This window comes from Salmo salar, chromosome 03, assembly GCF_965601325.2.
Source record: "Salmo salar chromosome 03, fSalSal1, whole genome shotgun sequence".
In the NCBI taxonomy this organism is placed as follows: Eukaryota; Metazoa; Chordata; class Actinopteri; order Salmoniformes; family Salmonidae; genus Salmo; species Salmo salar.
In genome coordinates this window covers 99,981,542-100,107,500 of record NC_138293.1, presented here as the reverse complement: position 1 = coordinate 100,107,500, position 125,959 = coordinate 99,981,542, and the positions used below count along the sequence as shown (strand labels likewise).

Below are 125,959 nucleotides of genomic sequence, written 5' to 3'. Positions count from 1 at the left end.
TCATGTGTTCAGTTTGAAGCCATGACTTCCCCAGTCCCGTGTGGTCCAGTGATCATGTGTTCGGTTTGAAGCCATGACTTCCCCTGTCCCGTGTGGTCCAGTGATCATGTGTTCGGTTTGAAGCCATGACTTCCCCTGTCCCGTGTGGTCCAGTGATCATGTGTTCGGTTTGAAGCCATGACTTCCCCTGTCCCGTGTGGTCCAGTGATCATGTGTTCGGTTTGAAGCCATGACTTCCCCTGTCCCGTGTGGTCCAGTGATCATGTGTTCGGTTTGAAGCCATGACTTCCCCTGTCCCGTGTGGTCCAGTGATCATGTGTTCGGTTTGAAGCCATGACTTCCCCTGTCCCGTGTGGTCCAGTGATCATGTGTTAAGTGATAAAACCAGTTAAAACAGTGTAGAGTAAGTGTGTATTTAGCATTCGTGAAATTATTTTGATGTAATATGAAAGTAGAGGACTTTATGTTTCTGGAACCGTGCCACAATTGAGAATGGATGATGCTTTATATGGAGTATTTGGTTGTTTTGGCTGCCAGAGCCAGTCTGCCTCTGGTCGTAACATGGAAGGTCCTTGGACATTAAGGGTATAGGCTGGCTTACACTCCTTAACAGTACATTCTCGGGCTAACCAGTACGTAGCACAGACAGAAACACAGGGCCAGGCCTCCCAAGTGGTGCAGTGGTCTAAGACACTGCATTGCTGTGCTACTAGAGATCCTGGTTCGAGTCCAGGAGACCCATGGGGCAGTGAACAATTGGCCCAGCGTCGTCCGGGTTAGGGAAGGATTTGGCCGGCAGGGATGTTCTTGTCCCATCGCGCACTAGCAACTCCTGTGGCGGGCCGGGCGCAGTGCACACTGACACGGTCGCCAGATGTAGTGTTTCCTCCGACACATTGGTGTGGCTGACTTTCGGGTTAAGTGGGCATTGTGTCAAGAAGCAGTGCGGCTTGGTTGTGTTGTGTTTCGGAGGACGCACGGCTCTCGACCTTCTCCTCTCCCGAGTCCGTAGAGGAGTTGCAGCGACGATAAAAGACTAACTACCAATTGGAAACCACAAAATTGGGGAGAAAAAATTCAAAAGAAAAAAGAGAGAATAAATGTAACAGAGCTGACTCCAGGCATAAGTGACAGGGGTCATCCCAATAGCGGTCACTTAGGGGCCTCTGGCTGCTAGGGGCCTCCTGACCCCCAAAAAAAACATTAAAAAATATATTTATTTGGGGGGGGACTAAGTTGGGGTCTCAACTTACTGTTATGAGTTAGAATAGAATACACAAGGTGCAAGTTAGACATGGTTGGTTGCGCATCATTTGTTTTTGTCTTGTTTTGTCATTCATTGGCTATGTTTCCATTAACTTGTCCAGTGATTATTTGTCAACAGTAGAAATGAGATGCGACAATTCCAAATCAAATCAAACTTTATTTGTCACATGCACCGAGTACAAGTGTAGACCTTACCGTGAAATGCTTACTTACAAGCCCTTAACCAACAGTGCAGTTCAAGAAGAAGAAAATATTTACCAAGTAGGCTAAAATAAGACATTTGAAAAAAGTAACACAATGTAAAATAGTCCGGGGGCCATTTGATGAATTGTTCAGCAGTCTTATGGCTTGGTGGTAGAAGCTGTTAAGCCTTTTGGACCTAGACTTGGTGCTCAGGTACCGCTTGCCGTGCGGTAGCAGAGGGAACAGTCTATGACTTGGGTGACTGGAGTCTTTGACAATTTTTGGGGGGGGCCTTCCTCTGACACTGCCTAGTATAGAGGTCCTGGATGGCAGGAAGCTTGACCCCAGTGACGTACAACTGCCTGCTAGGGCGCATTTCCATTTAACTATCTTGTGTTGATGAAAACAGCTGGACATAATGACATCACATCACCTAAAACACGAACTACAGTGTTGAATAGAAATGTAGTAGAGGAACCGTTTCCATTCTACACACATTTCACTACACCCACAATAACCTCTGCTAAACACGTGTATGTGACCAATAACATTAGATTTGATTTGATTTAGGCAAATTACATATTAATAAATTGTTCAACAGCCTGTATGGCTTTCCACCTATCTATCTGTTTCATGTTGTCACAGCTGGCATAAGGAGAGGACCAAAGTGCAGCGTGTGTGGAGTTCCATATTTTTATTTACTCTGTGAAACTTTGCAATACATAAATAAACTGAATAAACAAAACAACAAACCGTGACGCAGAGGAGAAAACAAACGCTACTCAAAATGAATCACCCACAAAACCCAGGAAGAAAAACCCCTACTTAAGTATGATCTCCAATTAGAGACAACGAGGACCAGCTGCCTCTAATTGGAGATCATCCCAAACAAACCAACAATGAAATACAAAAACTAGAACCTAAGAACACAGAAATAGAAACCATAGAAAAACACAAAACACCCCCTGTCACGCCCTGACCTACTCTACCATAGAAAATAACAACTTACTATGGTCAGGACGTGACACATGTCTCAGGTAGCCTGCAAAAGACAGCATGGATACAATGTAATAATTGACTAATATTTGTCATATTCTAATAATTCTCATGTGCCAACGTATCGCCACCGTCCATGGTCGCCATGGTAAAACTTTGCACACCTGTAGATCTGAAATAATTGGATGGTGAAACTTTCCAGCCAACCACAGCAAGGTGAAGCAATTCAGGCATTCATTTAAAAAAATATAAATAATTCTACCCAATTGGTAGTTACAGTCTTGTCCCATCGCTGCAACTCCTGTACCAACAATTGTGCACCACCCCATGTGTCTCCCGGTCATGGCCGGCCGCAACAGAGCCTGGACTCGAACCAGGATCTCTAGTGGCACTGCTAGCACCGCTATTGGGATAACACCTATCACTGCGATGCAGTGCCTTAGACCACTGCACCACTCAGGAGACCCAATTCAGGCATTCTGGAAAGTCAGGATCATCCTTGACCTGCAAAGAGACATTACTTTCATAGTTAAAATAACAGATTTAGCTAGCAGTAGCCATTTAGAATTAATTGTGGAATGAAGCATTATAGCCACACGGTGACCATCAAAATGACTCGTCAAAATACCATTTCCATCATCATAAAGACAGCATGCAGAAAGAGACATCCATAATGTCTCCTATATCTGCTATATTTTACAACATTACTTTTGTCTAATCAACCTTATTCAATGGAAACCTGTCTACTGACAGTCACTCAATTAGCCATGTCAGCTAACACATTTTTTTATTATTGACAAGTTAATCTAACCAGTTATCTAAACTTGTAGTAATCATGGCCGGATACCTACCGAGCAAGTAGGGCACGTGGCCAGGGGCCCTGACCTCCAGGGGGCCCACATTGATTTTGTTAGTTACTCTCACTCAGATATCATTAACATGGCAAAATGGGTAGAATTGCATGAAATTTGTTATGCAATTTAAACAACAAAACAATCCACCTCATGGCAAAATATGTAAAATGTCAAACATACTTTTTTCTCTCCTCAGTCAAAAGGGGGGCCACAAATTAATGTTGTCCTCTTGTTGGGGAGGACCCGCAACCAAATCTCTTTTAGGGGTCATGCCAACCTGTTGATAGTCTCTGGGGCTTGGGTGGATTGGCTTTATGGCAATTCTGACAAATGCCAGAAGGCCCGGACCATCATTGATTGGGGTAGGCTTTTCAAAAAATATAAATAACATTAGTAATATATATTTACAAAAATAACTTTTGCGCAATTTCTCCGGCCCCCCTACCAAGATGGTCAGGCAGGTTTTCTGATTGGCTGAGCTGACCTTCAAAGGGTGCGTTCGTAAATTCGCTCTGGCTATCTATTCCAATGTCAGAGTGTGCCAGAGAGCAGAATAACTGATGAATTTACTATAAACACTTAACATACGCTGAATATGACCGGTGTCAGTAAACGTCCGGCAAAAATAAAGTAATTAATTTGTTGCCAGCAGCACAGTTACAGTCACCAACGCTCTGGATAACATGAAAACAGCTTAACCAGCTCTGCTAGGGTGAGTAAAATGGTCAGAGTGAGGTGCTCTCTCATTTGTGTCTGGAAGTAGCTAGCAAGTTAGCCGACTTTGGGTGCGCTTGTAAATTGTGTCAGAGTGCGCTCTGGATCATTCGTAAATTCAGAGCATTGTCAGATTGCCCGTTTGTAAATTCCAACCGCTTCGTAGTGTTCTGACCTCTCGGAGCGTGAATTAACGAACACACCATAAATCAAACGCGCATCATGAACGAGAGTGAGACCTGCTGCTCTGACACTCTCAGATTTCTGTTTCCATTTAACCATTTAAGTTCCATTTAAGTTCTCTTGACGTGCCGAAGGCCTATGTGAAGTCCCAGTCTTGTGACTGTTGAATTTGTATAGCGCCTCACAATCATCACACCTAACATCATCCTATTTTACCACTTCAACAAATCTTTACCAAACATTCATTTTTTGCCCCTCCCTTCTCTTTATTTTCGACTCTCCATGTCGCAGCTTTTCTCTTATTGAATTAGACTTCGACAATGTCCTTTCTTCCTCCGTGGATCGACGTTAACGTTTTCTGCCCATTCCCAAAAGCATTTGGCGATTGGCACGTATAGGCTGTTTGGCGCGTACAGTTAAGCCCTAAAGTTTAGGTTTATGCAGTAATGCCAGATATTCTAAACTAATGAAAGAAAACCTCAATGTAACCTATATATATATATGAATTCCATTAATAATTATACATTTCTGTATTTTTCAAGGTATTGTTTTCTCTTTATTCAACCCAACCCGGCACCCACCCGCCCATCATATAACCGTGGGGACTGCGGGTTATGAACCAAACTGTGCATCACTAGAACACAGTCGCCCGTCGGGGAAAGTGAAGGAAGGCAGCCAGAGACATTTTACTGACTCCCCATTCCAGGTGTTGCCTACAATGTCTAGGGGCTAGGTGAAGGGCGGAGGTCCGCCCCTCTTCTTCCTCTCTCCCTCTATCCATCCCTCCATCCAGGGTAGGGCAGGCTGCAGGGGGCAGGGCTCCACTCGCAGGGGAGACCAGAGGGGAGGCGCATCTCCGGAGACCCGCTCAAACCCTCTCCTGACACAGACAGACCGACGGACGGACGGAGGCATATGCTGAAGCAAAAAGTTGTGCGCTCGCTCTCCGATGTGAGCCGAATTCAGAAAAAAACTAAACTTTTTGGTTGCAAGACCCGCGGAGTTCTATTCCAATAGCGTGGATCAGTTGGTTTTCTTCTGTTATGCGAGTGGATTTTCTTTGCAAGGAATAACGTTTTTATTTGAATATAAACTATTATTATTAGATTTTTTTACCCCGTTATATCGAGCTGCAGTGAACTCCGGAAGAGTTGATAAGGACGCACAGTCAGGATGTCCCATATCTCCGTCAACGACCACCTGGAGGGGATTTTATCAGACTTCGAAGGTAAGCGCCTCTCTGTCTGTCCCACTTAGACTAATACACGTTCGAAACATAAAACAGTTGAATCAACATAAAACGTCGTCTGAAGTCAATGGGATACATTGATGTTAACCTTCAGGCTACTCTGATTTTTACACTGCGTTTTGGGGGGCAACGTGCTTTGGCTTTGGGATAGAGGCATAAAGAGGAAATGCAGTTTTGTCATATGTTTTCCTCCCTCCACCAGAGCCAGAGTCGGTGTAGCGTGTAATTAGTGTGTAATACTCAGACGGTACAGGGAGTCTCAGCAGGTATAGAGCCAGGTTATGTAAACTCAGCGGTGTCGGGGAAGCTACTCTGAAAACACTTTACCTAGTTAACACAAATACTATTTTTCTAGTGAGAATTAGGCAGATCTGACGCAGAAAAATAAAGGAATGTATTGCCTTCTTCACCCATATATATATATATATATATATATATATATATATATATATATATATATATATATATATATATATATATATATATATATATTTTTTTTTTTTTAAGTTGTTTTTAGTTCTAATAGTTAGTTAAACCACTACGTGGCAAAACAGTAATTGACTACTGAAAACAGGAGCTAGATTAGAATTGAGTTCAACTACCACCAAGCTACTTCAACATGTAGTTTAATGAGGAGTTGAACTACATGAACCTCACTACTTGGGGCAGCAGGTTGCCTAGTGATTAGAGCGTTGGGTCAATAACCAAAATGGTTGCTGGATCAAATCCCCGAGCTGACAAGATAAAAAGCTGTCGTTCTTCCTGAGCAAGGCAGTTAACCCACTGTTCCAAGGCTGTCATTGAAAATAAGAATTTCTTCTGAACTGATTTGTCTAGTTAAATAAACTCCCCAACTCACTTAGTTTAGAGGAGTAGTGGTGCTCCTGACACAGTAGGAGCACAGAACCACTACACTTTACCTCCTGATCAACAAGACCTGCTGTAGTAGGTCTGCACTCTTGACTCCTCTCTGGCACAGGAGATAGATATATAGATCATGATGCACTGCATCCCTGCATGGTCGCTTATGTGTCTGCTCTGTAGTTGTGTTATGGATAATACACATCACTCTGTAGTTGTGTTATGGGATAATACACATCACTCTGTAGTTGTATTATGGATAATACACATCACTCTGTAGTTGTGTTATGGATAATACACATCACTCTGTAGTTGTGTTATGGGATAATACACATTACTCTGTAGTTGTGTTATGGATAATACACATCACTCTGTAGTTGTGTTATGGATAATACACATCACTCTGTAGTTGTGTTATGGGATAATACACATCACTCTGTAGTTGTGTTATGGGATAATACACATCACTCTGTAGTTGTGTTATGGATAATACACATCACTCTGTAGTTGTGTTATGGATAATACACATCACTCTGTAGTTGTGTTATGGATAATACACATCACTCTGTAGTTGTGTTATGGATAATACACATCACTCTGTAGTTGTGTTATGGATAATACACATCACTCTGTAGTTGTGTTATGGATAATACACATCACTCTGTAGTTGTGTTATGGATAATACACATCACTCTGTAGTTGTGTTATGGATAATACACATCACTCTGTAGTTGTGTTATGGGATAATACACATCACTCTGTAGTTGTATTATGGCCTAATACACATCACTCTGTAGTTGTGTTATGGATAATACACATCACTCTGTAGTTGTGTTATGGATAATACACATCACTCTGTAGTTGTGTTATGGGATAATACACATCACTCTGTAGTTGTGTTATGGATAATACACATCACTCTGTAGTTGTATTATGGATAATACACATCACTCTGTAGTTGTGTTATGGGATAATACACATCACTCTGTAGTTGTGTTATGGGATAATACACATCACTCTGTAGTTGTGTTATGGATAATACACATCACTCTGTAGTTGTGTTATGGAACTTTCTCTGTCTCTCCTCTCTCTCTAACTCCTACCTCTCTTCTGTCTCTTCTGTCTCTTCTCTCTCTTTCTCTCTCTTTCTCTCTCTCTCTCTCTCTCCTCTCTCTCCTGTCTCTCCTCTCCCTCTCTGTTTCTCCTCTCTCTCTCTGTCTCTCCTCTCTCTCTCTCTGTCTCTCTCCTCTCTCTCTCTGTCTCTCCTCTCTCTCTCTGTCTCTCTATCTCTCTCTGTCTCTCCTCTATCTCTCTCTGTCTCTCCTCTATCTCTCTCTATCTCTCTCTCTCTCTCTTCATTCCTGGGCTCAGTTTAGACAGGTGTTGATTTGAGGCGATAAACAAATTAGCTTAGCCTCTGGCTGGCCTGTGATATAGTCAGTGATTACATGTGTGTTGTATTGTGTGTTTCTGTGTGTGTTGTAGTGTGTGTTGTATTGTGTGTTGTAGTGTGTGTTTCTGTGTGTGTTGTAGTGTGTGTTGTAGTGTGTGTTGTAGTGTGTGTTGTAGTGTGTGTTTCTGTGTGTGTTGTAGTGTGTGTTGTAGTGTGTGTTGTAGTGTGTGTTACTGTGTGTAACAACAGGAAAACAGTGTCACAGTGGAACAGCACTCCCCTGTTTCCTCTGGGTTAGGTGTCACAGTGGAACAGCACTCCCCTGTTTCCTCTGGGTTAGGTGTCACAGAGGAACAGCACTCCCCTGTTTCCTCTGGGTTAGGTGTCACAGTGGAACAGCACTCCCCTGTTTCCTCTGGGTTAGGTGTCACAGAGGAACAGCACTCCCCTGTTTCCTCTGGGTTAGGTGTCACAGTGGAACAGCACTCCCCTGTTTCCTCTGGGTTAGGTGTCACAGAGGAACAGCACTCCCCTGTTTCCTCTGGGTTAGGTGTCACAGTGGAACAGCACTCCCCTGTTTCCTCTGGGTTAGGTGTCACAGAGGAACAGCACTCCCCTGTTTCCTCTGGGTTAGGTGTCACAGAGGAACAGCACTCCCCTGTTTCCTCTGGGTTAGGTGTCACAGAGGAACAGCACTCCCCTGTTTCCTCTGGGTTAGGTGTCACAGTGGAACAGCACTCCCCTGTTTCCTCTGGGTTAGGTGTCACAGAGGGACAGCACTCCCCTGTTTCCTCTGGGTTAGGTGTCACAGTGGAACAGCACTCCCCTGTTTCCTCTGGGTTAGGTGTCACAGAGGAACAGCACTCCCCTGTTTCCTCTGGGTTAGGTGTCACAGAGGAACAGCACTCCCCTGTTTCCTCTGGGTTAGGTGTCACAGTGGAACAGCACTCCCCTGTTTCCTCTGGGTTAGGTGTCACAGTGGAACAGCACTCCCCTGTTTCCTCTGGGTTAGGTGTCACAGAGGAACAGCACTCCCCTGTTTCCTCTGGGTTAGGTGTCACAGAGGAACAGCACTCCCCTGTTTCCTCTGGGTTAGGTGTCACAGTGGAACAGCACTCCCCTGTTTCCTCTAGGTTAGGTGTCACAGTGGAACAGCACTCCCCTGTTTGCTCTAGGTTAGGCTGAGCTGGCAGAACAGTTTGACACTGTGTGTGTCTGTATGTACGCTATGTGTGTTGTAGTGTGTGTCTGTGCGTGTTGTAGTCTGTGTGTGTGTGTTTTAGTAGTGTGTGTGTGTTGTAGTAGTGTGTGTGTGTGTGAGCTTTTTTATGTCCAGTATGAAGGCAGTTAGAGGTAGTTTTGCTTCCAGCCATTGCGCTAAACCTACAGTGGGGGAAAAAATTATTTGATCCCCTGCTGATTTTGTACGTTTGCCCACTGACAAAGAAATGATCAGTCTATAATTTTAATGGTAGGTATATTTGAACAGTGAGAGACAGAATAATAACAAAAAAATCCACAAAAACGCATGTCAAAAATGTTATAAATTGATTTGCATTTAACCTGTCTGGGAACGTGGGACGCTTGCGTCCCACCCTAGTCAACAGCCAGTGGAATCGCATCGCGCGAAATACAAATACCTCTATGTGCTATAACTTCAATTTCTCAAACATATGACTATTTTACACCATTTTATAGATACACCTCTCCTGAATCGAACCACGTTGTCCGATTTCAAAAAGGCTTTACAGCAAAAGCAAAACATTAGATTATGTTAGGAGACTACCCTGCCCAAAAAAATCACACTGCCATTTTCAAAGCAACTAGCATGCATCACAAATACCCAAAACACAGCTAAATGCAGCACTAACCTTTGACAATCTTCATCAGATGACACTCCCAGGACATCATGTTACACAATACATGCATTTTTTGTTCGATAAAGTTCATATTTATATATAAAAACAGCATTTTACATTGGCGCGTGACGTTCAGAAAATATTTTCCCTCAAATGCTTCCGGTGAATCAACGCTACAATTTACAAAATTACTATTCAAAAACATTGTTAAAATGTAATATTGTCATTCAAAGAATTATAGATTAACATCTCGTGAATGCAACCGCATTGCCAGATTTAAAAATAACTTGGGAAATCACACTTTGCAATAAACGACGTGGTATGCTCAGAAAAATAGGCTAGGTGATACATGTTAGCGCCATCTTGGAACCATCTAAAATCAAATATACTATTGTAAATATTCCCTTACCTTTGATTATCTTCATCAGAAGGCACTTCCAGGAATCCCAGGTCCACAACAAATGTAGTTTTGTTCGAAAAAGTCAATAATTTATGTCCCAATAGTTCCTTCTTGTTAGCTCGTTCCGAAGGCTACTCATAATGTACTGAAGCGCGCGGGACTTGTCGTCACGAATGTGCAAAAAATATAAATTTACGTTAGTTCAAACATGTCAAACGTTGTATAACATAAATCTTTAGGGCCTTTTTCAACCAGAGCTTCAATAATATTCAAGGCGGACGATTGCATTGTCTTACTAAACGTTTCGGAACAAAAGGGTTCCCATGGGCGCCCGCGTCATAGTAGTAATGGCCCTCCCCCTGTGACCAACTTCCCAAGCCTCTCTTTGGGTCAGTTTCTACCATAGAAGACTCAACCCACTTTGTAAAGACTGTTGACATCTAGTGGAAGCCTTAGGAAGTGCTAAATTATTAATAAGTCCCTGTGTGTTTCAATGGCAAAGGCTTGAAAGTGATTCCACACATCAGATTTCCACTTCCTGTTAGGATTTGTCTCAGGGTTTTTACTGCCATATGAGTTCTGTTATACTCACAGACACCATTCAAACAGTTTTAGAAACATTAGAGTGTTTTCTATCCAAATCTACTAATTATATGCATATTCTAGTTACTGGGCAGGAGTAGTAACCAAATTAAATCGGGTACGTTTTTTATCCGGCCGTGCAAATACTGCCCCCTATCCCCAACAGGTTTTAATGAGGGAAATAAGTATTTGACCCCCTCTCAATCAGAAAGATTTCTGGCTCCCAGGTGTCTTTTATACAGGTAACGAGCTGAGATTAGGAGCACACTCTTAAAAGGAGTGCTCCTAATCTCAGTTTGTTACCTGTATAAAAGACACCTGTCCACAGAAGCAATCAATCAATCAATCAGATTCCAAACTCTCCACCATGGCCAAGACCAAAGAGCTCTCCAAGGATGTCAGGGACAAGATTGTAGACCTACACAAGGCTGGAATGGGCTACAAGACCATCGCCAAGCTGCTTGGTGAGAAGGTGACAACATTTGGTGCGATTATTTGCAAATGGAAGAAACACAAAAGAACTGTCAATCTCCCTCGGCCTGGGGCTCCATGCAAGATCTCACCTCGTGGAGTTGCAATGATCATGAGAGGAATCAGCCCAGAACTACACGGGAGGATCTTGTCAATGATTTCAAGGCAGCTGGGACCATTGTCACCAAGAAAACAATTGGTAACACACTACGCCGTGAAGGACTGAAATCCTGCAGCGCCCACAAGGTCCCCCTGCTCAAGAAAGCACATATACATGCCCATCTGAAGTTTGCCAATGAACATCTGAATGATTCAGAGGACAACTGGGTGAAAGTGTTGTGGTCAGATGCGACCAAAATGGAGCTCTTTGGCATCAACTCAACTCGCTGTGTTTGGAGGAGGAGGAATGCTGCCTATGATCCCAAGAACACCATCCCCACTGTCAAACATGGAGGTGGAAACATTATGCTTTGGGGGTGTTTTTCTGCTAAGGGGACAGGACAACTTCACCACATCAAAGGGACGATGGACGGGGCCATGTACTGTCAAATCTTGGGTGAGAACCTCCTTCCCTCAGCCAGGGCATTGAAAATGGGTCGTGGATGGGTATTCCAGCATGAGAATGACCCAAAACACACGGCCAAGGCAACAAAGGAGTGGCTCAAGAAGAAGCACATTAAGGTCCTGGACTGGCCTAGCCAGTCTCCAGACCTTAATCCCATAGAAAATATGTGGAGGGAGCTGAAGGTTCGAGTTGCCAAACGTCAGCCTTGAAACCTTAATGACTTGGAGAAGATCTGCAAAGAGGAGTGGGACAAAATCCCTCCTGAGGTGTGGGCAAACCTGGTGGCCAACTACAACAAACGTCTGACCTCTGTGATTGCCAACAAGGGTTTTGCCACCAAGTACTAAGTCATGTTTTGCAGAGGGGTCAAATACTTATTTCCCTCATTAAAATGCAAATCAATTTCTAACATTTTTGACATGCGTTTTTCTGGATTTTTCTCACTGTTCAAATAAACCTACCATTAAAATTATAGACTGATCATTTCTTTGTCAGTGGGCAAACGTACAAAATCAGCAGGGGATCAAATACTTTTTTCCCTCACTCTATATACTGTATTTTATATCATCTATTGCACCTTGCCTATGCCGCTCGGCCATCGCTCATCCATATACTTATATGTACATATTCTCATTCACCCCTTTAGATTTGTGTGTATTAGGTAGTTGTTGGGGAATTGTTAGATTACTTGTTAGATTTGTGCATATTAGGTAGTTGTTGGGAATTGTTAGATTGCTTGTTAGATACTGCTGTACTGTTGGAACTAGAAGCATAAGCATTTTGCCACACTCGCATTAACCTGTTGGGGCTAGGGGGCAGTATTTTCACGGCTGGATAAAAAAACGTACCCGATTTAATCTGGTTACTAATCCTACCCAGTAACTAGAATATGCATATACTTATTATATATGGATAGAAAACACCCTAAAGTTTCTAAAACTGTTTGAATGGTGTCTGTGAGTATAACAGAACTCATTTGACAGGCAAAACCCTGAGACATTTTCTGACAGGAAGTGGATACCTGATGTGTTGAATTACCTTTAAGCCTATGCCATTGAAACACACAGGGGTTGATTAATGTTTTGGCACTTCCTATTGCTTCCACTAGATGTCACCAGCCTTTACAAAGTGTTTTGAGTCTTTTACTGTGAGATCTGACCGAACAAGAGCCATGGAACGGTGATGGCCGATTAGACTCTGGCGCGCGAGTTCATGTTGGGTACCCTCGTTCCAATACGTTATAAAAGAGAATGCATTCGTCCACCTTGAATATTATTCATGTTCTGGTTAAAAAAGGCACTAATGATTTATGCTATACAACGTTTGACATGTTTGAACGAACGTAAATATATTTTTCCCCCTCGTTCATGACGAGAAGTCCGGCTGGCTTAGATCATGTGCTAACAACACGGAGCTTTTTGGATATAAATGATGAGCTTTTTTGAACAAAACTACATTCGTTATGGACCTGGGATTCCTGGAAGTGACATCTGATGAAGAGAATCAAAGGTAATGGATTATTTACATAGTATTTTCGATTTTAGATCTCTCCAACATGGCCGTTTGTCTGTATAGCAAAGCATATTTTTCTGGGCGCAGTGCTCAGATTATTGCAAAGTGTGATTTCCCAGTAAGGTTATTTTTAAATCTGGCAAGTTGATTGCGTTCAAGAGATGTAAATCTATAATTCTTTAAATGACAATATAATATTTTACCAATGTTTTCTAATTTTAATTATTTAATTTGTGGTGCTGACTTGACTGCCGGTTATTGGAGGGAAACGATTTCCTCAACATCAATGCCATAGTAAAACGCTGTTTTTGGATATAAATATGAACTTGATAGAACTAAAAATGCATGCATTGTCTAACATAATGTCCTAGGAGTGTCATCTGATGGAGATTGTAAAAGGTTAGTGCATCATTTTAGCTGGTTTTATGGTTTTGGTGACGCCTGTCTTTGAATTGACAAAACATTACACACAGCTATTGTCAATGTACTCTCCTAACATAATCTAACTTTATGCTTTCGCCGTAAAACCTTTTTGAAATCGGACAACGTGGTTAGATTAAGGAGATGTTTATCTTTCAAAGGGTGTAAGATAGTTGTATGTTTGAAAAATTTGAATTTTGACATTTATTTGGTTTCAAATTTGCCGCTCTTGAAATGCACCTGCTGTTGATAGGGTGCACCACGGGTGGCACGCTAGCGTCCCACATAGCCCCAAGAAGTTAACATCTGCTAACCATGTGTATGTGACCAATAAAATTTGATTTGATTTAATCAATAGGAGGTGAGATGTAAAACTGGCCTTAGATCAGTTTATCGGGTCAACCAAGACTGTTGACCCTGCTATTCCTTAATTGATAGATGACAGTCCTTTTTCCTAAACCTAATAAGCATAGCCAGGCTAAACCTAATGAGGTTTGCTGATTTAAAATCGCTAGCAAATGTTAGTCTCTGCTAGCGTGATGCTAATAGCTAAAGAGTAAAAAGATCAGGGGTTGGGTAGCAGGCCAGGCTAAGCTAGGCTAGGCTAGGCTACCCCCTTAGTTACAACAACACACAAGGCTACATCTCTCTCTACTGCTGTGGACTCATCTCTTTGATGAGCTCACAGACTCAGAACACAGGCACGCATGTACACACACACTCTCTCTCTCTCTCTCTCTCTCTCTCTCGCTCGCTTTCTCTCTCTCTCCCTGTCTTTCTCTATCTCCCTCTGTCTCTCCGGAGGCCAAATCGTCTAGTCTTATCCTATCCACCAGATGTTTCAGATCATTTCACTTTGCCTCTTTGTTTGGTGGCCATGTTAATTTGAATGGAGAGATACAACAAACTCTGTCTTCAACTCAACTATCTCTTTTAGAACCAGCTCAAACACTCCTTCTTTCTCCTCAACTATCTCTTTTAGAACCAGCTCAAACACTCCTTCTTTCTTCTCAAACGGTCTATTTTAGAACCAGTTTAAACACTCGTTCTTTCTCCTCAACTATCTCTTTTAGAACCATTGCCAACATACATTCTTTCACCTCTGTGTGGTGTGGATTCCCAGCCAACTAGGTATACAGTGTCAGATGAGATGCGACAGCCTCAAATTCAATTTGTTGACAGGGAGCCATTGTGGTGCTGACTGCTGTGGCTGTAGCTGAGCATCTAGGGCTGTTCTGTCTTGTGCCCAGTCCAATTAGTAACCTGTTCAATCACATTTATGTCCCCCAGGCAGGGGGAAACATGTGACTCAGGGTAGATGTAGCAAATGTTCATCAAGATTGTTCAAAGGTTTAAAAAACAATTAGAATAAATGAAACAGTTGGACAATACTGTAAACTTTTAGAATGTTTTAAAATCCATCAGATATTAACTGAATTATAGCACATAAAAAACATTGTACTGGCACGGACAAATAAGGAAAGGCGTTCTGGCATTTTGGTTGTCACGTCCTGACCAGTATAAGGTTAATTGGTATTGTAGTTTGGTCAGGACGTGGCAGAGGGTATTTGTTTTATGTGGTTCGGGGTGGTGTTTTAGAAAATAGGGTGTTTGATTTAGTGTTTCCGGGGTTTTGGTTTATGGTCTGTGTGTATGTATTTCTATGTGTTATCTAGTTAGTTGTATGTCTATGTTTGGTTAATTGGGGTGGACTTCCAATTGAAGGCAGCTGTGTGGTGTTGCCTTTGATTGGAAGTCCTATATTAGTTGGGTGTGTTTGTTTGTCTAATTGTGGGAGATTGTCTTTGGATTTGCTGTGTTGCCTTCAAGGCTGTCATTTTGTCGTTCGTTCTCTGTTGTTATTTTTGTGTTCATTTTGGATGGGATAAATGTTCAAAATGAACAACCGCATGCCTGCTGCGTTTTGGTCCTCCTTCACCGACGTCAAGCGTGACATTGGTGGAAAATCCGGTTGACATTTTTTGGTAAAATTTCAAAGAAATGTCTTATTCTAATGCTCTAATTTTTTCATGTTATATCAGGTATTGTTTTTATACTTTGTGATAAGATAAATAATATTATGTGTCTTATTTGCATATTCTGTATACAGTGCCTTCAGAAAGTATTCACACCCCTTAACTTTTTCAACATTGTGTTGTGTTACAGGCTGAATTTAAAATGGATTAAAAGGTGATTTTTTTGGGGGGGTCAATGACCAAATATCCCACCATGTCAAAGTGGAATTATTTTTTACGGAATTTTTACAGATTAATCAAAGATGTAGTGCTGAAATGTCTTGAGTATTCAACCTCGTTGTTATGGAAACGCCTAAATAAATTCAGGAGTAAAAATGTGCTTAACAAGTCACATAATAAGTTGAATTGACTCACTCTGTGTGCAATAATAGTGTTTAACATGAGTTTTGAATGACTTCCTCATCTCTGTACCCCCACACCTATAATTATCTGTAAGGTCTCTCAGTTGAGCAGTGAACTTCAAACACAGATTCAACCACAAAGACGAGGGAGGTTTTCCAATGCCTCGCAAAGAAGGGCACCTAATGGTAGATGGGTAAACATTTTAAAAAAGTAGACATTGAATATCCCTTTGAACATGGTGAAGTTAGTCACACTTTGGATGGTGTATCAATACACCCAGACACTACAAAGACACAGGCGTCCTTCCTAACTCAGTTGACGGAGAGGAAGGAAACCGCTCAGACATTTCACTATGAGGCCAATGGTGACTTTAAAACAGTTAGAGTTTAATGGCTGTGATAGGAGAAAACAGATGATGGATCAACAATACTGTAGTTACTCCACAATACTAACCTAAGTGACAGAGTAAAAAGAAGGAAGTTTGTACAGAATAAAAATATTCCAAAACATGCATCCTGTTTGCAATAAAGCACTAAAGTAATACTGCAAATAATGTGGATAAAGCAATTCACTTTTTGTCCTAAATACAAAGTGCTATGTTTGGGGCAAATCCAATACATTAAGGAGTACCACTGGCCATATTTTCAAGCATAGTGGGGGCTGCATCATGTTATGGGTATGCTTGTAATCGTTAAGGATTGGGGAGTTTTTCAAGACAAAAGATCAACTGAATGGAGATAAGAAATGGCAAAATCCTAGAGGAAATCCCCTGGTTCAGTCTGCTTTCTACCAGACACTGGGAGATTACCTAAAACACAATAACCTAAAACACAAGACCAAATCTACACTGGAGTTGCTTACCAAGAAGACATTGAATGTTACTGAGTGGCCTAGTTACAGTTTGACTTAAATATTCTTGAAAATCTATGACAAGACCTGAAAATGATTGTCTAGCAATGATCAACAACCAATTTGACAGGAAATAATAATGGGTAAATGTTGCACAATCCAGGTGTGGATAGCTGGAAAGCTCTTAGAGATTTACCCGGAACGACTCTAATCGCTGCCATAGGTGCTTCTACAAAGTATTGACTCTGGGGTGTGAATACTTACATATGTAAATTAGATATTTCTGTATTTCATTTTCAATACATTTGCATTATGGATGGATGAGAAATATATTTAATCCATTTTGAATTCAGGATTTAACACAACAAAAGGTGGAAAAAGTCAAGGGGTATGAATAATTTATGAAGGGTATATTTGCAGACATGAATACATTAACATAAAGTGGTGGAACAGGACCAAAAACTTGCTACCTGCACTTACCTGTCTAGACTGGCTAATTAATTTTGTTTTGCCACTTTCTCTTGCATAATTCAACAAGTGTGTCAATAGCAGGATAACCATGCAATTTAAAATCAAAACGCTTGGCTCTAGATTACACTATACATACAGTACCAGTAACATTTTGGACACAACTACTCATTCATTTACATTTACATTTTAGTCATTTAGCAGATGCTCTTATCCAGAGCGCCTTACAGTAGTGAATGCATACATTTCATACATTTTTTTACATTAAAAAAAAATAATTGTACTGGCCCCCCTGTGGGAATTGAACCCACAACCCTGGTGTTGCACACACCATGCTGGCGTTGCAAACACCATGCTCTACCAACTGAGAATGACAATTTTCTACATTGTAGATTAATAGTGAAGACATCAAAACTATTAAATAACACATATGGAATCATGTAGTAACCAAAAAAGTGTTTGTCACGTTCGTCGTAGGAAGGAGACCAAAGCGCAGCGTGGGTATCGTTCCACATCTTTTATTTAAATGTGAAACTTTGCAAATCAAACAATAAACTACAAACAAAACACAAACCGTGACGACAGCGGTGCAACACGCACTAACTCAAAATAATCTCCCACAAACACAGGTGGGAAAAACAACAACTTAAATATGATCCCCAATTAGAGACAACGATGACCAGCTGCCTCTAATTGGGGATCATACAAAAATCCCAACATAGAAAAAAGAAAATAGAACCAAAACATAGAAATAAATAAACCAGATAAACCCCCACAGTCACGCCCTGACCTATTCTACCATAGAATATAAGAGCTCTCTATGGTCAGGACGTGACAGTACCCCCCCCCACCCCAAAGGTGCGGACTCCGGCCGCAAAACCTGAAACCAAAAGGGAGGGTTGGGGGGGGGGGTGTCTAGTGTTGGTGGCGGCTCTGGTGCAGGACGAAGAACCTTCTCATCCCGCGGATCCTCCCGCATTGGAGGCGGTTCTGGTGTGGAATGAAGAACCCTTTCATCCTGCGGATCCGGCAGCATAGGAGGCGGCTCTGGTGCAGGACGAAGAACCCTCTCATCCTGCGAACCCGCCAGCATCGGTGCAGGCTCAGGACTGGGGACCGTCGCTGGAGGCTCCGGACTGGGGACCGTCGCTGGAGGCTCCGGACTGTGGGCCGTCTCAGGAGGTTCCGGACTGTGGGCCGTCTCAGCAGGTTCCGGACTGTGGGCCGTCTCAGGAGGTTCCGGACTGTGGGCCGTCTCAGGAGGTTCCGGACTGTGGGCCGTCTCAGGAGGTTCCGGACTGTGGGCCGTCTCAGGAGGTTCCGGACTGTGGGCCGTCTCAGGAGGTTCCGGACTGTGGGCCGTCTCAGGAGGTTCCGGACTGTGGGCCGTCTCAGGAGGTTCCGGACTGTGGGCCGTCTCAGGAGGTTCCGGACTGTGGGCCGTCTCAGGAGGTTCCGGACTGTGGGCCGTCTCAGGAGGTTCCGGACTGTGGGCCGTCTCAGGAGGTTCCGGACTGTGGACCGTCGCCGGAAGCTCCGGACTGTGGACCGTCGCCGGAAGCTCCGGACTGTGGACCGTCGCCGGAAGCTCCGGACTGTGAAATGTTGCCGGAAGCTCCGGACTGTGAAACTGTCGCCGGAAGCTCCGGACTGTGGACCTGTCGCCGGAAGCTCCGGACTGTGGACCTGTCGCCGGAAGCTCCGGACTGTGGACCCTTCGCCGGAAGCTCCGGACTGGGAACCCGTCGCCGGAAGCTCCGGACTGGGAACCCGCCGCCGGAAGCTCCGGACTGGGGACCCGTCGCCGGAAGCTCCGGACTGTGGACCCTTCTCCGGAAGCTCCGGACTGGGAACTGTCGCCGGAAGCTCCGGACTGGGAACTATCGCCGGAAGCTCCGGACTGGGAACTGTCGCCGGAAGCTCCGGACTGGGAACTGTCGCCGGAAGCTCCGGACTGGGAACTACCGCCGGAAGCTCCGGACTGGGAACTGTCGCCGGAAGCTCTTGAACGGGAAGGCGCACTGGAGGCCTGGTGCGTGGAGCCAGGACAGGTGGCACCAGACTGTTGACACGCACTTCAGGGCGAGTGCGAAGAGCAGGCACAGGACGTACTAGACTGGGGAGGCGCACTGGAGGCCTGATGCGTGGAACCAGTACAGGTGGCACCGGACTAGTGACACGCACTTCAGGACGAGTGCGGGGAGCAGGCACAGGACGTACTGGACCAGGACACGCACTTCAGGAAGAGTGCGAGGAGGAGGCACAGGACGTACTGAGCTGTGGAGGCGCACTGGAGACCTGGTACGTAGAACCGGTGCAGGATATACTGGACCGTGGAGGTGCACTGGAGGTCTGGAGCGTAGAGCAGACACATGACGTACTGGACTCAGGACACGCACTTCAGGAAGAGTGCGAGGAGGAGACACAGGACGAACTGGGCTGTGAATGTGCACTGGCGACACAGTGCGTAGAGCTGGCGCAGGATATCCTGGACCGAGGAGGCGTACTGGAGACCAGGAGCGCTGAGCCGGCACAACCCTTCCTGGCTGAATGCTCACTTTAACCCGGCAAATGCGGGGCGCAGGCACAGTGCGCACTGGGCTATGAATGCGCACTGGAGATACAGTGCGCATCACCGCATAACACGGTGCCTGACTGGTCACACGCTCCCCACGGTAAGCACGGGGAGTTGGCTCAGGTCTAAACCCTGACTCCGACAATCTCCCCGTGTGCCCCCGCCAAACAGTTTTTTGGAGCTGCCTCTCGGGTTTCCATCGTTGCCGTGCTAATTCCTCGTATCGTCGCCGTTCTGCTTTTGCTGCCTCTATCTCCTCCCTTGGACGGCGATATTGCCCAATCTGCATCCAGGGCCCCTTGCCGTTCAGGATCTCATCCCATGTCCACTCCTGGCCACGCTGCTTGGTCCTCTGGTGGTGGGAGATTCTTTCACGTTCGTTGTAGGAAGGAGACCAAATCGCAGCGTGGGTATCGTTCCACATCTTTTATTTAAATGTGAAACTTTGCAAAACAAACAATAAACTACAAACAAAACACAAACCGTGACGAAAGAGGTGCAACATGCACTAACTCAAAATAATCTCCCACAAACACAGGTGGGAAAAACAACCACTTAAATATGATCCCCAATTAGAGACAACGATGACCAGCTGCCTCTAATTGGGAATCATACAAAAATCCCAACATAGAAAAAAGAAAATAGAACCAAAACAACATAGAAATAAATAAAGTAGATAAACCCCTCCAGTCACGCCCTGACCCACTCTACCATAGAAAATTAGAGCTCTCTATGGTCAGGACGTGACAGTGTTAATAAACAAATCAAAATATATTTTATATTTGAGATTCTTCAAAGTAGCCACCCTTTGCCTTGATGGCAGCTTTGCATACTCTTGGCATTCTCTCAACCAGCTTCATGAGGTAGTCACCTGGAATGCATTTCAATTAACAGGTGTGTCTTGTGGAATTTGTGAAATTTCTTTCCTTTTTAATGCATTTGAGCCAATCAGTTGTGTTGTGACAAGGTAGGGGTGGTATACAGAAGATAGCCCTATTTGGTAAATGACCAAGTCCATATTATGGCAAGAACAGCTCAAAGACAAAATGACAGTCCATCATTACTTTAAGACATGAAGTAGAGTCATTCTGGAAAATGTCAAGTACTTTGAAAGTTTCTTCAAGTGCAGTTACAAAAACCATCAAGTGCTAAGATGAAAATGGCTCTCATGAGGACCGCCACAGGAAAGGAAGACCCAAAGTTACCTCTGCTGCAGAGGATAAGTTAACAGTTTCTACCCCAGTCATGAGACTCCTGAGCAGCTAATCAAAGGGCTACCCAGACTCCTCTTTTACGCTGCTGCTACTCTGTTTATTATCTATGCATAGTTACTTTATCTCTACCTACATAAACATGTACATATTACCTCAATTACATTGACTAACTGGTACCCCCTTGCCTAGTTAAATAAAGGTTAAATAAAGAAATATATAGCCTCTCTACTGTTATTTTACTGCTGCTCTTTAATTATTTATAATTTTTTACTTAACACTTATTTTTCTTAAAACTGCATTGTTGGTTAAGGGCTTGTAAGTAAGCGTTTCACTGTAAGGTCTAGTACACCTGTTGTATTCGTGACTAATAAAATGTGATTTGATTTGATTTAATCCCTATATAGTGTACTACTTTAGACTAGAACCCATAAGGCTAAGTAGTGCACGATGTAGAGAATAGGGTGCCAGTTGAGATGTACCCTAAAGCGGGGTAAAGGGAAGCTGGATGGGCAGAGGTGGGAGGTAATCTGATTCTGGACCTGTAGCTAAAGATGGGCTGGATTAAGAGGGGTCATGGGTTAAGGGTTGTCAGGGCGATGCCAGTCACTTCCTGGTACTAAACCTTAATAGAGTCCAAGACCCCTGGTGATCACAGACACACACACACAGTCATTGTACCAAACCACACAGGGCCAGCCCAGTCCCATGATTTACTGACCCGGTGACTAGGTAGTTTACTGAGACAACACATCCTATCTGTCCAGCTGCTGAGGCCTGCTGCAGTAATGCTGGCTGGAATGTAGGTGAGGAGGGTGAGAGGGTGGAGGTAGAGAGGGATAGTGTATATGTGTGTGTCGGTGTGTGTGAAGAGGCCTGAGATTACCTTGTCCCGTGACCTGTTCCTTCCTGTCTCACCCCAAAACACTAATCTCACACACACACACACACACACACACACACACACACACCCCGGCTTTTGGTTCTCATGAATGCCGGTTAACACAGTGGCAAACAGGTACACACACACACACACACACACACACACACACACACACAGACACACACACTAACAGGTAAACACACACCCAACCACAGACACACAGACAGACACTAACAGGTACTGCACGGCGCTGCCAAGTTGTTCATCCATTAAAGAGCGGCATTTGGCAGGACATCAGTGAACCATATCCAGTGAACCGTGCCCAGTGCTCAGACATGTAGCAGAGAAATAATGACCCTGAAAAAACACTGAATACACTCTCGAAAACACACTCAAAAAACACACACTCTGGAACGGTGAGAGAGAAGGGAAAAGTACTTCCAGTAAGTCTGAGAAGATGGGCCTCAAGCCAACACTTCACAAATGAATCCTTATTTAACTCTCTTCTTTCCAACACTTCACAAATGATTCCTTCTCATTGTAATGAACACGATGGGAGACAGAGAGCTGGTTTCAAGCGCAGGGCGCAGCAGGTGTTTATTGTAAGGGACCACAGGAGGCAGGTAGCTGGGTCCAGGGACCGGCAGAAGGTCATGCACAGGAGGAGGCAGGTAGCTGGGTCCAGGGACAGGCAGAAGGTCATACACAGGAGGAGGCAGGTAGCTGGGTCCAGGGACAGGCAGAAGGTCATACACAGGGGTCCAACAAGGTAAAGTACAGGCAGGGAAAATGATAGTAACAGGCAATAGGTTGATAACAGGAAATCCGATAGGCTTAGTACAGGCAGGGAATAGGAAAAAGGAGTCGTTAGTGAGGCAGGCCAAAACTATCATACACAGGAGGATTAAATTACGGGAAAACCAGCGCTCCAAATAGAAGTGTGTCACAAAACAAGCAATACCTCACAGTGACGGGGTGCAAAGAACTGAACTAAATATTGTGTGATAATGACATACAGGTGTGAACAGGTGATCAGAGTTCAGGTGATTGGGATCTGGAAGGAGAGCTGCGTTCAGAGGATCTATGTGTTTGAGAGTGTGAGTTGGAAGCAGACGTTACACTCAACTCCCTTCCTTCCCTACACTTCACAAATGATTCCTTCTTAACTCCTTTCCTTGAAGTAATCACTGATCTAACTTTAAAAAAAAAGAAAAATATTGAACCTTTATTTAACTGGGCAAGTCAGTTTAGAACAGATTCTTATTTACAATGACGGCCTACCGGGTAACAGTGGGTTAACTGCCTTCTTCAGGGGCAGCAGGACAGATTTGACCTCGTCGGCTCTGAAGGAGGGGAGTTAAGAAGCTCTAACTGAAGTGTGTAGTTGAAAAGCAGCTGTTCCAACTACATAGATATCATCACATTAAAGCAGCTGTTCCAACTACATAGATATGATCACATCACAGCAGCTGTACCACTACATAGATATCATCACATTAAAGAAACTGGTTCCAACTACATAGATGTCATCGCATTAAAGCAGCTGTTCCAACTAAATAGATATCATCGCATTAAAGCAGCTGGTTCCAAATACATAGATATCATCACATTAAAGCAGCTGTTCCAACTACATAGATATCATCACATTAAAGCAGCTGGTTCCAACTACATAGATATCATCACATTAAAGCAGCTGGTTCCAAATACATAGATATCATCACATTAAAGCAGCTGGTTCCAAATACATAGATATCATCACATTAAAGCAGCTGGTTCCAAATACATAGATATCATCACATTAAAGCAGCTGGTTCCAACTACATAGATATCATCACATTAAAGCAGCTGGTTCCAAATACATAGATATCATCACATTAAAGCAGCTGGTTCCAAATACATAGATATCATCACATTAAAGCAGCTGTTCCAAATACATAGATATCATCACATCAAAGCAGCTGTTTGAACTACATAGATATCATCACATTAAAGCAGCTGATCCAACTACATAGATATCATCACATTAAAGCAGCTGTTCCAGCTACATAGATATCATCACATTAAAGCAGCTGTTCCAACTACATAGATATCATCACATCAAAACAGCTGTTCCAACTACATAGATATCATCACATTAAAGCAGCTGTTCCACTACATTGATATCATCACATTAAAGCAGCTGGTTCCAACTACATTGATATCATCACATTAAAGCAGCTGGTTCCACTACATAGATATCATCACATTAAAGCAACTGTTCCAACTACATTGATATCATCACATTAAAGCAGCTGTTCCAACTACATAGATATCATCACATTAAAGCAGCTGGTTCCAAATACATAGATATCATCACATTAAAGCAGCTGTTCCAACTACATAGATATCGTCACATTAAAGCAGCTGGTTCCACTACATAAATATCATCACATTAAAGCAGTCGTACCACATCAGTGATGACTTTAGGGGAGGGAGGATTCTGTTTCTAATCTATGGAACACTACCTAGTGATACAGGGGTTCTCTCTCAATGTGTCTTCCTGGGATTCTTCACGTCCTCTCTCCCTATTGGACAAGGAGGTCCAAGGTCCGATGACAACAAGGTGAGAAGAGGATGCAAGGAATCAAGGAACAAATGATTGAGATCAGATATTTATTAATCCTTTAGCACTACACACCAGATTCCAATAATCAACTCATCATGGAGCTTAATTAGTGGAATCAGGTGTGTAGTGCTAGGGCCAAAACAACATGTACCTACCTACTCTTCTAAATTTGCACACACTGTACATAGATCTTTCTATTGTGTTATTGACTGTACATTTGTTTATGTGTAACTCTGTTTTGTTGTCTTTGTCGCACTGCTATGCTTTATCTTGGCTAGGTCGCAGTTGTAAATGAGAACTTGTTCTCAACTGGTGTACCTGGTTAAATAAACCTGTTTGGGCTCGGGGGCAGTATTGAGACATTTTGAAAAAAATATGTGCCCATTTTTAACTGCCTCCTACACCAACTCAGAAGCTAGGATATGCATATTATTAACACATTCGGATAGAAAACACTCTGAATTTTCTAAAACAGTTTGAATGGTGTCTGTAAGTATAACAAAACTCATATTGCAGGCAAAAACCTGTGAAAAATAGATTTTAAAAAAAATGTGAATTTTGTGACTGTACTATTTAGTGTCATTGTTTTATAGATACCATAGTGAGAAAGGATTCATTTCGCAACTCCTACGGCTTCCACTAGATGTCAATGATCTTTATAAAGTTGTTTGAAGCGTCTATGATAAACAGAGAGCAAATTAGAATCCAAGGAAGTTGACATGTCATCACTTCATTTTTTTGCGCCTGCGCATAAATCTGAGAAGCGTGAGTTTTCATCATTGTTTATCTAGACATAGGATAGGTTGTGTGAAAATATTACTGATGTTTAACGTTAAAAATGGACCAAAAGATTAATGCTAAACAACATTTGACATGTTTGAACGGACGTAAATAGATTATTTACTAGGTTTTTTTAGCTTTTCGGCGTGATTTTACACTCCCCCCACCACGTTTTGTGGGAGCATAATGAACGCTAAGTACTTGGTGTTATTTGGACATAAATTATGAACTTTGTCAAAAGAAACCACATTTGTTCCGGACCTGGGATGCCTTCCGGACCTGGGATGCCTGCCTTCTGATGGAGATAATCAAAGGTAAGGGGATATTTACAATGTTATTATCGATTTTAGATGATGCTAACTCTATAGCATAGCCTGTTGTTCTTAGCATAGCACCCCGTTTATTGCAAAATTTGATTTCCCAGTAAAGTTATTTTGAGATCTGGCCATTCGGTAGCAATTACGAGATGATAATATATTATTCTTTGAATGACAATATTATAATTTAGCAATGTTTTCGAATAGTAATTTTGTTATGTTCACCGGAAGCATTTCAGAGAAGAAAAAAATCTGAATTTCACGCTACTGTAAAATGCTGTTTTTGGATATAAATATGAACTTGATGGAACAAAAAATGCATGTATTGTATAACATAATGTCCTAGGAGTGTCATCTGATGGAGATTGACAAAAGTTAGTGCATAATTCTAGCTGGTTTCTGCTTTTGGTGACGCCTGACCTTGAATTGAAAATGGATGTTTGTACTTTTGTGGCTATGTACTGTCCTAACATAATCTAACTTTATGCTTTTGCCGTAAAGCCTCTTTGAAAATCGAACAATGTGGTTAGATTAAGGAGATGTTTATCATTTAAATTGTGTAAAATAGTTGATTGTTTGAGAAATTGAAATTATTAGATTTTTGATGTTTTGAATTTCCAGCCTTGTTAGCAATCCCGACTCGGGGTTCATTGCTAACCTGTAGCCCCAACAGGTTTTAAATAAAGGTGAAATAAAAAATACATTTAAAAAATGTACACCCCTTTGGGTCCCTAGGACCAGGATTAAGAACCACTGGCCCAATGGTTAAGTCAAGGACTGAGTGTTGGACAATCTGATCCTAGATCTGTTGCTAGAAGCCCTTCTGTGATGACAAGAATCCCTGCTATTATATCCCTCAGGGACTCTTATCTTTTCATAGAGGCACAGTGATGTGTCCAAGTGTTTAATTCACAACCAAGGTGCTCTTTAAGTGTGTGTGTGTGTGTGTGTGTGTGTGTGTGTGTGTGTGTGTGTGTGTGTGTGTGTGTGTGTGTGTGTGTGTGTGTGTGTGTGTGTGTGAGTGTGTGCACGCCCCAGGCAGTATGTCCTGGCTTTTGTTTCCAGCGTTACGACATTGCAAAAATGGCCGCTCGGAATTTCACTTCCAGGTGTGCTCTGGTGAGAGATGGGGATGTTTACAGGTAGACAGAATGGCACGTGTGTGTGTGTGTAATTGAGTGTGTTTGCACGTGTCGCATGGGTTTATGTGTGTGTGCGTGTGTGTGTGTGTGACAGCGTTTGTGTGTGCTGGTAATAGTATTGGGGTCGTCAGAGAGTATACCTTCTTGGAATGTTGGAGGAGAGGGGGAGTTGGTGTCGGGACTAGCCCAGACACGTGACTCTGTGCCTGCATGTCCACGGGACAGCTCTCCTTTAGCAGGTCTGGTGCCCTGGAGGAACTATGTTTGGATCCCAACACATCATGTCACATCTAACTATTTAAACATCTGAGTGTTGTCTGGTCCTCTCACTTAAACCAGATAGGTCCAGGGGAGAGAGGAAGGGAAGGGGGAGATGGAAGGAGAGGAAGGGGGTGAGTAGGGAGAGATGGAAGGAGAAGAAGGGGGTGAGTATGGAGCAATAGAAGGAGAGGAAGGGGGTGAGTATGGAGCAGTAGAAGGAGAGGAGGGGAAGGGGGAGATGTAAGGAGAAGAAGGGGGTGAGTATGGAGCAATAGAAGGAGACGAAGGGGGTGAGTATGGAGCAGTAGAAGGAGAGGAAGGGGGTAAGTATGGAGCAATAGAATGAGAGGAAGGGGGTGAGTATGGAGCAATACAATGAGAGGAAGGGGGTGAGTAGGGAGAAATGGAAGGAGAAGAAGGGGGTGAGTATGGAGCAATAGAAGGAGAGGAAGGGGGTGAGTAGGGAGAGATGGAAGGAGAAGAAGGGGGTGAGTATGGAGCAATAGAAGGAGAGGAAGGGGGTGAGTAGGGAGAGATGGAAGGAGAAGAAGGGGGTGAGTATGGAGCAATAGAAGGAGAGGAAGGGGGTGAGTAGGGAGAGAGGGAAGGGAGTGAATAGGGAGAGATAGAAGGAGAGGAAGGGGGAGAGTAGGGGAAGATGGAAGGAGAGGAAGGGGGTGAGTAGGGGAAGATAGAAGGAGAGGAAGGTGGTGAGTTGGGAGAGATGGAAGGGAGTGAGTAGGGAGAGATAGAAGGAGGGGTGAGTAGGGGAAGATAGAGGAAGGGGGTTAGTAGGGGTTATATTATATATATATATATATATATATATATATATATATATATATATATATATATATATATATATATTGAGAGTAGAGGTGCGGGTGGATAGACAGAAGGTCACCACCACTAGAAACCCCCCTATAACCACCCTCAGCCCCCCCCCCCCCCCCACTATATAACCACCACCACTATATAACCACCCTCAGCCCCCACTATATAACCACCACCACTATATAACCACCCTCAGCCCCCATTATATAACCACCACCACTATATAACCACCCTCAGCCCCCCCACTATATAACCACAACCACTATATAACCACCCTCAGCCCCCCCACTATATAACCACTACACACCCTCAGACCCACCACTATATAACCACTAGACACCCTCAGCCCCCCACTATATAACCACTACAATCCCTCAGCCCCCCCACTATATAACCACTACCACTACACACCCTCAGACCCCCCACTATATAACCACTACACACCCTCAGACCCCCCACTATATAACCACTACACACCCTCAGACCCCCCACTATATAACCACTACACACCCTCAGCCTCCCCACTATATAACCACTACACACCCTCAGCCCCCCCACTATATAACCACTACACACCCTCAGCCGCCACTATATAACCACCACCACTACACACCCTCAGACCCCCCACTATATAACCACTACACTCCCTCAGCCCCCCCACTATATAACCACTACACACCCTCAGCCCCCCACTATATAACCACTACACACCCTCAGCCCTCCCACTATATAACCACTACACACCCTCAGCCCCCCACTATATAACCACTACCACTACACACCCTCAGCCCCCCACTATATAACCACTACACACCCTCAGACCCCTCACTATATAACCACTACACACCCTCAGCCCCCCCCACTATATAACCACTACACACCCTCAGACCCCCACTATATAACCACTACACTCCCTCAGCCCCCCCACTATATAACCACTACACATCCTCAGCCCCCCCACTATATAACCACTACACACCCTCAGCCCCCCCACTATATAACCACTACACACCCTCAGCCCCCCACTATATAAGCACTACACACCCTCAGCCCGCCCACTATATAACCACTACACACCCTCAGCCCCCACTATATAACCACCACCACTATATAACCACCCTCAGCCCCCATTATATAACCACTACCACTATATAACCACCCTCAGCCCCCCCACTATATAACCACCACCACTATATAACCACCCTCAGCCCCCCCACTATATAACCACTACACACCCTCAGACCCCCCACTATATAACCACTAGACACCCTCAGCCCCCCACTATATAACCACTACAATCCCTCAGCCCCCCCACTATATAACCACTACACACCCTATATAACCACTACACACCCTCAGCCCCCCACTATATAACCACTACACACCCTCAGCCCCCCACTATATAACCACTACACACCCTCAGCCCCCCACTATATAACCACCCTCAGCCCCCCCACTATATAACCACCCTCAGCCCCCCCTACTATATAACCACTACACACCCTCAGCCCCCCACTATATAACCACTACCACTACACACCCTCAGACCCCCCACTATATAACCACTACACACCCTCAGACCCCCCACTATATAACCACTACACACACTCAGACCCCCCACTATATAACCACTACACACCCTCAGCCTCCCCACTATATAACCACTACACACCCTCAGCCCCCCCACTATATAACCACTACACACCCTCAGCCCCCACTATATAACCGCCACCACTACACACCCTCAGACCCCCCACTATATAACCACTACACTCCCTCAGCCCCCCCACTATATAAACACTACACACCCTCAGCCCCCCACTATATAACCACTACACACCCTCAGCCCTCCCACTATATAACCACTACACACCCTCAGCCCCCCACTATATAACCACTACCACTACACACCCTCAGCCCCCCACTATATAACCACTACACACCCTCAGACCCCTCACTATATAACCACTACACACCCTCAGCCCCCCCACTATATAACCACTACACACCCTCAGACCCCCACTATATAACCACTACACTCCCTCAGCCCCCCCACTATATAACCACTACACATCCTCAGCCCCCCCACTATATAACCACTACACACCCTCAGCCCCCCCACTATATAACCACTACACACCCTCAGCCCCCCACTATATAAGCACTACACACCCTCAGCCCGCCCACTATATAACCACTACACACCCTCAGCCCCCACTATATAACCACCACCACTATATAACCACCCTCAGCCCCCATTATATAACCACCACCACTATATAACCACCCTCAGCCCCCCCACTATATAACCACCACCACTATATAACCACCCTCAGCCCCCCCACTATATAACCACTACACACCCTCAGACCCCCCACTATATAACCACTAGACACCCTCAGCCCCCCACTATATAACCACTACAATCCCTCAGCCCCCCCACTATATAACCACTACACACCCTATATAACCACTACACACCCTCAGCCCCCCACTATATAACCACTACACACCCTCAGCCCCCCACTATATAACCACTACACACCCTCAGCCCCCCACTATATAACCACCCTCAGCCCCCCCACTATATAACCACCCTCAGCCCCCCCTACTATATAACCACTACACACCCTCAGCCCCCCACTATATAACCACTACCACTACACACCCTCAGACCCCCCACTATATAACCACTACACACCCTCAGACCCCCCACTATATAACCACTACACACCCTCAGACCCCCCACTATATAACCACTACACACCCTCAGCCTCCCCACTATATAACCACTACACACCCTCAGCCCCCCCACTATATAACCACTACACACCCTCAGCCCCCCACTATATAACCACCACCACTACACACCCTCAGACCCCCCACTATATAACCACTACACTCCCTCAGCCCCCCCACTATATAACCACTACACACCCTCAGCCCCCCACTATATAACCACTACACACCCTCAGCCCTCCCACTATATAACCACTACACACCCTCAGCCCCCCACTATATAACCACTACCACTACACACCCTCAGCCCCCCACTATATAACCACTACACACCCTCAGACCCCTCACTATATAACCACTACACACCCTCAGCCCCCCCACTATATAACCACTACACACCCTCAGACCCCCACTATATAACCACTACACTCCCTCAGCCCCCCACTATATAACCACTACACATCCTCAGCCCCCCCACTATATAACCACTACACACCCTCAGCCCCCCCACTATATAACCACTACACACCCTCAGCCCCCCACTATATAAGCACTACACACCCTCAGCCCGCCCACTATATAACCACTACACACCCTCAGCCCCCACTATATAACCACCACCACTATATAACCACCCTCAGCCCCCATTATATAACCACCACCACTATATAACCACCCTCAGCCCCCCCACTATATAACCACCACCACTATATAACCACCCTCAGCCCCCCCACTATATAACCACTACACACCCTCAGACCCCCCACTATATAACCACTAGACACCCTCAGCCCCCCACTATATAACCACTACAATCCCTCAGCCCCCCCACTATATAACCACTACACACCCTATATAACCACTACACACCCTCAGCCCCCCACTATATAACCACTACACACCCTCAGCCCCCCACTATATAACCACTACACACCCTCAGCCCCCCACTATATAACCACCCTCAGCCCCCCCACTATATAACCACCCTCAGCCCCCCCTACTATATAACCACTACACAACCTCAGCCCCCCACTATATAACCACTACCACTACACACCCTCAGACCCCCCACTATATAACCACTACACACCCTCAGACCCCCCACTATATAACCACTACACACCCTCAGACCCCCCACTATATAACCACTACACACCCTCAGCCTCCCCACTATATAACCACTACACACCCTCAGCCCCCCCACTATATAACCACTACACACCCTCAGCCCCCCACTATATAACCACCACCACTACACACCCTCAGACCCCCCACTATATAACCACTACACTCCCTCAGCCCCCCCACTATATAACCACTACACACCCTCAGCCCCCCACTATATAACCACTACACACCCTCAGCCCTCCCACTATATAACCACTACACACCCTCAGCCCCCCACTATATAACCACTACCACTACACACCCTCAGCCCCCCACTATATAACCACTACACACCCTCAGACCCCTCACTATATAACCACTACACACCCTCAGCCCCCCCACTATATAACCACTACACACCCTCAGACCCCCACTATATAACCACTACACTCCCTCAGCCCCCCACTATATAACCACTACACATCCTCAGCCCCCCCACTATATAACCACTACACACCCTCAGCCCCCCCACTATATAACCACTACACACCCTCAGCCCCCCACTATATAAGCACTACACACCCTCAGCCCGCCCACTATATAACCACTACACACCCTCAGCCCCCACTATATAACCACCACCACTATATAACCACCCTCAGCCCCCATTATATAACCACCACCACTATATAACCACCCTCAGCCCCCCCACTATATAACCACCACCACTATATAACCACCCTCAGCCCCCCCACTATATAACCACTACACACCCTCAGACCCCCCACTATATAACCACTAGACACCCTCAGCCCCCCACTATATAACCACTACAATCCCTCAGCCCCCCCACTATATAACCACTACACACCCTATATAACCACTACACACCCTCAGCCCCCCACTATATAACCACTACACACCCTCAGCCCCCCACTATATAACCACTACACACCCTCAGCCCCCCACTATATAACCACCCTCAGCCCCCCCACTATATAACCACCCTCAGCCCCCCCTACTATATAACCACTACACAACCTCAGCCCCCCACTATATAACCACTACCACTACACACCCTCAGACCCCCCACTATATAACCACTACACACCCTCAGACCCCCCACTATATAACCACTACACACCCTCAGACCCCCCACTATATAACCACTACACACCCTCAGCCTCCCCACTATATAACCACTACACACCCTCAGCCCCCCCACTATATAACCACTACACACCCTCAGCCCCCACTATATAACCACCACCACTACACACCCTCAGACCCCCCACTATATAACCACTACACTCCCTCAGCCCCCCCACTATATAACCACTACACACCCTCAGCCCCCCACTATATAACCACTACACACCCTCAGCCCTCCCACTATATAACCACTACACACCCTCAGCCCCCCACTATATAACCACTACCACTACACACCCTCAGCCCCCCACTATATAACCACTACACACCCTCAGACCCCTCACTATATAACCACTACACACCCTCAGCCCCCCCACTATATAACCACTACACACCCTCAGACCCCCACTATATAACCACTACACTCCCTCAGCCCCCCCACTATATAACCACTACACATCCTCAGCCCCCCCACTATATAACCACTACACACCCTCAGCCCCCCCACTATATAACCACTACACACCCTCAGCCCCCCACTATATAAGCACTACACACCCTCAGCCCGCCCACTATATAACCACTACACACCCTCAGCCCCCCACTATATAACCACCACCACTACACACCCTCAGCCCCCCCACTATATAACCACTACACACCCTCAGCCCCCCCACTATATAACCACTACACACCCTCAGCCCCCCACTATATAAGCACTACACACCCTCAGCCCGCCCACTATATAACCACTACACACCCTCAGCCCCCCACTATATAACCACCACCACTACACACCCTCAGCCCCCCCACTATATAACCACTACACACCCTCAGCCCCCCCACTATATAACCACTACACACCCTCAGCCCCCACTATATAACCACTACACACCCTCAGCCCCCCCCACTATATAACCACTACACACCCTCAGCCCCCCACTATATAACCACTACACACCCTCAGCCCCCCCACTATATAACCACTACACACCCTCAACCCCCCCACTATATAACCACCCTCAGCCCCCCCACTATATAACCACTACACACCCTCAGCCCCCCACTATATAACCACCCTCAGCCCCCCCACTATATAACCACTACACACCCTCAGCCCCCCACTATATAACCACCCTCAGCCCCCCCACTATATAACCACTACACACCCTCAGCCCCCCCACTATATAACCACCACCAGTACACACCCTCAGCCCCCCCACTCTTTTCCACAAAACCCAACCCCAGTCAGTAAATACCTGTGTGTGTGTGTGTGTGTGGGTGTGTGTGTGTGTGTGTGTGTGTGTGTGTGTGTGTGTGTGTGTGTGTGTGTGTGTGTGTGTGTGTGTGTGTGTGTGTGTGTGTGTGTGTGTGAGAGAGAGAGTTTCTCTGTTTAGTTGTTATCAGATCCAGCATTGTGTAAGAGGAGAGGATTAGGGTTCACAGTACTGTGAGAACGAGAGGGTGCTGGATAACACTCACACACACACACACACACACACACAGGGTGATAACCTGATACCAGCCCTAACCCTAACCTGATACCACGGGGTGATAACCTGATACCAGCCCTAATCCTAACCTGATACCAGCCCTAACCCTAACCTGATACCACAGGGTGATAACCTGATACCAGCCCTAACCCTAACCTGTTACCAGCCCTAACCCTAACCTGATACCAGCCCTAATCCTAACCTGATACCACAGGGTGATAACCTGATAACATCCCTAACCCTAACCTGATACCAGCCCTAACCTGATACCACGGGGTGATAACCTGATACCAGCCCTAATCCTAACCTGATACCAGCCCTAACCCTAACCTGATACCAGCCCTAACCCTAACCTGATACCACAGGGTGATAACCTGATAACATCCCTAACCCTAACCTGTTACCAGCCCTAACCCTAACCTGATACCACGGGGTGATAACCTGATACCAGCCCTAACCCTAACCTGATACCACGGGGTGATAACCTGATAACATCCCTAACCCTAACCTGATACCACAGGGTGATAACCTGATAACATCCCTAACCCTAACCTGATACCAGCCCTAACCCTAACCTGATACCACGGGGTGATAACCTGATACCAGCCCTAACCCTAACCTGATACCACAGGGTGATAACCTGATACCAGCCCTAACCCTAACCTGATACCAGCCCTAACCCTAACCTGATATCACAGGGTGATAACCTGATACCAGCCCTAACCCTAACTTGATACCAGCCCTAACCCTAACCTGATACCACAGGGTGATAACCTGATACCAGCCCTAACCCTAACCTGATACCACGGGGTGATAACCTGATAACATCCCTAACCCTAACCTGATATCACAGGGTGATAACCTGATACCAGCCCTAACCCTAACTTGATACCAGCCCTAACCCTAACCTGATACCACAGGGTGATAACCTGATACCAGCCCTAACCCTAACCTGATACCACAGGGTGATAACCTGATACCAGCCCTAACCCTAACCTGATACCACAGGGTGATAACCTGATACCAGCCCTAACCCTAACCTGATACCACAGGGTGATAACCTGATACCAGCCCTAACCCTAACTTGATACCAGCCCTAACCCTAACCTGATACCATAGGGTGATAACCTGATAACATCCCTAACCCTAACTTGATACCAGCCCTAACCCTAACCTGATACCAGCCCTAACCCTAACCTGATACCACAGGGTGATAACCTGATAACATCCCTAACCCTAACCTGTTACCAGCCCTAACCCTAACCTGATACCATGGGGTGATAACCTGATACCAGCCCTAACCCTAACCTGATACCACAGGGTGGTAACCTGATACCAACCCTAACCCTAACCTGATACCAGCCCTAACCCTAACCTGATATCACAGGGTGATAACCTGATACCAGCCCTAACCCTAACCTGTTACCAGCCCTAACCCTAACCTGATACCAGCCCTAACCCTAACCTGATACCACAGGGTGGTAACCTGATACAAAGCGTCGTCCAATTGACTAAAAATATTGCCGTAAATAGTGTGATTTGCGTCACAATGAAATAAACGATAGAGCATAATATGAAACAATGGATGTTTTTCTATCATCACACGATATATATCGTCATATCGCCCAGCCCTACAGTACATCATATAACATTAAGTTCCAGATAGCACATTTTTTATAAGAGTGCAGTCTTGATATCTGCTACTTCAGAAAATCTTTGTATGCTCTCTTAGCCTTTAGAATATCTGTATTGGCAGGATGTTAACACACAAACACACACACACACACAACCAACCCACAAACGTTATGTTCTTCTATCCTCGTGGGGACCTAAAATCTGTCCCGCTACCCACCACCCGCCAACCCCTCTTTTACGTTACTGCTACTCTCTGTTTCTCATCTATGCATAGTCACTTTAACCATATCTACATGTACATACTACCTCAATCAGCCTGACTAACCAGTGCCTGTATGTAGCCTCGCTACTGTTATTTTTCACTGTCTTTTTACTGTTGTTTGTATTTCTTTACTTACCTATTGTTCACCTAATACCTTTTTTGCACTATTGGTTAGAGCCTAGCCTGTAAGTAAGCATTTCACTGTAAGGTCTACACCTGTTGCATTCGGCGCACGTGACAAATAAACTTTGATTTGATTTGAATTGATTTCCATTGGAAATCCTATTTTCCCTAACCCCTAACATGTGAGTGGAGTTGAGTGGTTAGAAATCCCATTCATGGAGAGGTGTCACTCCGGCGCTCCCTGTACTTTCCCACCGCTCCCTAAACACTGCTCCCTGTCCTTTACTACCGCTCCCTAAACACTGCTCCCTGTCCTTTACTACCGCTCCCTAAACACCGCTCCCTGTACTTTCCTACCGCTCCCTAAACACTGCTCCCTGTCCTTTACTACCGCTCCCTAAACACCGCTCCCTGTCCTTTACTACCGCTCCCTAAACACCGCTCCCTGTCCTTTCCTACCGCTCCCTAAACACTGCTCCCTGTCCTTTACTACCGCTCCCTAAACACCGCTCCCTGTACTTTCCTACCGCTCCCTAAACACTGCTCCCTGTCCTTTACTACCGCTCCCTAAACAACGCTCCCTGTACTTTCCTACCGCTCCCTAAACACTGCTCCCTGTCCTTTACTACCGCTCCCTAAACACCGCTCCCTGTCCTTTACTACCGCTCCCTAAACACCGCTCCCTGTCCTTTCCTACCGCTCACTAAACACCGCTCCCTGTCCTTTACTACCACTCCCTAAACACCGCTCCCTGTCCTTTACTACCGCTCCCTAAACACCGCTCCCTGTCCTTTACTACCGCTCCCTGTCCTTTCCTACCGCTCCCTAAACACCGCTCCCTGTCCTTTACTACCGCTCCCTAAACACCGCTCCCTGTCCGTTACTACCGCTCCCTAAACACCGCTCCCTGTCCGTTACTACCGCTCCATAAACACCGCTCCCTGTCCTTTACTACCGCTCCCTAAACACTGCTCCCTGTCCTTTACTACCGCTCCCTAAACACCGCTCCCTGTCCTTTACTACCGCTCCCTAAACACCGCTCCCTGTCCGTTACTACCGCTCCCTAAACACCGCTCCCTGTCCTTTACTACCGCCCCCTGTCCTTTACTACCGCTCCCTAAACACTACATCACCACACTGCCTCTCTTCTTTAGTTGTGGACACTACATCACCACACTGCCTCTTCTTTAGTTGTGGACACTACATCACCACACTCCCTCTCTTCTTTAGTTGTGGACACTACATCACCACACTCCCTCTCTTCTTTAGTTGTGGACACTACATCACCACACTCCCTCTCTTCTTTAGTTGTGGACACTACATCACCACACTCCCTCTCTTCTTTAGTTGTGGACACTACATCACCACACTCCCTCTCTTCTTTAGTTGTGGACACTACATCACCACACTCCCTCTCTTCTTTAGTTGTGGACACTACATCACCACACTCCCTCTCTTCTTTAGTAGTGGACACTACATCACCACACTACCTCTTCTTTAGTTGTGGACACTACATCACCACACTCCCTCTCTTCTTTAGTTGTGGACACTACATCACCACACTCCCTCTCTTCTTTAGTTGTGGACACTACATCACCACACTCCCTCTCTTCTTTAGTTGTGGACACTACATCACCACACTGCCTCTTCTTTAGTTGTGGACACTACATCACCACACTGCCTCTTCTTTAGTTGTGGACACTACATCACCACACTCCCTCTCTTCTTTAGTTGTGGACACTACATCACCATACTGCCTCTCTTCTTTAGTTGTGGACACTACATCACCGCACTCCCTCTCTTCTTTAGTTGTGGACACTACATCACCACACTCCCTCTCTTCTTTAGTTGTGGACACTACATCACCACACTCCCTCTCTTCTTTAGTTGTGGACACTACATCACCACACTGCCTCTCTTCTTTAGTTGTGGACACTACATCACCACACTGCCTCTTCTTTAGTTGTGGACACTACATCACCACACTCCCTCTCTTGCTCTTGGTGCTCATCTTTGTAAGTCACCTTGATTTAGCACCTGTGTGTTTTATCAGTTTGTTGATGAAAATATTTAGTGAACTCCATGACAGTAGCTAAAGCAAGGGGCTATAGTGGCAATCAATTAGACTACAAATGCATGCTGGGCCGGGCGCGCCCTGAGCTAGGGAAGTGAACGTTGCTGGAGCCAGATTGGAGAGGGTGAGAAGTCCAACGCTCCAGTCAAATTGGGCACACTCCGCTCACATACTCTGACCCCTAACCCTAACTCCAACCTTAACCCTAACCCTAACCTTAACCTGTAAACCAAACCTAAACCTAACCCCTCACACTTACCCTAAACCTAATTCTAATTGTAACCTTAACTCTAAACCTTACCCCTAAGTTTAAAAGAACCTTGTGCGGACTTTTGCGGATTGTAGGTCCATACAAGGATAGAAGAACCAACCAACCAACCAACCCACACACACACACACACACACACACACACACACACACACACACACACACACACACACACACACACACACACACACACACACACACACACACACACACACACACTGATGTGTTAATGACATTAGAAGGTGCAGTTGTGTCCCTGTAATAACAATGTACCAACCTCTCTAAACACACAGTCAATAATAGACTACACACACTCCACACCACTTAGTCTGAACACACACACATTGAACTACAGTGTGTGTGAATGGGCAGCTAAACTATGCCAGCTGTCTGTATGTCTGGTGATGGCCCTGTGGAGACAGACTGTGCTTCTCTTACTCTAAAAGGAATGTGTGTGTGTGTGTGTGTGTGTGTGTGTGTGTGTGTGTGTGTGTGTGTGTGTGTGTGTGTGTGTGTGTGTGTGTGTGTGTGTGTGTGTGTGTGTGTGTGTGTGTGTGTGTGTGTGTGTGTGTGTGTGTGTGTGCACGGCATGTGTGTGTTTGTTTGTGTGTGTGAGTTGCTGTGAAATGTGATTCCATTTAGGCCTCGTCTCTGCAGTCTTTTCAGTCCAGTCTTACAAAGAAACACAGACTACAACTAACTGTAATTCATGCAGCATTTCAGTGTCTAGTCCCGTGTCCCAAAGCCCATACTCAATAGTAGGTCGTTTGAGTATGAGAAACTATACAGTTTAAATTGTATGCAACATTTTGAAAATCTAGTATACTTTAAATTCCCTGCTGTCATTCTCCTTTCAGCTTTGACAACAGCTGATTGTATAGGGGTTGTGCTACCGGCCCAACCCCTATACAACACTAAACAACACTATTGCACATGATGCATTCTCAGTGTGATCCATTCTCAGTATGATCCATTCTCTGTATGATCCATTCTCAGTATGATCCATTCTCAGTATGATCAATTCTCAGTATGATTCATTCTCAGTATGATCCATTCTCAGTATGATGCATTCTCAGTATGATCCATTCTCAGTATGATGCATTCTCAGTATGATCCATTCTCAGTATGATTCATTCTCAGTATGATCCATTCTCAGTATGATCCATTCTCAGTATGATCCATTCTCAGTATGATCCATTCTCAGTATGATCCATTCTCAGCATGACACATCCTCAGTATGCAGAAAATGTCATGTTTTATAGTGTGTGAATTTGGTTCAAATGTCAGGATGTTGCACTCATCTCAGCTCTTCATCTAGTAGAATTTGATGTACACTTTCCCCACAATGCATTAGAAGAGGCAGGCTGCGAGGGATCGGCCCTAGTTCTCTAGGCAAAAACACAACTGGGCTACTTCTTTGGGAAAATGCTGAATAGCTGAAGTTTCTGCGGTGGTGTTCAAATGTCGGCTAAATAGTTTGGGTTCTCCCTAAAATGATCACAGTATTGCCTCGTAGGCAGAATCTCTGAAAACAGAAGTCTTTTTTAAAATTTTAACCAGTTGACTTCTGTTTTCTCATTGAAAAGTTTTTTATTGTTCTCGTGCCCTTTGTCTGAGCTTTTAAACTAAAAATGAAACGACCTTTTGATCTGTGAATGTGTCGGCACCGGGACTCAGGATGTGGCTGCATTAGTAATGTCATGTTAATCAGGCCTTTTGATTTGTGAATGTGTCGGCACCGGGGACTCAGGATGTGGCTGCATTAGTAATGTCATGTTAATCAGGCCTTTTGATTTGTGAATGTGTCGGCACCGGGACTCAGGATGTGGCTGCATTAGTAATGTCATGTTAATCAGGCCTTTTGATTTGTGAATGTGTCGGCACCGGGGACTCAGGATGTGGCTGCATTAGTAATGTCATGTTAATCAGGCCTTTTGATCTGTGAATGTGTCGGCACCGGGACTCAGGATGTGGCTGCATTAGTAATGTCATGTTAATCAGGCCTTTTGATTTGTGAATGTGTCGGCACCGGGACTCAGGATGTGGCTGCATTAGTAATGTCATGTTAATCAGGCCTTTTGATTTGTGAATGTGTCGGCACCGGGGACTCAGGATGTGGCTGCATTAGTAATGTCATGTTAATCAGGCCTTTTGATTTGTGAATGTGTCGGCACCGGGACTCAGGATGTGGCTGCATTAGTAATGTCATGTTAATCAGGCCTTTTGATCTGTGAATGTGTCGGCACCGGGACTCAGGATGTGGCTGCATTAGTAATGTCATGTTAATCAGGCCTTTTGATTTGTGAATGTGTCGGCACCGGGACTCAGGATGTGGCTGCATTAGTAATGTCATGTTAATCAGGCCTTTTGATCTGTGAATGTGTCGGCACCGGGACTCAGGATGTGGCTGCATTAGTAATGTCATGTTAATCAGGCCTTTTGATTTGTGAATGTGTCGGCACCGGGACTCAGGATGTGGCTGCATTAGTAATGTCATGTTAATCAGGCCTTTTGATTTGTGAATGTGTCGGCACCGGGACTCAGGATGTGGCTGCATTAGTAATGTCATGTTAATCAGGCCTTTTGATCTGTGAATGTGTCGGCACCGGGACTCAGGATGTGGCTGCATTAGTAATGTCATGTTAATCAGGCCTTTTGATTTGTGAATGTGTCGGCACCGGGACTCAGGATGTGGCTGCATTAGTAATGTCATGTTAATCAGGCCTTTTGATTTGTGAATGTGTCGGCACCGGGACTCAGGATGTGGCTGCATTAGTAATGTCATGTTAATCAGGCCTTTTGATTTGTGAATGTGTCGGCACCGGGACTCAGGATGTGGCTGCATTAGTAATGTCATGTTAATCAGGCCTTTTGATTTGTGAATGTGTCGGCACCGGGACTCAGGATGTGGCTGCATTAGTAATGTCATGTTAATCAGGCCTTTTGATTTGTGAATGTGTCGGCACCGGGACTCAGGATGTGGCTGCATTAGTAATGTCATGTTAATCAGGCCTTTTGATTTGTGAATGTGTCGGCACCGGGACTCAGGATGTGGCTGCATTAGTAATGTCATGTTAATCAGGCCTTTTGATTTGAACATATGGATTGGTTTAGTTTTGAAGGCGTGGCTACCTATTTAATTATTGAATGTATGGATCAAGCCTTAGCAGTCATTCTGATCTCGTTCCCAATGATCAGTGCTTTAGTTTTAGTATGCTGGTGACCAGCACTTCTGAATTCACGATGCACACGACTGGCCACGTTTTTCTGTGCAATAGCCTTTGGATTTGAACATTTGAAAAGTTTTGGTGTTTGTACAAGGCTATTTGATTTATTTATTTATGTTATGGTTTCACTAATGAATATGTTGAAATGGAACAAAAGGATATATTTCTGTCTTCAGTCCTTTTTAAATAAGATAGATGGCTTTATGGTCTATGGTATAGATTGAGTGTGATAGTCTGCCTATAACCAGCCTGAGTAGGTCTATAACTCCATTAGGTTGAATGTGATAGACTGTGTGTAACCAGCCTGAGTAGGCCTATTCCTATTCTATTCAGAGTTTCTATTCAATTGAAAATGAGCTATTATCAGGCTGGTTAATGCGATACATGTCTGTTGAATTTGGGAAAATCCAACCCAGTCGGCCCCGCCCAACCTACTGAGCCAGTCCGGAGCCGCTACTATGTTGCGGCCGAGACATACTGCATCATATTTACTAAACGGTAGGTGCTAAATATACTGCTCAAAAAAATAAAGGGAACACTTAAACAACACAATGTAACTCCAAGTCAAACACACTTCTGTGAAATCAAACTGTCCACTTAGGAAGCAACACTGATTGCCAATAAATGTCACATGCTGTTGTGCAAATGGAATAGACAACAGGTGGAAATTATAGGCAATAAGCAAGACACCCCCAATAAAGGAGTGGTTCTGCAGGTGGAGACCACAGACCACTTCTCAGTTCCTATGCTTCCTGGCTGATGTTTTGGTCACTTTTGAATGCTGGCGGTGCTTTCACTCTAGTGGTAGCATGAGACGGAGTCTACAACCCACACAAGTGGCTCAGGTAGTGCAGCTCATCCAGGATGGCACATCAATGCGAGCTGTGGCAAGAAGGTTTGCTGTGTCTGTCAGCGTAGTGTCCAGAGCATGGAGGCGCTACCAGGAGACAGGCCAGTACATCAGGAGACGTGGAGGAGGCCGTAGGAGGGCAACAACCCAGCAGCAGGACCGCTACCTCCGCCTTTGTGCAAGGAGGAGCAGGAGGAGCACTGCCAGAGCCCTGCAAAGTCAGTCATGGTGTTGGGTGGCATTTCTTTGGGGGGCCGCACAGCCCTCCATGTGCTCACCAGAGGTAGCCTGACTGCCATTAGGTACCGAGATGAGATCCTTAGACCCCTTGTGAGACCATATGCTGGTGCGGTTGGCCCTGGGTTCCTCCTAATGCAAGACAATGCTAGACCTCATGTGGCTGGAGTGTGTCAGCAGTTCCTGCAAGAGGAAGGCATTGATGCTATGGACTGGCCCGCCCGTTCCCCAGACCTGAATCCAATTGAGCACATCTGGGACATCATGTCTCGCTCCATCCACCAACGCCACGTTGCACCACAGACTGTCCAGGAGTTGGCGGATGCTTTAGTCCAGGTCTGGGAGGAGATCCCTCAGGAGACCATCCGCCACCTCATCAGGAGCATGCCCAGGCATTGTAGGGAGGTCATACAGGCACATGGAGGCCACACACACTACTGAGCCTCATTTTGACTTGTTTTAAGGACATTACATCAAAGTTGGATCAGCCTGTAGTGTGGTTTTCCACTTTAATTTTGAGTGTGACTCCAAATCCAGACCTCCATGGGTTGATAAATTGGATTTCCATTGATTATTTTTGTGTGATTTTGTTGTCAGCACATTCAACTATGTAAAGAAAAAAGTATTTAATAAGATTATTTCTTTCATTCAAATCTAGGATGTGTTGTTTAAGTGTTCCCTTTATTTTTTTGAGCAGTGTAGAATACGACAATTAGAACATAGTATGCAGTTTAAGTATGTAGTATGCTAGTATGGGTATTCAGACATGGCCATGGTCTTAGATCTTCTGATTCTAATAATTATTGACTGTACACACCTAGTCCTCTTTGTCCTGGTTAGGATAGAATATTTAGTCCTCTTTGTCCTGGTTAGGATAGAATATTTAGTCCTCTTTGTCCTGGTTAGGATAGAATATTTAGTCCTCTTTGTCCTGGTTGGGATAGAATATTTAGTCTTCTTTGTCCTGGTTAGGATATAATATTTAGTCCTCTTTGTCCTGGATAGGATAGAATATTTAGTCCTCTTTGTCCTGGTTGGGATAGAATATTTAGTCCTCTTTGTCCTGGTTGGGATAGAATATTTAGTCTTCTTTGTCCTGGTTAGGATAGAAAATGTATTCCTCTTTGTCCTGGTTGGGATAGAATATTTAGTCTTCTTTGTCCTGGTTAGGATAGAATATTTAGTCCTCTTTGTCCTGGATAGGATAGAATATTTAGTCCTCTTTGTCTTGTTTGGGATAGAATATTTAGTCCTCTTTGTCCTGGTTGGGATAGAATATTTAGTCTTCTTTGTCCTGGTTACGATAGAAAATGTAGTCCTCTTTGTCCTGGTTGGGATAGAATATTTAGTCCTCTTTGTCCTGGTTGGTATAGAAAACGTATTCCTCTTTGTCCAGGTTGGGAGGTAATATTTAGTCCTCTTTGTCCTGGTTGGGATAGAAGATTTAGTCCTCTTTGTCCTGGTTGGGATAGATTATTTAGTCCTCTTTGTCCAGGTTGGGATAGAATATTTAGTCCTCTTTGTTCTGGTTGGGATAAAATATTTAGTCCTCTTTGTCCAGGTTGGGATAGAATATTTAGTCCTCTTTGTCCAGGTTGGGATAGAATATTTAGTCCTCTTTGTTCTGGTTGGGATAGAATATTTAGTCCTCTTTGTCCTGGTTGGGATAGAGTATTTAGTCCTCTTTGTTCTGGTTGGGATATAATATTTAGTCCTCTTTGTCCAGGTTGGGATAGAATATTTAGTCCTCTTTGTCCTGGTTGGGAAAGAGTATTTAGTCCTCTTTGTCCTGGTTGGGATATAATATTTAGTCCTCTTTGTCCTGGTTGGGATAGAGTATTTAGTCCGCTTTGTCCAGGTTGAGATAGAATATTAGGCCTCTTTGTTCTGGTTGGGATAAAATATTTAGTCCTCTTTGTCCAGGTTGGGATAGAATATTTAGTCCTCTTTGTCCTGGTTGGGAAAGAGTATTTAGTCCTCTTTGTCCTGGTTGGAATAGAGTATTTAGTCCTCTTTGTCCTGGTTGGGATAGAAGACTCATGCTAATACAAAGAACATTGCATTTCTAATTCTTAAACCAAGTTTGAAAAAATCTGTACACCAATGGTTCTTTACTTCTTGACGCACACAGACACACACACGCACTCACGCACATACAGACACACACACACACACACACACACACACACACACACACACACACACACACACACACACACACACACACACACACACACACACACACACACACACAGCCCCAGAGAGTGGCCCTGAGGGGAGTAGATAAGATCAGTACTGTAGGAGGTGATAGAAGTGTGATCGCAGTACACTGATAACTCACTACTGTTTACACAAAGACAGGCCAAAACACCTGCGGGTATGGAAAAATACCAGTACCTACACTACACATCACCCTAATGACACGTACACAGCACCCTAATGACACGTACACAGCACCCTAATGACACGTACACATCACCCTAATGACACGTACACATCACCCTAATGACACGTACACAGCACCCTAATGACACGTACACATCACCCTAATGACACGTACACATCACCCTAATGACACGTACACATCACCCTAATGACACGTACACATCACCCTAATGACACGTACACATCATCTAATGACACGTACACATCACCCTAATGACACGTACTTATTACCCTAATGACACGTACACATCACCCTAATGACACGTACACATTACCCTAATGACACGTACACATCACCCTAATGACACGTACACATTACCCTAATGACACGTACACAGTAACCTAATGACACGTACACATCACCCTAATGACACGTACACATTACCCTAATGACACGTACACATCACCCTAATGACACGTACACATTACCCTAATGACACGTACACAGTAACCTAATGACACGTACACATTACCCTAATGACACGTACACAGCACCCTAATGACACACTTCTCCCATTAGTACTAGCACTACTTCTGGCCATGCAAACCAGACAGGGAATAGGGTGCATGTCCTTTACTAACTATGTGTCCTTGGTTATATCCTTTGGGGTTTGAGACATGTCCTTTACTAACTATGTGTCCTTGGTTATATCCTATGGGGTTTGAGACATGTCCTTTACTATGTGTCCTTGGTTATATCCTATGGGGTTTGAGACATGTCCTTTACTATGTGTCCTTGGTTATATCCTATGGGGTTTGAGACATGTCCTTTACTAACTATGTGACCTTGGTTATATCCTATGGGGTTTGAGACATGTCCTTTACTAACTATGTTTCCTTGGTTATATCCTATGGGGTTTGAGACATGTCCTTTACTAACTATGTTTCCTTGGTTATATCCTATGGGGTTTGAGACATGTCCTTTACTATGTGTCCTTGGTTATATCCTATGGGGTTTGAGACATGTCCTTTACTATGTGTCCTTGGTTATATCCTATGGGGTTTGCTCCCCTCCTCAGGGAACCAACACTCGACCCCTCTGACGTCATAAACCACAGACCTGTATCCCTTCTTTGTTTTCATTCCAAAACACTTCAGCCTTCTGTCTCTGACCATCTCTTTCTTTATCTCAACTCAATTCAAAGGGCTTTATTGGCATGGGAAACATATGTTTACATTGACAAAGCAAATTAAATAGACGATAAACAAAATGGAAATAAACAATTAGTAAACATTACACTAAAAAAAGTTTGACAAGAATATGGACATTTAAAATGTTATTTTATTTTATACAGTATTGTAACAATGTGCAAATAGTTGAAGTATGAAAGCGAAAAAGATCAAACATAGGTTGTATTTACAATGTTGTTTGTGCTCCACTGGAAGCCCTTTTCTCATGGCAATGAGCCTCACATCTTACGGCTGTGATTGCACAATGCAGTATTTCACCTAACAGATATGGGACTTTATCAAAATTAGGATTGTTTTCAAATTCTTTGTGGAGCTGTGTAATCTGAGGGAAATATGTGTCTCTAATATGGTCATACATTTGGCAGGAGGTTAGGAAGTGCAGCTAAGTTTCCACCTCATTTTGTGGGCAGTGTGCACATAGTCTTTCTTCTCTTGAGAGCCAGGTCTCCCTGTGGCAGCCTCTCTCAATAACAAGGCTATGCTCACTGGGTCTGTACATAGTGCTTTTCTTCATTTTGGGTCAGTCTCAGTGGTCAGGTGTTCTGCCACTGTGTACTCTCTGTTTAGGGCCAAATAGTATTCACATTTGCTCTGTTTCTTTGGTTGATTCTTTCCAATCTGTCAAATCGTTATCTTTTTATTTTCTCATAATTTGGTTGCATCTAAATGTGTTTATGTCCTGAGGCTCTGTGGGGTCTGTTTGTGTTTGTGAACAGAGCCCCAGAATCAGCTGTCTGAGGGGACTTTTCTCCAGGTTCATCTCTCTGTAGGAGAGGGCTTTGTGGTGGAATGTGTGGGCATCACTTCCTTTTCGGTGGTTGTAGAATTGAACATTTATTTTCTGGATGTTGATAACTAGTGGCTATCGTCCTAATTCTACATTGTTTGGGGTTTTGCATTGTACACAGAGTCTCAATTGGTTGTTTGTCCCTTTTTGTGAATTCTTGGTTGGTGAGCTGACCCCAGACCTCACAACCATAGAGGGCAATAACAGGTTGAAGTATTTTTTGCCAGATCCTCATTGGGATGTTGAGTTTTATGTTCCTTTTGATGGCATAGAAGGCCCTTCTTGCCTTGTCTCTTAGATCGTTCACAGCGTTGTGGAAGTTACCTGTGTTGTTCATGTTTAGGCCGAGGTATGTATAGTTTTTTGTGTGATCTAGGGCAACGGTGTCTAGATGGAATTTGTATTTGTGGTCCTGGCAACTGGACCTTTTTTGGAACACCATTATTTTTGTCTTACTGAGATTCACTGTCAGGGCCAAGGTCTGACAGAATCTGTGCAGAAGATCTAGGTGCTGCTGTAGGACCTCCTTGGTTGGGGACAGAAGCACCGGATCATTTGCAAACATTAGACATTTGATTTCCAAGTCCAGTTGGGTGAGGCTGGGTGCTGCAGACTGTTCTAGTGCCCTTGTCAATTCATTGGCATATATGTTGAATAGGGTAGGGCTCAAGCTGCATCCCTGTCTCACCCCACGGCCCTGTGGAAATAAATCTGTGTGTTTATTGACACTTTTACCTGCACACTCGTCGTTTGTTTTGATTTTATAATGCCCTACGTTTTCCCCAACACCGCTTTCCATCCATCCATTCCATCCGCTTTCCATCCAGCCTTGTATAGCAGACCCTTATGCCAAATTGAGTCTCTAGCTTTTTTTGAAAAAAACAAAGCAAGAGTAGAGTTAGCTTTTGTTTTGTTATGTTTGTTTGTCAATAAGGGTGTGCAGGGTGAATACGTGGTCTGTTGTAAGGTATTTTGGTGAGAAGCCAATTTCACATTTGCTCAGGACATTGTTTTCACTGAGGAAATGTTGGAGTCTGTTGTTGATGATACTGCAGAGGATTTATCAGAGATTGCTGCTAACACATATTCCACTAATTATTGTGGTAAAATGTCTCCACTTTTGTGGATTGGGGTGATCAGACCTTGGTTCCAAATATTAGGGAAGATGCCAGAGCTAAGGATGATGTTAAAGAGTTTAAGTATAGCAAATTGGATTTTGTAGTCTGTATATTTTATCATTTCATTGAGGATACCATCAACACCACAGCCAACCACAGGGTTGGAGGGTTTGTATTTTGTCCTGTAGTTCATTCAATGTAATTGGATAATATAGTGGGCTCTGGTAGTCTTTAATAGTTGATTCTATGATTTGTATTTGATCATGTATATGTTTTTGCTGTTTGTTCTTTGGTATAGGGCCAAAACGTTTGGAAAAGTGGTTTACCCATACATCTCCGTTTTGGATAGATAACTCTTCGTGTTGTTGTTTGTTTAGTGTTTTCCAATTTTCCCAGAAGTGGTTCGAGTCTATGGATTCTTCAATTACATTGAGCTGATTTCTGATGTGCTGTTCCTTCTTTTTCCATTGTGTATTTCTGTATTGTTTTAGTGTTTCACAATAGTGAAGGCGTAAGCTAAGGTTTTTTGATTCTCTGTGTTTTTGGTTGGATAGGTTTCTTAATTTCTTTCTTAGGTTTTTGCATTCTTCATCAAACCATTTCTAATTGTTGTTTGTTGTCTTAGGTTTTCTGCCGTAATTTACATTTTTGATATGTTAGCTGGTAGGTCAAATATGCAGTATTGTTCAGGCATCCTACTGCTAAGTTTACACCTTCACTCTTGCAGGAAAACATTTTGCCCAGAAAGTTGTCTAGAGGGGATTGGATTTATTGTTGGCCAATAGTTTTTTGGTAGGTTCCCACACTACCGTCCTTCCAATCTATAGAATTTCTTAATAGCATGCATCTTCGATACCTTATGGTTGATTATGAGTATTGCTCTGTTCAAGTAGACTGTGATTTTGTGGTGATCTGATAGGGGTGTCAGTGGGCTGACTGTGAACGCTCTGAGAGACTCTGGTCAGTGAAAATGTAATCTACAGTACTACTGCCAAGAAATGAACTATTGGTGTACCTACCGTAAAAGTACATACCCAGTGTGCGACAGAGCTGCAGGAGTTGTGACCCGTTTTTGTTGGTTATATTGTCATAGTTGTGTCTAGGAGGGCATATGGGGGAGGGAATGCTGTCACCTCCAGGTAGGTGTTTGTCCCCCTGTTTGCTGAGGGTGTCAGGTTCTTGTCCAGTTCTAGCATTTAGGTCACTACAGACGAGTACATGTCCCTGGGTCTGGAAATGATTGATTTCTCCCTCTAGGACAGAGAAGCTGTTTTCATTAAAGTATGGGGATTCTAGTGGGGGGATATAGGTAGCACACAGGAGGACATTTTTCTCTGTTAAGATCATTTCCTTTTGAATTTCTAGCCAAATGTAAATGTTTTCCTGTTTTGATTAATTTAATAGAGTAAGTTAGTGAGTTCTATACCAAATTAGCATAACCCCCTGAGTCCCTTCCCTGTTTTACACCTGGTAGTTTGGTGGATGGGACTACCAGCTCTCTGTAACTTAGAGGGCAACCAGCGGGTCCATCTGGGCTAGTGTAAGAGTGGGGGTTGGGCCTGTTTGCCTGCTCATGGCCTGGGCGTATGTGTGACTTCCATGTTGAGGCACTCTTTGCGGGAGTGGGGGTCATGGGGTGGGCAGGAGGGGCATAGGTCTGATCTGAGGGGACCTAAATGGGGTGTGGGCATGGTTGGTTTGGGGGGGTATTGATTGGTTGGTGTGTGGATGTGGATGTGGATGTGGCTGGTGGTGCTGTGGTCTGGATGTAGGCCCTCCCGGCTTGGACCCTCTAGGTGTAGGTCGGGGGTCCCACAGGTCTGATAGAGTGTCTTGCTGGTCTGGGTGGGGTGTCCATTGATCTGTTGCTCCTGTGTGAAGTGTTGGGGCTACGGTTGAGGTTGAGGTCGATGTCCTTTAGTGTCCTGGCAAAGGTGGGCTCTGATGCCTTGTAGAGGTGGACCTGGTCATAAAGGCTGTCCAAGTCCAGGGTGCAGTGTTAGGTCAGCTAGATGTTTGATTTTGAGGCACAGTCATGGGAAATGCTTGCGTTTACTCACTGTATGGTAGCAGGGTGGAAGTGTTATCGTGGTAGCAGGGTGGAGATAACCCGCTTGTGAGTTTGGGGAAGTGGAAGAAGCTTTTTCAATCACTCTCTTGAGTGCTGTGGCCACCCTTTCCTGCTGTGTTCTCAGGTCGTTTGTGCCTGTGTGTATTATTATGTGGCTGGGTGACCCTAGTTGGTCCTCAGACAGAAGGTCTAGGGCGGCTGGGTGTTTGGACACCAGAGTTTAGACAGTCTGTGTTGGGAAAAAGTTTATTTTCTTGTATATACTTCCCGTTTGAGCCCATAAGGAGTACAATCTTTGTCTTGTGTGTGTCCTCAGTGGGTGTGGGGGGGTTGTCAGGAGGGCTATCAGGGGGGGGGGGGGGTGCTAGGAGGGGTGGGGTCCCATGGGCTTGGGGTTCTTCATTTATCTGTTCTGCTGTGGTGTCAAGACTTTGGTCAGGATCTGAGGTGGGTTGTTCTCTGTCACATGTCATCTTTCTCACCTTCTCCTCCAGCACTCTCACCTTCTCCTCCAGCACTCTCACCTTCTCCTCCAGCACTCTCACCTTCTCCTCCAGCACTCTCACCTTCTCCTCCAGCACTCTCACCTTCTCCTCCAGCACTCTCACCTTCTCCTCTAGCGCTCTCACCTTCTCCTCCAGCACTCTCACCTTCTCCTCTAGTGCTCTCACCTTCTCCTCCAGCACTCTCACCTTCTCCTCTAGTGCTCTCACCTTCTCCTCCAGCACACTCACCTTCTCCTCTAGTGCTCTCACCTTCTCCTCTAGTGCTCTCACCTTCTCCTCTAGTGCTCTCCTCCAGCACTCTCACCTTCTCCTCTAGTGCTCTCACCTTCTCCTCCAGCACTCTCACCTTCTCCTCCAGTGCTCTCACCTTCTCCTCCAGCACTCTCACCTTCTCCTGTAGTGCTCTCACCTTCTCCTCCAGCACTCTCACCTTCTCCTCTAGTGCTCTCACCTTCTCCTCCAGCACTCTCACCTTCTCCTCTAGTGCTCTCACCTTCTCCTCCAGCACACTCACCTTCTCCTCTAGTGCTCTCACCTTCTCCTCCAGCACACTCACCTTCTCCTGTAGTGCTCTCACCTTCTCCTCCAGCGCTCTCACCTTCTCCTCTAGTGCTCTCACCTTCTCCTCCAGCACTCCCACCTTCTCCTCTAGTTCTCTCACCTTCTCCTCCAGCACTCTCACCTTCTCCTGTAGTGCTCTCACCTTCTCCTCCAGCACTCTCACCTTCTCCTCTAGTGCTCTCACCTTCTCCTCCAGCACTCTCACCTTCTCCTCTAGTGCTTTCACCTTCTCCTCCAGCACTCTCACCTTCTCCTCTAGTGCTCTCACCTTCTCCTCCAGCGCTCTCACCTTCTCCTCCAGTGCTCTCACCTTCTCCTCCAGTGCTCTCACCTTCTCCTCCAGCACTCTCACCTTCTCCTCTAGTGCTCTCACCTTCTCCTCTAGTGCTCTCACCTTCTCCTCTAGTGCTCTCCTCCCAGCACTCTCACCTTCTCCTCTAGTGCTCTCACCTTCTCCTCCAGTGCTCTCACCTTCTCCTCCAGCACTCTCACCTTCTCCTCCAGCGCTCTCACCTTCTCCTCTAGTGCTCTCACCTTCTCCTCCAGCACTCTCACCTTCTCCTCTAGTGCTCTCACCTTCTCCTCCAGCACTCTCACCTTCTCCTCTAGTGCTCTCACCTTCTCCTCCAGCACTCTCACCGTCTCCTCTAGTGCTCTCACCTTCTCCTCTAGTGCTCTCACCTTCTCCTCCAGTGCTCTCACCTTCTCCTCCAGTGCTCTCACCTTCTCCTCTAGTGCTCTCACCTTCTCCTCTAGTGCTCTCACCTTCTCCTCTAGTGCTCTCCTCCAGCACTCTCACCTTCTCCTCCAGCACTCTCACCTTCTCCTCCAGTGCTCTCACCTTCTCCTCCAGCACTCTCACCTTCTCCTCCAGTGCTCTCACCTTCTCCTCCAGCACTCTCACCTTCTCCTCTAGTGCTCTCACCTTCTCCTCTAGTGCTCTCACCTTCTCCTCTAGTGCTCTCACCTTCTCCTCCAGCACTCTCACCTTCTCCTCTAGTGCTCTCACCTTCTCCTCCAGCACTCTCACCTTCTCCTCCAGTGCTCTCACCTTCTCCTCCAGCACTCTCACCTTCTCCTCTAGTGCTCTCACCTTCTCCTCTAGTGCTCTCACCTTCTCCTCTAGTGCTCTCACCTTCTCCTCCAGCACTCTCACCTTCTCCTCTAGTGCTCTCACCTTCTCCTCTAGTGCTCTCACCTTCTCCTCTAGTGCTCTCACCTTCTCCTCCAGTACTCTCACCTTCTCCTCCAGTGCTCTCACCTTCTCCTCTAGTGCTCTCATCTTCTCCTGCCGCTGGGCCTCCTTCTTCCTCTCCTGCTCTTTCTCCTGTTGAAGTTGTCTCACTACAGTCCAGAGTGCAGACATGTCTCTCTCCCCCTCCAGCTCTCCCGGTCTGGTTGAGGGGTGTTGTTGTGCTGGACCATTTTTTGTGCCTTACCTCTAGCTGGGTGAATTTATCATTCATTTCAGTAAGGGAGTAGTACCCTGTACTGGGAGGTTGACTCTCTGCTTGGGGTTGCTCATCTGTGGGGTTGTTTAAGGATGAGGTCTGGTCTGACTTGCTCGGGGTGGAGGAGTCTTCACCAGAGAGATCTTCTCCTGCAGCGCTCCCTCTTTGATTCTGTTGAAACTGTTTGGGGTTGCACTGTACCAATACTGTTCCAGACTTGTACAGGTTGACATTGGCTGACTCAGATTCTTCGTTGTCTAGTATCCTTAATTTCTACCCATCGCTAACACTAACTCTTGACATGGGGCAGTGTGCTCTTATTGCACTACCAGAGGATGGTCTGTCTGGAAGATTAAATTGCTTATGTTCCCATTTTTATAACAGTCAACAAAATGTGTCTCTGGATTGTCTCTTTCAAAACGATCTTCTTGACCCTGTACACCAAGTCACTCAGCTCTGTCATATCCTCACATGGTCTCTCCTATCATTGCTATGAGGATGACAGAACTACTGTTCTCCTTCTGACACCCCGGGTAGCGACAAGCATCTCTGCGTACCTGGCAGACATCTCAGTTTGGATGTTGGCCCACCACCTCAAGCTCAACCTTGACAAGACAGAGCTGTTATTCCTTCCTGTGAAAGGCCTGCCCGCTCCAAGACCTCTACATGACAACTCCATAGTGTTCCCCTCCCTGAGCGCAAAGAACCTTGGTGTGACCCTGGACAACACCCTGTTGTTCTCTGCGAACATCAAAGCAGTGACTCATTCCTGCAGGTTCATGCTCTATAACATCCGTAGAGTACAACCCTCCCTCACACAGGAAGTGGTGTAGGTCCTAATCCAGACGTTTGTCATCTCCCGTCTAGATTACTGCAACTCTCTGTTGGCTGGGCTCCCCGCTTTTGGCATCAAACCCCTGCAACTTATCCAGAATGCTGCAGCCTGTCTGGTGTTCAACCTTCCTAAGTTCTCCCATGTCACCCCGCTCCTCATCACACTATGCTGTCTTCCTGTCGAAGCTCACATCATCTTCAAGACCCTGGTGCTTGCCAACAGGGGCAGCAAGGGGAACCGCCCCTCCTTACCTTCAGGCAATGCTCAAACCGTACATTCCAACCCGAGCAATCCATTACGCCACCTCTGGTCTCTTGGCCCTCCCACCCCTAGGGGAGGGCAGCTCCCGCTCAGCTCAGTCAAAGCACTTCTCTGTCCTGGCACCCTAATGGTGGAACATGCTTCCCCCTGAAGTCAGGACAGCGGAGTCCCTGCCCATCTTCCAAAACCTCTTTTGAAGTGTATCTTAAAGAACTCTCACAATGCCCGATATCTATTTACCTATTGGCATCACCTTCCCCTTGTCTATATCTTTCTAACTTTTACCTATCGGCGTGACCTTCCCTTGTCTATATCTTTCTACCTTTTACCTATCGGCATGACCTTCCCTTGTCTATATCTTTCTACCTTTTACCTATCGGCATGACCTTCCCTTGTCTATATCTTTCTACCTTTTACCTATCGGCTTGACCTTCCCTTGTCTATATCTTTCTACCTTTTACCTATCGGCGTGACCTTCCCTTGTCTATATCTTTCTACCTTTTACCTATCGGCGTGACCTTCCCTTGTCTATATCTTTCTACCTTTTACCTATCGGCATGACCTTCCCTTGTCTATATCTTTCTACCTTTTACCTATCGGCATGACCTTCCCTTGTCTATATCTTTCAAACTTTTACCTATCGGCATGACCTTCCCTTGTCTATATCTTTCTACCTTTTACCTATCGGCATGACCTTCCCTTGCCTATATCTTTCTACCTTTTACCTATCGGCTTGACCTTCCCTTGTCTATATCTTTCTAACTTTTACCTATCGGCGTGAGCTTCCTGTCTCTGCCAAAACTTATACTGCTGTTCAACTCACTGCTATAGTAGTTCATTCTCTTACAGTCATATTTTAGTTTAGTCATTCTGGGGTTGTTCTGTTGGGCTCAGCTTGGCTTACACCCTTCTCTCTGTCCTCTCTCTGTCCTCTCTCTGTCCTCTCTCTGTCCTCTCTCTGTCCTCTCTCTGTCCTCTCTCTGTCCTGTCTCTGTCCTGTCTCTCAATTTAATTGAAAGGGCTTTATTGGCATGGGAAACGTGTTTACATTGCCAAAGCAAGTAGAATAGACAATGAACATGGGAAATAAACAATCAGAAATGATAATATAGACATTTCAAACGTTATATCATTGTACAATTTTGTAACAATGTGCTAGTAGTTGAAGTATGAAAGGGAAAATAAATAAACAGATACATGATTGCCCTTTTCTTGTGGCAACAGGTCACAGATCTTGCTTCTGTGATTGCACACTGTTGTATTTCACCTAATAGAAATAAAAGTTTATCAAGATTGGATTTGTTTTCGAATTCTTTGTGGATCTGTGTAATCTGAGGGAAATATGTGTCTTTAATATGGTCATACATTGGGCAGGAGGTTAGGAAGTACAGCTCAGTTTCCACCTCATTTTGTGGGCAGTGCTTTTTTGTGGATTTTGATCATTAGTGGGAATCGTTCTGGCGTTTAGGTTGCCAGAATTAGTACATGTCCCTGGGTCTGGAAATGATTGATCTCCCTCTCTAGGATGGAGAATCTGTCATCGTTAAAGTATGGGGATTCTAGTGGGGGGGTATAAACATAGTGTATAAAACATTATGAACACCTTCCTAATTTTGAGTTGCACCACCTTTTGCCCTCAGAACAGCCTGAATTCATCGGGCATGGACTCTACAGCATTCCACAGGGATGCTGGCCCATGTGGACTCCAGTTCTTCCCACAGTTGTGTCAAGTTGGCTGGATGTCCTTTGGGTGGGAAACCTTCCCCTTGCCTATATCTTTCTAACTTTTACCTATCGGCATGACCTTCCCTTGTCTATATCTTTCTAACTTTTACCTATCGGCGTGACCTTCCCTTGTCTATATCTTTCTACCTTTTACCTATCGGCGTGACCTTCCCTTGTCTATATCTTTCTACCTTTTACCTATCGGCATGACCTTCCCTTGTCTATATCTTTCTACCTTTTACCTATCGGCATGACCTTCCCTTGTCTATATCTTTCTAACTTTTACCTATCGGCATGACCTTCCCTTGTCTATATCTTTCTAACTTTTACCTATCGGCATGACCTTCCCCTTGTCTATATCTTTCTAACTTTTACCTATCGGCGTGACCTTCCCTTGTCTATATCTTTCTAACTTTGACCTATCGGCATGACCTTCCCTTGTCTATATCTTTCTAACTTTTACCTATCGGCGTGACCTTCCCTTGTCTATATCTTTCTAACTTTGACCTATCGGCATGACCTTCCCTTGTCTATATCTTTCTAACTTTTACCTATCGGCGTGACCTTCCCTTGTCTATATCTTTCTACCTTTTACCTATCGGCGTGACCTTCCCTTGTCTATATCTTTCTAACTTTTACCTATCGGCGTGACCTTCCCTTGTCTATATCTTTCTACCTTTTACCTATCGGCGTGACCTTCCCTTGTCTATATCTTTCTAACTTTTACCTATCGGCGTGACCTTCCCTTGTCTATATCTTTCTAACTTTTACCTATCGGCGTGACCTTCCCTTGTCTATATCTTTCTACCTTTTACCTATCGGCGTGACCTTCCCTTGTCTATATCTTTCTAACTTTTACCTATCGGCATGACCTTCCCTTGTCTATATCTTTCTAACTTTTACCTATCGGCATGACCTTCCCTTGTCTATATCTTTCTACCTTTTACCTATCGGCGTGACCTTCCCTTGTCTATATCTTTCTAACTTTTAACTTTTACCCATTCTTGATACACAGGAAACTGTTGAGCGTGACACACTCAAACTGGCAATTAAATATTTTGTCTTTCCCATTCACCCTCTGAATGGCACACATACACAATCCGTCTCAGTTGTCTCAGGGCTTAAAAATCCTTCTTTAACTTGTCTCCTCCCCTTCATCTAGACTGATTGAAGTGGATTTAACAAGTGACATCAATAAGGGATCATAGCTTTCACCTGGATTCACCTGGTCAGTCTATGTCATGGAAAGAGCAGGTGTTCATAATGTTTTGTACACTCAGGTAGCACACAGGAGGACATTTTTCTCTGTTGAGATGGTTTCCTCTTTCTCTATATGCCCTCTCTCTCTCTCTCTCTCTCTCTCTGTCCTCTCTCTCACTCTGTCCCTTCTCTCTCTGTACTATCCTCTCTCTCTATGCCCTCTCTCTGTCCTCTTTTTCTGTCCTGTCTGTCCTCTCTCTCTCTGACTCTCTCTCTGTCTCTCTCTCCCCTCCATTTATTTGGTGAGATGAATCCTGTGTTGTGTTGGGGTCTGCTGTAACCAAACCTCTCTGGACTCTGACTCTCACCCTGCTCCCTCAATCACCCCTTTGTGTCTGTTGGTCTAAACCCCCCACTACGCAGAGAGGGAGGGAGGGGATGCAGGAAGGGAGTGTGTGTGTGTGTGTGTGTGTGTGTGTGTGTGTGTGTGTGTGTGTGTGTGTGTGTGTGTGTGTGTGTGTGTGTGTGTGTGTGTGTGTGTGTGTGTGTGTGTGTGTGTGTGTGTGTGTTGGACACAGGAAGGGACGCTGCTGTAACACAAAGGCAAAGGTCGAAACGGGAGAGGTTTAACCACAGATCGCTTTGTGTTCAAAGAGAGAGAGAAAAACAGAAAGGGAGAATGAGAGGAGCGATGAGAGACCGAGACAGAGAGCAAGAGAAAACGAGAGAGAGAGAAAGACGGAGAAAGAGAATGAGAGAGGAGCGATAAGAGAGACCGAGACAGAGAGCAAGAGAAAACGAGAGAGAGAGAAAGACGGAGAAAGAGAATGAGAGAGGAGCGATAAAGAGAGAAACCGAGACAGAGAGCAAGAGAAAATGAGAGAGAGAGAAAGACGGAGAAAGAGCGATTAAAGAAACTGTCACACTTCACAGGATCTAGGGTTCAAACTTTTTTGGGGGACTTTAAGTTTCAACGTTTTCCTCTTCTTCTTTAGTTTCTCAGCGTTTCACTAAGACAGAATAACTCAGTTTGGCAAATGTAGATTCCACATTTTAGATGTTGATGGACTTTTGACTTGTATCTCTTTTGTTATAGGGCAATTCCATAGAAAACGGAATTCCGCCTTCACTCAGATTTCTCACTTTAAAATGTATGCCAAACAAAAACCATTGATTATAAAGTTCAACAAACCACACAATTCTATGAACAAGGACGACCGTGAACAAACTCTATGAACAAGGACGACCGTGAACAAACTCTATGAACAAGGACGACCGTGAACAAACTCTATGAACAAGGACGACCGTGAACAATCTCTAGGAACAAGGACGACTGTGAACAATCGACTCAGAAAAATGTCACAAAAACACAGTGGGTAAAATCTCCCTCAGTTTATTTATCCACATTTTCCAAAACACTCAGTTAAATATCTGCTCTGAATTAAGATCCAACGATGTCTGCAGAAAGACTGGGCTGTCAGCTATGACCTGACACCTTGACTTTGAACAAATATATTTTGGTTATTGAACTACAGTAGGTGAAATGCTTGTGGCGCAGTGGTCTAAGGCACTGTATCTCAGTGCAAGAGGCATCACTAGAGTCCCTGGTTCGAATCCAGGCTGTATCACATTCGGCCATGATTCGGAGTCCCCTAGGGCGGTGCACAATTGGCCCAGCATCGTCCAGGTTTGTCCCGGGGTAGGCCGTCATTGAAAATAACAGTTTGTTCTTAACTGACTTGCCTAGTTAAATAAAAAATAATAATAAACATCCAGAATTACAGTCACGGGTCCCTGATCTGTCTACACAGAAATACATAATGATGGATATGAATAGCATTCTCTTCATGGGGATGTATCCTAAATAGGTACACTAAGGTAGAAATATGAAGAATCCTTCTTCTGCATGTTTGGGTATTATTCTACACACTGGCTATTATTGTAATGAGCTCTGCCCCCAAACAAGACCACATTTTGTTGGTCTAAAACGGAAACAATCCCAGGCATCTATGTTTCACAAGTTTGGGCATTACAGTACATCACAGTAGAGTTCAGTACTGCACAGTACAGAACAGCACAGTAGAGTAGAGTTTAGTAGAGTACAGTAGAGTAGAATTCAGTTCAGTACAGCACAGTACAGAACAGCACAGTAGAGTAGAGTTTAGTAGAGTACAGTAGAGTAGAATTCAGTTCAGTACAGCACAGTAGAGTAGAGTTTAGTAGAGTAAAGCACAGCACAGTAGAGCACAGAACAGTAGAGTTCAGTAGAGTTCAGCAGAGTTCAGTAGAGTAGAGTTCAGCACATTAGAGTTCAGTACAGTAGAGTTCAGTAGAGTTCAGTACAGTAGAGTTCAGACCCTATGAGCTGAACATAACAGTATGTCAGTGGAAGGGAGGACAGTAGAGTTCAGACCCTATGAGCTGAACATAACAGTATGTCAGTGGAAGGGAGGACAGTAGAGTTCAGACCCTATGAGCTGAACATAACAGTATGTCAGTGGAAGGGAGGACAGTAGAGTTCAGACCCTATGAGCTGAACATAACAGTATGTCAGTGGAAGGGAGGACAGTAGAGTTCAGACCCTATGAGCTGAACATAACAGTATGTCAGTGGAAGGGAGGACAGTAGAGTTCAGACCCTATGAGCTGAACATAACAGTATGTCAGTGGAAGAGAGGACAGTAGCAGGTGGCTAGTCTGATTTCCCATTGTAGCCAATTCAATTGCACTATTTCCGTTACAGATTTTCTGGTCATTCTGTTACCGATTTGGTAACAGAATTACCTGTTTTAATGACTTAATAATGAATAAACAAACTTTATACCAGTAAACCCTCTATAACTAATTGGTAGGTCAACCTTTACTTTCTGTGAACTTTCATAATCCTCCCTCCAGATGAGGGAGAGAAATGAGAAAATAGTTATAAAGATATATGGGTTGTTGGTAACAGAATTACATGGAACAAGGCAATGTTTCTTGAACATACAGAAGGCAAATACTTTCTCCTAAACTAAATATAAGTGTTGATATTAGGGTCTTTATTTCTACATTATTGTGTTTTAATGTATTTATAAGATCCCTTTTCCATCTGTTTGACCAGAAATCAGAGCCTTTTTTGTTTTGTTGCATAGAAAAATCATTGAAAAATGTATATATCCCTTAATTTCTTTAAAACATATACTCTTAGCTTTCATTTGACACCCAATTTGACATGCTCCTGCGAACATCACATGGTGGTGCTCATGGGTCCTTTTACATGGAAACACCTTATATAGGAGTTGTGTGTTAAATTGGCACATTTGGTTCAGACAGAGAGATAAAAAAGAGTGTGGCATTTGTAAAGTCAACTCTTCTTCTCTGGTGCTTTCATCATCCCTAACTGCTCTACTTTGAAGACTGTCCATGTTGTATTAGCAGCCTATATCAGGTGTGTGTGTGTGTGTGTGTGTGTGTGTGTGTGTGTGTGTGTGTGTGTGTGTGTGTGTGTGTGTGTGTGCCTCCAGACAGAACCGTTGTTAGTGCCCAGGCCATAATTACAGACCTACTGTTTGATCTCTCTTTGAGGCCTCATGACATCACCCTGTAAAGATAGCCCTCATCACTACTGCCAGGTTAAAGGGAAATTTCACCCTGGGGGAAATCTGGGTTTGTTTTCATGCTGTCCAAGGCATTTCTAGGTCAGTGAGATGTGTTTCAAACATAATTGGAGGACGGGTCTGGGCATCGTACACCGGACGATACACCCTATGATGACATTCGGTGTATCTATGGACTGGTAAATTAAATTAAGTTTAAATAAAAAATAGATGACATTTACTAAATTTGTCTGCCAGAATGGATTCACAAAATATATTTTTATAAGCTGTACGGGGCTCTCTAGCATCAAACAGATGTTAGACATTCAGATACTGTACGTAGTAGTATGTCAATACATAATGAGTTTCAGTAGATAAACTAAAGTTAGCTAGCTAGCCAGGTAGCTTGTATGAAACATAACCTATTTAGCTAGCTAGCTAGGTGACTTGTATGAAACATAACTTATTTAGCTAGCTAGCCAGGTAGCTTGTATGAAACATAACTTATTTAGCTAGCTAGCTAGGTGGCTTGTATGAAACATAACTTATCTAGCTAGCTAGCTAGGTGGCTTGTATGAAACATAACTTATCTAGCTAGCTAGCTAGGTGGCTTGTATGAAACATAACTCATTTAGCTAGGCACCGTATTTGTCATCTGCCCTCTTGGTGCTGGCATCGGCTATACCTAAGCTTCTAGCTAAATCCTACTCTATGTTTTGAATCCTCTTCACTATATTCCAGTTGAAATATAGGGTTGAATTTCACCATGTAGCTAGTTAAGAGAACATCACAAAAAAACTCCATGGTCTAATTCATGTTGATAGAGCAATCACTTTAAGCCATTGAGTCTGGTCAGTTCTTTCAGTTTTGCCCAGAGGGTTTGGTGTGGTGTCTGCCTCCCTTTCAGAAAAGCCCATGTTGGGGGAGGGACGGGCCAGATCGGGAGTTGTAGTCTTTCAGAGAATAAAATGTTTTTGTCACCGTGTACATTAAGCAAAAGATTCCGCCGATACGAACCTCACTGAAAGACGTCCCATGGCTCCTTAAAAACGAACGGACGACAATATCTAAATGCATTCAGTATAACAAAGCCTTCACAAAACAACCCCTCCAGCCTCCCCTCTCAATACTCGCTCCTTTGCACCCCAGTATCTCTACTTGCACATTCATCTTCTGCACATCTATCACTCCAGTGTTTAATTGCTATATTGTAATTACTTCGCCACTATGTCCTATTTATTGCCTTACCTCTCTAATCTTACTACATTTGCACACACTGTATATTTTTCTACTGTATTATTGACTGTACATTTGTTTATTCCATGTGTAACTCTGTGTTGTTGTTTGTGTCGCACTGCTTTGCTTTATCTTGGCCAGGTTAAGTTGTAAATGAGAACTTGTTCTCATCCAGCCTACCTGGTTAAATAAAGGTGGAATAAACTAAAGTAACTTAAATAAGAACAGTTAGTAAGTGTTTTCATTTTACTAAAGCTAATGTTACAACTATTCAACGCCACTATTATTAATTAACTCATTTATTAACCCTCCCTTCCTCCTTGTCCCTCCATCTACCCCCTCTCCCTCCCTCCTTGTCCCTCCATCTACCCCCTCTCCCTCCCTCCTTGTCCCTCCATCTACCCCCTCCCCCTTCCTCCTTGTCCCTCCATCTACCCCCTCTCCCTCCCTCCTTGTCCCTCCATCTACCCCCTCTCCCTCCCTCCTTGTCCCTCCATCTACCCCCTCCCCCTTCCTCCTTGTCCCTCCATCTACCCCCTCTCCCTCCCTCCTTGTCCCTCCATCTACCCCCTCTCCCTCCCTCCTTGTCCCTCCATCTACCCCCTCTCCCTCCCTCCTTGTCCCTCCATCTACCCCCTCTCCCTCCCTCCTTGTCCCTCCATCTATCACCTCTCTCTCCCCTCGCTCTTTCCCCTCACCCCCCTTCCTCTTCCTCCTCTCCCCCTCCCTCTCTCCCCCTCCCTACCCCCCCTCTTCCCCCCCTACCTCTGCCCCTCCCTACCCCCCTCTTCCCCCCTCCCTCTCCCCCTCCCTCTCTCCCCCTCCCTACCCCCCCTTCCCCCCTACCTCTCCCCCTCCCTACCCCCCTCTTCCCCCCCTACCTCTGCCCCTCCCTACCCCCCTCTTCCCCCCCTCCCTCTCCCCCTCCCTCTCCCCCCTCCCTCTCTCCCCCTCCCTACCCCCCCTCTTCCCCCCTCCCTACCCCCCCTCTTCCCCCCTCCCTCTCCCCCTCCCTACCCTCTCTCTCCCTCTCCTCTGCCCATATCTCCTTCTCTCTCCTCCACAGCTTTGAAAAGATCCTTCGACGTCGATGACGTGGACGAGCATCCTCCCTTCTCCCCCTCCTCCACAGTTCCCTCCCCCCTCTCCTCCACCTCCCTCCTCAACAAGACCAACGAGGGTCGAGGGTTCCCCACCTCCAACCACGGCTCCCCTGCCTTCCGCTCCCGGATCAGTCTTGGTACCAACCCCAGCCCTGCCCAGAGCCCTGTATTCAAGTCCCGCATGGTCTCCAGTCTCTCCTTCAACAGAGCCATGAACAGACCCACCATCAACAACAATGGAGGGAGCTCCGGAGGCATCACCAGGGCCTCTTCCTTCCAGAACAAGTTCAACCCTAAGGGTTTCTCCTCCTCTCTCTCTGGCCCAGGCAGCGATAATGATAGTCTCCATAGCTCCTCTTCTAGTCTGGAGTATTCCATCCAGGGAGGGGGAGGAGAAGGAGGAGGAGGGGTACCTCCAGGAAAGCCAGGGTCTCTGTCCAACTCCACTAGCCCACAGATGGAGCAGCGTCCTGGGCAGCAGCGTGGCCTGGGCCTGGGGATGGGGAAGAAGTTCTCTTCTCATGGGAGTGTGTTTCACTCTGAGCTAGAGGGGCCTATGGGGCTGGGAGCTCCAGAGTCCAGGGGAGTCAGCCACGGATCCATGCCCAGTCTGGACCTCCAGATCGGGGAAGGAGGAGGCGGGGTGATGGGGGTGCGGGGGGCTGGAGGTGGAGGGGTGAGGTATGGCAACGCCAATGAGGGTTTGAATGGCGGATCCCAGCGCCATTATAACACCAGTCCCTTTGGGAAGGAAGGATGCTACTCTCCCAATCAGAACCACAACAGCTACCAGGCCCAGCCCAAACCCAAAGAGACGCAGCGTCTCAACAAGTTTCCCCTGGATCTAGACAGTCTGGTGGGGGTGAAGACGCCCCAGCCCAGCCCCCGTCCTCCCCCCTCGTCTGACCCCCCTAAACCTCCCCCCAGAGCACACTATCCCAGCAGCCTCTCTGTCTCAGCTAGCCCATCCCTCAGCAGTCTGGACAGCTCCGGTGGTGACCTCACTCCTCTTCCCGCCACCAACCACCACCTCTCCTACAACAACATCAACCCCTCCCTCCCCCGCTCTCCCCCCCCTACCTCCCCCCCGGGGGCCAAGCCTGTCCCTAAGGTGAGCCTGTCCCCTGTCCCCCTGTCCCCCGCCCAGACCCCTCAGCTCAACCTGCTCTCCCTCAGACCTCAGGTAGGACATCTGGCCCCCTCCACCCCCCTGCCACTGGAGCACACTCAGCCACAGGAAATTATGTCAGAGAGAGAAAGCGTGGGTTCCATCCTGCAGAGGATCGCTTCCTTCTCCCGTCCCGACGCCATGACGACCACCAGGGTTCCAAGCGCTGCCAGTGTTCTGAGCGGGGTTGCCCTTATCAACGGGGTGAAGAAGGAGAGCCCACCACCGATGATGCGTCAGGAGCGTGTTTCCTCACCTCCACCATCACCTCTACCTGTGGCGGTGCAGAGACAGGGGCTAAAGAGAGTGCAAGGTAAGCATTTTAAATTTACATGGTTACTGGCCCAACGCTCTTAACCGCTAGGCTACCTGCCGACCACATAGGTCATACACTAACGTTTTCATAGGAATGTTCCCATGGTGTGCAAGGAATGTTTCCAAGAGACCATTCCCTACATGTCAAATAGAACTTACCCAGAACTTAAGATACTAAATGTTCCAGACACATTTCAAGAATATTCATGTGATTAGTTTTCTGTAGGTTAGGAGAATATTCCATCAACGTCCCACCAAACATATATAGAACATGGCTGCCATTAAAGCAGACTGGAATACATCCCTGTTATGTTTCTCTCTAGATTGAATGGTAATTCTCATCTGAGGACTGTATTGTAGATTGAATGGTAATTCTCATCTGAGGGCTGTATTGTAGATTGAATGGTAATTCTCATTTGAGGACTGTATTGTAGATTGAATGGTAATTCTCATTTGAGGACTGTATTGTAGATTGAATGGTAATTCTCATTTGAGGACTGTATTGTAGATTGAATGGTAATTCTCATCTGAGGACTGTATTGTAGGTGATACACATGGCATTTTAATGTCATTAATAGGACATTTGAACAGCATTTAATCATACAAACACAACCATATTTTTCTACTTCATATGTTGACAATCTGCACGTTATTTCATTCAAAGGGCATTTTAAACTTTAGTCATACACACACAACCGTAACCAAGACTGGACAGTTTTTGTGTCCCCACAATGTTTCCACCAGACTTACAACCTAATGAAACATTCTGGGAGCCCTTAAATAACAAATTAAATGTTTTTAAGGATCGTTCTTGCAACATCAGAAAAATGTTTTATACAAACATTCTGTAATCATCAGCACAGTGTTTTTCTGGGCAGTTTTTGTGTTATGAGAACATTCTGGGAACTTTCACAGAACTCATTTTGGTATGCTGGATAGTCACTTTACCCTGCCTTCATGTACATATCTACCTCAAATACCTCGTACCTCTGCACATTGATCTGGTACTGGTACTCCCTGTATATAGCTCCACATTGATCTGATACTCCCTGTATATAGCTCCACATTGATCTGGTACTCCCTGTATATAGCTCTACATTGATCTGGTACTGGTACTCCCTGTATATAGCTCCACATTGATCTGGTACTCCCTGAATATAGCTCCACATTGATCTGGTACTGGTACTCCCTGTATATAGCTCCACATTGACCTGGTACTCCCTGTATATAGCTCCACATTGATCTGGTACTTCCTGTATATAGCTCCACATTGATCTGGTACTCCCTGTATATAGCTCCACATTGATCTGATACTCCCTGTATATAGCTCCACATTGATCTGCTACTGGTACTCCCTGTATATAGCTCCACATTGATCTGGTACTGGTACTCCCTGTATATAGCTCCACATTGATCTGGTACTCCCTGTATGTAGCTCCACATTGATCTGGTACTGGTACTCCCTGTATATAGCTCCACATTGATCTGGTACTGGTACTCCCTGTATATAGCTCCACATTGATCTGGTACTCCCTGTATATAGCTCCACATTGATCTGGTACTGGTACTCCCTGTATATAGCTCCACATTGATCTGGTACTGGTACTTCCTGTATATAGCTGCACATTGATCTGGTACTGGTACTCCCTGTATATAGCTCCACAGTGATCTGGTACTGGTACTCCCTGTATATAGCTCCACATTGATCTGGTACTGGTACTCCCTGTATATAGCTCCACAGTGATCTGGTACTGGTACTCCCTGTATATAGCTCCACATTGATCTGGTACTGGTACTCCCTGTATATAGCTCCACATTGATCTGGTACTCCCTGTATATAGCTCCACATTGATCTGGTACTGGTACTCCCTGTATATAGCTCCACATTGATCTGGTACTTCCTGTATATAGCTCCACATTGATCTGGTACTTCCTGTATATAGCTCCATTCTTGTGTATTATATTCCTCGTGTTGCTATTTTTCTTTTTATTATTATTTTTTAAATCTTTATTGTTGGGAAGATTTGATTTGATATAGTGCACTACTTTTGACCAGGGCCCATACGGTCAATTTGAGGTCATTTGGGAGGCAGCCTATATATACAGTGCACTCGGAAAGTATTCAGACCCCTTGACTTTTTCCACATTTTGTTACGTTACAGCCTTATTCTAAAATGTATTAAATAGTTTTTTCCCCTCATAAATCTACCTACAATAACCCATGATGACAAAGCCCAAAAATGTATGATTTTTTGTTGTTGTTGTTGAAATATCACATTTACATACGTTTTCAGTCTACAGGTTGACCTGGTCTGCATGTTTACCTGGTCTACATGTATAGCGCAATCAGGATGTAACAAAATGTGGAAAAAGTCAAGGGGTCTGAATACTTTTCGAAGGCACTGTAGATAAGTGTCTGAAGTTAGAAAGTGTGCTCGTGTGTACTCGTGTCATACTATGAGGTCCAGGTCTTAAGGGTACAGTGGTATGTCCTGTATCTGTAGAGTCACTGGTTCATGTCCCTCTCAGCTGGTACCTCTCCATCACTATTATCTGTTGTTGTCCCAGAGGACACAGAACACAGCTGGAAGGTCAGTGGTGCTGCTAATAGTGTGGAAACTCTGAGCCAAATCAAAACAGGCTAGTCTGGAAAGTATGCGGCAGCTCCGTAACACCCACTACATAACATGGATGATTCTGATAGAACACTGTCAGGTTCCGCTGGCCTGCTGGTCCTGGTCACACTAATACACACTGGTCACAGCCTCCTCTCATGAAACAACAACATCCTCTGTTTAGACAAACCATCATGTTGGAACATGTTGGAACAAATGGAACATGTTATCTCTCCTCTTCCTCCTCCTCTTCCTCCACTCTTCCTCCTCCTCTTTTTCTCTATTCCTCCCCTGTTCTCTTCTCTCTTTTTCACTATTCCTCCCCTCTTCTCTTCTCTCCTCTGTTTCCCCTCTCTCCTCTCCTGGGGGTGGTTTAACAGATGGATACTAAGCTTTTACAGTTAGTCTTTCTTTGCATGTGTGTGTGTGTGTGTGTGTGTGCGCGTGTGTGCGTGCGTGCATGCGTGTGTGTGTGTGCGACAGCTGGTGGTCAGTGTACCATGCCTGACTGAATAGACAACATGTTGAGAGGGGAAGGTAAAGATAGAGGCAGAGAGGACTTGACAGAAGACCGGTAGAGTGGGATTAAGGAGGACTTAAATGTTTCCCCTCAAACACAAAGATGACTTCACACACACACACACACAGTGTTGCCTATGTTAAGGACATCATTCTGTTTGCTCAGGACCTCTGGCAACCACACGTGACCGCCCACCTCAAGCATCTTAGCTGATCGCTCCACCTCAGAAGCCAGCTAATGAGGCGACGCAAGAGGGACACTTAATGCTGAGGAGTACATTTCACACATACCCATGTTCTACCCCTAGTGGTCCTGTCCTGCAGCCCTGTCTCTGTACTGTATCGTCACCATGTTCTACCCCTAGTGGTCCTGTCCTGCAGCCCTGTCTCTGTACTGTATCATCACCATGTTCTACCTCCTAGCTGTCCTGTCCTGCAGCCCTGTCTCTGTACTGTATCATCACCATGTTCTACCTCCTAGTGGACCTGTCCTGCAGCCCTGTCTCTGTACTGTATCATCATCATGTTCTACCCCTAGTGGTCCTGTCCTGCAGCCCTGTCTCTGTACTGTATCCTCACAATGTTCTACCCCTAGTGGTCCTGTCCTGCAGCCCTGTCTCTGTACTGTATCATCCCCATGTTCTACCCCTAGTGGTCCTGTCCTGCAGCCCTGTCTCTTTACTGTATCATCACCATGTTCTACCTCCTAGTGGACCTGTCCTGCAGCCCTGTCTCTGTACTGTATCATCATCATGTTCTACCCCTAGTGGTCCTGTCCTGCAGCCCTGTCTCTGTACTGTATCCTCACAATGTTCTACCCCTAGTGGTCCTGTCCTGCAGCCCTGTCTCTGTACTGTATCATCACCATGTTCTACCCCTAGTGGTCCTGTCCTGCAGCCCTGTCTCTGTACTGTATCATCATCATGTTCTACCCCTAGTGGTCCTGTCCTGCAGCCCTGTCTCTGTACTGTATCCTCACCATGTTCTACCCCTAGTGGTCCTGTCCTGCAGCCCTGTCTCTGTACTGTATCATCCCCATGTTCTACCCCTAGTGGTCCTGTCCTGCAGCCCTGTCTCTTTACTGTATCATCACCATGTTCTACCTCCTAGTGGTCCTGTCCTGCAGCCCTGTCTCTGTACTGTATCATCACCATGTTCTACCCCTAGTGGTCCTGTCCTGCAGCCCTGTCTATGTACTGTATCATCCCCATGTTCTACCCCTAGTGGTCCTGTCCTGCAGCCCTGTCTCTGTACTGTATCATCATCATGTTCTACCCCTAGTGGTCCTGTCCTGCAGCCCTGTCTCTGTACTGTATCCTCACCATGTTCTACCCCTAGTGGTCCTGTCCTGCAGCCCTGTCTCTGTACTGTATCATCCCCATGTTCTACCCCTAGTGGTCCTGTCCTGCAGCCCTGTCTCTTTACTGTATCATCACCATGTTCTACCTCCTAGTGGTCCTGTCCTGCAGCCCTGTCTCTGTACTGTATCCTCACCATGTTCTACCCCTAGTGGTCCTGTCCTGCAGCCCTGTCTATGTACTGTATCATCCCCATGTTCTACCCCTAGTGGTCCTGTCCTGCGGCCCTGTCTCTGTACTGTATCATCCCAATGTTCTACCCCTAGTGGTCCTGTCCTGCAGCCCTGTCTCTGTATTGTATGTCTGCTGTCAGAAAGGGAGGTGGTGATTGGTGATGGCTCTGCTGAAGGATAGATGTGATGGGAGGTGGTGATTGGTGATGGCTGTGCTGAAGGATAGATGTGATGGGAGGTGGTGATTGGTGATGGCTGTGCTGAAGGATAGATGTGATGGGAGGTGGTGATTGGTGATGGCTGTGCTGAAGGATAGATGTGATGGGAGGTGGTGATTGGTGATGGCTGTGCTGAAGGATAGATGTGATGGGAGGTGGTGATTGGTGATGGCTGTGCTGAAGGATAGATGTGATGGGAGGTGGTGATTGGTGATGGCTGTGCTGAAGGATAGATGTGATGGGAGGTGGTGATTGGTGATGGCTGTGCTGAAGGATAGATGTGATGGGAGGTGGTGATTGGTGATGGCTGTGCTGAAGGATAGATGTGATGGGAGGTGGTGATTGGTGATGGCTGTGCTGAAGGATAGATGTGATGGGAGGTGGTGATTGGTGATGCCTGTGCTGAAGGATAGATGTGATGGGAGGTGGTGATTGGTGATGGCTGTGCTGAAGGATAGATGTGATTGGAGGTGGTGATTGGTGATGGCTGTGCTGAAGGATAGATGTGATGGGAGGTGGTGATTGGTGATGGCTGTGCTGAAGGATAGATGTGATGGGAGGTGGTGATTGGTGATGGCTGTGCTGAAGGATAGATGTGATGGGAGGTGGTGATTGGTGATGCCTTTGCTGAAGGATCGATGTGATGGGAGGTGGTGATTGGTGATGGCTGTGCTGAAGGATAGATGTGATTGGAGGTGGTGATTGGTGATGGCTGTGCTGAAGGATAGATGTGATGGGAGGTGGTGATTGGTGATGGCTGTGCTGAAGGATAGATGTGATTGGAGGTGGTGATTGGTGATGGCTGTGCTGAAGGATAGATGTGATGGGAGGTGGTGATTGGTGATGCCTGTGCTGAAGGATAGATGTGATGGGAGGTGGTGATTGGTGATGCCTGTGCTGAATGATATATTCCGCTATATTCCGGACATTTCTCGTTCTGATATTTCTTAATTCATTTATTTTTATTTTGGGGATTTGTATGTATTGTTTGGTATGGTGGGGTATTACTACACTGTTGGCGCTAGAAACATAAGTATTTCGCTGCACCTGTGATAACGTCTGCAAACTATTTGTACCCAACCAATAACATTTAATTTGAAGGTTAGGGCTAAGTGCTATGGTGGTAAGTCTTAGATGGAAGTTCACCAATATTTACACCCTTAGAAAAAAGGGTTCCAAAAGGGTTCTTTGGCTGTCCCCATAGGAGAACCCTTTTTTTGTTCCAGGTAGAACCATTTTGGGTTACACATAGAACCCTCTCTGTAAAGGGTTGTAGATGTAACCTAAAACTGCTCTACGTTGAACCAGAAAGGGTTCTTCAAAGGGTTATCCTATGGGGACAGACGAATAACCTTTTTTGTGTAGTGTTCTCTAGGCTCTCCACAAAGACCTCTTGCTGTGTTTATCAAAGATCTCGCTCTCTCTCTCTCTCTCTCCTCTCTCTCTCTCTCCTCTCTCTCTCTCTCCTCTCTCTCTCTCTCTCTCTCTCTCTCTCTCTCTCTCTCTCTCTCTCATATATTTAGCCTTTTGCTGCAGTGGGCTAAATCAGCGTCACACAGAGTGTTTCTCGGTAGTCTTAACCAAATCTACTTTGAAACAATCGTTTAAACCTCAAACACATGGTTCTGGGCTTAAACAAAAGAATACACCTGTACCATGTCAGATATAGAGTTGAAATGTATTACATTTAGAGATTCAATCCTAATATTACACTTTATATTCATCACAGAGGACTGAAATATAACAAAACTGTTGGACATAGAAACACTGGATTTTCGCCGTTAATTGTATTTATTTATTAATTATGAAATGATGAATAACATTCCACCCATGAGGTCACTAGGTCATTTGACTGCAGGAAAGGGCTACACCCATTATCACAGACCGATGTTGACACTACACCAGAGGGTAACGCCCAGCTGAATGACTTCTCATCACATGGTTTCATCATCTACACACACACACTGCTGTCATATGTCCTCCTGTGTTTTATGGCTTGTTATGACCTTTCACAGGGGGGGTATTTTTAGTTGCTACACCCCTGGCTCGTGTGTGTGTAGTCCTGTTCCTGACTGTTTCCTGCTTCCTGTTATAACAAACAGACAGGTTCACTGTTCTGCCTTGACACCACAGCCTAGTGGGACACACACACAAACACACAACCACTCAATCTGTTCTCCTCAAACCCACTGTAGGTTAGAATGGTTTCTGGGTCGTTTGGAGCACTCAGAGGGATTCTATCATTCTGTTGTGAAGCGTTGAAGCGCCGCTGAATAGTTTGACACACTGGTAGGAATGATTAACCAGTAACCCCTGGGTTTCCCCCCTCAGCTCTTACTGCAAACAGAGTCTGCCTCCAAAATGGCACCCTACCCCCTACATAGTGCACTATGGGCCCCTGTCTATTTTGATGTGAGATACAGAGAATTCTGTCCTCATGTCCACTACTATCTAATTAACTGTTTAAGTATGTTAATCTGTCTCCTCATATCCACTACTATCTAATTACTGTTTAATTAGATTACTGTTGGGGCGGCAGGTAGCCTAGTGGTTAGAGCGTTGGGCCAGTAACCGAAAGATTGCTGGATCGAATCCCCAAGCTGACATGGTTAAAATCTGTCGTTCTGCCCCTGAACAAGGCACTTAACACCCTATTCCCCGTCATTGTAAGTAAGAATTTGTTCTTAACTGATATGTTCTTAACTGACTTAAGTAAAAAAGTGTTTAATCTCCTGAAATCCACTAGTATTTAATGACTGTCCCAGATGCAGCCTTGATGCATCCACAGAGAGACAGGGGGTTCTTTCAGCTGTTAGAAGACTAATGTTAGATTACTGTCCAGCTAGTGACTCTCTTCCCAAATAACGACTGTTAGGACAGTTAGCTAATGCTGTATTACCTAGCTTAGAGCAGGAGATCACAGTGACAAACACACACACCCCCACAGTGAAATCAGAGAAAATTAAGACATCTGTTAAAGTTAACATTCTGTCGGCGGCTGTCTTTACATGTAGAGTTAAATAATAATGCTAATGAATATTCCCTGTTAAATTAATGTTTTGTTTGCTACAGCCCCGTTTTAGCTGAAATATGTTAGACTTTCCAATAAAAACATGAACACGTGTTGCACTCCCCTCCCATTGTCTCTGGGGGGGGGGGGGGGGGGCAGTGTTTGTCAGACCATGAGACAATCTGAACATCTTTGTTTTTCTTCACAAAATATCCTATAGTGTCCGAACGGTTTGGCGTACAAGAGACTCTCATGAACACGATGGTGTTCTCCGTTTTGCTCTACGACCCCCACAGGGGACTCGTTTAAAAATCAGTACAGTCAATCTGCCAACTGCTGTCTGTTGTGTCCGAACTGTTTGGGTTACAAACTATTATCTCTCTGTGGAAAGGTGAGACTCTCATGAACACGTACATGTTGGTTGTTTTGTTCTAGGACTCCCACAGTCCTCACAACACTAGTCTGAAGGTCCAGTCTAGGACGCACACAGTCCTCACAACACTAGTCTGAAGGTCCAGTCTAGGACGCACACAGTCCTCACAACACTAGTCTGACGGTCCAGTCTAGGACTCCCACAGTCCTCACAACACTAGTCTGAAGGTCCAGTCTAGGACCCCCACAGTCCTCACAACACTAGTCTGATGGTCCAGTCTAGGACGCCCACAGTCCTCACAACACTAGTCTGATGGTCCAGTCTAGGACTCCCACAGTCCTCAAAACACTAGTCTGATGGTCCAGTCTAGGACTCCCACAGTCCTCACAACACTAGTCTGATGGTCCAGTCTAGGACCCCCACAGTCCTCACAACACTAGTCTGATGGTCCAGTCTAGGACTCCCACAGTCCTCACAACACTAGTCTGATGGTCCAGTCTAGGACTCCCACAGTCCTCACAACACTAGTCTGATGGTCCAGTCTAGGACGCCCAGTCCTCACAACACTAGTCTGATGGTCCAGTCTAGGACGCACACAGTCCTCACAACACTAGTCTGATGGTCCAGTCTAGGACTCCCACAGTCCTCACAACACTAGTCTGATGGTCCAGTCTAGGACTCCCACAGTCCTCACAACACTAGTCTGATGGTCCAGTCTAGGACGCACACAGTCCTCACAACACTAGTCTGATGGTCCAGTCTAGGACTCCCACAGTCCTCACAACACTAGTCTGATGGTCCAGTCTAGGACGCCAACAGTCCTCACAACACTAGTCTGATGGTCCAGTCTAGGACTCCCACAGTCCTCACAACACTAGTCTGATGGTCCAGTCTAGGACGCCAACAGTCCTCACAACACTAGTCTGAAGGTCCAGTCTAGGACTCCCACAGTCCTCACAATACTAGTCTGATGGTCCAGTCTAGGATGCCCACAGTCCTCACAACACTAGTCTGATGGTCCAGTTTAGGACGCCCACAGGGCTCACAACACTAGTCTGATGGTCCAGTCTAGGACTCCCACAGTCTTCACATCACTAGTCTGAAGGTCCAGTCTAGGACGCCAACAGTCCTCACAACACTAGTCTGATGGTCCAGTCTAGGACTCCCACAGTCCTCACAACACTAGTCTGATGGTCCAGTCTAGGACTTCCACAGTCCTCACAACACTAGTCTGAAGGTCCAGTCTAGGACTCCCACAGTCCTCACAACACTAGTCTGATGGTCCAGTCTAGAATTCCCACAGTCCTCACAACACTAGTCTGAAGGTCCAGTCTAGGACTCCCACAGTCCTCACAACACTAGTCTGATGGTCCAGTCTAGGACTCCCACAGTCCTCACAACACTAGTCTGAAGGTCCAGTCTAGGACTCCCACAGTCATCACAACACTAGTCTGAAGGTCCAGTCTAGGACTCCCACAGTCCTCACAACACTAGTCTGATGGTCCAGTCTAGGACTCCCACAGTCTTCACAACACTAGTCTGATGGTCCAGTCTAGGACGCCCACAGGGCTCACAACACTAGTCTGATGGTCCAGTCTAGGACTCCCACAGTCTTCACATCTCTAGTCTGAAGGTCCAGTCTAGGACGCCAACAGTCTTCACAACACTAGTCTGATGGTCCAGTCTAGGACTCCCACAGTCCTCACAACACTAGTCTGATGGTCCAGTCTAGGACGCCAACAGTCCTCACAACACTAGTCTGAAGGTCCAGTCTAGGACTCCCACAGTCCTCACAATACTAGTCTGATGGTCCAGTCTAGGATGCCCACAGTCCTCACAACACTAGTCTGATGGTCCAGTCTAGGACGCCCACAGGGCTTACAACACTAGTCTGATGGTCCAGTCTAGGACTCCGACAGCCTTCACATCACTAGTCTGAAGGTCCAGTCTAGGACGCCAACAGTCCTCACAACACTAGTCTGATGGTCCAGTCTAGGACTCCCACAGTCCTCACAACACTAGTCTGAAGGTCCAGTCTAGGACTCCCACAGTCCTCACAACACTAGTCTGAAGGTCCAGTCTAGGACTCCCACAGTCCTCACAACACTAGTCTGATGGTCCAGTCTAGGACTCCCACAGTCTTCACAACACTAGTCTGATGGTCCAGTCTAGGACGCCAACAGTCCTCACAACACTAGTCTGAAGGTCCAGTCTAGGACTCCCACAGTCCTCACAATACTAGTCTGATGGTCCAGGATGCCCACAGTCCTCACAACACTAGTCTGATGGTCCAGTCTAGGACGCCCACAGGGCTCACAACACTAGTCTGATGGTCCAGTCTAGGACTCCGACAGCCTTCACATCACTAGTCTGAAGGTCCAGTCTAGGACGCCAACAGTCCTCACAACACTAGTCTGATGGTCCAGTCTAGGACTCCCACAGTCCTCACAACACTAGTCTGATGGTCCAGTCTAGGACTCCCACAGTCCTCACAACACTAGTCTGATGGTCCAGTCTAGGACTTCCACAGTCCTCACAACACTAGTCTGGAGGTCCAGTCTAGGACTCCCACAGTCCTCACAACACTAGTCTGATGGTCCAGTCTAGAATTCCCACAGTCCTCACAACACTAGTCTGAAGGTCCAGTCTAGGACTCCCACAGTCCTCACAACACTAGTCTGATGGTCCAGTCTAGGACTCCCACAGTCCTCACAACACTAGTCTGAAGGTCCAGTCTAGGACTCCCACAGTCCTCACAACACTAGTCTGAAAGGTCCAGTCTAGGACTCCCACAGTCCTCACAACACTAGTCTGATGGTCCAGTCTAGGACTCCCACAGTCTTCACAACACTAGTCTGATGGTCCAGTCTAGGACGCCCACAGGGCTCACAACACTAGTCTGATGGTCCAGTCTAGGACTCCCACAGTCTTCACATCACTAGTCTGAAGGTCCAGTCTAGGACGCCAACAGTCCTCACAACACTAGTCTGATGGTCCAGTCTAGGACGCCAACAGTCCTCACAACACTAGTCTGAAGGTCCAGTCTAGGACTCCCACAGTCCTCACAATACTAGTCTGATGGTCCAGTCTAGAATTCCCACAGTCCTCACAACACTAGTCTGAAGGTCCAGTCTAGGACTCCCACAGTCCTCACAACACTAGTCTGATGGTCCAGTCTAGGACTCCCACAGTCCTCACAACACTAGTCTGAAGGTCCAGTCTAGGACTCCCACAGTCCTCACAACACTAGTCTGATGGTCCAGTCTAGGACTCCCAAAGTCCTCACAACACTAGTCTGATGGTCCAGTCTAGGACTTCCACAGTCCTCACAACACTAGTCTGAAGGTCCAGTCTAGGACTCCCACAGTCCTCACAACACTAGTCTGATGGTCCAGTCTAGAATTCCCACAGTCCTCACAACACTAGTCTGAAGGTCCAGTCTAGGACTCCCACAGTCCTCACAACACTAGTCTGATGGTCCAGTCTAGGACTCCCACAGTCCTCACAACACTAGTCTGAAGGTCCAGTCTAGGACTCCCAGAGTCCTCACAACACTAGTCTGATGGTCCAGTCTAGGACTCCCACAGTCTTCACAACACTAGTCTGATGGTCCAGTCTAGGACGCCCACAGGGCTCACAACACTAGTCTGATGGTCCAGTCTAGGATTCCCACAGGGCTCACAACACTAGTCTGATGGTCCAGTCTAGGACTCCCACAGTCTTCACATCACTAGTCTGAAGGTCCAGTCTAGGACGCCAACAGTCCTCACAACACTAGTCTGATGGTCCAGTCTAGGACTCCCACAGTCCTCACAACACTAGTCTGATGGTCCAGTCTAGGACGCCAACAGTACTCACAACACTAGTCTGAAGGTCCAGTCTAGGACTCCCACAGTCCTCACAATACTAGTCTGATGGTCCAGTCTAGGATGCCCACAGTCCTCACAACACTAGTCTGATGGTCCAGTCTAGGACGCCCACAGGGCTCACAACACTAGTCTGATGGTCCAGTCTAGGACTCCCACAGTCTTCACATCACTAGTCTGAAGGTCCAGTCTAGGACGCCAACAGTCCTCACAACACTAGTCTGATGGCCCAGTCTAGGACTCCCACAGTCCTCACAACACTAGTCTGATGGTCCAGTCTAGGATGCCAACAGTCCTCACAACACTAGTCTGATGGTCCAGTCTAGGACTCCCACAGTCTTCATAACACTAGTCTGATGGTCCAGTCTAGGACGCCCACAGGGCTCACAACACTAGTCTGATGGTCCAGTCTAGGACTCCCACAGTCTTCACATCACTAGTCTGAAGGTCCAGTCTAGGACGCCAACAGTCCTCACAACACTAGTCTGATGGTCCAGTCTAGGACTCCCACAGTCCTCACAACACTAGTCTGATGGTCCAGTCTAGGACTTCCACAGTCCTCACAACACTAGTCTGATGGTCCAGTCTAGGACTCCCACAGTCTTCATAACACTAGTCTGATGGTCCAGTCTAGGACGCCCACAGGGCTCACAACACTAGTCTGATGGTCCAGTCTAGGACTCCCACAGTCTTCACATCACTAGTCTGAAGGTCCAGTCTAGGACACCAACAGTCCTCACAACACTAGTCTGATGGTCCAGTCTAGGACTCCCACAGTCCTCACAACACTAGTCTGATGGTCCAGTCTAGGACTCCCACAGTCCTCACAACACTAGTCTGATGGTCCAGTGTAGGACTCCCACAATCGTCACAACACTAGTCTGAAGGTCCAGTCTAGGACTCCCACAGTCCTCACAACACTAGTCTGAAGGTCCAGTCTAGGACTCCCACAGTCCTCACAACACTAGTCTGATGGTCCAGTCTAGGACTCCCACAGTCCTCACAACACTAGTCTGATGTTCCAGTCTAGGACTCCCACAATCCTCACAACACTAGTCTGAAGGTCCAGTCTAGGACTCCCACAGTCCTCACAACACTAGTCTGATGGTCCAGTCTAGGACTCCCACAGTCCTCACAACACTAGTCTGATGGTCCAGTCTAGGACGCCCACAGAGCTCACAACACTAGTCTGATGGTCCAGTCTACGACTCCCACAGTGCTCACAACACTAGTCTGATGGTCCAGTCTAGGACTCCCACAGTTCTCACAACACTAGTCTGATGGTCCAGTTGAAACATTTATAGAAGTTGTTTAGTGCCAAAAATAAGGGGTTGAATACAAAAAATATATACATATGTTTCCCGATCTTTCTTTCTAAGTGCATTTGTATGCGTTGCATTTATCAAATAAGTTATTTATATTACAGTTGAAGTCGGAAGTTTACATACACCTTAGCCAAATACATTTAAACTCATTTTTTCATAATTCTTGACATTTAATCCAAGCAAAAATTCCCTTTTTTAGGTCAGTTAGGATCACCTCTTTATTTTAAGAATGTGAAATGTCAGAATAATAGTAGAGAGATTGATTTATTTCAGCTTGTATTTCTTTCATCACATTCCCAGTGGGTCAGAAGTTTACATGCACTCAATTAGTATTTGGTAGCATTGCCTTTAAATTGTTTAACTTGGGTCAAATGTTTCGGGTAGCCTTCCACAAGCTTCCCACAATAAGTTGGGTGAATTTTGGCCCATTCCTCCTGACAGAGCTGGTGTAACTGAGTCAGGCTTGTAGGCCTCCTTGCTTGCACACGCTTTTTCAGTTCTGCCCACAAATTTTCTATAGGATTGAGGTCAGGGCTTTGTGATGGCCACTCCAAAACCTTGACTTTGTTGTTCTTAAGCCATTTTGCCACAACTTTGGAAGTATGCTTGGAGTCATTGTCCATTTGGAAGACCCATTTGTGACCAAGCTTTAACTTCCTGACTGATGTCTTGAGATGTTGCTTCAATATATCCACATAATTTTCCTCCCTCATGATGCCATCTATTTTGTGAAGTGCACCAGTCCCTCCTGCAGCAAAGCACCTCCATAACATGATGCTGTCACCCCCGTGCTTCACGGTTGGGATGGTGTTCTTCGGCTTGCAAGCCTCCCCCTTTTTCCTCCAAATGTAACGATGGTCATTATGGCCAAACAGTTCTATTTTTGTTTCATCAGACCAGAGGACATTTCTCAGAAAAGTACGATCTTTGTCCCTATGTACAGTTGCAAACCGTAGTCTGGATTTTTATGGCGGTTTTGGAGCAGTGGCTTCTTCCTTGCTCAGCGGCCTTTCGGTTATGTCGATATAGGACTCGTTTTACTGTGGATATAGATACTTTTGTACCTGTTTCCTCCAGCATCTTCACAAGGTCCTTTGCTGTTGTTCTGGGATTGATTTGCACTTTTTGCACCAAAGTACATTCATCTCTATTAGACAGAATGCGTCTCCTTCCTGAGCGGTATGACAGCTGCCTGGTCCCATGGTGTTTATACTTGCGTACTATTGTTTGTACAGATGAACGTGGTACCTTCAGGCATTTGGAAATTGCTCCCAAGAAGAATCAGACTTGTGAAGGTCTGCAATTTTTTTCTGAGGTCTTGGCTGATTTCTTCTGATTTTCCCATGATGTCACGCAAAGATGCACTGAGTTTGAAGGTAGGCCTTGAAATACATCCACAGGTACACCTCCAATTGACTCAAATTATGTCAATTAGCCTATCAGAAGCTTTTAAAGCCATGACATCATTTTTGGGAATTTTCCAAGCTGTTTAAAGGCACAGTCAACTTAGTGTATGTAAACTTCTGACCCACTGGAATTGTGATACAGTGAATTATAAGTGAAATAATCTGTCTGTAAACAATTGTTGGAAAAATGACTTGTGTCATGCACACAATAGATGTCCTAACCGACTTGCCAAAACTATAGTTTGTTAACAAGAAATTTGTGGAGTGGTTGAAAAACGAGTTTTAATGACTCCAACCTAAGTGTATGTTAACTTCCGACTTCAACTGTATATTTGGATACTTCAAGGGGTCTCAAAATTCCATTTCAAATATCTAAATGATCCTTGGTGTGACCTTGTTAAAACAATTCCATCAGCTTGGTAGAATCCCCCCTCCCCTGGCTGAGAGAGGTATTTGACTGTAGAGGGTTTTAAAACCTGATGCTCACCTCTCAAATCAAATCAAACTGTATTCGTCACATGAGCCGAAAACATATATAGACCTTACCGTGAAATGCTTACTTACAAACACTTAACCAACAATGCGGTTAAGAAAATAAGAGTTAAGAAAATATTTACTAAATAATCTAAAGTAAAAAAAGTATCACAATAAAATAACAGCAGAATTGGTTAGGAGCCCGTAAAACGACAGGCATCCCCTCTGGCGCCATTATTATGTCCACCCAATCTCAATCACATTATTATGTCCACCCAATCTCAATCACATTATTATGTCCACCCAATCTCAATCACATTATTATGTCCACCCAATCTCAATCACATTATTATGTCCACCCAATCTCAATCACATTGTGGAAAATGTCTCTCTCATATTTCCACTGCATCACCTGACCGGGTCGTTTCCTACATATCAGATATCTGTCTATGTGACCGGGTCGTTTCCCTCCATATCAGATATCTGTCTATGTGACCGGGTCGTTTCCTACACATCAGATATCTGTCTATGTGACCGGGTCGTTTCCCTCCATATCAGATATCTGTCTATGTGACCGGGTCGTTTCCTCCATATCAGATATCTGTCTATGTGACCAGGTCGTTTCCCTCCATATCAGATATCTGTCTATGTGACCGGGTCGTTTCCTCCATATCAGATATCTGTCTATGTGACCGGGTCGTTTCCTCCATATCAGATATCTGTCTATGTGACCGGGTCGTTTCCCTCCATATCAGATATCTGTCTATGTGACCGGGTCGTTTCCCTCCATATCAGATATCTGTCTATGTGACCGGGTCGTTTCCTCCATATCAGATATCTGTCTATGTGACCGGGTCGTTTCCTCCATATCAGATATCTGTCTATGTGACCGGGTCATTTCCCTCCATATCAGATATCTGTCTATGTGACCGGGTCGTTTCCTCCATATCAGATATCTGTCTATGTGACCGGGTCGTTTCCTACATATCAGATATCTGTCCATGTGACCGGGTCGTTTTCTACATATCAGATATCTGTCTATGTGACCGGGTCGTTTCCTCCATATCAGATATCTGTCTATGTGACCGGGTCGTTTCCTCCATATCAGATATCTGTCTATGTGACCGGGTCGTCTCCTCCATATCAGATATCTGTCTATGTGACCGGGTCGTTTCCTACATATCAGATATCTGTCTATGTGACCGGGTCGTTTCCTCCATATCAGATATCTGTCTATGTGACCGAGTCGTTTCCTCCATATCAGATATCTGTCTATGTGACCGGGTCGTTTCCCTACATATCAGATATCTGTCTATGTGACCGGGTCGTTTCCTACATATCAGATATCTGTCCATGTGACCGGGTCGTTTTCTACATATCAGATATCTGTCTATGTGACCGGGTCGTTTCCTCCATATCATATATCTGTCTATGTGACCGGGTCGTTTCCTCCATATCAGATATCTGTCTATGTGACCGGGTCGTTTCCTCCATATCAGATATCTGTCTATGTGACCGGGTCGTTTCCTCCATATCAGATATCTGTCTATGTGACCGGGTCGTTTCCTACATATCAGATATCTGTCTATGTGACCGGGTCGTTTCCTCCATATCAGATATCTGTCTATGTGACCGGGTCGTTTCCTCCATATCAGATATCTGTCTATGTGACCGGGTCGTTTCCCTACATATCAGATATCTGTCTATGTGACCGGGTCGTTTCCTACATATCAGATATCTGTCCATGTGACCGGGTCGTTTTCTACATATCAGATATCTGTCTATGTGACCGGGTCGTTTCCTCCATATCAGATATCTGTCTATGTGACCGGGTCGTTTCCTCCATATCAGATATCTGTCTATGTGACCGGGTCGTTTCCTCCATATCAGATATCTGTCTATGTGACCGGGTCGTTTCCTCCATATCAGATATCTGTCTATGTGACCGGGTCGTTTCCTACATATCAGATATCTGTCTATGTGACCGGGTCGTTTCCTCCATATCAGATATCTGTCTATGTGACCGGGTCGTTTCCTCCATATCAGATATCTGTCTATGTGACCGGGTCGTTTCCCTACATATCAGATATCTGTCTATGTGACCGGGTCGTTTCCCTGCATATCAGATATCTGTCTATGTGACCGGGTCGTTTTCTACATATCAGATATCTGTCTATGTGACCGGGTCGTTTCCCTGCATATCAGATATCTGTCTATGTGACCGGGTTGTTTCCTCCATATCAGATATCTGTCTATGTGACCGGGTCGTTTCCTCCATATCAGATATCTGTCTATGTGACCGGGTCGTTTCCTCCATATCAGATATCTGTCTATGTGACCGGGTCGTTTCCCTACATATCAGATATCTGTCTATGTGACCGGGTAGTTTCCTCCATATCAGATATCTGTCTATGTGACCGGGTCGTTTCCTCCATATCAGATATCTGTCTATGTGACCGGGTCGTTTCCTCCATATCAGATATCTGTCTATGTGACCGGGTTGTTTCCTCCATATCAGATATCTGTCTATGTGACCGGGTCGTTTCCTACATATCAGATATCTGTCTATGTGACCGGGTCATTTCCTCCATATCAGATATCTGTCTATGTGACCGGGTTGTTTCCCTACATATCAGATATCTGTCTATGTGACCGGGTCATTTCCTCCATATCAGATATCTGTCTATGTGACCGGGTTGTTTCCCTACATATCAGATATCTGTCTGTATATGGATGCGTCCCAATTGGAAACCTATTCCCTATATCAGGCCCTATGGGCCCTGGTCAATGGTAGTGCCCTACACAGGGAACAAGGTGCCATTTGGTCAGAAGAGTGGCCAAATCAAATTAGAGTCTGAGGTTTGATTCTATCGTGGATGAACAGAAGAGGACTTTATAGAAATTTGTTCTGGTGGAAGACTCCAGACAATCACCTAGGTTTTATTTCTGAAATTGACATTTTGTTGAAGAAATGTTGTTAGTGAATTAGAATTAGTACAGCCGTCACTGGTTTCTATGTGTTCGTACATAGATGTCTGTTTCTATCCTTTAGCCTCCTCACCACTCTCTCTCTCTTTTTCTCTCCTCCCTAACTATTCAGACTTCTTCATCTCTCTCTCTCCTTCTCTCCTCCCTAACTATTCAGACTTCTTCATCTCTCTCTCTTTTTCTCTCCTCCCTAACTATTCAGACTGTTTCATCTCTCTCTCTCCTTCTCTCCTCCCTAACTATTCAGACTTCTTCATCTCTCTCTCTCCTTCTCTCCTCCCTAACTATTCAGACTCTTGGCATGGGCAACATATGTTAACATTGTCAAAGCAAGTGAACCAGATGATAAACAAAAGTGAAATAAAAAGTGAACAGTAAATATTACACTAACACAGGTTTCTCTCTCTCTCTCTCTCTCTCTCTCTCTCTCTCTCTCTCTCTCTCTCTCTCTCTCTCTCTCTCTCGACACACTTTATTCAATTCAATGCAAGGGCTTTATTCTCTCTCTTTTTAATGACAGTGATTTAGGGAATAAATTATTCTCCAGCAGATGTTTTAAAAGAGCCCACCCTCCTATTATCCCTCGGGGACAGGGGAGGGAGGGGAGAGAGAGGGGGGGCGGAAGGACAGAGAGAGAGGGAGGGGAGAGAGAGGGGGACAGAAGGACAGAGAGAGAGGGAGGGGAGAGAGAGGGAGGGGGGAGGGAGGGAGGGAAGGAGAGGGGGAGGGAGGAGAGAGAGAGAGAGGGGGGGAAGGAGAGAGAGAGGGGGGGAGGAGAGGGGGAGGGAAGGAGAGAGAGAGTGGGAAAGGAAGGAGAGAGAGAGGAAGGGGAATAGAAGGAGAGAGAGAGGAAGGGGAGGGAGGGAGGAGGGAGAGAAAGAGAGAGCTCTTTGTCAGTGGAAAATACTTTATGTGAAACTCAAGCTAGCAGAGTACTCCCAGGAAAAGCAGTGGATATGCTTGATAAGATTTTAGCGCCAGATGTCTGTCAGAGACAGTTTATTCATGTTGTCAATGTGAGTCAATGAGAATGGTGAGGATGAGAATTAGCATTGAATTGAAAGGAATGACACATATCCACAAAAATACATAAAAAGACATAGTATTACTAGTAGTAGTAGTAGTAGTAGTGGTACTAATAGTAGTAGTAGTAGTAACAGTGGTGGTAGTAGTAGTAGTAGTAACAGTGGTGGTAGTAGTAGTAGTAGTAACAGTGGTGGTAGTAGTAATAGTAGTAGTAGTAGTAATATTAGTAGTAGTAGTAGTAGTGGTAATAGATGAAGTAGTAGTAGTAGTGGTACTAGCAGTAGTAGTAGTAGTAGTAGTAGTAGTAGTGGTAGTAGTAGTAGTAGAAGTAGTATTAGTAGCAGTGGTACTAGTAGTGGTAGTGGTAGTCGTACTAGTAGTAGTATTAGTAGTAGTAGTAGTAGTAGTGGTAGTAGTAGTAGTATTAGTATTAGTAATAGTAGTAGTAGTGGTACTAGTAGTAGCAGTAGTAGTAGTAGTAGTAGCAGTAGTAGTAGTAGTAGTGGTGGTACTACTACTAGTAGTCGTAGTAGTAGTGGTACTAGTAGTAGTAGTAGTGGTACTAGTAGTAGTAGTGGTAGTAGTAGTGGTAGTAGTAGTGGTAGTAGTGGTAGTAGTAGTGGTAGTAGTATTAGTGGTACTAGTAGTAGTAGTAGTAATAGTAGTAGTAGTAATAGTAGTAGTAGTGTTTCTAGCCTGGTTATTTGTCAGTGTTTCTAGCTTGGTTATGTGTCAGTGTTTCTAGCCTGGTTGTGTGTCAGTGTTTGTAGCCTGGTTTATTTGTCAGTGTTTCTAGCCTGGTTGTATGTTATGCAACTCTCCTTCCGTGGCCTCCAACTGCTCCTAAATACAAGTAAAACTAAATGCATGCTCTTCAACCGATCGCTGCCTGCACCTGCCTGCCCGTACAACATCACTACTCTGGACGGTTCTGACTTAGAATATGTGGACAACTACAAATACCTAGGTGTCTGGTTAGACTGTAAACTCTCCTTCCAGACTCACATCAAACATCTCCAATCCAAAGTTAAATCTAGAATTGGCTTCCTATTTCGCAACAAAGCATCCTTCACTCATGCTGCCAAACATACCCTCATAAAACTGACTATCCTACCGATCCTCGACTTCGGCGATGTCATTTACAAAATAGCCTCCAATACCCTACTCAATAAACTGGATGCAGTCTATCACAGTGCCATCCGTTTTGTCACCAAAACCCCATATACTACCCACCACTGCGACCTATATGCTCTCGTTGGCTAGCCCTCGCTTCATACTCGTCGCCAAACCCACTGGCTCCAGGTCATCTACAAGACCCTGCTAGGTGAAGTCCCCCCTTATCTCCGCTCACTGGTAACCATAGCAGCACCATAGCACTGACACGGTTAAGTGTCAGTGTTTCTAGCCTGGTTATTTGTCACTGTTTCTAGCCTGGTTTATTTGTGTGTGTTTGTGAGTGTCTAGATTAGAGTGGTTTCCTGCCAGCCCTTTAGAGCAGGGTCTGAAATGTGCTTCCTTACCAGATTAGATTACAATACTCCTCTCTTATCACACACACACACACACACACACACACACCTCCCCCTTCACAGAAAGACTAGGGTTTACTGTGCCTAGAGGTTAGGGGCTAGGATTTGAGGTGCCTAGGGTGTAGGGGCTAGGGGTTTGAGGTGCCTAGGGTGTAGGGGCTAGGGGTTTGAGGTGCCTAGGGTGTAGGGGCTAGGGGTTTGAGGTGCCTTGAGGATAAGGGTTTGAGGCGCCTAGGGTTTAGGGGCTAGGGTTTCACGTGCCTTGTGGCTAGGGTTTGATGTGCCTAGGGGGTAGGGTCCAGGGTTTGAGGTGCCTATAGGGGCTAGGGGTCTGAGTTGCGTATGGTGTAGGGGCTAGGGTTTGAGGTGCCTAGGGGCAAGGTTTTGAGGTGCCTAGGATTTGAAGTGCCTAGGGACTAGGGTTTGAGGTGCCTAGGGGCTAGGGTTTGAGGTGCCTAGGGGCTAGGGTTTGAGGTGCCTAGGGGCTAGGGTTTGAAGTGCCTAGGGGCTAGGGTTTGAAGTGCCTAGGGGCTAGGGTTTGAGGTGCCTAGGGGCTAGGGTTTGAGGTGCCTAGGGACTAGGGTTTGAGGTGCCTAGGGACTAGGGTTTGAGGTGCCTAGGGGCTAGGGTTTGAGGTGCCTAGGGTCTAGGGTTTGAGGTGCCTAGGGTCTAGGGTTTGAGGTGCCTAGGGGCTAAGGTTTGAGGTGCCTAGGGACTAGGGTTTGAGGTGCCTAGGGACTAGGGTTTGAGGTGCTTAGGGGCTAGGGTTTGAGGTGCCTAGGGACTAGGGTTTGAGGTGCCTAGGGACTAGGGTTTGAGGTGCCTAGGGGCTAGGGTTTGAGGTGCCTAGGGTCTAGGGTTTGAGGTGCCTAGGGTCTAGGGTTTGAGGTGCCTAGGGTCTAGGGTTTGAGGTGCCTAGGGTCTAGGGTTTGAGGTGCCTAGGGACTAGGGTTTGAGGTGCCTAGGGGCTAGGGTTTGAGGTGCCTAGGGGCTAGGGTTTGAGGTGCCTAGGGGCTAGGGTTTGAAGTGCCTAAGGGCTAGGGTTTGAGTTGCCTAGGGGCTAAAGTTTGAGGTGCCTAGGGTCTAAGGTTTGAGGTGCCTAGGGACTAGGGTTTGAGGTGCCTAGGGTCTAGGGTTTGAGGTGCCTAGGGTCTAGGGTTTGAGGTGCCTAGGGGCTAAGGTTTGAGTTGCCTACGGTCTAGGGTTTGAGGTGCCTAGGGGCTAAGGTTTGAGGTGCCTAGGGTCTAGGGTTTGAGGTGCCTAGGGACTAGGGTTTGAGGTGCCTAGGGTCTAGGGTTTGAGGTGCCTAGGGTCTAGGGTTTGAGGTGCCTAGGGTCTAGGGTTTGAGGTGCCTAGGGTCTAGGGTTTGAGGTGCCTAGGGACTAGGGTTTGAGGTGCCTAGGGGCTAGGGTTTGAGGTGCCTAGGGGCTAGGGTTTGAGGTGCCTAGGGGCTAGGGTTTGAAGTGCCTAAGGGCTAGGGTTTGAGTTGCCTAGGGGCTAAAGTTTGAGGTGCCTAGGGTCTAAGGTTTGAGGTGCCTAGGGACTAGGGTTTGAGGTGCCTAGGGTCTAGGGTTTGAGGTGCCTAGGGTCTAGGGTTTGAGGTGCCTAGGGGCTAAGGTTTGAGTTGCCTACGGTCTAGGGTTTGAGGTGCCTAGGGGCTAAGGTTTGAGGTGCCTAGGGTCTAGGGTTTGAGGTGCCTAGGGACTAGGGTTTGAGGTGCCTAGGGTCTAGGGTTTGAGGTGCCTAGGGTCTAGGGTTTGAGGTGCCTAGGGTCTAGGGTTTGAGGTGCCTAGGGTCTAGGGTTTGAGGTGCCTAGGGGCTAGGGTTTGAGGTGGCTAGGGGCTAGGGTTTGAGGTGCCTAGGGACTAGGGTTTGAGGTGCCTAGGGTCTAGGGTTTGAGGTGCCTAGGGTCTAGGGTTTGAGGTGCCTAGGGTCTAGGGTTTGAGGTGCCTAGGGTCTAGGGTTTGAGGTGCCTAGGGGCTAGGGTTTGAGGTGGCTAGGGGCTAGGGTTTGAGGTGCCTAGGGGCTAGGGTTTGAGGTGCCTAGGGGCTAGGGTTTGAGGTGCCTAGGGGCTAGGGTTTGAGGTGCCTAGGGGCTAGGGTTTGAGGTGGCTAGGGGCTAGGGTTTGAGGTGCCTAGGGGCTAGGGTTTGAGGTGCCTAGGGGCTAGGGTTTGAGGTGCCTAGGGACTAGGGTTTGAGGTGCCTAGGGGCTAGGGTTTGAGGTGCCTAGGGGCTAGGGTTTGAGGTGGAATTGTACTGGTCATGCTTCATAGATGTTGGTGGTTCCAGTCGCTGTCAAACATGTAGATAGGAGGCTGGTTATAACATGTTACAGCCACCCCTCAAACACACACACACACACACACTCATATGAACACATGCATGGCTGGTTGCACGTACACACACGGCTCAGAGAATTTTCCAGGCTATGCTACAGGTCGGGAAAACATTGCAGTCACACACTGATTTCACAGACTCTGTCATGTGAAAGATACAAATTTTCTCCTTCACCCTCTTACCTGTCTCTCTCACTAACTCTTTCCGTTGTTAAATGTGTCCTCTCCCTATCAGTCTGTTGTAATGTCTCTCTTACTCCATCTCTCCTTTTCCAAAAAGATGACTAGAACCTGGTGACTGATCACCCTCTGAGTCTCTCTGTCAGCCACACAGCATGTCAGCCACACAGCATGATAAACACTCAGCCACACAGCATGACAAACACTCAGCCACACAGGATGACAAACACTCAGCCACACAGGATGACAAACACTCAGCCACACAGGATGACAAACACTCAGCCACACAGGATGGTACACACTCAGCCACACAGGATGACAAACACTCAGCCACACAGGATGATAAACACTCAGCCACACAGGATGATAAACACTCAGCCACACAGGATGAAGAAACACTCAGCCACACAGGATGACAAACACTCAGCCACACAGCATGTCAGCCACACAGGATGATAAACACTCAGCCACACAGGATGATAAACACTCAGCCACACAGGATGACAAACACTCAGCCACACAGGATGACAAACACTCAGCCACACAGGATGACAAACACTCAGCCACACAGCATGTCAGCCACACAGCATGTCAGCCACACAGCATGTCAGCCACACAGCATGTCAGCCACACAGCATGTCAGTCACACAGCATGTCAGCCACACAGGATGTCAGCCACACAGCATGTCAGCCACACAGCATGTCAGCCACACAGAATGATAAACACTCAGCCACATAGTGTGTCAGCCACACAGCATGTCAGCCACACAGGATGACAAACACTCAGCCACACAGCATGTCAGTCACACAGAATGATAAACACTCAGCCACATAGTGTGTCAGCCACACAGCATGTCAGCCACACAGGATGAAAAACACTCAGCCACACAGCATGTCAGCCACACAGGATGACAAACACTCAGCCACACAGGATGATAAACACTCAGCCACACAGGATGACAAACACTCAGCCACACAGGATGACAAACACTCAGCCACACAGCATGTCAGCCACACAGCATGTCAGCCACACAGGATGTCAGCCACACAGGATGTCAGCCACACAGGATGTCAGTCACACAGCATGTCAGCCACACAGGATGTCAGCCACACAGCATGTCAGCTGCACAGCATGTCAGCCACACAGAATGATAAACACTCAGCCACATAGTGTGTCAGCCACACAGCATGTCAGCCACACAGGATGACAAACACTCAGCCACACAGCATGTCAGTCACACAGAATGATAAACACTCAGCCACATAGTGTGTCAGCCACACAGCATGTCAGCCACACAGGATGAAAAACACTCAGCCACACAGCATGTCAGCCACACAGGATGATAAACACTCACTTTAGTCTCAGCTCTGTGTGTGTGTGTGTGTGTGTGTGTGTGTGTGTGTGTGTGTGTGTGTGTGTGTGTGTGTGTGTGTGTGTGTGTGTGTGTGTGTGTGTGTGTGTGTGTGTGTGTGTGTGTGTGTGTGTGTGTGTGTGTGTGTGTGTGTGTGTGTGAGCTCCACATGTATGGTGGTTGATGATATAATGACTAGGGTAGAATGTATCCACCTGATTTACAACCCCAGCTCCTCATCCCTCCACGTCTCTGACACCCTACTGATGGCAGACAGGAGGAACTCTGACAGATACCACTAATTGGTTTTATTAGGACACACTCATAAATTGTTGCTGTTTCACCATTTCCCCAAACCTGCCTCTAATACAGCTGTCCAGGAACCTCAACTGGCACCCTATTCCCTATATAGTGCACTTCTTTAGACCAGGACCCAATTGCACCCTATGTCCTATGTAGTGCACTACTTTAGACCAGGGCCCGCAGGGCTCGTAGGGCATTATATCCAGTAGGGAATAGGAGGCCATGGAATGTACCCTATACATCCTGTGATGTCAGAGGGTTAGAACATGATAGAAGTCCTGTTGTGACCGGGGTTGGGTTGTTTAGGTGATGTTTTGATGATGTTTAGAAGTTGTTTGGGGACGTTTAACCTTTTGAAAAGGGGTTTTGGAGATTGGTCAGATTGGGGTTTGTGCATAGAGAGTGTGCGCGTGTGAGTGTGTCCCCAGTATTTGCGTGTTATTTTCCAGTACAGAACAGGAAAGACAATAGAGAGGTCAGCTGTCAAAAAGAACAGAAAAGGAACTGATAAACAGCCATCTGACTGAAACATCCAGGATGGCTGGACTGAAGGTTGGGACACCATGATCCATTCTTACCCAATCATACCTGCTCAATGGGAGTTGAATTTAAATCTCTGCTATCTTGTTACATTGAAGATGCTACCATGGCTATGCAACTGGCTAGTTCCTCCGTGACTGTTAGATCCTCAATAGAGGATCATATTGTTCAACATGAGAGAGAGAGAGAGAGACAGAGAGAGAGACAGAGAGAGAGACAGAGAGAGAGACAGAGAGAGAGAGAGACAGAGAGAGAGACAGAGAGAGAGAGAGAGAGAGAGAGACAGAGAGAGAGAGAGAGATAGAGACAGAGAGAAAGACAGAGACAGAGACAGAGAGAGACAGAGACAGAGAGAGAGAGAGAGAGGGGGGGGGGGTCCTTGGGGCAACACAGAGCTGAATGTGACGACACATCAGTAATTTGTACGTCTCACCACACAGCATCAAACAGGTTGGCCTGGGAACCTGTAGACTTACTATAGGAACAGATAGATATTACATATTACAACAGATATATATGAAATATACTCATTAGAACAGACAGATATGAAATATACTCATTACAACAGATATATATGAAACATACTCATTACAACAGATATATATGAAATATACTCATTACAACAGATAGATATGAAATATACTCATTACAACAGATATATATGAAATATACTCATTACAACAGATATATATGAAATATACTCATTACAACAGATATATATGAAATATACTCATTACAACAGATATATATGAAATATACTCATTACAACAGATATATATGAAATATACTCATTACAACAGATAGATATGAAATATACTCATTACAACAGATAGATATGAAATATACTCATTACAACAGATATATATGAAATATTACAACAGATATATATGAAATATACTCATTACAACAGATAGATATGAAATATACTCATTACAACAGATATATATGAAATATACTCATTACAACAGATATATATGAAATATACTCATTACAACAGATATATATGAAATATACTCATTACAACAGATATATATGAAATATACTCATTACAACAGATAGATATGAAATATACTCATTACAACAGATATATATATGAAATATACTCATTACAACAGATATATATGAAATATACTCATTACAACAGATAGATATGAAATATTAGAACAGATATATATGAAATATACTCATTACAACAGATAGATATGAAATATTACAACAGATATATATGAAATATACTCATTACAACAGATAGATATGAAATATAATCATTACAACAGATATATATGAAATATACTCATTACAACAGATAGATATGAAATATACTCATTACAACAGATAGATATGAAATATACTCATTACAACAGATAGATATGAAATATACTCATTACAACAGATATATATGAAATATACTCATTACAACAGATAGATATGAAATATACTCATTACAACAGATATATATGAAATATACTCATTACAACAGATAGATATGATACATGGCCAAAAGTATGTGAACACCGCTTCAAATTAGTGGATTCGGCTATTTCAGCCACACCCGTTGCTGACAGGTGTATAAAATCAGGCACACAGATATGCAATCTCCATAGACAAACATTGACAGGAGAATGGCCTTACTGAAGAGCTCAGTGACTTCCAACGTCGCACCGTCATAGAATGCCACTTTGACAACAAGTCAGTTGGTCTAATTTCTGCCCTGCTAGAGCTGCTCTGGTCAACTGTAATTGCTGTTATTGTGAAGTGGAAACCGATAGGAGCAATAACAGCTCAGCCGCGAAGTGGTATGCCACACAAATCAAAGCTCAAGCTCACAGAACGGGACCACCGAGTGCTGAAGCGTGTAGGTCGTAAAAATGGTCTGTCCTCGGTTGCACTCACTCACTACTGAGTTTCGAACTGGCTCTGGAAGCAACATCAGCACAAGAACTGTTCGTCTGGAGTTTCATGAAATGGGTTTCCATGGCCGAGCAGCCGCACACAAGCCTAATATCACCATGCGCAATGCCAAGCGTCGACTAGAGTGGTGTGAAGCTCGCTGCCATTGGACTCTGGAGCAGTGGAAACGGGTTCTCTGGAGTGATGAATCACTCTTCACCATCTGGTATTCTGACGGACAAATCTGGGTTTGATAGATACCAGGAGAACTGGCCGACTGCGAGCCAGGCCTAATCGCCCAACATCAGTGCCCGACCTCACTAATGGTAACAAGTCCCTGCAGCCATGTTCCAACATCTAGTGGAAAGCCTTCCCAGAAGAGTGGAGGCTGATGTAGCAGCAAAGGGGGGACCAACTCCATATTAATACCCATGATTTTGGAATGAGATGTTTGACGACCAGGTGTCCACATACTTATGATCATGTAGTGTATGAGTGTACAGCAGTACGTAACATGCTATTTAGGAAGACTGACAGATGTTGTTGCAGAAATAGAACAAACTAGAGGCTGAAACAGCCATAGTTTACTTCTGACTGACAGAGGGAAATAGGTTGTTTGTCTCCCGGCTCACATTTGAAAAACAGAGCTTGTTTGGAAGCTTGAGGATCACTGCTCTTCATCCTAGCAGAGCAGTGTCAGAACTACACTCACTTAGAGACATGGACCAGAACTAGATGTATTACACTATTAGACATGGACCAGAACTAGATGTATTACACTATTAGACATGGACCAGAACTAGATGTATTACACTATTAGACATGGACCAGAACTAGATGTATTACACTATTAGACATGGACCAGAACTAGATGTATTACACTATTAGACATGGACCAGAACTAGATGTATTACACTATTAGACATGGACCAGAACTAGAGGTATTACACTTAGAGACATGGACCAGAACTAGAGGTATTACACTATTAGACATGGACCAGAACTAGAGGTATTACACTATTAGACATGGACCAGAACTAGAGGTATTACACTATTAAACATGGACCAGAACTAGATGTATTACACTATTAGACATGGACCAGAACTAGATGTATTACACTATTAAACATGGACCAGAACTAGATGTATTACACTATTAGACATGGACCAGAACTAGAGGTATTACACTATTAAACATGGACCAGAACTAGATGTATTACACTATTAGACATGGACCAGAACTAGATGTATTACACTATTAGACATGGACCAGAACTAGAGGTATTACACTTAGATACATGGACCAGAACTAGATGTATTACACTATTAGACATGGACCAGAACTAGATGTATTACACTATTAGACATGGACCAGAACTAGAGGTATTACACTTAGATACATGGACCAGAACTAGATGTATTACACTATTAAACATGGACCAGAACTAGATGTATTACACTATTAGACATGGACCAGAACTAGATGTATTACACTATTAGACATGGACCAGAACTAGATGTATTACACTATTAGACATGGACCAGAACTAGAGGTATTACACTTAGAGACATGGACCAGAACTAGATGTATTACACTATTAAACATGGACCAGAACTAGATGTATTACACTATTAGACATGGACCAGAACTAGATGTATTACACTTAGAGACATGGACCAGAACTAGATGTATTACACTATTTGACATGGACCAGAACTAGAGGTATTACACTATTAGACATGGACCAGAACTAGATGTATTACAATATTAGACATGGACCAGAACTAGAGGTATTACACTTAGAGACATGGACCAGAACTAGATGTATTACACTTAGAGACATGGACCAGAACTAGATGTATTACACTATTAGACATGGACCAGAACTAGAGGTATTACACTTAGAGACATGGACCAGAACTAGATGTATTACACTTAGAGACATGGACCAGAACTAGAGATATTACACTATTAGACATGGACCAGAACTAGAGGTATTACACTATTAGACATGGACCAGAACTAGATGTATTACACTATTAGACATGGACCAGAACTAGATGTATTACACTATTAGATACATGGACCAGAACTAGATGTATTACACTATTAGACATGGACCAGAACTAGATGTATTACACTATTAGACATGGACCAGAACTAGAGGTATTACACTATTAGAACATGGACCAGAACTAGATGTATTACACTATTAGACATGGACCAGAACTAGATGTATTACACTATTAGAACATGGACCAGAACTAGATGTATTACACTATTAAACATGGACCAGAACTAGATGTATTACACTATTAGACATGGACCAGAACTAGAGGTATTACACTTAGATACATGGACCAGAACTAGATGTATTACACTATTAGACATGGACCAGAACTAGATGTATTACACTATTAGACATGGACCAGAACTAGATGTATTACACTTAGAGACATGGACCAGAACTAGATGTATTACACTATTAGACATGGACCAGAACTAGAGGTATTACACTATTAGACATGGACCAGAACTAGATGTATTACACTATTAGACATGGACCAGAACTAGAGGTATTACACTATTAAGACATGGACCAGAACTAGATGTATTACACTATTAGACATGGACCAGAACTAGATGTATTACACTATTAGACATGGACCAGAACTAGATGTATTACACTATTAGACATGGACCAGAACTAGAGGTATTACACTTAGAGACATGGACCAGAACTAGATGTATTACACTTAGAGACATGGACCAGAACTAGATGTATTACACTATTAGACATGGACCAGAACTAGAGGTATTACACTTAGAGACATGGACCAGAACTAGAGGTATTACACTATTAGACATGGACCAGAACTAGAGGTATTACACTATTAGACATGGACCAGAACTAGAGGTATTACACTATTAAACATGGACCAGAACTAGATGTATTACACTATTAGACATGGACCAGAACTAGATGTATTACACTATTAGACATGGACCAGAACTAGAGGTATTACACTATTAGATACATGGACCAGAACTAGATGTATTACACTATTAGACATGGACCAGAACTAGATGTATTACACTATTAGACATGGACCAGAACTAGATGTATTACACTATTAGACATGGACCAGAACTAGATGTATTACACTATTAGACATGGACCAGAACTAGATGTATTACACTTAGAGACATGGACCAGAACTAGATGTATTACACTATTAGACATGGACCAGAACTAGATGTATTACACTATTAGACATGGACCAGAACTAGAGGTATTACACTATTAGACATGGACCAGAACTAGATGTATTACACTATTAGAACATGGACCAGAACTAGATGTATTACACTATTAAACATGGACCAGAACTAGATGTATTACACTATTAGACATGGACCAGAACTAGATGTATTACACTATTAGACATGGACCAGAACTAGATGTATTACACTATTAGACATGGACCAGAACTAGAGGTATTACACTTGGATACATGGACCAGAACTAGATGTATTACACTATTAAACATGGACCAGAACTAGATGTATTACACTATTAGACATGGACCAGAACTAGATGTATTACACTTAGAGACATGGACCAGAACTAGATGTATTACACTATTTGACATGGACCAGAACTAGAGGTATTACACTATTAGACATGGACCAGAACTAGATGTATTACAATATTAGACATGGACCAGAACTAGAGGTATTACACTTAGAGACATGGACCAGAACTAGATGTATTACACTTAGAGACATGGACCAGAACTAGATGTATTACACTATTAGACATGTACCAGAACTAGAGGTATTACACTTAGAGACATGGACCACAACTAGATGTATTACACTTAGAGACATGGACCAGAACTAGAGATATTACACTATTAGACATGGACCAGAACTAGAGGTATTACACTATTAGACATGGACCAGAACTAGATGTATTACACTATTAGACATGGACCAGAACTAGATGTATTACACTATTAGACATGGACCAGAACTAGATGTATTACACTATTAAACATGGACCAGAACTAGATGTATTACACTATTAGACATGGACCAGAACTAGATGTATTACACTATTAGACATGGACCAGAACTAGATGTGTTACACTATTAAACATGGACCAGAACTAGATCTATTACACTATTAGACATGGACCAGAACTAGAGGTATTACACTTAGATACATGGACCAGAACTAGATGTATTACACTATTAGACATGGACCAGAACTAGATGTATTACACTATTAGACATGGACCAGAACTAGAGGTATTACACTTAGATACATGGACCAGAACTAGATGTATTACACTATTAGACATGGACCAGAACTAGATGTATTACACTATTAAACATGGACCAGAACTAGATGTATTACACTATTAAACATGGACCAGAACTAGATGTATTACAATATTAGACATGGACCAGAACTAGAGGTATTACACTTAGAGACATGGACCAGAACTAGATGTATTACACTTAGAGACATGGACCAGAACTAGATGTATTACACTATTAGACATGGACCAGAACTAGAGGTATTACACTATTAAACATGGACCAGAACTAGATGTATTACACTATTAGACATGGACCAGAACTAGAGGTATTACACTATTAGACATGGACCAGAACTAGATGTATTACAATATTAGACATGGACCAGAACTAGAGGTATTACACTTAGAGACATGGACCAGAACTAGATGTATTACACTTAGAGACATGGACCAGAACTAGATGTATTACACTATTAGACATGGACCAGAACTAGAGGTATTACACTTAGAGACATGGACCAGAACTAGATGTATTACACTTAGAGACATGGACCAGAACTAGAGATATTACACTATTAGACATGGACCAGAACTAGAGGTATTACACTATTAGACATGGACCAGAACTAGATGTATTACACTATTAGACATGGACCAGAACTAGATGTATTACACTTAGAGACATGGACCAGAACTAGATGTATTACACTATTAGACATGGACCAGAACTAGATGTATTACACTATTAGACATGGACCAGAACTAGAGGTATTACACTATTAGACATGGACCAGAACTAGATGTATTACACTATTAGACATGGACCAGAACTAGATGTATTACACTATAGAGACATGGACCAGAACTAGATGTATTACACTATTAGACATGGACCAGAACTAGATGTATTACACTATTAGACATGGACCAGAACTAGATGTATTACACTTAGAGACATGGACCAGAACTAGATGTATTACACTTAGAGACATGGACCAGAACTAGATGTATTACACTATTAGACATGGACCAGAACTAGATGTATTACACTATTAGACATGGACCAGAACTAGATGTATTACACTTAGAGACATGGACCAGAACTAGATGTATTACACTTAGAGACATGGACCAGAACTAGATGTATTACACTATTAAACATGGACCAGAACTAGATGTATTACACTATTAGACATGGACCAGAACTAGATGTATTACACTATTAGACATGGACCAGAACTAGATGTATTACACTATTAGACATGGACCAGAACTAGAGGTATTACACTATTAGACATGGACCAGAACTAGAGGTATTACACTTAGAGACATGGACCAGAACTAGAGATATTACACTATTAGACATGGACCAGAACTAGAGGTATTACACTTAGAGACATGGACCAGAACTAGATGTATTACACTATTAAACATGGACCAGAACTAGATGTATTACACTATTAGACATGGACCAGAACTAGATGTATTACACTATTAGACATGGACCAGAACTAGATGTATTACACTATTAGACATGGACCAGAACTAGATGTATTACACTATTAGACATGGACCAGAACTAGAGGTATTACACTATTAGACATGGACCAGAACTAGATGTATTACACTATTAGACATGGACCAGAACTAGATGTATTACACTATTAGACATGGACCAGAACTAGAGGTATTACACTTAGAGACATGGACCAGAACTAGATGTATTACACTATTAGACATGGACCAGAACTAGATGTTTTACACTTAGAGACATGGACCAGAACTAGAGGTATTACACTTAGAGACATGGACCAGAACTAGATGTATTACACTATTAGACATGGACCAGAACTAGATGTATTACACTATTAGACATGGACCAGAACTAGATGTATTACACTTAGATACATGGACCAGAACTAGATGTATTACACTATTAGACATGGACCAGAACTAGATGTATTACACTATTAGACATGGACCAGAACTAGATGTATTACACTATTAGAACATGGACCAGAACTAGATGTATTACACTATTAGACATGGACCAGAACTAGAGGTATTACACTTAGATACATGGACCAGAACTAGATGTATTACACTATTAGACATGGACCAGAACTAGATGTATTACACTATTAGACATGGACCAGAACTAGAGGTATTACACTTAGAGACATGGACCAGAACTAGAGGTATTACACTATTAGACATGGACCAGAACTAGATGTATTACACTTAGAGACATGGACCAGAACTAGATGTATTACACTTAGAGACATGGACCAGAACTAGATGTATTACACTATTAGACATGGACCAGAACTAGAGGTATTACACTTAGATACATGGACCAGAACTAGATGTATTACACTATTAAACATGGACCAGAACTAGATGTATTACACTATTAGACATGGACCAGAACTAGATGTATTACACTATTAAACATGGACCAGAACTAGATGTATTACACTTAGAGACATGGACCAGAACTAGATGTATTACACTATTAAACATGGACCAGAACTAGAGGTATTACACTATTAAACATGGACCAGAACTAGAGGTATTACACTTAGAGACATGGACCAGAACTAGAGGTATTACACTTAGATACATGGACCAGAACTAGATGTATTACACTATTAGACATGGACTAGAACTAGAGGTATTACACTTAGAGACATGGACCAGAACTAGAGGTATTACACTATTAAACATGGACCAGAACTAGATGTATTACACTATTAGACATGGACCAGAACTAGATGTATTACACTATTAAACATGGACCAGAACTAGATGTATTACACTATTAGACATGGACCAGAACTAGATGTATTACACTATTAGACATGGACCAGAACTAGATGTATTACACTATTAGACATGGACCAGAACTAGATGTATTACACTATAGAGACATGGACCAGAACTAGAGGTATTACACTTAGAGACATGGACCAGAACTAGAGGTATTACACTATTAGACATGGACCAGAACTAGATGTATTACAATATTAGACATGGACCAGAACTAGAGGTATTACACTTAGAGACATGGACCAGAACTAGATGTATTACACTTAGAGACATGGACCAGAACTAGATGTATTACACTATTAGACATGGACCAGAACTAGAGGTATTACACTTAGAGACATGGACCAGAACTAGATGTATTACACTTAGAGACATCGACCAGAACTAGAGATATTACACTATTAGACATGGACCAGAACTAGAGGTATTACACTATTAGACATGGACCAGAACTAGATGTATTACACTATTAGACATGGACCAGAACTAGAGGTATTACACTATTAGACATGGACCAGAACTAGAGGTATTACACTATTAGACATGGACCAGAACTAGATGTATTACACTATTAGACATGGACCAGAACTAGATGTATTACACTATTAGACATGGACCAGAACTAGAGGTATTACACTATTAGACATGGACCAGAACTAGATGTATTACACTATTAGACATGGACCAGAACTAGAGGTATTACACTATTAAACATGGACCAGAACTAGATGTATTACACTATTAGACATGGACCAGAACTAGATGTATTACACTATTAGACATGGACCAGAACTAGATGTATTACACTATTAGACATGGACCAGAACTAGATGTATTACACTATTAAACATGGACCAGAACTAGATGTATTACACTATTAGACATGGACCAGAACTAGAGGTATTACACTGATGAGACATGGACCAGAACTAGATGTATTACACTATTAGACATGGACCAGAACTAGAGGTATTACACTATTAGACATGGACCAGAACTAGATGTATTACACTATTAGACATGGACCGGAACTAGATGTATTACACTATTAGACATGGACCAGAACTAGAGGTATTACACTATTAAACATGGACCAGAACTAGATGTATTACACTATTAGACATGGACCGGAACTAGATGTATTACACTATTAGACATGGACCGGAACTAGATGTATTACACTATTAGATATGGACCAGAACTAGAGGTATTACACTTAGAGACATGGACCAGAACTAGATGTATTACACTATTAGACATGGACCAGAACTAGATGTTTTACACTTAGAGACATGGACCAGAACTAGAGGTATTACACTTAGAGACATGGACCAGAACTAGATGTATTACACTATTAGACATGGACCAGAACTAGATGTATTACACTATTAGACATGGACCAGAACTAGATGTATTACACTATTAGACATGGACCAGAACTAGATGTATTACACTATTAGACATGGACCAGAACTAGAGGTATTACACTATTAGACATGGACCAGAACTAGATGTATTACACTTAGAGACATGGACCAGAACTAGATGTATTACACTTAGAGACATGGACCAGAACTAGATGTATTACACTTAGAGACATGGACCAGAACTAGAGGTATTACACTTAGAGACATGGACCAGAACTAGAGGTATTACACTATTAGACATGGACCAGAACTAGATGTATTACACTATTAGACATGGACCAGAACTAGAGGTATTACACTTAGAGACATGGACCAGAACTAGATGTATTACACTATTAGACATGGACCAGAACTAGAGGTATTACACTATTAGACATGGACCAGAACTAGAGGTATTACACTTAGAGACATGGACCAGAACTAGAGGTATTACACTATTAGACATGGACCAGAACTAGATGTATTAGACATGGACCAGAACTAGATGTATTACACTTAGAGACATGGACCAGAACTAGAGGTATTATACTTAGAGACATGGACCAGAACTAGATGTATTACACTATTAGACATGGACCAGAACTAGATGTATTACAATATTAGACATGGACCAGAACTAGATGTATTACACTATTAGACATGGACCAGAACTAGATGTATTACACTTAGAGACATGGACCAGAACTAGATGTATTACACTATTAGACATGGACCAGAACTAGATGTATTACACTTAGAGACATGGACCAGAACTAGAGGTATTACACTTACAGACATGGACCAGAACTAGATGTATTACATTATTAGACATGGACCAGAACTAGATGTATTACACTTAGAGACATGGACCAGAACTAGATGTATTACACTATTAGACATGGACCAGAACTAGAGGTATTACACTATTAGACATGGACCAGAACTAGATGTATTACACTTAGAGACATGGACCAGAACTAGATGTATTACACTTAGAGACATGGACCAGAACTAGAGGTATTACACTATTAGACATGGACCAGAACTAGATGTATTACACTTAGAGACATGGACCAGAACTAGAGGTATTACACTATTAGACATGGACCAGAACTAGATGTATTACACTTAGAGACATGGACCAGAACTAGAGGTATTACACTATTAGACATGGACCAGAACTAGAGGTATTACACTTAGAGACATGGACCAGAACTAGATGTATTACACTATTAGACATGGACCAGAACTAGAGGTATTACACTATTAGACATGGACCAGAACTAGAGGTATTACACTATTAGACATGGACCAGAACTAGATGTATTACACTATTAGACATGGACCAGAACTAGATGTATTACACTATTAGACATGGACCAGAACTAGATGTATTACACTATTAGACATGGACCAGAACTAGATGTATTACACTATTAGACATGGACCAGAACTAGATGTATTACACTATTAGACATGGACCAGAACTAGATGTATACACTATTAGACATGGACCAGAACTAGATGTATTACACTTAGAGACATGGACCAGAACTAGAGGTATTACACTATTAGACATGGACCAGAACTAGATGTATTACACTTAAAGACATGGACCAGAACTAGAGGTATTACACTGTTAGACATGGACCAGAACTAGATGTATTACACTATTAGACATGGACCAGAACTAGAGGTATTACACTTAGATACATGGACCAGAACTAGATGTATTACACTATTAGACATGGACCAGAACTAGATGTATTACACTATTAGACATGGACCAGAACTAGAGTTATTACACTATTAGACATGGACCAGAACTAGATGTATTACACTATTAGACATGGACCAGAACTAGATGTATTACACTTAGAGACATGGACCAGAACTAGATGTATTACACTTAGAGACATGGACCAGAACTAGATGTATTACACTTAGAGACATGGACCAGAACTAGATGTATTACACTATTAGACATGGACCAGAACTAGATGTATTACACTATTAGACATGGACCAGAACTAGATGTATTACACTTAGAGACATGGACTAGAACTAGAGGTATTACACTTAGAGACATGGACCAGAACTAGAGGTATTACACTTAGAGACATGGACCAGAACTAGATGTATTACACTATTAGACATGGACCAGAACTAGATGTATTACACTATTAAACATGGACCAGAACTAGATGTATTACACTATTAAACATGGACCAGAACTAGATGTATTACACTATTAGACATGGACCAGAACTAGATGTATTACACTATTAAACATGGACCAGAACTAGATGTATTACACTATTAGACATGGACCAGAACTAGATGTATTACACTTAGAGACATGGACCAGAACTAGAGGTATTACACTATTAGACATGGACCAGAACTAGATGTATTACACTTAGAGACATGGACCAGAACTAGAGGTATTACACTATTAGACATGGACCAGAACTAGATGTATTACACTTAGAGACATGGACCAGAACTAGAGGTATTACACTATTAGACATGGACCAGAACTAGATGTATTACACTTAGAGACATGGACCAGAACTAGAGGTATTACACTATTAGACATGGACCAGAACTAGAGGTATTACACTATTAAACATGGACCAGAACTAGAGGTATTACACTATTAGACATGGACCAGAACTAGATGTATTACACTATTAGACATGGACCAGAACTAGATGTATACACTATTAGACATGGACCAGAACTAGATGTATTACACTTAGAGACATGGACCAGAACTAGAGGTATTACACTATTAGACATGGACCAGAACTAGATGTATTACACTATTAGACATGGACCGGAACTAGATGTATTACACTATTAGATATGGACCAGAACTAGAGGTATTACACTTAGAGACATTGACCAGAACTAGATGTATTACACTATTAGACATGGACCAGAACTAGATGTTTTACACTTAGAGACATGGACCAGAACTAGAGGTATTACACTTAGAGACATGGACCAGAACTAGATGTATTACACTATTAGACATGGACCAGAACTAGATGTATTACACTATTAGACATGGACCAGAACTAGATGTATTACACTATTAGACATGGACCAGAACTAGATGTATTACACTATTAGACATGGACCAGAACTAGAGGTATTACACTATTAGACATGGACCAGAACTAGATGTATTACACTTAGAGACATGGACCAGAACTAGATGTATTACACTTAGAGACATGGACCAGAACTAGATGAATTACACTTAGAGACATGGACCAGAACTAGATGTATTACACTATTAGACATGGACCAGAACTAGAGGTATTACACTATTAGACATGGACCAGAACTAGAGGTATTACACTTAGAGACATGGACCAGAACTAGATGTATTACACTATTAGACATGGACCAGAACTAGATGTATTACACTATTAAACATGGACCAGAACTAGAGGTATTACACTATTAGACATGGACCAGAACTAGAGGTATTACACTTAGAGACATGGACCAGAACTAGATGTATTACACTATTAAACATGGACCAGAACTAGATGTATTACACTATTAAACATGGACCAGAACTAGAGGTATTACACTATTAGACATGGACCAGAACTAGAGGTATTACACTTAGAGACATGGACCAGAACTAGAGGTATTACACTATTAGACATGGACCAGAACTAGATGTATTAGACATGGACCAGAACTAGATGTATTACACTTAGAGACATGGACCAGAACTAGAGGTATTATACTTAGAGACATGGACCAGAACTAGATGTATTACACTATTAGACATGGACCAGAACTAGATGTATTACAATATTAGACATGGACCAGAACTAGATGTATTACACTATTAGACATGGACCAGAACTAGATGTATTACACTTAGAGACATGGACCAGAACTAGATGTATTACACTATTAGACATGGACCAGAACTAGATGTATTACACTTAGAGACATGGACCAGAACTAGAGGTATTACACTTACAGACATGGACCAGAACTAGATGTATTACATTATTAGACATGGACCAGAACTAGATGTATTACATTATTAGACATGGACCAGAACTAGATGTATTACACTATTAGACATGGACCAGAACTAGAGGTATTACACTTAGAGACATGGACCAGAACTAGATGTATTACACTTAGAGACATGGACCAGAACTAGAGGTATTACACTATTAGACATGGACCAGAACTAGATGTATTACACTATTAGACATGGACCAGAACTAGATGTATTACACTATTAGACATGGACCAGAACTAGAGGTATTACACTATTAGACATGGACCAGAACTAGATGTATTACACTTAGAGACATGGACCAGAACTAGATGTATTACACTTAGAGACATGGACCAGAACTAGAGGTATTACACTATTAGACATGGACCAGAACTAGATGTATTACACTTAGAGACATGGACCAGAACTAGAGGTATTACACTATTAGACATGGACCAGAACTAGATGTATTACACTTAGAGACATGGACCAGAACTAGAGGTATTACACTATTAGACATGGACCAGAACTAGAGGTATTACACTATTAGACATGGACCAGAACTAGATGTATTACACTATTAGACATGGACCAGAACTAGATGTATTACACTATTAGACATGGACCAGAACTAGATGTATTACACTATTAGACATGGACCAGAACTAGATGTATACACTATTAGACATGGACCAGAACTAGATGTATTACACTTAGAGACATGGACCAGAACTAGAGGTATTACACTATTAGACATGGACCAGAACTAGATGTATTACACTTAAAGACATGGACCAGAACTAGAGGTATTACACTGTTAGACATGGACCAGAACTAGATGTATTACACTATTAGACATGGACCAGAACTAGAGGTATTACACTTAGATACATGGACCAGAACTAGATGTATTACACTATTAGACATGGACCAGAACTAGATGTATTACACTATTAGACATGGACCAGAACTAGATGTATTACACTATTAAACATGGACCAGAACTAGAGGTATTACACTTAGAGACATGGACCAGAACTAGATGTATTACACTTAGAGACATGGACCAGAACTAGATGTATTACACTTAGAGACATGGACCAGAACTAGAGGTATTACACTATTAGACATGGACCAGAACTAGATGTATTACACTTAGAGACATGGACCAGAACTAGAGGTATTACACTATTAGACATGGACCAGAACTAGAGGTATTACACTATTAAACATGGACCAGAACTAGAGGTATTACACTATTAGACATGGACCAGAACTAGATGTATTACACTATTAGACATGGACCAGAACTAGATGTATTACACTTAGAGACATGGACCAGAACTAGAGGTATTACACTATTAGACATGGACCAGAACTAGATGTATTACACTTAGAGACATGGACCAGAACTAGAGGTATTACACTATTAGACATGGACCAGAACTAGATGTATTACACTTAGAGACATGGACCAGAACTAGAGGTATTACACTATTAGACATGGACCAGAACTAGATGTATTACACTATTAGACATGGACCAGAACTAGAGGTATTACACTTAGATACATGGACCAGAACTAGATGTATTACACTTAGAGACATGGACCAGAACTAGATGTATTACACTTAGAGACATGGACCAGAACTAGATGTATTACACTTAGAGACATGGACCAGAACTAGATGTATTACACTATTAGACATGGACCAGAACTAGAGGTATTACACTATTAGACATGGACCAGAACTAGATGTATTACACTATTAGACATGGACCAGAACTAGATGTATTACACTATTAGACATGGACCAGAACTAGAGGTATTACACTTAGATACATGGACCAGAACTAGATGTATTACACTATTAGACATGGACCAGAACTAGATGTATTACACTATTAGACATGGACCAGAACTAGATGTATTACACTATTAGACATGGACCAGAACTAGAGGTATTTCACTATTAGACATGGACCAGAACTAGAGGTATTACACTTAGAGACATGGACCAGAACTAGATGTATTACACTATTAAACATGGACCAGAACTAGATGTATTACACTTAGAGACATGGACCAGAACTAGAGGTATTACACTATTAGACATGGACCAGAACTAGATGTATTACACTATTAGACATGGACCAGAACTAGATGTATTACACTATTAGACATGGACCAGAACTAGATGTATTACACTATTAGACATGGACCAGAACTAGAGGTATTACACTATTAGACATGGACCAGAACTAGATGTATTACACTTAGAGACATGGACCAGAACTAGAGGTATTACACTTAGAGACATGGACCAGAACTAGATGTATTACACTATTTGACATGGACCAGAACTAGAGGTATTACACTATTAGACATGGACCAGAACTAGATGTATTACACTTAGAGACATGGACCAGAACTAGATGTATTACACTTAGAGACATGGACCAGAACTAGATGTATTACACTATTAGACATGGACCAGAACTAGAGGTATTACACTTAGAGACATGGACCAGAACTAGATGTATTACACTTAGAGACATGGACCAGAACTAGAGATATTACACTATTAGACATGGACCAGAACTAGAGGTATTACACTATTAGACATGGACCAGAACTAGAGGTATTACACTTAGAGACATGGACCAGAACTAGATGTATTACACTATTAAACATGGACCAGAACTAGATGTATTACACTATTAGACATGGACCAGAACTAGAGGTATTACACTATTAGACATGGACCAGAACTAGAGGTATTACACTATTAGACATGGACCAGAACTAGATGTATTACACTTAGAGACATGGACCAGAACTAGATGTATTACACTTAGAGACATGGACCAGAACTAGATGTATTACACTATTAGACATGGACCAGAACTAGAGGTATTACACTATTAGACATGGACCAGAACTAGAGGTATTACACTATTAAACATGGACCAGAACTAGATGTATTACACTATTAGACATGGACCAGAACTAGAGGTATTACACTATTAGACATGGACCAGAACTAGATGTATTACACTATTAGACATGGACCAGAACTAGAGGTATTACACTATTAGACATGGACCAGAACTAGAGGTATTACACTATTAGACATGGACCAGAACTAGAGGTATTACACTTAGAGACATGGACCAGAACTAGATGTATTACACTTAGAGACATGGACCAGAACTAGAGATATTACACTATTAGACATGGACCAGAACTAGAGGTATTACACTATTAGACATGGACCAGAACTAGAGGTATTACACTTAGAGACATGGACCAGAACTAGATGTATTACACTATTAGACATGGACCAGAACTAGATGTATTACACTATTAGACATGGACCAGAACTAGATGTATTACACTATTAGACATGGACCAGAACTAGAGGTATTACACTTAGAGACATGGACCAGAACTAGATGTATTACACTTAGAGACATGGACCAGAACTAGAGATATTACACTATTAGACATGGACCAGAACTAGAGGTATTACACTATTAGACATGGACCAGAACTAGATGTATTACACTATTAGACATGGACCAGAACTAGAGGTATTACACTATTAGACATGGACCAGAACTAGATGTATTACACTTAGAGACATGGACCAGAACTAGAGGTATTACACTATTAGACATGGACCAGAACTAGATGTATTACACTTAGAGACATGGACCAGAACTAGATGTATTACACTTAGAGACATGGACCAGAACTAGAGGTATTACACTATTAGACATGGACCAGAACTAGATGTATTACACTTAGAGACATGGACCAGAACTAGAGGTATTACACTATTAGACATGGACCAGAACTAGATGTATTACACTTAGAGACATGGACCAGAACTAGAGGTATTACACTATTAGACATGGACCAGAACTAGAGGTATTACACTATTAGACATGGACCAGAACTAGATGTATTACACTATTAGACATGGACCAGAACTAGATGTATTACACTATTAGACATGGACCAGAACTAGATGTATTACACTATTAGACATGGACCAGAACTAGATGTATTACACTATTAGACATGGACCAGAACTAGATGTATACACTATTAGACATGGACCAGAACTAGATGTATTACACTTAGAGACATGGACCAGAACTAGAGGTATTACACTATTAGACATGGACCAGAACTAGATGTATTACACTTAAAGACATGGACCAGAACTAGAGGTATTACACTGTTAGACATGGACCAGAACTAGATGTATTACACTATTAGACATGGACCAGAACTAGATGTATTACACTTAGAGACATGGACCAGAACTAGAGGTATTACACTATTAGACATGGACCAGAACTAGATGTATTACACTTAAAGACATGGACCAGAACTAGAGGTATTACACTGTTAGACATGGACCAGAACTAGATGTATTACACTATTAGACATGGACCAGAACTAGATGTATTACACTATTAGACATGGACCAGAACTAGATGTATTACACTTAGATACATGGACCAGAACTAGATGTATTACACTATTAGACATGGACCAGAACTAGATGTATTACACTATTAGACATGGACCAGAACTAGATGTATTACACTATTAAACATGGACCAGAACTAGAGGTATTACACTTAGAGACATGGACCAGAACTAGATGTATTACACTTAGAGACATGGACCAGAACTAGATGTATTACACTTAGAGACATGGACCAGAACTAGAGGTATTACACTATTAGACATGGACCAGAACTAGATGTATTACACTTAGAGACATGGACCAGAACTAGAGGTATTACACTATTAGACATGGACCAGAACTAGAGGTATTACACTATTAGACATGGACCAGAACTAGAGGTATTACACTATTAGACATGGACCAGAACTAGATGTATTACACTATTAGACATGGACCAGAACTAGATGTATTACACTTAGAGACATGGACCAGAACTAGAGGTATTACACTATTAGACATGGACCAGAACTAGATGTATTACACTTAGAGACATGGACCAGAACTAGAGGTATTACACTATTAGACATGGACCAGAACTAGATGTATTACACTTAGAGACATGGACCAGAACTAGAGGTATTACACTATTAGACATGGACCAGAACTAGATGTATTACACTATTAGACATGGACCAGAACTAGAGGTATTACACTTAGATACATGGACCAGAACTAGATGTATTACACTATTAGACATGGACCAGAACTAGATGTATTACACTATTAGACATGGACCAGAACTAGATGTATTACACTATTAGACATGGACCAGAACTAGAGGTATTACACTATTAGACATGGACCAGAACTAGAGGTATTACACTTAGAGACATGGACCAGAACTAGATGTATTACACTTAGAGACATGGACCAGAACTAGATGTATTACACTATTAGACATGGACCAGAACTAGAGGTATTACACTTAGAGACATGGACCAGAACTAGAGGTATTACACTATTAGACATGGACCAGAACTAGATGTATTACACTATTAGACATGGACCAGAACTAGATGTATTACACTATTAGACATGGACCAGAACTAGAGGTATTACACTTAGATACATGGACCAGAACTAGATGTATTACACTATTAGACATGGACCAGAACTAGATGTATTACACTATTAGACATGGACCAGAACTAGAGGTATTACACTATTAGACATGGACCAGAACTAGATGTATTACACTATTAGACATGGACCAGAACTAGAGGTATTACACTTAGAGACATGGACCAGAACTAGATGTATTACACTTAGAGACATGGACCAGAACTAGATGTATTACACTATTAGACATGGACCAGAACTAGAGGTATTACACTTAGAGACATGGACCAGAACTAGAGGTATTACACTATTAGACATGGACCAGAACTAGATGTATTACACTATTAGACATGGACCAGAACTAGATGTATTACACTATTAGACATGGACCAGAACTAGAGGTATTACACTGAGAGACATGGACCAGAACTAGATGTATTACACTATTAGACATGGACCAGAACTAGATGTATTACACTATTAGACATGGACCAGAACTAGAGGTATTTCACTATTAGACATGGACCAGAACTAGAGGTATTACACTTAGAGACATGGACCAGAACTAGATGTATTACACTATTAGACATGGACCAGAACTAGATGTATTACACTTAGAGACATGGACCAGAACTAGAGGTATTACACTATTAGACATGGACCAGAACTAGAGGTATTACACTATTAGACATGGACCAGAACTAGAGGTATTACACTTAGAGACATGGACCAGAACTAGAGGTATTACACTATTAGACATGGACCAGAACTAGATGTATTACACTATTAGACATGGACCAGAACTAGATGTATTACACTATTAGACATGGACCAGAACTAGATGTATTACACTATTAGACATGGACCAGAACTAGAGGTATTACACTATTAGACATGGACCAGAACTAGATGTATTACACTTAGAGACATGGACCAGAACTAGAGGTATTACACTTAGAGACATGGACCAGAACTAGATGTATTACACTATTTGACATGGACCAGAACTAGAGGTATTACACTATTAGACATGGACCAGAACTAGATGTATTACACTTAGAGACATGGACCAGAACTAGATGTATTACACTTAGAGACATGGACCAGAACTAGATGTATTACACTATTAGACATGGACCAGAACTAGAGGTATTACACTTAGAGACATGGACCAGAACTAGATGTATTACACTTAGAGACATGGACCAGAACTAGAGATATTACACTATTAGACATGGACCAGAACTAGAGGTATTACACTATTAGACATGGACCAGAACTAGAGGTATTACACTTAGAGACATGGACCAGAACTAGATGTATTACACTATTAGACATGGACCAGAACTAGATGTATTACACTATTAGACATGGACCAGAACTAGAGGTATTACACTATTAGACATGGACCAGAACTAGAGGTATTACACTATTAGACATGGACCAGAACTAGATGTATTACACTTAGAGACATGGACCAGAACTAGATGTATTACACTTAGAGACATGGACCAGAACTAGATGTATTACACTATTAGACATGGACCAGAACTAGAGGTATTACACTATTAGACATGGACCAGAACTAGAGGTATTACACTATTAGACATGGACCAGAACTAGATGTATTACACTATTAGACATGGACCAGAACTAGAGGTATTACACTATTAGACATGGACCAGAACTAGATGTATTACACTATTAGACATGGACCAGAACTAGAGGTATTACACTATTAGACATGGACCAGAACTAGATGTATTACACTATTAGACATGGACCAGAACTAGAGGTATTACACTTAGAGACATGGACCAGAACTAGATGTATTACACTTAGAGACATGGACCAGAACTAGAGATATTACACTATTAGACATGGACCAGAACTAGAGGTATTACACTATTAGACATGGACCAGAACTAGAGGTATTACACTTAGAGACATGGACCAGAACTAGATGTATTACACTATTAGACATGGACCAGAACTAGATGTATTACACTATTAGACATGGACCAGAACTAGATGTATTACACTATTAGACATGGACCAGAACTAGAGGTATTACACTTAGAGACATGGACCAGAACTAGATGTATTACACTTAGAGACATGGACCAGAACTAGAGATATTACACTATTAGACATGGACCAGAACTAGAGGTATTACACTATTAGACATGGACCAGAACTAGATGTATTACACTATTAGACATGGACCAGAACTAGAGGTATTACACTATTAGACATGGACCAGAACTAGATGTATTACACTTAGAGACATGGACCAGAACTAGATGTATTACACTTAGAGACATGGACCAGAACTAGAGGTATTACACTATTAGACATGGACCAGAACTAGAGGTATTACACTTAGAGACATGGACCAGAACTAGATGTATTACACTTAGAGACATGGACCAGAACTAGAGGTATTACACTATTAGACATGGACCAGAACTAGAGGTATTACACTATTAGACATGGACCAGAACTAGATGTATTACACTATTAGACATGGACCAGAACTAGATGTATACACTATTAGACATGGACCAGAACTAGATGTATTACACTTAGAGACATGGACCAGAACTAGAGGTATTACACTATTAGACATGGACCAGAACTAGATGTATTACACTTAAAGACATGGACCAGAACTAGAGGTATTACACTGTTAGACATGGACCAGAACTAGATGTATTACACTATTAGACATGGACCAGAACTAGAGGTATTACACTTAGATACATGGACCAGAACTAGATGTATTACACTATTAGACATGGACCAGAACTAGATGTATTACACTATTAGACATGGACCAGAACTAGAGGTATTACACTATTAGACATGGACCAGAACTAGATGTATTACACTATTAGACATGGACCAGAACTAGATGTATTACACTATTAAACATGGACCAGAACTAGAGGTATTACACTTAGAGACATGGACCAGAACTAGAGGTATTACACTATTAGACATGGACCAGAACTAGATGTATTACACTTAGAGACATGGACTAGAACTAGAGGTATTACACTTAGAGACATGGACCAGAACTAGAGGTATTACACTTAGAGACATGGACCAGAACTAGATGTATTACACTATTAGACATGGACCAGAACTAGATGTATTACACTATTAGACATGGACCAGAACTAGATGTATTACACTATTAGACATGGACCAGAACTAGATGTATTACACTATCAGACATGGACCAGAACTAGATGTATTACACTATTAGACATGGACCAGAACTAGATGTATACACTATTAGACATGGACCAGAACTAGAGGTATTACACTTAGAGACATGGACCAGAACTAGATGTATACACTATTAAACATGGACCAGAACTAGATGTATTACACTATTAGACATGGACCAGAACTAGATGTATTACACTATTAAACATGGACCAGAACTAGATGTATTACACTATTAGACATGGACCAGAACTAGATGTATTACACTATTAGACATGGACCAGAACTAGATGTATTACACTATTAGACATGGACCAGAACTAGATGTATTACACTTAGAGACATGGACCAGAACTAGATGTATTACACTATTAAACATGGACCAGAACTAGATGTATTACACTTAGAGACATGGACCAGAACTAGAGATATTACACTATTAAACATGGACCAGAACTAGATGTATTACACTTAGAGACATGGACCAGAACTAGAGGTATTACACTATTAGACATGGACCAGAACTAGAGGTATTTCACTATTAGACATGGACCAGAACTAGAGGTATTACACTTAGAGACATGGACCAGAACTAGAGGTATTACACTATTAGACATGGACCAGAACTAGATGTATTACACTATTAAACATGGACCAGAACTAGATGTATTACACTTAGAGACATGGACCAGAACTAGATGTATTACACTATTAAACATGGACCAGAACTAGATGTATTACACTATTAGACATGGACCAGAACTAGATGTATTACACTATTAGACATGGACCAGAACTAGAGGTATTACACTATTAGACATGGACCAGAACTAGATGTATTACACTTAGAGACATGGACCAGAACTAGAGGTATTACACTTAGAGACATGGACCAGAACTAGATGTATTACACTATTTGACATGGACCAGAACTAGAGGTATTACACTATTAGACATGGACCAGAACTAGATGTATTACAATATTAGACATGGACCAGAACTAGAGGTATTACACTATTAGACATGGACCAGAACTAGATGTATTACACTTAGAGACATGGACCAGAACTAGATGTATTACACTTAGAGACATGGACCAGAACTAGATGTATTACACTATTAGACATGGACCAGAACTAGAGGTATTACACTTAGAGACATGGACCAGAACTAGATGTATTACACTTAGAGACATGGACCAGAACTAGATGTATTACACTATTAAACATGGACCAGAACTAGAGGTATTACACTATTAGACATGGACCAGAACTAGATGTATTACACTTAGAGACATGGACCAGAACTAGAGGTATTACACTATTAGACATGGACCAGAACTAGATGTATTACACTATTAGACATGGACCAGAACTAGAGGTATTACACTTAGATACATGGACCAGAACTAGATGTATTACACTATTAGACATGGACCAGAACTAGATGTATTACACTATTAGACATGGACCAGAACTAGATGTATTACACTATTAGACATGGACCAGAACTAGAGGTATTTCACTATTAGACATGGACCAGAACTAGATGTATTACACTTAGAGACATGGACCAGAACTAGATGTATTACACTATTAAACATGGACCAGAACTAGATGTATTACACTTAGAGACATGGACCAGAACTAGAGGTATTACACTATTAGACATGGACCAGAACTAGAGGTATTTCACTATTAGACATGGACCAGAACTAGAGGTATTACACTTAGAGACATGGACCAGAACTAGAGGTATTACACTATTAGACATGGACCAGAACTAGATGTATTACACTATTAAACATGGACCAGAACTAGATGTATTACACTATTAAACATGGACCAGAACTAGATGTATTACACTATTAGACATGGACCAGAACTAGATGTATTACACTATTAGACATGGACCAGAACTAGAGGTATTACACTATTAGACATGGACCAGAACTAGATGTATTACACTTAGAGACATGGACCAGAACTAGAGGTATTACACTTAGAGACATGGACCAGAACTAGATGTATTACACTATTTGACATGGACCAGAACTAGAGGTATTACACTATTAGACATGGACCAGAACTAGATGTATTACAATATTAGACATGGACCAGAACTAGAGGTATTACACTATTAGACATGGACCAGAACTAGATGTATTACACTTAGAGACATGGACCAGAACTAGATGTATTACACTTAGAGACATGGACCAGAACTAGATGTATTACACTATTAGACATGGACCAGAACTAGAGGTATTACACTTAGAGACATGGACCAGAACTAGATGTATTACACTTAGAGACATGGACCAGAACTAGAGATATTACACTATTAGACATGGACCAGAACTAGAGGTATTACACTATTAGACATGGACCAGAACTAGAGGTATTACACTTAGAGACATGGACCAGAACTAGATGTATTACACTATTAAACATGGACCAGAACTAGATGTATTACACTATTAGACATGGACCAGAACTAGAGGTATTACACTATTAGACATGGACCAGAACTAGAGGTATTACACTATTAGACATGGACCAGAACTAGAGGTATTACACTATTAGACATGGACCAGAACTAGAGGTATTACACTATTAGACATGGACCAGAACTAGATGTATTACACTATTAGACATGGACCAGAACTAGAGGTATTACACTATTAGACATGGACCAGAACTAGATGTATTACACTATTAGACATGGACCAGAACTAGAGGTATTACACTATTAGACATGGACCAGAACTAGATGTATTACACTATTAGACATGGACCAGAACTAGAGGTATTACACTTAGAGACATGGACCAGAACTAGATGTATTACACTTAGAGACATGGACCAGAACTAGATGTATTACACTATTAAACATGGACCAGAACTAGATGTATTACACTATTAGACATGGACCAGAACTAGAGGTATTACACTATTAGACATGGACCAGAACTAGAGGTATTACACTATTAGACATGGACCAGAACTAGATGTATTACACTTAGAGACATGGACCAGAACTAGAGGTATTACACTTAGAGACATGGACCAGAACTAGAGGTATTACACTATTAGACATGGACCAGAACTAGATGTATTACACTATTAAACATGGACCAGAACTAGATGTATTACACTTAGAGACATGGACCAGAACTAGAGGTATTACACTATTAGACATGGACCAGAACTAGATGTATTACACTATTAGACATGGACCAGAACTAGATGTATTACACTATTAGACATGGACCAGAACTAGAGGTATTACACTATTAGACATGGACCAGAACTAGAGGTATTACACTATTAGACATGGACCAGAACTAGATGTATTACACTATTAGACATGGACCAGAACTAGAGGTATTACACTATTAGACATGGACCAGAACTAGATGTATTACACTTAGAGACATGGACCAGAACTAGATGTATTACACTATTAGACATGGACCAGAACTAGATGTATTACACTTAGAGACATGGACCAGAACTAGATGTATTACACTATTAGACATGGACCAGAACTAGAGGTATTACACTTAGAGACATGGACCAGAACTAGATGTATTACACTTAGAGACATGGACCAGAACTAGAGGTATTACACTATTAGACATGGACCAGAACTAGAGGTATTACACTTAGAGACATGGACCAGAACTAGATGTATTACACTTAGAGACATGGACCAGAACTAGATGTATTACACTATTAGACATGGACCAGAACTAGAGGTATTACACTTAGAGACATGGACCAGAACTAGATGTATTACACTTAGAGACATGGACCAGAACTAGATGTATTACACTATTAGACATGGACCAGAACTAGAGGTATTACACTATTAGACATGGACCAGAACTAGAGGTATTACACTTAGAGACATGGACCAGAACTAGATGTATTACACTATTAGACATGGACCAGAACTAGATGTATTACACTATTAGACATGGACCAGAACTAGAGGTATTACACTTAGAGACATGGACCAGAACTAGATGTATTACACTATTAGACATGGACCAGAACTAGATGTATTACACTATTAGACATGGACCAGAACTAGAGGTATTACACTATTAGACATGGACCAGAACTAGAGGTATTACACTATTAGACATGGACCAGAACTAGATGTATTACACTTAGAGACATGGACCAGAACTAGATGTATTACACTTAGAGACATGGACCAGAACTAGATGTATTACACTATTAGACATGGACCAGAACTAGAGGTATTACACTGTTAGACATGGACCAGAACTAGATGTATTACACTATTAGACATGGACCAGAACTAGAGGTATTACACTTAGATACATGGACCAGAACTAGATGTATTACACTATTAGACATGGACCAGAACTAGATGTATTACACTATTAGACATGGACCAGAACTAGAGGTATTACACTATTAGACATGGACCAGAACTAGATGTATTACACTATTAGACATGGACCAGAACTAGATGTATTACACTATTAGACATGGACCAGAACTAGAGGTATTACACTTAGAGACATGGACCAGAACTAGATGTATTACACTTAGAGACATGGACCAGAACTAGAGGTATTACACTTAGAGACATGGACCAGAACTAGATGTATTACACTATTAGACATGGACCAGAACTAGATGTATTACACTATTAGACATGGACCAGAACTAGATGTATTACACTTAGAGACATGGACTAGAACTAGAGGTATTACACTATTAGACATGGACCAGAACTAGAGGTATTACACTATTAGACATGGACCAGAACTAGATGTATTACACTTAGAGACATGGACCAGAACTAGAGGTATTACACTTAGAGACATGGACCAGAACTAGATGTATTACACTTAGAGACATGGACCAGAACTAGATGTATTACACTATTAGACATGGACCAGAACTAGATGTATTACACTTAGAGACATGGACCAGAACTAGATGTATTACACTTAGAGACATGGACCAGAACTAGATGTATTACACTATTAGACATGGACCAGAACTAGATGTATTACACTTAGAGACATGGACCAGAACTAGAGGTATTACACTTAGAGACATGGACCAGAACTAGATGTATTACACTTAGAGACATGGACCAGAACTAGAGGTATTACACTTAGAGACATGGACCAGAACTAGATGTATTACACTTAGAGACATGGACCAGAACTAGAGGTATTACACTATTAGACATGGACCAGAACTAGATGTATTACACTTAGAGACATGGACCAGAACTAGAGGTATTACACTATTAGACATGGACCAGAACTAGATGTATTACACTATTAGACATGGACCAGAACTAGAGGTATTACACTTAGATACATGGACCAGAACTAGATGTATTACACTATTAGACATGGACCAGAACTAGATGTATTACACTATTAGACATGGACCAGAACTAGATGTATTACACTATTAGACATGGACCAGAACTAGAGGTATTTCACTATTAGACATGGACCAGAACTAGATGTATTACACTTAGAGACATGGACTAGAACTAGAGGTATTACACTTAGAGACATGGACCAGAACTAGAGGTATTACACTTAGAGACATGGACCAGAACTAGAGGTATTACACTATTAGACATGGACCAGAACTAGATGTATTACACTATTAGACATGGACCAGAACTAGATGTATACACTATTAGACATGGACCAGAACTAGATGTATTACACTTAGAGACATGGACCAGAACTAGAGGTATTACACTATTAGACATGGACCAGAACTAGATGTATTACACTATTAGACATGGACCAGAACTAGATGTATTACACTATTAGACATGGACCAGAACTAGAGGTATTACACTATTAGACATGGACCAGAACTAGATGTATTACAATATTAGACATGGACCAGAACTAGAGGTATTGCACTATTAGACATGGACCAGAACTAGATGTATTACACTTAGAGACATGGACCAGAACTAGATGTATTACACTTAGAGACATGGACCAGAACTAGATGTATTACACTATTAGACATGGACCAGAACTAGAGGTATTACACTTAGAGACATGGACCAGAACTCGATGTATTACACTATTAGACATGGACCAGAACTAGATGTATTACACTATTAGACATGGACCAGAACTAGATGTATTACACTATTAGACATGGACCAGAACTAGAGGTATTACACTATTAGACATGGACCAGAACTAGATGTATTACACTATTAGACATGGACCAGAACTAGATGTATTACACTATTAGACATGGACCAGAACTAGAGGTATTACACTATTAGACATGGACCGGAACTAGATGTATTACACTATTAGACATGGACCAGAACTAGATGTATTACACTTAGAGACATGGACCAGAACTAGATGTATTACACTATTAGACATGGACCAGAACTAGATGTATTACACTTAGAGACATGGACCAGAACTAGATGTATTACACTATTAAACATGGTCCAGAACTAGATGTATTACACTTAGAGACATGGACCAGAACTAGATGTATTACACTATTAAACATGGACCAGAACTAGATGTATTACACTTAAAGACATGGACCAGAACTAGAGGTATTACACTATTAGACATGGACCAGAACTAGATGTATTACACTTACAGACATGGACCAGAACTAGATGTATTACACTATTAGACATGGACCAGAACTAGAGGTATTACACTTAGAGACATGGACCAGAACTAGAGGTGTTACACTTAGAGACATGGACCAGAACTAGATGTATTACACTATTAGACATGGACCAGAACTAGATGTATTACACTATTAGACATGGACCAGAACTAGATGTATTACACTATTAGACATGGACCAGAACTAGATGTATTACACTTGGAGACATGGACATGAAATAGAGGTATTACAATATTAGACATGGACCAGAACTAGATGTATTACACTTAGAGACATGGACCAGAACTAGATGTATTACACTATTAGACATGGACCAGAACTAGATGTATTACACTATTAGACATGGACCAGAACTAGATGTATTACACTTAGAGACATGGACCAGAACTAGATGTATTACACTATTAGACATGGACCAGAACTAGATGTATTACACTATTAGACATGGACCAGAACTAGATGTATTACACTTAGAGACATGGACCAGAACTAGATGTATTACACTATTAGACATGGACCAGAACTAGAGGTATTACAATATTAGACATGGACCAGAACTAGATGTATTACACTATTAGACATGGACCAGAACTAGATGTATTACACTATTAAACATGGACCAGAACTAGATGTATTACATTATTAGACATGGACCAGAACTAGATGTATTACACTTAGAGACATGGACCAGAACTAGATGTATTACACTATTAGACATGGACCAGAACTAGATGTATTACACTATTAAACATGGACCAGAACTAGATGTATTACACTTAGAGACATGGACCAGAACTAGATGTATTACACTATTAGACATGGACCAGAACTAGAGGTATTACACTTAGAGACATGGACCAGAACTAGATGTATTACACTTAGAGACATGGACCAGAACTAGAGGTATTACACTTTTAGACATGGACCAGAACTAGAGGTATTACACTATTAGACATGGACCAGAACTAGAGGTATTACACTATTAGACATGGACCAGAACTAGATGTATTACACTGTTAGACATGGACCAGAACTAGATGTATTACACTATTAGACATGGACCAGAACTAGATGTATTACACTATTAAACATGGACCAGAACTAGATGTATTACACTATTAAACATGGACCAGAACTAGATGTATTACACTATTAGACATGGACCAGAACTAGATGTATTACACTATTAGACATGGACCAGAACTAGATGTATTACACTTGGAGACATGGACCAGAACTAGAGGTATTACACTATTAGACATGGACCAGAACTAGAGGTATTACACTATTAGACATGGACCAGAACTAGATGTATTACACTTGGAGACATGGACCAGAACTAGATGTATTACACTATTAGACATGGACCAGAACTAGATGTATTACACTACTAGACATGGACCAGAACTAGATGTATTACACTTAGAGACATGGACCAGAACTAGATGTATTACACTATTAGACATGGACCAGAACTAGATGTATTACACTATTAGACATGGACCAGAACTAGATGTATTACACTATTAGACATGGACCAGAACTAGATGTATTACACTATTAAACATGGACCAGAACTAGATGTATTACACTATTAGACATGGACCAGAACTAGATGTATTACACTATTAGACATGGACCAGAACTAGATGTATTACACTATTAGACATGGACCAGAACTAGATGTATTACACTTAGAGACATGGACCAGAACTAGATGTATTACACTATTAGACATGGACCAGAACTAGATGTATTACACTATTAGACATGGACCAGAACTAGATGTATTACACTATTAGACATGGACCAGAACTAGAGGTATTACACTATTAGACATGGACCAGAACTAGATGTATTACACTATTAGACATGGACCAGAACTAGATGTATTACACTTAGAGACATGGACCAGAACTAGATGTATTACGCTATTAGACATGGACCAGAACTAGATGTATTACACTATTAGACATGGACCAGAACTAGATGTATTACACTTAGAGACATGGACCAGAACTAGATGTATTACACTATTAGACATGGACCAGAACTAGAGGTATTACACTATTAGACATGGACCAGAACTAGAGGTATTACACTATTAGACATGGACCAGAACTAGATGTATTACACTATTAGACATGGACCAGAACTAGAGGTATTACACTATTAAACATGGACCAGAACTAGATGTATTACACTTAGAGACATGGACCAGAACTAGATGTATTACACTATTAGACATGGACCAGAACTAGATGTATTACACTATTAAACATGGACCAGAACTAGATGTATTACACTTAGAGACATGGACCAGAACTAGATGTATTACACTATTAGACATGGACCAGAACTAGAGGTATTACACTATTAGACATGGACCAGAACTAGAGGTATTACACTATTAGACATGGACCAGAACTAGATGTATTACACTATTAGACATGGACCAGAACTAGAGGTATTACACTATTAAACATGGACCAGAACTAGATGTATTACACTATTAGACATGGACCAGAACTAGATGTATTACACTATTAGACATGGACCAGAACTAGAGGTATTACACTGAGAGACATGGACCAGAACTAGATGTATTACACTATTAGACATGGACCAGAACTAGATGTATTACACTATTAAACATGGACCAGAACTAGATGTATTACACTTAGAGACATGGACCAGAACTAGATGTATTACACTATTAGACATGGACCAGAACTAGAGGTATTACGCTTAGAGACATGGACCAGAACTAGATGTATTACACTTAGAGACATGGACCAGAACTAGATGTATTACACTATTAGACATGGACCAGAACTAGAGGTATTACACTTAGAGACATGGACCAGAACTAGATGTATTACACTATTAGACATGGACCAGAACTAGATGTATTACACTATTAGACATGGACCAGAACTAGATGTATTACACTTAGAGACATGGACCAGAACTAGATGTATTACGCTATTAGACATGGACCAGAACTAGATATATTACACTATTAGACATGGACCAGAACTAGAGGTGTTACACTATTAGACATGGACCAGAACTAGATGTATTACACTATTAGACATGGACCAGAACTAGAGGTATTACGCTTAGAGACATGGACCAGAACTAGATGTATTACACTATTAGACATGGACCAGAACTAGATGTATTACACTTAGAGACATGGACCAGAACTAGATGTATTACACTTTTAGACATGGACCAGAACTAGAGGTATTACACTTAGAGACATGGACCAGAACTAGATGTATTACTCTTAGAGACATGGACCAGAACTAGAGGTATTACACTATTAGACATGGACCAGAACTAGATGTATTACACTTAGAGACATGGACCAGAACTAGAGGTATTACACTATTAGACATGGACCAGAACTAGATGTATTACACTTAGAGACATGGACCAGAACTAGATGTATTACACTTAGAGACATGGACCAGAACTAGAGGTATTACACTATTAGACATGGACCAGAACTAGATGTATTACACTATTAGACATGTACCAGAACTAGAGGTATTACACTATTAGACATGGACCAGAACTAGATGTATTACACTATCAGACATGGACCAGAACTAGAGGTATTACACTTAGAGACATGGACCAGAACTCGATGTATTACACTATTAGACATGGACCAGAACTAGATGTATTACACTATTAGACATGGACCAGAACTAGATGTATTACACTATTAGACATGGACCAGAACTAGAGGTATTACACTATTAGACATGGACCAGAACTAGATGTATTACACTATTAAACATGGTCCAGAACTAGATGTATTACACTTAGAGACATGGACCAGAACTAGATGTATTACACTATTAAACATGGACCAGAACTAGATGTATTACACTTAAAGACATGGACCAGAACTAGAGGTATTACACTATTAGACATGGACCAGAACTAGATGTATTACACTTACAGACATGGACCAGAACTAGATGTATTACACTATTAGACATGGACCAGAACTAGAGGTATTACACTTAGAGACATGGACCAGAACTAGAGGTGTTACACTTAGAGACATGGACCAGAACTAGATGTATTACACTATTAGACATGGACCAGAACTAGATGTATTACACTATTAGACATGGACCAGAACTAGATGTATTACACTATTAGACATGGACCAGAACTAGATGTATTACACTTGGAGACATGGACATGAAATATAGGTATTACAATATTAGACATGGACCAGAACTAGATGTATTACACTTAGAGACATGGACCAGAACTAGATGTATTACACTATTAGACATGGACCAGAACTAGATGTATTACACTATTAGACATGGACCAGAACTAGATGTATTACACTTAGAGACATGGACCAGAACTAGATGTATTACACTATTAGACATGGACCAGAACTAGATGTATTACACTATTAGACATGGACCAGAACTAGATGTATTACACTTAGAGACATGGACCAGAACTAGATGTATTACACTATTAGACATGGACCAGAACTAGAGGTATTACAATATTAGACATGGACCAGAACTAGATGTATTACACTATTAGACATGGACCAGAACTAGATGTATTACACTATTAAACATGGACCAGAACTAGATGTATTACATTATTAGACATGGACCAGAACTAGATGTATTACAATATTAGACATGGACCAGAACTAGATGTATTACACTATTAAACATGGTCCAGAACTAGATGTATTACACTTAGAGACATGGACCAGAACTAGATGTATTACACTATTAAACATGGACCAGAACTAGATGTATTACACTTAAAGACATGGACCAGAACTAGAGGTATTACACTATTAGACATGGACCAGAACTAGATGTATTACACTTACAGACATGGACCAGAACTAGATGTATTACACTATTAGACATGGACCAGAACTAGAGGTATTACACTTAGAGACATGGACCAGAACTAGAGGTGTTACACTTAGAGACATGGACCAGAACTAGATGTATTACACTATTAGACATGGACCAGAACTAGATGTATTACACTATTAGACATGGACCAGAACTAGATGTATTACACTTGGAGACATGGACATGAAATAGAGGTATTACAATATTAGACATGGACCAGAACTAGATGTATTACACTTAGAGACATGGACCAGAACTAGATGTATTACACTATTAGACATGGACCAGAACTAGATGTATTACACTATTAGACATGGACCAGAACTAGATGTATTACACTATTAGACATGGACCAGAACTAGATGTATTACACTTAGAGACATGGACCAGAACTAGATGTATTACACTATTAGACATGGACCAGAACTAGATGTATTACACTATTAGACATGGACCAGAACTAGATGTATTACACTTAGAGACATGGACCAGAACTAGATGTATTACACTATTAGACATGGACCAGAACTAGAGGTATTACAATATTAGACATGGACCAGAACTAGATGTATTACACTATTAGACATGGACCAGAACTAGATGTATTACACTATTAAACATGGACCAGAACTAGATGTATTACATTATTAGACATGGACCAGAACTAGATGTATTACAATATTAGACATGGACCAGAACTAGATGTATTACACTATTAGACATGGACCAGAACTAGAGGTATTACACTATTAAACATGGACCAGAACTAGATGTATTACACTTAGAGACATGGACCAGAACTAGATGTATTACACTATTAGACATGGACCAGAACTAGAGGTATTACACTTAGAGACATGGACCAGAACTAGATGTATTACACT

General features: G+C 43.3%; 1 protein-coding gene across 1 annotated transcript; it reads left to right on the top strand.

Moving 5' to 3' along the window:
- Positions 1 to 4,872: 4,872 nt before the first annotated feature.
- On the top strand, positions 4,873 to 66,123 carry LOC145877442 (uncharacterized). The gene is made up of 2 exons (XM_082972956.1): positions 4,873 to 5,424; positions 63,006 to 66,123. Exons 1-2 carry the CDS (start codon positions 5,370 to 5,372, stop codon positions 64,565 to 64,567), a joined length of 1,617 nt encoding a protein of 538 aa, XP_082829082.1. The 5' UTR covers positions 4,873 to 5,369; the 3' UTR covers positions 64,568 to 66,123.
- Positions 66,124 to 125,959: the final 59,836 nt, after the last annotated feature.

Excerpts from the sequence above, each read along its gene's own strand:
- LOC145877442 (XM_082972956.1), top strand. The coding sequence starts at position 5,370 with ATGTCCCATATCTCCGTCAACGACCACCTGGAGGGGATTTTATCAGAC. Across the intron at positions 5,425-63,005 it reads GATTTTATCAGACTTCGAAG|CTTTGAAAAGATCCTTCGAC; the intron begins GTAAGCGCCTCT and ends TCTCCTCCACAG.